This window comes from Taudactylus pleione, unplaced genomic scaffold, assembly GCF_031769625.1.
Source record: "Taudactylus pleione unplaced genomic scaffold, aTauple2 ptg000005l, whole genome shotgun sequence".
NCBI classification, from domain to species: domain Eukaryota; kingdom Metazoa; phylum Chordata; class Amphibia; order Anura; family Myobatrachidae; genus Taudactylus; species Taudactylus pleione.
The window spans coordinates 16,819,109-16,963,287 of record NW_028284408.1 but is presented as its reverse complement, the minus strand read 5'-3'; the positions used below and the strand labels follow the sequence as shown (position 1 = coordinate 16,963,287).

The 144,179-nt window shown below is 43.2% G+C and overlaps 1 protein-coding gene across 2 annotated transcripts; it reads right to left on the bottom strand.

The window, feature by feature from the left end:
• Window positions 1-49,043: 49,043 nt before the first annotated feature.
• On the bottom strand, window positions 49,044-132,952 carry COG3 (component of oligomeric golgi complex 3). 2 transcript variants are annotated; one of them, XM_088442827.1, is made up of 23 exons: window positions 132,765-132,952; window positions 123,685-123,831; window positions 122,183-122,244; window positions 117,152-117,317; window positions 113,631-113,705; window positions 112,963-113,055; window positions 108,855-108,980; window positions 107,357-107,440; window positions 106,111-106,154; window positions 102,224-102,350; window positions 101,311-101,402; window positions 94,547-94,686; window positions 93,432-93,592; window positions 89,859-89,967; window positions 85,189-85,313; window positions 78,545-78,634; window positions 70,186-70,306; window positions 66,923-67,011; window positions 66,686-66,820; window positions 57,751-57,826; window positions 53,736-53,863; window positions 52,093-52,191; window positions 49,044-50,726 (listed from the first exon to the last, which is right to left on the bottom strand). In XM_088442827.1, the coding sequence occupies exons 1-23, from the start codon at window positions 132,930-132,932 to the stop codon at window positions 50,697-50,699; spliced, it is 2,487 nt and encodes an 828-aa protein (XP_088298953.1). In that variant the 5' UTR covers window positions 132,933-132,952; the 3' UTR covers window positions 49,044-50,696. The 2 variants fall into 2 exon arrangements, with proteins under 2 accessions (XP_088298953.1, XP_088298963.1); XM_088442837.1 differs by having other exon boundaries at window positions 107,357-107,437.
• Window positions 132,953-144,179: the final 11,227 nt, after the last annotated feature.

Below are 144,179 nucleotides of genomic sequence, written 5' to 3'. Positions count from 1 at the left end.
ACTGTATTATATGGTGATCAGTACTCTCTGTATTATATGGTGGTCATTAACATGCTCCCTATGGGCCTGATTCAGTGCCAACCACAAGTGCAACAATGTACGCATATCAAGTGATTGTTTTCCATTGCGCATGCGTATTAGCCGCACTGCACGTGTGCTGCGATCGCACTGCGATTACGGACGCGCAGAGGACTCCATCGCAGAGTGAGTGACATGATGTCAGCATTTGGGGTGGTGACGGGGGTGTGGTTGAATGCCGTTTCCTGGGCATGCATAAATTAGCTACTGCGATTGCATATGCAGCATGAGAGCTCTCTGCATGCGAGGAGACTTGCAGTGTCTGCGGCTGGTCAGACCTGTGTAAATGCTGCGTGAGTGGCAGATGTGCTTCAATCGTACCGATGTTTACTCAGGACTGCGACATTGGATGGATGTGAGAAAGCTGAAGTGGGCGTCTTTATGCTGGCTTGGCCGATGTTTTTGCTCTGTGCATGCGTATGCATCGCACTGCATGTGCACGAACTAACCAGTGCAAGTAGATTATGGTACGCAGACTACACGCAGTGTGTACGCAGACCCTTCCAAAATTGAGTGACAGGAAGTGCCATTTGTGGGTGGTGACGGGGGATGGTCAGGCAAGCACAGGTGTTATAACGCTGTTATAGGGGCGTGCATAATTAAGACAGCGCAGCAGCATACGCAGCCATACCGTAAGCTGTACCCAGGAAGCGGACAAATTCCTGCTGCAGGTCAGGTCAACCACTATTATGCTAATGGGTCTGAGGGTTCTCGATGTTGCCGATGTTTACGCTATCTTGCGTGCTGATCAGGCTGTGGGTAAAGGGAGATGGGTGGCATAGTATGGGGCTGGGCATCTGCATCTTGTGCTGCAGTCTCCGTGCGTATGTATTTATTAGCATATTCTCGCAGCGGACGGCTGCGTGTGTATGCTTGTGTGCGTGCCTTGCTGAATCAGGCCCAGAGTCAGACCCTTTATTATATGGCAGTCACAAAAAGGGTCTCTGTAGAGCATGTCAGTCACAAAAATGCGCTCTGTGGTGTATGGCAGTCACAAAAATAATCTCAGTATTGTATGATGGTCTAAGCAGTGGGAAGTGGCAACAGCGCCTCCCGCTCTTACCATAACAAAGTATGTATATGTATGTATATATATATATATATATATATAATCAGGGCCGTAGAGAGCTCTGCCGGGCCCAGGTACAGAGGGGGCATGGCCTAATTGCGGGAGGCGTGGCCATACCCCCTTGAACAAAAATAAGTAAACACTTTTGCAGCGCGGTGAAGCGGCGCTGCGCACCGGGGAGGGGGGCGCTGTGAGCCCGTCAGCCCGATACAAAGTGAGGGGGGGGGAGCGATCAGTGTGATCGCTCCCCCCCCAAAGACATAGGAGACTGCTGTGGCTGCTGCTCAGCAACTGCGAGCACTCTCCCACTGCAACTCAGCACACGCTGTGTGCTGGGCTGCTGTGTGGGAGAGAGAAGGGAGGGGGGTGGTGCCGGGCCCCCCAGGAAGCCCGGGCCCGGGTAAACAGTACCCGCTCCCCCCCCCTCTCGGCACCCCTGTATATAATTATATATATACAGTATCGCTAATAGTCCTGCACTCTCAATCATTCAATGTCAACATTGGGGTGCTTCCAAGGACCCCGAGGTCCCAAATAATAAATGTGGATTTCCTGGAAGGAAGGATGCACTCGCCATTCAATATATTATCTCAAACTTTATTCATCACAATCATGATCAAGCCGTGTGATGAATAAAGTTTGAGATAATCCATTATATATATATATAATACTGTGCATAAGCTTTAGGAAGGTGTGGAAAAAATGCTGCAAAGAGTGCTTTCAAAAATAGAGGTATTAATAGTTTATTTTCAGCAATTAATAAGTTGCAAAGTAAATGAATAGAGGATACATCTAAATCAGATCAATATTTGGTATAACCACCCTTTGCCTTCAAAACAGCATCAATTCTTCTAGGTACACTTGCACACAGTTTTGAAAGAACTCGTCACAGATCTTCTGTGGATGTATCTTGCTCAAATCCTTCTGTCTCTTCCATGTAATCCCAGACAGACTCTGTAATGTTGAGATCAGGGCTCTCTGGGGCCCATATAATCACTTCCAGAACTCCTTATTCTTCTTTAAAGTAATCAAAAGGATACAGGTTATATAACCTATTTTTTGCATGCATGTCTTTTTCCTTTTGTTCTATTCCTGAGAACACTACTCTCCACTAATTGATATCCCCAGAATAACAGGGCATAAACTCTCTTTTTCTGTGATACAGAGTTTTAACAATTATGTACATAAACTAAACACTTGAATCATCAATATCTATATTGGATCAGATGTACTTCCCTTGTATGCAGAGAAATAGAACCATCTTGATAATGAAATAACGAGGGAATAGCCCACACGTGTCCATGAAATAGCTTTTGAGTTGATAGTCCCATTACTTTTGGCCCTTAAAAAGTGGGAGGCACATATAGAAACCGTTGTAAATCCTACACCGTTCACCTGATTTGGATGTAATTACCCTCAAATGAAATCTGAAAGTCTGCAGTTAAAGCACATCTTGTTTGTTTCATTTCAAAGCCATTGTGGTGGTGAATAGAGGCCAAAATATGAAAATTCTGTCAATGTCCCAATATTTATGCACCTGACTGTGTTTTTTATTTTTATATTTAATTTTTAGAGTATTTTTTATTTATATTGTTTCTTTCATATATATTTATTAAATCTTTTTTATACTGACCACTATATATTCTTTGTTTGTATGTTCCTTGATTTATGGGAATCCAGCAATTTTCCCATCTATATAAGGGCTGCTGTCAGCCATTTTGGATATTTAACATTATACACATTTGATGATTTTTTGAGTCTCAATTACCATCTTTATAGGTTAGCGTCCATACATATTAATTTTTTGGTTGTGACACCAAACTGTCTTCCATAACCTCACCTTTGTAGCAGAGTTTGGCTGTTCCTCACCCAGTTTTAAGCCTCCTACACAGCTGTTTCTGTTTCAGTTAATGACTGTGTTCCAACCTGCATATGAAAATGATGATCACCTGTTTGGTATGATCGGTTAATTATACACCTGCCTATAATCCTGCAAAATCCCTGACTTTGTGCAAGTGTACCTAGAAGAAGTGATGCTGTTTTGAAGGCAAAGGGTGCTCACACCAAATATTGATTTGATTTAAGCTGGGTACACACCTAAAGATTTTATGTCCAACCATCCAACTAGTTGATTGGTTGGAATGAAAATCTGGTAAGGTATGGGAGTAAATGATGATCAGCAATTTGCTCCTAAATGCCAGAAAACAGATGAAAATGGTCCTCAGACAAGTTTGTTAAATATTTGATCTAAACAATTTGTTCAAACAACAGTTTTTGTCCATTTTCCGGGGTTTGGGAGCAAATTGCTGATTGTCATTTGCTTTCATGCCTTACCAGATTTTCATTCCAACCAATCAACTAGTTGGCTGGTTGGACAGAAAATCTTTAGGTGTGTACACAGCTTTAGATTTCTGTTCTGTTCATTCACTTTGCATTTTGTTAATTGATCAAAATAAACTATTAACACTTCTATTTTTGAGAGCATTCTTACTGTGCAGCATTATTTCCATATTGTATATATCACCAAGGGGGACAGATGTGAAATAGGGGGGCAAGGTATAATAAGTGAGGATGGAGAGAAATGAGAGAAAGGTTAGTAGGGAAAATCAGATGAACAAAAATTATAGAGATATTGAAGAAAGAGGGGAATCTGGATACAGAGTGTTATATATAGATAATGGTATTAAAGGAGATGCAGGACTGAATGGTATAAAATAAATAATTTCCAAGAAAGATATGTGAAGGGAAAACTAAGATTTAAAGGACACAGACCAGACTTCAGCAATATTTAATTTTTAAATTAAATGCTGGGGTTCAAGTTTAGTTAGAGGGGTCAGTGAGGTAATGTAGGGTTTAGAGAGTTTATTAGTGTAGGGTATAGAGGGATCAGTAATGTAGTGTAGGTTACAGAGGGGTCAGTAAAAATTCTAATCCCAAGTATTTAGTACACTATTATTGAATTAATAATGAAAAGTATGTGATCTGGGTAAAAAAAAAAATGCAAAGCTCAAAGGTCCTATAAAAGTGACCTGTGCCATGCCTTGGTTATATTTTGTATGGGTGGTGTCAAAGGAAATTTTTGCCTTGGGTCCCGCTTGGTCTACAACCGGGCCTGTTAAGAGAGATATGCTTTCGCATTCCTAGGTCATGATAGTGGGCATAAATCAGTTTAAAAGCTATATAATACTACTTAGAAATAAGTACCGTATATACTCGAGTATAAGCCGAGTTTTTCAGCACAAAAAATGTGCTGAAAAAGTACCCCCTCGGCTTATACTCGAGTGAAGTGTAGCGTTGACCGGACGGAGTTCGGTCAGCGCTACACACTGCCAAACACACAGCCGCCGGAGCCGGCAGCTGTGTGTTTGCTGTAATCAGCAGCCGCTGAGAGTCTGTCAGACTCTCAGCGGCTGCTGCTGCTCCCACTGCGGGAGCCATCTTCCGGCTCCCGCAGTGGGTGAGGGGAGACACGTCATCATGACGACGTTTCTCCCATGCAAAGCGGCCGGAGGAGCGGACAGGTAGGGACCAGGAGCGGGAGTTTCAGGTAAGTGTTTATTTTTTTTTTATTCTTACCACATCTCTCTGTACTAGGGGGGCGGGACTACAGGGGGCACTACCAGGGGGCGATTACTACAGGGGGCACTACCAGGAGGCGATTACTACAGGGGGCACTAAAAGGGGGGATTACCACTGGGGGAACTACCAGGGGGGATTACTACAGGGGGCACTACCAGGGGGGGATTACTACAGGGGGCACTAAAAGGGGGGATTACCACTGGGGGAACTACCAAGGGGGATTACTACAGGGGGCACTACCAGGGGGGGGATTACCACTGGGGGAACTACCAGGGGAGGATTACTACAGGGGGCACTACCAGTGGAGGATTACTACAGGGGGCACTAAAAAGGGGGGGATTACCACTGGGGGTACTACCAGGGGGGGATTACTACTGGAGGCACTGAAAGGGGGGATTACCACTGGGGGCACTACCAGGAGGTATTACTACTGGGGGCACAACCAGGGGGAATTACTACTGGGGGCACTACCAGCTGCTGCCATTTCCCACACTAGGCTTATACTCACGTCAATAAGTTTTCCCAGTTTTTGGGGGGTAAAAGTAGGTACCTCGGCTTATATTCGGGTCGGCTTATACTCGAGTATATACGGTATACATTTATTAAATAATCCTAACTACTTTTACCTTTTATACCTAGAGTATAACCGACATCTTCCTTTCAAAAAGTTATTATTGGTTTCCGAATCTTAAGAAATTGTATAATTTATTTAGTTCAGACTGAAGAAGTTATTTATTGAGTAAGAAATTCATTTGGATTCCTCCACAAAGTCTCCTCCACAAAGATTCTTGGATGTAGTATCCTGAAGTGCACCAGGTTTCTAGTGGAATCCCCATATATACTGTATATCCAGTGTTAATTTTTTGGTGCCAATCTTATTTTTTAAAGTTAAGTACAGATATGTCCTTGCTCATCTATCCTCAATACACCATGGAGCACGATATGCCTGGCGTGAGCGAGCTGTCAGGGCCCGTGTAACTCTGCTATTGTTGAGAATCTTTTTTTGCAGACTAGGATGCACAAGAGACTGTGCTGATTAATTTGATATGCAACACTTGTATATCTGTGTGCACCTGAGTCTCAGTGTTGTGTCTGGTTATCCTGGTTCGTGCCACGATGCCTACAGCCTCAGCAATTCATCCCTGTCAGCTAAATTTTAGGCAGCTCAAATTCCATTGGGATGGTTGCTGGGTAAGTCACCTGGATATGTTAACTAATCAGCTAATTGCACTTGTTAATATATGTGTTTTTTTATATTACTTTTTGTTTTTCCACAGGTGATTTAGGCTATGGCTATTGCTACTGGCTTCTGACTCCATTGACACATCCACAGACTCCTGCTGAGCGTAATAGCAACTCGATCTGTGATGCATCGCACCTTTGGGCTATTAAAATCTATGTTCAGGTGTATTAATAAATCGGTTGGCAAATTATTATATAACCCAGCCAAAAGTGTCTGATATTGTGCTCTGCTGCTGTCTATTGCATAATCTGGTATTAAATCAACCGCTACCCCCAGATTATGCAATAGACAGTGAGGAGGCAGAAGAAAGTTTATTTTACCAAAATAGACAAACACTTCCTTATGTACTCCTACTGGCCATAACATACCACATTAACTGTAAGACACATAAACTCATTATAAAAAGGCAGACACACACCAAAGCAAATTGAAAGGGAGTTTTGTGGTGAAAGAGGAGGGAGGAGTGTTTAGTAGGAGAGTGATTTCATATAGTTGCTTAAAAGGTGATTTCTGAGTTATGTCCTGTCATTCTGTATTGTTATTTTGAAGTTTGTCTTATTTGTTTGTCTTGTGTGTTTTTTTAATTTAGTCTTTGTCAGTGTTTCTGTATGTGTGCTGTGTGAGTGTGTGTTTAAGTTTTGTTAGTTTTTATGTGTAGTTTGTGTATTTATTTTTCTATTTGTTATGGAGGTTAACGTGCATGCCACAGCGCTTGTGTCTCCTTTTATAGGTATCAAAATAAGTTCATATCAGTAGAATTGTGTTTAAAAGCTAAAATCACCTGTTTTTTAATATTTATTTGGATTTTTCTGTTGATTTTAAGTCGATTTTCAATCCGACTGTTAGTAAATGGAAGAATCCTGTAGTGCTGTATGTGTAAGTGTCGATGTTTAGTCAGGATTCGGTTTTATAGTCTATTATATAGTCTATTTTGTCTTTAGTAAATCACTGATTTGCAAATCACACAGAAAATTACCTATAAATACACCAAAAGCCAAACTTGACCATTAATATACCCCTTGAAATCGACCCACATTGCGTTCGATTTTAAATTCGATTTCAAATTGGAATATCATTAAATGACAGATTTGGCTTGTGATTTATACAGTCGATTTTGGGATGATTTCAGTCGATTAAAATTAACATAAAATTCAACTCAAATATCGACCTTTAGTAAATATACCCCGAAATGTGGTATAACAACGTAACCTGTTTATTCCAGTATTTCAGGTATTACAAACCCATTTTCAAGGATAACTATACAGTGTGCATGTACATACATGCATTTATACCCCTAGACCCACCCCCAATCACCAGATGTTGGCACTTAACCTGCAATCGCTGCTGTACGTACAGGAGATACGCGCCAAAATCAGTGCGTTGCATACTCACATATTTTGCAGGTGAGCCAATACTGTGCAATGTCTGGCTGCTGCCCGGGCAATCATGTCCATGTGGGATAGGCTGAAAAACTTTAAGGAAAGAAACAAAGCATGCCATCACAAAATGAGGCATTCTCATGGCTCTTCTGTATAGCTACATCAGGTACCACCTTGATGACCCTGCAGGCTATAGTCAATGATGTTTCTTACACATTATATAATAAACTACTTTCACTACATACATTTTCCAATTTGAGTATTTATAATTTGTATAATTTGTATAATTTATAATAGGAGAGGCTGTATGTGATCAAGCCCAGCAGGGGCGAAACGCGCGTCATACCCACGTCACTTCCGGGTACTCGTGGTGCGCACACGAGTCCCGGCAACAGGCACCACCACTGCAGGAATCAGCTGCCGAGATCAACCCATTACAACACATCTATACAGGTACACTCTCTCTTCAACGCTCTCTCATCCGGAAGCGCACCGCCCTGACCGCCCTGCAATGTTTTTCTAACAACAGGGTGGTGGACGATAGCAAATCCCGACAGCAGAAGCGTCTCTGTACTTTACCTCTGTCTGCCCTACCAGCTGCTCTCTCACCTCCCGTTCTCTGGAATTAGTATCCACACGGGATAGAAGCAGAAGCAGTTGGAATTTAGGTGTCAGGCAATCTGTTATCAAGGTATCTAAAAATATATCCAGACATTCACAATCACTGGAGGAGATGTGCCAATTCTGCTATTTCTTTATAAATTATTGAAATGATATGTAATGATATTTTGAAGAATTATTAGAGATGTGTATACTATGTGTTTACTCTAAGTAATCATTATTAGTGTTTAATCAGAAAACCTGGTACTGCTACTCTTTGCAGACCTTTCTATATTATTGTGGCTAAACAGCTGTCTAGAAAACCCACTTTTATTTAAACAAGGTGACCATCTGCAAAAAACAGAAATATTGGAAAACATGGCACTGTCATAGATGCACATGTGATATTACACGATATCTATGTAGCATCTGAGCTTGGATAAAACCTGTCATCATAGATAGATTCTTTTGAAGATCACTTGTGCTTTTTATAACCTGTATAGGATCTGTATTTAAAATACAATATGGAAAACCTGGTACTGTCAAAAATGAGCTATATGTGAGTTCATTATAGGCTCTTGATTTCAGTGCATTTTCTCTTTTGATACCTTTGGAATCACCTGTGATATTACTAAAGGACATATATTATCTGTTCATCAGGAAAATTTATGGTCGAGACCACTGTTTCCTGATATAAATATATGTTGATTTATATGCTACGCATTTAAGGGCATAATAATATCTGATACTATAACACCACCCTATTAAGATCATCTAATTTGCTAACAGGTCCGTCTCTGATTATACATGATCTCACTTTCTCTGATTACCTGTGAAAATTGAAGATATACGTATTATATTTATCTTTATATATGTGCCTTTATTAAAATTGTACTAAGCACCTGCATCTGGAGCAGAGGTGCTATTTACACAAAAAAACTTTCGCCCAACCATTAAGGACTTAATTCTGGGGACATTTCCCCACTGTCAATATGGATAGAGATTTCTTGTTTATTTGTAACTAAGATAATACAGAAAAGTCCTTTATATTTATGCTCTTTCCTTGTATTTTTGTTTTGCATGTTTTTCTATGTGTTTATGTTTGTATCTTTTTAATGCATATCTAATAAAATACCTTCTTTTAATATAACCAACAATTACACAAGAGTGCCCCCAAAAAGAGGTTTTCTCTTTTTTGTTTTGTCTACTTGACAAAACCTTCCCCTTAAAATATATCATATGTATGTAAGATTATTGTCATTAGGTTTTAAGGATAAAAATTCAGTGTAAAGCCACTAATGGTTTCTGGCATGTGTTTCAGGAAGATACACTCCCTGGAATCTCCTTCACACTTTATGAATGCAAGGGTTTAATGAGCTTGTCTGGGCCCATTACTGAACTACTTAATATAAATGTAAATACAGCTCTCAGGCATCTGGACAGCAAAAGCTAAATGCAATTATACTACAGAAATATAGCAAGAACAACAAATGTGGGACCCACATAGCTGCCAATGTAGCAAATAGTGAGGAACTTTGAGGTAAATATCTGAATTATTTATCAAGTTATAAATCTGTTTGATTAAAAACAAAGTGAAAACTGTGCCAAAATGGTTTAATAACTATGCATCTGATTGTAAATATTTTACACAAGACTGTCTGGTAGTATTGGAACAATATGTTTATAAAACACATGATTTTAAGCTCACGGTGGAGCACCTGGGCATTTTATGCAAAAACTGAATCTAATTAAAAATAACTTTTTAGCAGAAATCTTTTGAATCTAATTTGGAGCTTGTTCTTCTGTACTATCAAACAACAGGGGGATGTAAAGGAATTTATGTTTGGCTTCCATGACCAGCAGTAAATATCCATTTAGCTTTATCTTGTTTTGTCTTAAGCCATAAGTATGATCTTTGTATAGGAGCCCTGGTAATACAACTTGATATTGACTCTAATGTGAACTGTCCTTTTATATCTGTGTGTGTATGCCTTAGATAAAGAGATCAATAAGTCCATTTCTATACTCCAAATGACTGGCATTTGCAAAAGGTTTGTATCAACCCAGGTCCCGTTGGCATTAATGGAAAGGGGGAGGGGGCTTGGACTGCACACCCTCATTTTAAACATAATAAAAGGTGCTCCTATGCTGACACTTGTAGTACAATGCAAGGGACATAGAATGCAGGTGCACACTCTAGGTACTAAGAACAATTATAGTTAAAATAATTCTGATAAACTCTACAATTAACATGGAGTATAAGTAAGGTTCTTAGTACATGTTTGGCCAAAAATGTTTGTCCAGCCACGAAGATGGGTCCCTAACATCCTTAATACTAACACATTAAGTCAAATGTATCAAGGACTTACCTGTAATAGTGCCCTATCTAATATGTAGACAGAAATTTAGGAACCTGGGCTGATTAAAAACACATAAGGGCAGATGTGTGGGGTGCAAATACCAAACAGAAGGAGTCTCAGCCTTCAAGTGTACAATATATACACAAATATAGTGGAAAGGGTGAGGGGGCTTGGACTGCACCCCCCTAATTTTAAACATAAGAAGAGGTGCTCCTATGCTGACACTTGTAGTACAATGCAAGGCACATAGAATGCAGGCGCACACTCTAGGTACTAGTCAAAATAATTCTGATAAACTCTACAATTAACATGGAGTGTACTGTAAGTGTATAAGTGAGGTTCTTAGTACATGTTTGCCCATCCATCATGCAAGGTGAACCCCTAGAGTGTGCGCCTGCATTCTATGTCCCATTGGCATTAGTGTTACTAGCTTCCTTTCTGTGGGAACGACCTATAGTATGCTCAGCATCCATGAGTCCAGGTACAACCCAAACTTTAGGCAGCAAATGAACACTCAGTTCTTGAAGTCAATGTGTTGGAAGCAGGAAAAATCTGCAAGCTTAAGGATCTGAGCAACTGTGACTAGAGCCAAATTGTGGATAGGGAGACAACTGGATCAGAGCATCTCCAAAATGGGTTGGATATTCCTGATATGCAGTAGTTAATAATGACCAAAAGTGGTTCAAGGAAGGACAAAACAGTGAACAGGTAACAGGGTCATGGACGCCTAAGGCTCATTGATGTGCTTGAGGAGTGAAGGACAGCCTGTCTGGTACTATCCCTCGGAAAAGCTACTGTAGCAAAAATTGTTGAAAAAGTTAATGCTGGCTATGATGGAAAATTGTCGGAACACACAGTGCATCATAGCTTTTGCGTAGCTGCAGACCGGTCAAGTGCCCATGGTGACCCCCTGTCCACCACCTAAAGCACCTAAAATGGTCATGTGAGAACTGGACCATGAGTAATGAAAGAAGGTGGCCTGGTCTGATGAATCACGTTTTCTTTTACATCATGTGTATGACTGGGTATTTGTGTGTTGTTTACCTGAGGTGGCACAGGCAGTGTGATGCTCTGGGCAATGTTCTGCTGGGAAACCTTGGATCCTGGTATTCATGTGTATGTTGCTTTCACATGTACCACCTACCTAAGTATTGTTGCATACCTTGTACACCCCTTCACAGCAACAGTATTCCCTGATGGCAGTGGCCTCTTTCAGCAGGATAATATGTTGTGCCACAATGCAAAAATTATTCAGGAATGGTTTGAGGAACATGACAAAGAGTTCAAGGTGTTGATTATGCCTCCATATTACCCAGATCTCAATCTGGATGAGCATCTGTTTGATGTGCTGGAAGAACAAGACCGAGCCAAGGAGGTCTCTCCTTGCAACTTACAGGACTTAAAGGATCTGCTGCTAACGTCTTGGTGCCAGATACCAGAGGACACCTTCAGAAGTCTTGTGGAGTCCATGCCTCGATGGGGCAGACCAGTATATCACAGTTGAGTTGCACTACATAAAATCCAGAGGTGGGCAATAAGTGTCCCTCCAGCTTTTGCTGAACTACACATCCAAGCATGCCTTGCAACAGTTTTAGCATGACCAAATAGCAAAACTGTGGCAGGGCATGCTGGGATGTGTAGTTTTACAATAATGAGTTTATGCTTATTGCCCACTCCTAGCATAAACTCATTATACTTGGTATTTCATACTTGCAAGCTCAATGGAGCAATAGACCCAGTAGACAAAAAGACCCAGTGATAAGTTACCAAATAGCAGAGTATGCCAGAACTGGAGCAGACGGAAGTCCTCAGAGTTGTACAAATTGGGCCATCTTGGAAAACCAAGTTACTATTACCCAGATGGTGGTATACTTGTTAGAAAGACCTAGATCGGTTTAGAAAGCCATGGATATGTGGTCTGCATACATAGTGACTGGCAACCATGCTCCTTCGAACATATGCCTCCATTCCTCTAAAGCTAATTTAATTGTGAGTAACTCTTTACCACTAATAGACAGGCTGGAATTTCCGGGAGAAGAACACTCGTGCATGCTCCCACTCAAGTCAAATGAGGCGTCCACCTCTAGGAAGAATCTGGTCAACATCGGGTTGATTTAACCACTTGCCTGGTGTGGTTGCATTGTTTGCGACCACACCAGACTGTGCGTTAACTGATATGGTTGCAAACAATGCGATCAGTCAGAAATGCACAGTGGGCAGCTACCAAAAGATAATCTTCCAGCAGCCTCCAATAGCAGAGGGACCTCCCAGCTCATCTGTATCCCTGCACCCTCCCCCAGTGTCTGCCATGCTGCCAATCACTGCTGATCAGTCTGCACAGCAGGACCCCCACAACCGGCGGCTGCAGAGAGGAAATGTAAAATAACACCACTCAGCCCCCTAGTGTTTACCTGGCAGCTGCTCAGAGTTACAGCTGCTGGGGAAATTAAAGTTTTGATGTTCCAAACATTGATAGTCTGATATATCGATGACCAAAATAGTAAAAATCTATGTTAATGTGTTAAGTGTTTATATATATATATATATATATATTTTTTTTTTTTATGTAATATAATCATGTTGGATAAGTATTAAATAAATGTTCTTCGCCTAACTATCATAAAAAATAATAAGACCATCTTCAGACCACTTGCCTGAATTGGCACCTTTCTTAGTGAGAGCTGTAGTTGGACAGCCCACCCTGGAATATCCCTGTATGAATTTGCGGTAGTACTGGGTGAAACTGCGAGAACTGCTTTACAGCTTTTATAGTCGTGGGCTTTGACCAATTGAGTATTGCCTGAACTTTCTCTGGATCAATTTGCAATCCAGAGCCTGAGGTCATATACCGCAGAAAGGGAAAAAAGTTCATCCCAAAAGCACATTTCTCCAGCTTAACTGAAGAAGAACTTCTTTTACACTCAAAAGAAATGAGGATGTCATCCAGATACATGACCATAGTGACATAATGCAAGTCCCGGAAGATTTTGTTCACATAGTTCTAGAACTGTACAGACCAAATGGCATCACCAGATACTCATAATTCCCATCCGGGTATTAAAGGCTGTTTTCCAGTCATCATCCTGGTGGATTCTGATGCACCTCTGAGGTTTAACTTTGAGAAGATGGTTGCTCCTTTGAATTTGTCAAACAATTATGAGATCAGTGGAAGTGGATACTGAAGTTTGATCGTGATATCATTTAAGCCACAATAATCAATACACAGACGTAGACACTCACCCTTTTTCTTCACAAAGAACCCAGCAGGAGAGGTAGAAGGACAGATGAGACCTCTTTCCAGATTCTACTTTATATATTCAGATATTGCCTGGGTTTCAGTAAGGGTGAGAGAATATACTATTGCTCTGAGGGGAGTCTTCCCTAATATCAGATCTATAGGGCAATCCCATGGGGTAATTCTATGACTTTATTGAAAACATGCTGGAACTCCCTGTAGGGTTGAGGAATGGCAGAATTTTCAGAGACTGATGTGGTGCAGTGAGGAAGAATCAATCTTAGTCAACTCCTCATGCAAGATGGTCAGCAGGCCTGGACTGGAGGAGTCTTCCAACAGTTGAGTGGAGGCCTTCAGTATGACTAGGAAAGAGATGGTCTTAGCGTGGAGTATGTCGACAGTGACAGTTTCTGGGAGACTCTGCTTAGTCTGCTGAGTGATGGTACCACCTGGGATTCGACTACCATCTACCACAGTAAGTAGATTAGAGTGGAAGTGAAGTTTAATGAGATGGCCAACTTCTTAGCTAATGTAGCTGTGATGAAGTTTCCAGCTGCTTCAGAGTGGAGAACAGGTAAATATTCAGACCCCATAGGGTGTTTAAGAATAGCATGAATGACACAGTCTTGTTTGCAAGGAGAGTGAGTAGACACTCCTAAACTGACCTCTCCACCAACAGCTAGGAGCTGGCATTTTCCATCTTTTTGGGACAAGTCCCAAGCATACGGCCGGAACTGACACAATAGAGACATAGGTTTTCTCTGAAGCATCTCTCTCCTTCCTCAGGATTGAGATGAGAAAGACCTATTTGCATGAGTTCCTCAGACTTAGGAGGAAAAGGCTAGAACTGTGGAGTAGGATGAACTTTGGAACTCTCCATCCTACCCCTTTTCTGCATCCTTTCATGGAAGTGTAGATCCACTGTTGCAGAGGGATATCAGGTCGTCTAAGCTAGTGGGTAAGTCTTGAGCAGCCAATTTGACAAGTACCTCATTATTCCACTGAAGTTCTGATAAAAGAGTTTGGAATTTTACAACGTATTGCCAGCAATATGTGAGCCTGACAAAGTCGCACAATGTCAAATGCTGCTAATGATGTTCTTCCAGGTTTGTCAAAGATCCTATGAAATGTAGATATGAGGCTATCATAGTCCGATAGGATTGGGTCAGATCTTTCCCTCAGCAGAGATGCCCATGCCAGAGCTTTCCCAGAGAGTAGAAAATTGATGTAAGCAATCTTAGTTCTTGCTGTAGGGAATTTCCCAGGTTGCAGTTCAAAGTAAATACAGCATTGGTTCAGCATTTTGGGATTACCAAATATTTGTAGTAGGTTAGCAGAGCCTGGATGTTGAATTCAGACAACTGGACGTTACTGGACCAAGCAACTGTGGTGTGGCTTGGTTGCTCAGAGTTATTTGAATCATGTTTATGTGACTAGATATGTCTTGCAGGAAATGTTATCATTGACCTTCATTAGCTTCGTGCTATTCCCGTCTGCTAACCAATATTGGTCTGGGTCCGTCATTGGTTTTGGTTTCCCTGCCGAATACATTGGCCAGAATAAAATGTCATGGCAGCAGGGGTTTGTTAATTTTTGTCGGGAACTCTTTGGCTAGCTGTATGAGCTGGAATGTGGATGAAGCTGGGTAATTTAATAATGCTGTTCTTCATGCAGGTATACTAGTTGCAGTGGACTGATGATGGAAAATGGTATTGAGAACAGCTGCACATTAGCAGGACAGCCCATGGCTGTAGCAGAATGTAGGATAAAAGAGTCAGACTGCGATACACTGGAACTTGGTACCGGAAGCACAACTAAGACAGACTGCAATGAAATATGCTTTGAAGCAATAATGAAGCAGGTTTTCTGGATAGCACTGGGGCAGAATGCTGTGAAGCAATACTGAACCAGGAGCCATGGTACTGATTTTTAGAGAGATGTTATTCTGGCAATGAGTAGTCAGCAGTTCCTGGTTTAAAAAGGGCGCCCTTAGAACTGATAGGCTGGATGAATCATGTGATCGGAGTTGCTGGATATGGATTTGTTAGAGCAAATTATGTTATATTGGGCAAGATGGCAGCAACCATAATGCAGGACAGCAGCAACTGCACTGTCACGACCAGAGTTTCTCGGCATGGTGGTCGACGAGGTCACCATGGTGGGGGGCATCTGGCGGTGGCGCTGGTGTTTGGCGAGGGGCATTGGCTGTGCATGGTTCTGTGTGGGCATGTTGTCACTTTGGGCTGGTGAGGCCTGGTGGTGCTTCCGTTCCGCTCCAGCATGGGTGCCGCCATCTTTCCTCCAGTCACGTGACCTAATCGCCCAATCCTAGTTTGTCACATGCTCTCTCTGGCCAGTCACAGCACAGCACTAGGTATTTAGGGAGGTTCAGAGCATCACTTCATTGCCAGTGCAACGTGTTTCTCAGCTAAGCTGAGAGAGAGTTCCCTGTGCTCACCACCTGTTCCTGTGAAACGCTACTTGCCTGCCTGCTTGTCAGCTCCAACCCAGCTGGACTACCCTGCATCCTCCATTACCTTCCCCTTGCCTGAGTACCTGAGTCTGCTGTTCACCCTGCCCCTTGCCTCCACTGACACTCTGCTGGATGATTCTTCCTCAGCCTGCATTCTTCATTTCAACCACTACACCTGGTTTTCCCTACCTGTCATTACCTGGACATTTTCTCTATTAATCAGTCATTACCTGGACAGTTCCCATTGTCTGCCACTACCTGGACATTTTCTATTAACCAGTCACTAACTGGACTTTCTCCCATTACTTCACCACTGCTCCCAAGTGCACTTAGGGCCTGATTCAGAGCCGCTCGTAAGCGGCCGCTCGTTTGTTCCGAGCGATGTTTGCACAACTGCGCATGCGTACGGATCGTAATACGCATGCGCGAACCAGTCAGTGCGGCCGAAAATCGTTTGTTCGCTAAATAGCGAATGCCTGCTATTTTGAGTGATATGAGGAGGCGTATGTGGGTGGTAACAGGGGAAGGTGCTTGAAAACGGGGAGTGAAGATCAGAACGCAGGCGTGCTTAAAGGTCAAAACGGGCGTTTTAAGGGTGTGCATAATTAATACAGCAGCGTCATTGACCACGTCACTGGGTTATTTTATAGTCAGAACTGCTCGCAAGATTGTGGTAGGAAAAACCAACCACAAGAATAGCGAGCAGTTCATATGCTGGTCGATGTACTGGATTAATCTAATAAATAGTGGACATGACGTAGGATGCGAGCGGCCAGGGGGCGTAGTTTTCCAAAAAACGACCGCAAGTTTTGTTCGCTCGTTCAGACCTAGAGGCGTGAACAGACCGCAAAGAGCGAACGGTTCATTTGAATAGCCACCCCTTTTTTATGAACGAGCGAGCGCAAATAGCGTCCGGCTCTGAATCAGGCCCTTAGTGCTATATTTGGACTTTAGTTTTTTGTTTTTTTTTAAATGTCTACCAAACCACTCATTAAAAGTTTCACATTTTAATTTAAACCTGCTTCAGTGTCTGCTCCTATCACCACCCCGGGCCCACAACAAAACCAGAACCTCACATGCACATTACAGATGAGTGATCACTAGTGTCAGAGATGCAGTAGGAAGCCAACGGGAACACAGATGGCAGTAAGGTGACACCGCTGGATCCAGTAACGTGGACCTGGTGCAACCAAGGTCTTGTTATGGAACACAATTTTCTCCTGAAATTTGGGGGTGTCATCCACTACCTATACACAGATGCTCCCACAATAGCTTATCTGCAGTAAAATCCTTTGGTTTATTCACAAATTCCAGTTACAAACATAGACAATAATAAATACAATATTATTATTATTTACTTATATAGCTCCAGCAATTCCGTTGCGCATTACAATTGGGAATAAAACACTAATAAAACAAGACTGGGTAATAAAAGTCAAAAAGGTAATAGGACAAATTTGTTTTGTCTACACACCTCTCTATATGGTGACCAGCTTGTCTGGCACAGATCATTCAAGGGTCTTCTGTTCACAGCGATCACTCAAGATTGTTCTGTTTAAAAGAACATTCACTTATGGTCTGTATCTCATCATAGCTCCTTCTTGGCTGACACCTCCTGCATCCAAGCCCTGCACACTTCTGCTACTACTTACTGCTGCTTATAATCTGACCCTCTCACTTTATTAGGATTAGCACACACTTGAAAAATTTAAGTCATGATACGACTAATGATGATTTTCTGAGCTAAGAAATCATCCTGAGAACATCCAATTGTAATGTACACACCACTAAGTATTCTTACAGAATGTTCTGTCCCAAAGATCGTCTTTGTCTCTGCATACACACCAGATAAACACTCTTCCACATAGCTAAGTGTCAGAGAGATGATTGGAACTGCATATGTAATAAGTCACTAGTGGTGGGGTGTTGGTAGGTGAGTCGTACCTGTTTCCCTGCAGAAGTCGTCAATCCCGGCCTTTCAAATAGTCTTTGACCTGCTGCTGCTCTTGGATTCTGTAGTGGTTAGGCAGAGAGATGGGAACCCCTCAAAAACCCCTGACAAGTCACTACACGTGTGGACAGTGACAGAATGTTTTATTTTGCCTGAATGGTAGATCACTGTAATGTTAATTCAATATAAATACACAGTTTAGCAATATGACTTTGTTAACAGTAAACTCAGTTTCACATACAGTATAGTTTAACCTTTCATAATAAGTTATAGCAATTTTACAAAGAACAATGCAATGATGATAAACGCTCTAATATCTCACAAATAATCTAACAATCTGGCATTACCATTAGGAAATATCAGGAAGTTCTGCAACAGATTGTTTTCCCTTAATGTAGTCTCCCTCAATGACACATATTGCACCAAAGTCTTAATGGCTACAGGCAGAAAGCAGAAGAGTTCTCTCCACACTTTGGACTGGGAATGTCAACGTAATACTATTATTCACAAGGTGGTGGCACTGAGATGATATCTTAAATGTATCCAGACTAATGGTCACGTTGCTTTCAATGACTTCCGGATGGTAGAATATATATATGTATAACTGTTCTGTCCTTCATAGCTGTATGCAAAGGGAGTAACACCCTGTTCTCTTGATTGTCTGCTAACAGAATATATATATCACAGTTCTGTTCTTGGATTGAGTTAAAAGAGGTAAAGTTAGGTTAACTGTGTACTATGCAGGCTGTTATTTTGACCAGTTCATTAAACAGCATGAATCCCAAGTCACATACAATGCACACCACTGGTTACTATAGACTGGTAGCTGGTTGCTTTGCTTTCTTAAGGTAAATATCCCTTGGTAGCAAAGGGAGGGAAAATAAATCTTGGATAAACTTCAGTTTATAGTGCTGTAAGGGTTGTTACTCACTGTGCCTTACTGAGTCTTTCATAATAGATAATGGGAGCCACAGTACACTTTAGGATATCACTGTGCCTGCAATCACTGCACCTGCTCCATCTCTCTCTGTCTCACTGGGAGTCTCTTACTTCATATTGCCGGCTACTTGCTGCCCACTGTGTCCTCTGACCTGGCAGTACAGCTTCTTCACTCCACGGCTTGGCTTCTGGTCACAGCCCTGCAAACAATCCCAGGTGCTGCACTCCTCATAGTCTACTTCTCAGTCCCCTCACACACCAGACATGTGCTCTCTCAGCCAGTCTCAGTCTCAGTCCCCTCACACACCAGACATGTGCTCTCTCAGCCAGTCTCAGTCTCAGTCCCCTCACACACCAGACATGTGCTCTCTCAGCCAGTCTCAGTCTCAGTCCCCTCACACACCAGACATGTGCTTTCTCAGCCAGTTTCGGGGTCCTTCTCTCTCCTCCCCTTTTTGTTACAGTTTTTAGTCTGAGCTCACTAGTGAAGCACACTCTGCCAGATTTCCTGGGTCCTAGTGCACCTCCTCACTTCAGTTCCAGAACATTCTCCAGCTTAGGGCAACATACAAATGTCCACAAATATGGGGGTCTTTACAGGGTATCACACATACACACTACAAATTCTGCATATTGGTGCAATTTTTATCTCCTCTTTTCAGCAGGCTGGAAGATCCACACTATAAACTTATTGGCTGATTGGCCCCATAATTGTATAGTGTACTCAGCTTTACACATCTCTCTTCCAGGAGAAAACAAGATGGGTAATGTGGGTCCTACAGAGAAAGCACATCATAGAGAGGATCTACTTTGACTATGCATTAATCCATGTCTAGGTGAAATGCTTGCCTCTGAAGTGACACTTCTTTTTGTTAGTGTAGGATTTCCACTATAGTTACAGTACATAAACGGTGCTCAGAATGAGGGTCCCTTACTCACTAAACATGCCACAGAAATCATCGCTGTGTATACCCCTGCCCAAATGAGCCTCCAAAGTATGCACGAGCACATTGTATTCTCCACGGCACTGGCGGGCTGGGCCGGAGGGCAGGGTGCCAACTGCCCCCCCGGGCCGCTACAATTATGTATTTCAGGGCAGGCAGGCAGAGGATGCTCATGCTCCTCGGCCGCTGCCCAGCTTGAGAAAGATCCGATATAAGTAGCAGCAGGGGCTTATAGAAAATGGCTTCCCCCATATCAGGCTACAAAAAGATGGCCACTATCAACCTATGAGTGCAAGGTTTCTCTACCTAGAAACCCAAGAGGCTGGAGAATGGGAAAAGGGGTGTGGCTTATTGGGGGAGTGAGAAGAGTAGCTGAAAAATGATGGCACCGCACCCAAGGAGGAGAGAGTCAGAGAGGGCAGAGATGAGGAGTGCCTTACTTTGAGGGAGATGCTGCTTCCTGTCTTCTCCACCCATACCAGGTAAGTGGAGGGTGGAGTGGGGCATATTTATATGTCACAGTGGCATACATTTTGCAGGGGGTGTTGTTTTGTTATTTCAAATATGTGTGTGCTGTGTCTGTATGTGTGTGTCTATCTGTCTGTGTTGCATGTGTGTGTCTGTATGTGTCCATCTGTCTGTTGTATGTGTGTGTCCATCTGTCTGTGTTGCAAGAATGTGTGTGTATCTGTGTTGCATGTGTGTATCTGTCTGTATGTGTCCATCTGTCTGTGTTGCATGTATGTGTCCATCTGTCTGTGTTGCGTGTGTGTCTGTGTTGCATGTGTGTGTGTCAGTCTGTGTTGCATGTGTGTGTGTGTCTGTGTTGCATGTGTGTGTCTGTCTGTGTTGCATGTGTGTGTCTGTATGTGTCCATCTGACTGTGTTGCATGTATGTGTGTGTCTGTCTGTGTTGCGTGTGTGTGTGTCTGTCTGTTGCATGTGTCTGTATGTGTCCATCTTACTGTGTTGCATGTATGTGTGTGTCTGTCTGTGTTGCATGTGTGTGTGTGTGTCTGTCTGTTGCATGTATGTGTCTGTCTGTGTTGCATGTGTGTGTCTGTCAGTGTTGCATGTGTGCGTGTGTCTGTCTGTTGCATGTATGTGTGTGTCTGTGTTGTATGTGTGCGTCTGTATGTATTTATGCTTGTGTCTCCCGCCCGAAGCAAGGCTGACATTCGGAGCCCTACAGTGCCACCTGAACCAAGCAAAGCAGGTGCTGGAACTTCTTCCTGCTGCCAAGGTCTCTTAGTTGCTGAGCCGCCCCCCCCCCCGTCCCGTCCTCCTCTCTGCTGCCACACTGCTCCCTGTTCATCATGCCTCAAGATCCCACTCCACCCAATCACTATAATCGTCTCAGTCAGATTGATGCAACTTGTGAGTAATACCATCAGTTATTATAACTGTACACCCCACCACCCCTGTGTACCCCACCACCCTTGCCGTTTGGGCACCTAATCCACAGACTTGTGTCTCCCACAGCTTATGGGCGCCTGACGGAGCGGCAATTGAATTGCTCCATCATCCGCCCATTAGCTTTGATGCCACACAGAAGAAATGAATTCCCCCTATGTGTTTTATTTATTTCCTATAGGGGCCTATGTGTTTTTTTTCCTATCGTTGCCAATGTGTATTTTTTTTTCTAAACAAAGCCTATGTGTGTTTCTTTTATTTTCTGTGGGGGCCTATGTGTTTTTATCTTTTATTTTCTGTGGGGGCCAATGCATATATATTTATTTTTATTTTTTTTAAACAAAGCCTATGTTTTTTTTTTTAATTTCCTGTGGGGGCCTATGTTTTTTATTTTTATTTCCTGTGGGGGCCTATGTGGTTTTTTTTTATCGTTGCCAATGTGTATTTTTTTTTTTTGTACAAAGCCTACTGTATGTGTTTTTATTTTATTTCCTGTGGGGGCCTATGTGTATGTCTTTTATTTTTTTATACAAAGACCATGTGTTTTTTATTTCCTGTGGGGACAATGTGTGTGGTTGGAGTGACAGGGCAGGTGGCAGGAAGCTGGAAAGACAAGGGGCAGGAGGCTGGTGGGGATACAGGGTGCAGGAGGTGACACTGGGCACGAGTCTGGTTGAACCTTTGTTGTAGGATTGCTGCTCAATTTATAATTGTTAGTGAGAGGCTTAAGCAGAGGCTAGGGCAGACCGGTGGGTTGACACAGGCAGACGGTAGTGGCCACAGCTGGATAGCACTTTACCATGAAGAGGCCCTTATTTCCACTGTGACCCAAGCCCAGTCTTAAGCTTTTTTTTTTTAAAGAAAAAATCTCGCCACCATAATAAACAGCCTTAAATTGGCCCTGATGTTCATGTCTCAGCTAAAGCTGGGCACACACCTGGCCGACAGGTCGACCTATCTAATGATTGGTAAGTTCATAAAACCTTACCAACTGTTCAGGCCGATGTTTCTGCACTGACATCACAACTGGTTGGGCATTTAAATTTGCCCACCCAGTTGAGATGTCAGACCCCTGCAGCAAGGGTAAGGGCGGTCGGCAGGTCACCCGTACACATGTAAATAACTCTGTAAGATATATCGGCATCAACTGTACTGCAGGGCAGATGCGATATGCCTGTGAATGACATAGTTAATAGACATATAATTTTTACACACTCACCAATCATGCTCTACAAATATATTGCCTGCTCAATAGAAAATGCAATATATCTGTCAGTGTGCACCCAGCATTAGTCATATGGGGGTGGTATATGATATATTTGTTTATACTATAGCTCTTTGTCATAAAAAAAATTCAGATTTAATTTGCTATTTAAACCATACCCACATTACGCAAACCACACCCCCAATATTATTGTCACGCCCATTTTTAAAATTGTTTTCACAGGTAGAAAAACTGGGCCACTTGCTCGTTTGCCCCCTAGGCTGAAAGTTGCCAGCCAGCCCCTGCTCCACGGTATGGCTCCAATATCTTTTGAAGTGGGGCCACTGTGCACAGCACATTATACTCAACTATATATTATCCAATATTCTCTAGCACTTGTCTGTGTGTAGCCCCATTGATGTTTACCCCACTCCAATAAACATTTGCATAGGTGGCGTCACTGTTCTGATTGTGGCCTCGATGCCGCAACAGGTTTGGTTCCCAAATGACAACCAAGTCATCATCTCTTGCCTTACAGATGCCTACAGCAGCTTTTTTAGTATAACCTCCGAGAACTTCACTGTCTGTACAGTATTCACCATCAACACTTACCACAGCAAACGGAATCGGTATGAAATCCTGGCTGCCGCTGGCCAGGAGTTCGAATCCCGGCAGCGGCAGCCCGACAAAACAGCAGAGCCCGGCAGCGGAAGACCGACAGCGCTGGAAATCCCGTTCGTCTAAAATGTAAGTATAAACTAACTTAACCTAACCCCCTTACCCTAACCCTCCTTTAGGGTGCCTAACCCTAACCTCCCCCCCCAAGTGCCTAACCCTAACCCCCCCTCTAGGTGCCGAATACCCCCTTCCCCGCTGCCTAAACCTATTCCGGCAGCCGGCTTCCCGATTGTATACCCAGCAAACAGCTATAATAATCCAGAATATGTGGGAATACAGTCACTAGGTTCTGTATTACACCTACTTCAGTGAAACACAGCTTTACAATTTGGGTTTATGTTTAACTTTTTATTTGTCTATTACAAGTGAAACAATTTTGATGGCTTTTGTTTGACAGTGTTGACTTGATTCAATCCCCAGCTTCTTAATCTAGGTATTTACTTCCATGCATAAAAATGCATTTTCTTCTCTGTGAGCACTTTGGTGATAAAGTCTAAAATAGAAAATCTGTATTTAAGACCTTAAATTGGAAGGGATAAGGTGGAAGGTATGGGGAGGTGACTTCCATATCTAAAGTGCTTACAATTGATATGTGAATAAATAAGGATTATGGACATGTACGCAATGCAGTGCCTTGTGATTTATAATGATTGGATTTTTCATACCGATCTCTGATTGACATTGTGATAACACCCATGTCCACATAACAATCTAAGCTAGTGTACCATTCCCTTCAGGGAGAAAGTAGCAGGTCATCGCCAGTGTGTGGGCAATGCCACCTTTGCAGCATTGTTCATGGGTGCCAGAATTTTCCTTATGTTGAGAACAGAATGCTGGTGACGTTCAGTAACCAAGGCTCCGGGCTACTTGGTACCTCACTCCCCATGAAATCCTCAGCCACCTTTATGGCAGTTTGCCGAAATGTTACAATCATGGGACAGTCTCACCGAATGAGGAATGGAGTACCTGATGCTGAATAACATCTTCAGCAAAAACTCAAGACCCCTGGATATATTTTAAACAATAAGCTCGGACACATATCACCTGGACAAGAGATTCAATTATGTGTTAATAACTGAGACAATAAAATAACTGCTTTGTGTAACATGGAAGATTTTGGCAATTGGCTTTCGCTCAGGCCTTAGTGTAATTAGGTCATTCTGGAAATAGGTTTACAATCTATATCTCATAAATCAGAGATTTGGCATGTTTCTGGGTCATTTATACAGAGAGAATCAGAGACAAGTCGCTGTGCAATAGCAAGGGTGAGCCTCCCCTGCAGAGAAAGTTTTAATTTGAAGGTACTGTAGGTCCAGTAAACAACTCAGATAGCTGTAATTTCCATTTCAAGTCAGAGACCCCTTCTGTAACCAATCAGCTCCTCAATCCCAGAAAACCATCACAACACGCTCAAGGTTTTCATATTTAAACCAGTGATTTGTCTCGATAAATAAAATGTATTGATTTATAGTTAATATTTAATTTCAAATTTCTAAGTGTCTATGCGAAGACCAGAAATTTCTCGCCATATTTAATTAAAGGAACGGATTTTGTTGGGATTGATTTAAGGTATCTTTTACATGTACAGTACAGTATATAGATGACATAAGCACGCTCTAACTCTCTTACAAGTATATTCCCTGGGGATGAGCTAAATGTCTCTTCCTATCATTATTGTGTTTCATCCAGGGTTCCTGCTTAGAACATTTCAACCTATTATAGATTATGGCAGGATTACCCTTTCTCAAAGGAGATTAATAGTGCAATCAATGGAAAGGAGTAATTAGTCTGAATATGTTGTACCTCTGGATTGTATGTTGGAAGGAGCTTTGAGAGATGTTATACCTAAACAGATGTTAAGGCTACAATGTGGAGGCCCCATTAACAATCTCATATACAAATGTAACTCCCAATCTCAACTTCCAAGAGTGTAACTAGGTACAAGATAATCCTGGAGGAAACCCAGAATTATCTATAAAGGAGGCAAGGGGAGGTATATATCCAATTAAATTGTTTAAAATACAAATATTGAAAAAGGCAGAAAAAATTAAATATACAGTTTTCAGAGTCAGCTAAGACCATAGTTGTTTTTACATTTTTGCTCAGCTCAGAGTTAAAGGGGCTAAGCATTAAGCCATAACTGGTTCACATGCACAACATATACAGAATGCTTATATTTTGCTTAAAAGGCAGCAACATTAATTGAGTTTAAACAAATTCAGGAAGTATGGATTTGGAGGAGAATGTTTTTGATATGTAAACCTAGTCTATGCTTTAACAATTACCATATGGTACAGAAACCATTTAAGAAGTTTACTTTGTATAATTAGACAAGAGGCTGTACAATTTACATTAATTATATAAAAATGTTTGCACCAACGTATCACTATATTTCTGTAGGCTTTCCCTCCCTGATAATTAGCAGGTGGTTATCATAGACTTACTTTACAAGCAAGTTGTTTACATTAACAAGATATATCTTTAGTAGTGTTAGTAAACTTAATAAATATAAATAAAATCACTTGTTTTGCAGATCTCCAAATAATAAACATCCCACAGAAAGTAGCTCATTTTAGGGAGTGTGGTATATTGTGTCCTCATTTAGAACTGGATGCAATCGGGAAACCGGCTCACATGATCCCGACAGCCGGCTTCCCGACTGCTTTATCCCGGCGTGGGTTAAATGACCGCCTGTCATTTTCCCGATGCCGGGAGACAGGCGCCCGGCATCCCGATCGAAGGGACAGCTGCGGGGAGGGGGGGGGGGTTAGGTTTAGCGCACCTGGGGGGGACTTAGGGTTAGGCATCCCCCCGGGAGTTTAGGGTTAGGCTAGGGGGAAGGAGGGTTAGGCTTAGGCACCCCCGGGGGAAGGCTAGGGTTAAGCACCCCCCGGGGGACTTAGGTTTAAGCAGCGGGGAAGGGGGGGGATAGGGTTAGGCACTTAGAGGGGGGAGGTTAGGGTTAGGCACCCCTAAGGAGGGTTAGGGTTAGGGGGGTTAGGTTAGTCATTACTTACCTTAGGACGATCAGGATTTCCAGCGCTGTCGGGCTGCCGCTGCCGGGATCTCTTCAGCTGTCGGCCTGCTGCTGTCGGGAATCGGCCAGCGGTATTTCATACCGATTCCTTTAGAACATATCATAATACAGTATAGACAGCCAAACTGTCGACAGGTACAAATATCAACATTGGACTATAGGTCAACAATCATTACGCAGTCAAAATGTTGCAGGGACATAATGTAGATACGGACTAATGTAGACAATTAATATATAGACAGGGTGAAAATGTCAACAGTCAAAATATAGGCAGATTTTGATATGGTCAAAATGTTGCATTCAAAATGTCAACATGCCTATATTTTGACTGCAGGTTAAGCTATGTGCAGTTACCTATATTTTGAATGTCAACATTTTCACTTGGTGAAAATGGTGATCTATAGAATATAGACATCTAGGTACAATGTGTGGACATGGTTCTTACTGGCAACATCTAACTTCAATACTACTTGATATTAAATTAATATATGTCTACTAATGGCATCATTTGTGTTTACACACATTTCTGATAATAATGAAAGTCACTAAATATTTGGGGCTTTTTTAGGTTGCGAAAAAATACATGTTATCATTTCATGACTTAATATGTAATAATTGGTAAATAGTATAGGACTTATGCCATATTTAAAATGCTATTGTCAGTTTGCTTTTTCATCCGTATCAAATAAAAGTACTCCATGTTCCTGCTACCTTCTAACGGGATCAGTATGATTTGGTTCAAATCCCGACCCCGGAAGACCGGCACCAGTGAACATCCCGACTGCACTAAAGGTAAGTATAAACTAACCTAACCCCCACCCCCTAACCTTACCTTAGGGGTGCCTAACCCTAACCCCCCTCTAAGTGCCTAAACCTAACCCCACCTTCCCCGCTGCATAAACCTAACCCTCCTGGGGGGGTGCCTAACCCTAAGTCCCCCCCGGGAGCCCCTAACCTAACCCTCCTACCCCGTGGCTGTCCGCGCCCGGCTTACCTTCGATTGGGATGCCAGGCAACGGGCTCCTGGCATAGGTAAAATGTCAGGCGTTGGGATTTCGACAACTATCATTAGACCCATACCGGCATTTAGACCGTCGGCATCCTGACTGTATACCCTTCTAACATCATGTAAGCAATTCATGAGATACTTATTCTGTTGATATAATAGCATATAGGAATACAGTAGTTTTGAAAGAATATCCATTATTAATAGTAATAAGTATCACTATCAGAGCTTGTCATCAAGATGTCATACTTCCTGTAAAGATGTATATATTACTGGCAGAGATTTAAAAAGTTGTGCAGGTGATTTATTTTTTCATTTGTGATAGAGAGGAGGAAATCTGGAAAAAATGCTTACCCTTATGTTTTTGTGTTTATATACAAGATTATGGGTTTAGTTATATAAGATAACAATAGAATTGAAATATGGTATAAATCCTATAGGTCCTATGCATGGCAAGCTGGCATGTGTAGTTCCACAGCAGCTGGAGTGACACAGGTTGCCTACCCTGTTCTACACATACCTTAATATGACAATTAGGTACCTCAGGCATGTGTCTGTCAGGACAGGATCACTGCTTGAGCATGCACAGTCACTTCCCTCAGAGGGACACTATTTTGTACTGTCGAAGCTGGATTAGTGGCTGAGACGGAATCAGCGTAAAAATTAGCGTGCACGACGCCATCTTGCGAATGGCAGCTAGACTCCATTTTAGAAATCAGAATCTGCAAGACGCCATTTTGGCGACCAGCGCCATTTTAAGTTACAACTCACGAGCTAAGTACAGATGGCAATGTTTTTGATTATCTACCAAAAACAACTAGAAATACAGCCCCTGAGAAAAGTAAATAGAATAGACAATACACCAGAATACTGTGAGTGTTTTACATACAAATTGGGAATCCCTGTATATAGACAAGTATAGTTGTGGCAATTGTAATATAACCCAGACATTGATCTTCACAATTGAATTTGTCTGAATACTAAACAGGTTTTAGTCCCACACCCAGACAGAATGGCCCCGGCTTCACAGCTGGGGTAACACATTTGCATTGCAGTTTGAAACTGTGAATAAGGAATGAGGTGTGTGTGTGTGTGTGTGTGTGTATATGTATATATATATATATATATATATATATATATATATACACATATATATATATATATATATGTGTGTATAGAATCTCATGCATTAACACCGCACATTGCACACAGTTGAGCTGCTAACATGACGCTCAGTAGCGAATGCACAATAACCTGCATGCGAACGCTGTTTATTAGCTGCATGCGTGCATGCGTGCACATCTGCTCCAAATCAGATAAACCTAACTAGTGTCTTTTCCCATATCCCTAATACTTACATAATGCACACTTACACAAAAGGTTCCATAGCTATAAAGTAAAAGATCCACGTTTTATTCATTTATTACAAATGCTGCGAAATAAAGACTATTTTGGTATCTAAGGTTTAATACATGATAAGTAATGTGTTTGATATTATACTGATCCGCACTTTGGGCCTGATTCAGACCCACTCGCGAGCGGCTGTCCGCTCGCAAGTGGGTCGATGTTCTGGACTGAGCATGCGCACGACGGAGGGAGCTCCGTCGTGCGCATGCGCCAGACGCGACGAGCGAAGGAAAGTCCTTCGCTCGTTGTGTCTGATCAAAGGGGGCGTGCTGTCGATGTTGATTGACAGCACGCCCCCTTTGGTAGGCGTGCCTCCCTGACGGGGGCGTTCCCAAGGGAACGCCTCCCGTCAGAAGCCGGCCCACTGACATCACTAGTGATGTCAGTGGGAGTGATTTTGGCTCTGATAGAGCCAAAATCACTCCGGAGCTTGCGGTTGAAAACCTCAACCGCAGGCTCCGGCTCGCAGTTTCGATGGTCGCGATGGTCAAGACCATCGCGGCCATCAAACTGCACGCTCGTATAGCCTGTGGGTGGTGACCCACAGCTATACGAGCGTGCAGGAGGACGCTCCATTTTCATGGAGGGCGGCCCTCATTCAGAGCGTGCGCTCTGCTCAGAGCGTACGGCTCTGAATGAGGGCCTTTATCCACAGCTTTCCGGTATCAACGGTGTGAAGATCGGAACATGCGTTTGCAACTTATGGATCGTAAAGACATAAAGAACCAAAATGTATTTTTGTGCATGCAGGGGAAATAGAGGAGGCAACAAGCTGTTAGAGGCTGTTCTGTGTCCATTTGAACCAACCTGTTAAATGCCCTGTTACAAATGCACCCGCATTGGGAACCAATGGGATCAGCAACAAACTCCTCTATTGTGTTGTCTATTTCTGGGGGGGTATAAATATGTGTGCTCTGACCCTGGGTTTCTAGTCTTCTTGCTGATTGCTGATTGACGGAGGTTATCTTGCTGATGCCGGGATCTGGTCCAGAGCGCTTGCGTATGTATAACTGTACTTGGGTCTGTATAATTTCTTTGCGCTAAATTGTACTTAGGGCCTGATTCAGACCCGCTCACGAGCACTGAGAGCTCGCAAGCGGGTCGATGGTGCCCAAGTGCGCATGCGGACGAGGGAGCTGACTCCGATGTGCGCATGCGCGAGGCCCGAATAATGACGGCCAAGCCGTCGTTATGGGTCTCGCACCAAAGGGGGTGTGCTGTCAATGGTGATTGACAGCACACCCCCTTTGGTGGGCGTGCCAGGGGCGTGGCTGCCCAGACGGAGGCGTTCCCATGGGAACGCCTACTGTCTGGGTCCGGCCCCACTGACATCACTAGTGATGTCAGTGGGAGTGATTTTGGCTCTCATAGAGCCAAAAGCACTCCTGGGCTTGCGGCAGCGAGACCCTACCGCATTGTCTCGTCGCAAGCCTGATGGTCGCGATGGTCATGACCATCGCGACCATCATCATGGCCGCTCGCTATAGCTGTGGGTGGTCACCCACAGCTATGCGAGCGGCCAGGAGGTCGCTCCAAAATGAAGGAGGGATGGCCCTGATTCAGAGCGAGCGCTCTGTCAGAGCGTCCGGCTCTGAATCAGGGCCTTAGATCATGGCGTGTAACTGACTGTACTTTTACTTGAATAATAATTTGTGCTTTGGAACCACAGGTTCAAGGTCTGGAGTCTTTATTTACTGTATGACTGCGTACGCAAAATAGCGTCATCCTAAGAGGTTTATAGGAAGGATATTAGAAGGTATAGGCAGGAGCGTATAGAGGTTAGAATACAGAATCCTTAGTTGGGGGCTCATAGTGAAGTCACTTACCTGTTCACACGATAAAATACGGTTATCGATATCTCACCAAAGGGTGGATAGTGGCCACACGCAGTTTTCCCTGCAACCACACTATGCTGAGAGATCGCTATCCGTTATCGTGTGAGTCAAGGTACGCTGACTTGAATCCAGGGACAAGAAAGAAAAAAGTTTGTTTTCCTTTGTTGATAGTATTTTACGCTAAAAGGGGTGTCGCAGTATTGCGCACGAGGCTAAGTCGCATTTTTGCACGCAATAGGGACACACTTTTGCGTATGCAGCTAAGGGTACGTCATACGGTTGTGTAGTAGTCGCATCATTATGTATGCGACTAGTCGCACAATAGCATATACGCATTTTTCGGTTGTGCTGCCACGTGTTTAAACAAAGCCATTGAGTTTACATTATCAATTGTTGCCAATAACTGGGTTAACTTGTATTTTTCTGCACAGGAAAAAAGTGTGTAACTGTGAGTGTTTGTTTAGGGTGTAACACGGGACCTAAATGTTAAGGGTATCGTAGGACCCTTAAGTGCTAGACGCAGGAGTTGGCCTAGTGACTCGGTAGCAGCATACCGTTTACTTTTACACAAAGCAGGTGTATGGTTTGTTATTTTTGTTAGGGTTCGGCCCCCAGCGTGATTATAGCATTCAGTAATCAATGTGTGTGATCTGTTAAGCTTATTTGAACACTATAATTGAGCCGCATAATCTTGGCTAGATTGTGATTGTGAGCTGGTGGGAGGGTGGACGAAATCAACTGGAACACAAAGGGTACTTTGCTGCCCCCTAGCAGTTGAAAGGTAGTCAAAAAGGGATTGCTGAGCGGAAGCGGCCTTTACTTCCGTAGGTGAGTGGAAGCGTCTACAAGTCCTCCATAGGGTTTGCGGATACACCCTTTTTCCAAGGCGTTCGCAGGTAAGTGAAAGTATCTTAATTGTCTTTCACCAGTTTACATTTTTATTGAAAAACGTAGGAGTTGTCCCAAGATGGGAGCCACGCAAACAATAGAAATGTTAGACAATGATGTGTTGCTAATGGAGGTGCCGCTTGGATTGGCCCGTCGTATTATGCATACTAAGTACGGTACTTATGCAATAAGGTATTGTGACATATGGTTTAAAATAACGATGAAGAGTGTTAGACCGTTTCCCAGAATTGGTAGTTTTGATAAAGATGTATTGGATAATGTCCGGGACCACATCAGTCTGATGCAGTCTCGAGGTAAGAAGGTAAAATATTATGAATGTTTAAAATTGTGGCAGCATGAAGGGGATGCGTGGCTTAAAAATATGCAAGCGACACAAAGTAGCGTTGCGAGCTCATTGCCAGCAAATACACCCGCGGCACTGGATTGCAATACGTGCGAGCCGCAAAATGGTGCGGACGTGCGGCAAGGTAGCATTGCGGAAGGTATTGCCAGCAGTTCACGCGCACCACCACCACCTTATGTGGATGGGGGTGCAAGTACAGTTATCGAAAAAACCCATAAAAATGTAACAAGCAATTTGGACCCTCTCTTAAGCAACCATAAAGAAAATGTTCATGATGTGGATGATGAGCCTATTGTAATGTTTGCCATTTCCCATGCTGTACAAATGATAGATGCTGTACCACGACAATCACGAGTGGTGCCACCATCTCCATCGGTAACAGCAAGGGAAGTGCTAACACCCTCTGCACCCGTAGAGGAAGTTGTTAATACCATTCGTAGCAGCAACAGATTAAACCCCCAGCCAGGTAACAAGGTCAAAGGTAGCAGCGCTGCCGATCTGCATCCCATTCGGACAATAACTGTTCTGAATGGAAATGCAGATGCGAACGGTGTAGTGCCCACAAGGGAAGTGGTAATGCATTGTCCTTGGACAAGGGCAGAACTAAATTCCATCATAAATTATTTCCCCGATCCCAAAAAGGAACTAGCCAAATGTCAAAGATTTTTGAGGAATTTGGGTAGTTCTCATGAGCCAACTAATAAAGATTGGCGAGTGGTGTTAAGAGCCTGTCTACCACGCAATATCGATGTGACAAAATTTATCACAGATTGTGTATTGGATGGTGACATTCCCTTAACAGACCAAGTAAACCAAGGTAACATTTCCCGCATTGTAACTCAATTGGGTATATATTTTCCAGTAGTAGTTAACTGGAACAAAATTTTCACCATAAAGCAAAAGGAGAGTGAATCTGCTGAAGATTATTGCGACCGGGCTCTGCAGGCTATCACCCAGTACACTGGGTTAGAGGATATTAAAGATAGCACTCACCACAGGGGAATGATAGTCACCATACTCATGGATGGTCTTAAAGAGAACCTAAAGACCCGGGTTCAGACCTCACAGCCTGGCTGGAGGGGAGTCACAATAGATACCCTCATAAAATCTGCCTTAGAACATGATAAAAACATCTCAAAGAAGAGAGAGACACAGAGCGAGAAACTAATGGCTGTCAGTATTCAAGCTCTGGAAGGAGTGACGGTAACATCACAGCCAGCAGACACACCTGCACCTGAACAGTTATATGCCCTCACTAATCCTACACCACAGCAAACACAGCCTTATCCCACTTATCCTACACAACCACAAGTCCCATACTACCCACAAGCTCCATACCTCACACAATATCCTTTTCCTCAATATCCTTACCCATACCCACCACCTTTCTCTCCTGCTCAACCCACACAACAATCCTTCCCACGAAAGTGTTTTAATTGCAACCAGCCAGGACACAAAAGTAAGAGCTGCAAGGCAAAGAGGGTAGGATCCCCAAACCAGGGAGTACCTGGATATCCCCATAAGGGATATGCACAGAGGCCAACGCTAGGAGTCGGGTCATACTTGTGGTCTGCAGATAGACAGGTTGATGGGAAGTACTAGGGGATACTGGTAATGGTAATTGATGTAACTGATACCCAATCTCTGTTCTGCTTTCTTCCCTGTGCCCTAACACCCTGACTGTCAGTATTTTTCTTTTCCCACCTAGGGGGAGGTGTACACTACACATGGACATGAGTGTCCCATGGGTTCATAAACAACCCCAGTATCTTCTCCCAGGCCATATATGACTGTTTTAAATCTTTTCAACTTGCCAATGGATCTGTTCTAATGTAAAATGTGGACGATTTATTGTTGTATTTAGGTCATGTTTAAATGATATTAAACTGTTGTGCTTTATCTCTCACACACAGGACACAAGGTCGCTAAGGACAAACAGCAGCCATGCCAGGCTATGGTCAAGTACTCGGAATACTGTCCAACCCAGGGGCCCAGGCAATATTTAGAGCAGTAGATATTGATAACAGAATTTAAATTGCAGGAATTTGTGTACAAATACAGTATCCCTAGAATAATTGAATATAGGAGGGATACTCATTTCACAAGTAATGTCTTCTATAACCTGTGTAAGGTGATGGGTATTAATATCAAGATCATCCCAGACCATCTGTCTACCTCTCCCCCTTTGAGATACTGTTTAACAGGCAGCCTCATGTGAAAATATGATAATGAGGTTACTGTGCAGTGTCTCACGAAGATGAGTAAGAACAACTGAAATTGAAAATGTTATTAACTAACATGACTGAAGCACACTCTCATGATGTTAAACCTGGAGAATTTGTCATGATCCAAATTTTTTTAGCTCAGGTTGTTTGACTGATCGGTGGAAAGGTCCGTATCTGAAATTGTTGACAAAGTACCACATCCTCAAAGGGTGGCCGGGGAAGATACGTGGATCCATTCCACTCACTATATGGAGGTTAACCAACCAGTGGAGATACAAGGCGGAGACGAGGCCAATAACGTGGACCTGTCGATTGCGAGCTTGTGCCGGGAGGATTAAAAAGGTCACAGTGAGAAACCTGAGCTAAAAGAAAACTGTATATCAGTGTCGCAGCAAGGGATTGTTCTGCTGTGTTCATTTTTATTCTTCCAGAGTTTCCGTCATCTTGGTTTGTTTGGGGATACCCAGTTTCTGTGATGGAGGACGGATAGAGGAGATGGGAGCTGATGGCAGTGCTGATGGAGTGGAGCCAGGAGGAGTGCAATGCCAATCAGGGGAGTATCTGACCAATCTTAGTACTGTTATTGTTAAGAGAGCTATAATTCCGGATACTCGGAGATGGTGTGGAGGTTTATCGTCTGAAGATTCCTGTATTTGTGAGCTTTGTGGGTCCCTAGTTGATGTGAACTGTATTCAACGGTGCCAGCCTAAATATAACCCGTACTGAGGTGGGTATCCTTTAGAGGATTATCATAGCATGGTAGGCAAAGTGTTAAATCAAACTGATTGCTGGGTGTGTTCACATGTGCCACAGGGACAGCATAACGTAGGGTTGGTGCCATTTCCACTGAATATCACGGAAATTTTAGAATTACAAAAAGGGAAAACATTGGATGGAAAATTCGTCTCATCCAAACCAGCTCATTTCAAACTCTATCAATTCCAAGTAGATAGATCACTTTTGTGTTTAAACATAACCAACCCCAATAAACCCGGGAGTTGTGAAGTGACGGGGAATAATCAGACGATGACCTTCTCATAGAGAGCTGATAATGAGTCCATAAACCATGATCTGTTACACTCAATTAAATCTACTGGGAAACATTTTAGGTACCGGTACACATTTTGTTCCACCAAAGAAATTTTTGGTAAGGTACCAGATGGTTATTGTGCTAAAATAATACAACCAGAGACTTGCATGTACCAGATTGAAGACACTGAGATAGGATTGTTTGCAAGGGAAATATGTTTAAAGATAATGATGCATACTATTCCTTATGTTCTCCCCGATAATGTGTATTTTATATGTGGAAGAAAGGCGTATAAGTGGCTCTCCCTGAGTTCCGAAGGTTTGTGTTACCTGGGAAGAGTAGTCCCAGAAGTTATGACCCTTACACATGGTGAAATGCTTGGTATTCATAAAAACACACCATCACCATATCTTCACACGCAGTATGAACACAGAGGCAAATGAAATATGATACCTGGTGACGTGCATAAAGCCACTCAGTTAATTAGTGAGACAACTGGCTTCCAAGTTTTAGTCGCACTGGATCCCACCAGAATCACTCGGGGTACATTCAATTTTAGATATATTCAGGAACTTGCTAAATTAATAGATAGTATCACCGAGATGTATGATGACACATTCAGGTATACAGGGAGAGAATTGCAAGCATACAAGAAAGAACTGGTGCAACACAGACTAGTGTTAAATTATTTAACTGCTGTTATTGGAGGGTATTGCATAACTTTGGCCACCCAATTTGGAGTGAAGTGTTGCACCTATGTCACCAATGATACCAGCGACCCCAAAGAGGTGATAGACCAGAAGATGGATTAAATTCTGCAGCTAAAATGGGAGCTTCATAAGAACCATGATGCTTCAGTGGCTGAAGTAGGGGAGAAAATAGAAGGATGGGCCTCATGGTTGAACCCAGTGAAATGGTTCTCAGGCCTAGGGTAATGGGTCCAGGAAGTGATCACCAGCATAGGCAAATTCTTGATCCTTATACTGATTGTCATCATAGTGATTGGCATATGTGTCCAGTATGATCCTATTGTGTTGAAGTGTGGAAAATGTAAAAATAGAGTAAGACGAAAGAACGAAATAATGATGGTGGTCAGTAATGGCAATATGAATACTGAGGTAAATATAGAACTGCATTACAACCCTGAACTAGGAAATACCATCATCTAATGTATTATATTTAGACGTGCATAGAATGTATTATTGAAATGTTACTTTTGAAACACCTCAGATAATGTAAAGTCTCCATTTCCCTTCAAGACTGCCTTTATAGGACTGGTGCATCCCCACATCTTTCACATGATCTCCCAAGGTCCGTGTTGTGCGTATAATGGTAGTTTTATGTCCCCTCCTAGAGACACATTATTGATGGATTAAGAACCACCTTGTGCCATCCCCTAATAACGTTAAGTAATATACGAATGTATGCCTAAAATTAATTTTAACATCAGGATGTGATAGTATGTTGTTCGCTATCAAAAGGTGGACTGTCGAAGCTGGATTAGTGGCTGAGACGGAATCAGCGTAAAAATTAGTGTGCGCGACACCATCTTGCGATGGCAGCTAGACTCCATTTTAGAAACAAGAATCTGCAAGACGCCATTTTGGCGACCAGCGCCATTTTAAGTTACAACTCACGTGCTAAGTACAGATGGCAATGTTTTTGATAATCTACCAAAAACATCTAGAAATACAGCCCCTGAGAAAAGTAAATAGAATAGACAATACACCAGAATACTTTGAGTGTTTTACATACAAATTGGGAATCCCTGTATATAGACAAGTATAGTTGTGGCAATTGTAATATAACCCAGACATTGCTCTTCACAATTGAATTTGTCTGAATCCTAAACAGGTTTGTTTTAGTCCCACACCCAGACAGAATGGCCCCAGCTTCACAGCTGGGGGTAACACATTTGCATTGCAGTTTGAAACTGAATAAGGAATGAGGTGTGTGTGTGTATATATGTATACATTATATATATATATATATATATACATATATGTGTATAGAATCTCATGCATAAACACAGCACATTACTCACAGTTGAGCTGCTAACATGACGCTCAGTAGCGAATGCACAATATCCTGCATGCGAATGCTGTTTATTAGCTACTTGCGTGCACATCTGCCCCAAATCAGATAAACCTAACTAGTGTCTTTTCCCATATCCCTAATACTTACATAATGCACACTTACACAAAAGGTTCCATAGCTATAAAGTAAAAGATCCAAGTTTTATTAATTTATTACAAATGCTGTGAAATAAAGACTATTTTGGTATCTAAGGTTTAATACATGATAAGTAAGTCGTGTTTGATATTATACTGATCCGCACTTTATCCACAGCTTTCCGGTATCAACGGTGTGAAGATCGGAACAAGCGTTCGCAACTTATGGACCGTAAAGACATAAAGAACCAAAATGTATTTTTGTGCATGCAGGGGAAATAGAGGAGGCAACAAGCTGTTAGAGGCTGTTCTGTGTCCATTTGAACCAACCTGTTAAATGTCCTGTAACAAATGCACCCGCACTGGGAACCAATGGGATCAGTAACAAACTCCTCTATTTGGTTGTCTATTTCTGGGGGGGTATAAATATGTGCTCTGACCCTGGGTTTCTAGTCTTCTTGCTGATTGCTGATTGATGGAGGTTATCTTGCTGATGCCGGGATCTGGTCCAGAGCGCTTGCGTATGTATAACTGTACTTGGGTCTGTATAATTTCTTTGTGCCAAATTGTACTTAGATCATAGCGTGTAACTGACTGTACTTTTACTTGAATAATACTTTGTGCTTTGGAACCACAGGTTCAAGGTCTAGAGTCTTTATTTACTGTATGACTGCGTACGCAAAATAGCGTCATCCTTACAGGTTTATAGGAAGGATATTAGAAGGTATAGGCAGGAGCATATAGAGGTTAGAATACAGAATCCTTAGTACATTTGTCCATTATGACTGGTCACCATTATTTATGGGTGTGTATTGACAGATAGACAATAAAAAAGGTCAACAGTCTCTAGATAGACACCAGAATTTAGACAGTAAACAGGTCGACTTGGACAAAAGGTCGACAGGGAAAAGGTTGACACACTAAAGGTCAACATGTAAGAAGGTCGACAGTGTCAAATGTCGTCACAAGAATAGTCAATGTATTATTTTTTTTTTTTTTTTCAAGCCCTAATCTTCACCCTAACCCTCCATCCTGGTGCCTAACCCTAATCATCAGGATAAGTGCCTAACCCTAACAAAAAAACAAACATGTGTCGACCATTTTTGTGTAAACCGTTTGACCCTGCCGACCATTTGCACCTGTCGACATTCTTACAGGTCAACCTTTAGTGTGTCGACCTTTTGTCCCTGTCTACCTTTTGTCCCAGTTCGACCTATTGACTGTCTAACGTCTATCTAGATATTGTTGAACTTTTTATTGTCTATCTATAGTCCGAAACCCATTATTTATTATTATATCACTGTTGACAATTTGACTTTCAACCTCATGTCCATGTCCCCATTTTGGTTTCGCCCATATGATTGTATTTGCAGACATTATGATTGCATCCCCATTTTAGGGAAAAGAAGAAAGATTGAAATTTTATTTGGAGTCCCAAAAGTGAAATGTCAAATATGGTAATAACAAAGTAATGGTAAATCTGGTCAAGACAAAAAGATTAAGCTAATGTCAAAATATGAACATGCAACTCCCTATTAAAGACATGAGGATGCCCCGAAAATATCCCAAGATATTAAGAAGATTTTGATCAAGGAAATAAGACAAACTTCTATAATAATATTAGTTTGCTGCAAATCACAGAAATAATGTTGGAGAAGCAAAAGAGAAGAAAAATAACTAGAAGCAGTAGATCTAGCAACAGCACATAGGTAAAGTTTGCATGAGACTATTTTTAAAATCCCTAATAAAATATTCCAATAAGTGACGGATTTGTAGAATGCCGGGATGCAGGTAGGGTGACCACTGGCAGAATTCAATGCTTCTTTTCTCAACATACTACCGCAACAAGGGAGAGATCTCACAGACCTGAATCAAGGAGAACTTTTCATTACCTAATGCTGAATATGAAAACATTTTAACAAAAATACTGGCTGACCTTAGGAACAGTCTCTCCGATATAATTAGTAACACCAAATAGGATTCATAAGACAAAGGAATCTTGCATCTAATCTCTGCAAGATATAAATAGCATTTTAATATTTTGAGTAAATACAGTTACAGGAGCCTTATCATATATTAAGTTCAGATGTGCTCAAATGATCTCAGAAATTGTGGTTATTAATTATCTATCAAAACATCTCTACAGCTGAAACAAGTGGTGATGAATAACTGTGTAAGTATAGTTTGTTGAAAGGGGCACAAGACAGGTGTCCAGCTTCTTCTTCTCTATGTAATAGCGCTGAAACTGCTGCTGGCTATCGCTCAGCATCAAAATTGCTTTCTCAGGAACAACATATCTATCTGTGAATGATACGCTGTTATTTGTGTTGAGGTCTGGGTAAGGAACACCAATCATTCAGCAGACATTGTAATTTCTGACTCATTTTCAGAATAGAACATTCGTTTTGCCTGGTCTGAAATACAAAAATTGCAGACACTGCCTAATTTCATGCATCTCTAGCTGACCTGCATCCATTTAGCAACCTCACTAATAAAGCTACTGTACTAGTAATTGACGCTCTCACAATTATATTCAGCACTCCAGTAATCTATAAAAGCAGCGAGAAAGCATGTCTGTCTGTCCTTTATGCACAACCAGAGTGGACCTAGCACATACAATCCCTAAAAATGGGGAAGCTCTTAAATTACACAGGTTGCGGGGCTGGCTCCAGTTGAAATTGGCAGGCTGCCAAAAACCTAATGAGAAAGCTACAAATGTATCCTTTTAACCTCAGTGTAAGCAAACGTGATGACTCATGCAAGTTGATATTAAATCCAGAGCCTGTGTTTGCATGCAAGGGCGTAACTACAACTTTGTGTGCCACATAGTAAGATCTTAAAAGGGACCCTCCAGGTAAAAAAATAAATAAAAAACACATACATTTGCCCTCACACAGAGCCCATTCCTGTTATACCACACAGTAGTACCCCTTATAAACATTATGCCATGCAGTACTAGTGCCCCTTGTACATTATACCACAGTAATGTCCCTTACATATTATACCACACAGTAGTGCCCTTTACAGATTATTATTATTATCCTTTATTTATATGGCGCCACAAGGGTCCCGCAGCGCCTCACAAAGTACATTAACAAATGAGAAAACACGTAAAACAGCGACTTACAGTACAAGACAATACAGAATAAGAACATAGTTTATAAACATTGCTGCAGCGATCATAACACTCAAAAAAGCAGCAGGGCGTCAGCTACCAAGTGTAAAGTGCCCTTGTGGAGAGTTTTGAGTAGATGATTGTATGAGTGAGGGAAGGAAAAGCACATAAGGGAAGAGGGCCCTGCTCGTGAGAGCTTACATTCTATAGGGGGGGAGACAGACAGGGGTGACACAGATAGGGTAGACAGTGAGGAAGAAGCATGTAAGCAGCAGGTTAGCATGAGAGCTGGAAGGCTTTGAAGTAGTGAGTCTTGAGACCCCGTTTGAACATTTGTAGAGAGGTGGAGAGTCTGATAGGGAGAGGGAGAGAGTTCCAGAGGAAGGGAGCAGCACGGGCGAGATCTTGGAGGTAGATTATGCCACATAGTAGTAGTGCCCCATATAACACATTCAACACAATAGTAGTGCACCTTACACATTATGCCCCACCAGCAACTCCCCTCCCCGTGTGACATCAGCAGCCAGCATATGTGGATTTGGGGCCGTGCCACCAGATAATTACAACTGGTGCTCCACCAGACAGCGACAGACATGGACAGACAGCGCCGGTGCAATTTGAATTGCCAAGCGACTGGTGACTGTTTCTCCATGACTGCCTGCCAAGGTGCCACCCAGGCCCCCCTTGATGGCCCTAACTGGACTAGTCCACCTTGTGTGTGTGACTGGGTGCAGATGGAGCAGCGCGCCAGAGGCAGCTCAGGCACCATAGCAGCTGCACCTTTTGCACCGACGGTAGTAACGCCATTGTTTGCATGCATGTTAGCAAACAGTAGGGTCCTTTTCAGGATCAATGGAATGGGATTATAGGTGAAGACAATGTAAACAAATGAACAAATGAACTGTTTTGGAAATTGATACCTTTTACCGGGCATATTTCAAGCTTCACTCATATGATCAGATGGCTAGTCAGAGTGAGGAAACTCTGGTGAAACAACCTTTTGCCGCTTAAAAAGTGTGTATTTTTTCTTAGGAGCTGGTTCATCCTCTATTTGTAGAATAGTTTTAACAGCTCTCACCAGAGCAGGTATATTTAGTTTAGAGGGTGGCTCCTCTTCTCCTGAAACGGAGTCAAAGTGAGAGAGAGCTGCGTCTTCTACCTCCCCAGATGATATATCAGAATCAGATAACTGTGTGGATTGGAAAGATATCATAGTACGTTTAGTAGGCTTAGTAAGTAAAGGCTTTTCTTTTTGCAGCATTTGCTGAAAACTATAGAGGTATCAGCCAAACTCTGTATTGAGGTAGAAAGTATGTCTACCCAGAGCCAGATTTAGATCAAATAGGGCCCTAGGCAAGATACCGTTTTGGGCCCCCCCTCCCTCAAACAATCCATAGCACTATATTTTCATTCCTGATTCATGTTCATATACAGAACCCTACAGAAAAGGTCCACCACAGCCTTGAAATGTCGGCTACGTATGTATAATACACTTGATGTTTGCTAGCTTTCGCTGTGTTCCATCTGCTTTCTTTTATGTTTCCTTTGTCTATCACTCTCCTCATGTGTCCATATATTCATCCTAGGTAACCCCCTTATGGTTATTGCAAGATCCAAATTGGAGAAAGGACCTCTGACATCACAACCACGTGACCGCTGCAGCAGGGCCGGTCCACGACCAGTGTTACTATCCACATGGGTATAGAGGGAGAATATAAACTTGAGCCCGAATCGTGGCGGGCGGACACTTTTGGCTCCCTCGTCTGTACCTTGTCCCTCCATTTTGTCACGGGTCATCTGGTTGTGGCATCAGAGGTCCAGTACACCACCTCGTTCTAAAACTAACCACCCTTTTATTCCTATATACTCTGCTTTGTGTGTGATCACCTGCATCTCTCTCTTCTGTACTTATCCCCGGCACCTCTAACTCCCTGCTACCCTTTCAGCCCCTACTTCCATCTCACCACCTGCACCTCTGACTTCTCTCACACCCCACACTTCTCACTGCCCGCTTCCCTCTTTCACCCCCTGCCCCTCTTTCTACTGATTCCATCTCACTCTCACCCCCTGCGCCACTGCCTGATATTGTAATGTAAGCTATTTTTTCTAGATCTCCTCATTATTTATGTATTTAAGGAGACATGTATCTTGCATGTGCATTTTGGGAACTTTTTATAATAGTATAAAATCCAATAATATGTATATTGGAAAAATTGCACCCTGCTCAGCACATGGACTGGCACCAGTGATCAGACATGTATGAAAGTGCCATGTTGACATTACATGGTACATATGCCCCAGCCTAGATACCCCCAGCTACCACAGCCCATTCATCCTGACAGTGATATGCTGCTTGGCCCCAGGCAGGATGGGACCAGCCTGCACATGAGTCCTAGCATACAAAAGGGATGTCTTAGACTCTACTTCTCAGCCGGGTCCCAGGGGGAAAGTTTTCATGCAGGGGCTGCAGGATCTGGCCAGGTGGGCTGTTGATGGCCCCACAGCTGGCAGGGGAAGCCTGCGAGCTGTGATTGGCTCGCAGCTGCCGTCAGATACAAAAAGCCAACCCCTCTTTTAATTGACAGCCAGTCCCAGAGCTAGCATTGGGTGGCAGCCAGTGCTCTGCTAACTGCAGTATACTGTAGCTCCCCTCTCCATGCTAGCCTATTGCCGCTGCAGTGCCGATTGCCAAATAAGATGTATCCCCAGCGTGAAACATCTCCTTGCAATGCTGCTGCTGTTCCAGCGCTGGGGTCCATTATGCGATCTCAGCGCTGGTACTTTCTTTAATATGAGGCAAAGATGAAGTGGCGGCTGAGATGTTGGCGGAACTCCCCCCGCCCTCATTTTTAATCCGGCGCTGGCAGCATGGCTTGGCTCCTCGATTGGCTCTTCCTTCCTCTGCCTCCCTCCCAGTCATGGCAGTCAGTATTATTGCGGCTGCTTCTATTATATTGCCTGCTTGCATGCAAAACACAGCACAGCAGGGCCAGGTTCTCTTCATGGACGGACTTCAGGGGGGCCCGGCCGGGCCCTAGGTGGCCGCTTTGGTTGCCTAGCGGTAAATCTGCCCCTGTCTCTACCCATGGGGAAGGCTAAGGATTTGCAGGGAGTACCTGCAGTGGCAATCCCATAGGGGGAGCTAACACGGGGACTGGTACTTGGTCCGCAAGTTTTGCTAGCATTTGTGAAAAGGCAGCGACACCGGAGCTGATGGGCCTGGTGCCGTGTAACAATTAATACAAGACCATCCTAATTGGAGGTCCTCTGGGGCTAAGCCCACAGAGCAGGACTTACAAGACACCAGAGTAGGAGGAGCAGCATCAGGCTGCTTGTTATACTTTCATTTGCCAGCCATAGCCACAAGAATAACAAAATACCCAGTAAGCTATAGTACAGTGAACACCCTGAATAATATGGCACAGTGTAGTATGCAACCGCGTTATAAAGGTATGTGATAGCACTCACAAGCAAATGGGAAATGTTAGGTACAATGAACCCCCTATACCTTAGTATGTCAGGGTATAATTGAATAAATGGAAAAGTATAAGTTGACAGATAAGAAAGTAGAGATTATCGCTAGCACAAGTCACATACAAACTCAGAAAAAAACATTACATGTTTACAAAGGGCACTAAAATTGACTACACAGACCCCAATTCGGGTCCCCGCAAATGGGGTTCTGCCTTACCTGTCCCCTGAATTCCGGGCTGCAGTCTGGGGTCCGAGGAGCTTGCTCGCTAGTCCCCCTCAGAGCCCCGCCGGGAGTACCTAGCACAGGCTTGTAGTCACGGCACCGCGGATTGGTGATGGGGAGGCAGCACAGACGTCCGGAGAACAGTTTGGTGCTTCTCGCTCGTTATAGTGGAAAAAAAAAAATGAAATCATAAAATGAAAGCTTAATGCAGCTCCTGCCGGAAACCAATGAAACTGAAGTGCCCTCAGGCTGTGGGCGGGGTATAGGGAGAAAGACCGAAGCATCCTGAGATTGAAAAAGCTTTGCTGTTGGCATCCGGTCCTCCAAGTCCCACTTACACCCCATTGTCTCCCTGTGGAGCCCTATGGACCCTGAAGAAGAAATGTGTAATTTACTGTTGTAATTAAAGGAAGAACTCTACATATGTACAGGAAGAGTGTGAATACATATTTTGTTTCATAAAATGTTTTGATGTTAGAACAGTTTCTTGAATAAAAAGAATATGGGCCTGATCCAGAGGCAGACACAGCGCTGATGCCGCACAGTCGGCCGATGTATCTGCGCATGCGTCCCAATGGTTACCACAGGGACATACAGAGCGATTTTGGATGCAAGATTCATGGATGCCAGTGGGAGTTCCTGGGCGGTAGCAGTGGGGTGATTAGGCAGACACGGGCATTTTACTGACGGGGACTGCGTCTAAAACTGGGTACACACTAGACGATAAAGTGGACGATTTTAGATAAACTGGAATAACAAATTGCTAACATCGTCTAGTGTATACGCACTATTGCACACTCCAGCGTGTCATTAGCGACACTGCTTGATTCGCCGTACTGCACGGCCAACCACACGATACCGCATGCAGAGCAGAGCATATTAATGACGGACAGAATGAGTGTTACAGCTCCGGTCTTTGTTTTAATATTCCAAAAAGTTCTGCAGCTTTTGTGTGTGAAAACATACAGAACAGATGGGGCTGATTCAGTTGCTGCATACAAAGACACAGCGACTGTGTTAATAGCGTCCAACACGGACTAAAATCATGGACCTCAATCATATGGAAATATGACTCCATAGGATCTAACATGTAAAGGACAACGTTACACATGACAAATAAGACACAGTGGATTGTTTTCTCTTTGATCAATATAATTATTCATTAATAATTTTCTCCTATATAGGTTGACTTTTTGGATTAAATGTGGCACTACCTGTGGGTGTCTCATTGTCACCGTAACATTACCTTCAGCACCACCTGTGTGTACATTACATCATCACTAGTATTTAAGTCACGTAATCAGCAATCCAGACAAATATGTGCCCCTGACATAGCTACCTAATGCTGGGTACACACCAATGGATATATTGTCCGTTCCAGTAAATGGCTGATATATCTATAGTACATTGGCGGGAGTGATCACCTGATACGTCTGTGAACTACATTGTTGGCTGACATATTGGATCGGCCCTGTGGCACGGCAGATATATCTGAAAGATATATTGTCATCTGCTGGAGTGTACGGGTGACCCGCCAATAACCCGTACACATGCATGCAGGGACCACTGGTGATTGGCATCTCAGCTGCCAAATGCCCGCCCAGTTGTGATATTAAATCCGACACATCAGGCAGACGATTTGTAAGGGTCTTCCTGAAGTTAAGCCTGCAATCCTGACTTACAACCATCCCTGTGGAGACCTATTTGGAGTGTGCGGAGTTCCGCGCTTGACCAAAGATCCTGCACTTTTACAACCTCAGGTGGAGCTCTGTCCATGATCACTGGAGCTCCGGAGTGGAATTGCTCATTCTGAGCACCTCCGTGGAGGTCCATCCAGCATCCAGTACCCGATCCAGCGCGTGCAGACATCCGCTCTGACGGGCCAGTTGATATACAGCTTGCAGCTCCGGAGTTGAATTGCTCATTCTGAGAGCCTCCGTGGAGGTCCGTCCAGCATCAAGTACCCGATCCGGCACATGCAGATAGCCGCTCTGACTGGCCAGATGATATACAGCTCGTGGCTTTGACGAAGCAACAGCTACATATATTTCCACAGCAATCCCGGCTCACACACTAACGGAGAAGTGGAACCCGGCCATCAGGTAAGCAGTTTATTTGTTCATACTCCTCCAAATTAGAGTTTATAAGGAGGCTATAAAAGGACACGTTCACTTGTCCTTACTACCTACAAGTATATAGCCTACATGGGGAGACGCCATACTGATTGACCCGGCCAGATCTCCATTAAACACTGGGACTATATGTGGATCTATAGCTGCATTGACATCTAAATACACAGGTCTCTGGACTGTCAATAAAGATTGGTTACAAGTTGGCTATTTGCACATTCACAGAAAGGATACAATTTTTTCATATTCATATGCAACCTTTTTATTCAATTTGTAAACAAATGGATACATAAACATACTACAATTGTTTGAGGAAAAAAAAAAGCACACAGCTGGTGCCTTTTAATGACATCTCTCCGATTCCTGTGAGTATGTTTAGATAACTGTTATGTGTGCAGATCTACCGCTATTAAGCAGTTTCTGTATTATTTGTTTAAATTTAATAAGTTAACTATCATCTTGTGATATATATTTGTACATTTAGTATAATACATTTTCTTTGTATTTATCCAGATTGTGTGTCTTTTGGGTCCGGGTTAGACATTGTGGCGCTATCCTTTATCTATATACTAATTTCTATTCGAAATAAGGGTGTTGGGAGACCCCTTGGAGAGCGGCTGTCATGATTTGACTGCCAAGAGGTGGGCGCCCATACATATATCCTCAATGCACTTACCAATCATCAGATAGGTCGAGAGGTTGGCCAAACAGCCGACCCGTTGACCTAGTGTATATGGTTGTATCACTCTTGTACCACATGTCAGAGCCTGATCATTTTATCAGCATATTTCAGATGTTAATAGATTGATTAATACGCTACATAGATGTGGTTATCATCCGTTTGACTGTACCAGATGTGCCCACAAGTTCTAGCCTTTCAGTGCTGAATATACAGATATTTCCAACTTGGCTAAACAAGTAAGTAGCATAATTGTAGATAGGTCTGGCTGCTATGGTCAATATATACCTGTGTATAAGTAACTTTACATGCAGGCCCTAATTCGGATTCAGTATGATTTACCACCGGCTGCGGCATGCCGGCAGCACTGAAAATCCAGATTGTCCTATAGGTAAGTTTTTTCTAACCTATTCTACCCTCTAACTCTAATTTAGGGGTGCCTAAAGCTGACCTCCCACCCTAAGTGCCTAACCCTAATCCTCCCTCTAAGTGCCTAAACCTAAACCCCCCTTCCCCGCCGCCTAAACCTAACCTCCCGAGGGGGTGCCTAAGCCTAAGTCCCTCCCGGGAACCCTAAACCTAACCCTCCCCCCCCTGCGGCTGTCCGCGCCCGACTTACCTTCGATCGGTAAGCCGGGTGTCGGGCTCCCGGCGTAGGGATAATGACAGTCGTCGGGATCTCGACGCCTGTCATTTAACCCTTGCAGGGATTATAGTCGGGAAGCCGGCGGTCGGGATCCCGTCCATCGGCTTTCCGACTGTTTCCCCCTAATTCAATTAGCCAAAGGCTCCGTTAATGTGGCAGCAACTTTTTCTCATTCAATTAAGAATCTCCCTTAATGCAGGTGCAATGAGTAGTTGCAATGAGTAGGGGGGAAAAAATCCTTATTTTAAGATAAAATGTCAAGAGATGGTTCAGAATCTCTGGCAAACCTCCCACCCCCTTCCTTAATGATTAAAAAGGCACTTACAAGTTTTGAAATAGTCAAATCTGCCCAATAAAGACTTGGCATTTTTGTCGTGATTTTTATCAAAAAGCTGAGTAACGGGTAAATGATGTGGGGGAGTTGTATAGATTCGACATTTTGAACTGTCCAAAATACTTATGGCCACCAACAGCCTTCTATACTACCCTGTCATTTTGTTGGCCACTTTTTTGGGGTTCAGGGTGATTCCCACACACTTATCACAGGTAAAACCATGCAGACTTACAGCGCGACCTCTGCGATTAGCATAAGTGAATAGTGAGGATTGAGAATAGACCTCGTACTGTGTGAAGTAATGTAACCCGCGATAACCTCTCCGATTGACCCAGCTAATTGAATGTCAAACATATGAGCAGCAATAATGGTGTAACATGGTCACTATATCCAAACACTGGATACTGTATGTGTATTTTTTGCTTAACGCCTCTCCTTAGCCAGAACTAAAACAACTCTTATAAAAGGCAGAATGAACAAAATCCATTTTAATTTTGGATAGAAGGCAAAACCTTTATTTAAAAAAAGTTATTAAAAGTTTATCAGCCAATTTAAATATATGGCTTTTATGTACATTATTTATGATTTATTTATTCTTATTAAACTGTACATAGAGAAACAAGCGGATACATTTCAAATCATATTGTTTATTTTTTTGTCATTGTTTTTCAATGTTCTTTATAAATGAAAAAATGAAATATTGTTCCCCAATTTTAAATATACCCCATTATAACTACAATCTTTCTGTACATGGCATTAAAACATTTTATATATACAGTCATTAAATTATGAAAAAGAAAATAACACGTTATAAAAAGGAGGTAAATATACATATATTACAAGGCACTGGGTACATTTTTGCTATTGATAGTCCAGACAAGGACTGGTTTATGTTACACAATCTCAATGATTAGATTCCCAAAACCCATGACCTCAGAAAGCTATACAGAAATTGAGTTCTAGATTACAGTTCCCTAGGTGATTTCCTTATTACTGTATAAAGAATCTACAACTGAAGTTTATTTTGCATGAATAATTTTGCATGAATAATATTAAGCACTGTAATATTCATAAGTACATATGTGGAATTTTACATTGAGGAAGCAAATGTACTCATAAGTTCTCTACTGGGTTTCAGGAAGGGAGAAGTGCAATGGTAAATATCTCCTACAGGAAACAAAACATGACATTTCAGATATTGTTCCGATCTATAAAACATATCAATATTTAAGCATAACATTATATGTGCTAAAAATTATTTTTTGTAAAATAGTCATCAAATCTGTGCCCACAGCATCCAGTCTCTTCCTAGAGATCTGCAGGATTCAGATGATGATTTAAAAAAAAAAAAAAAAAAAACACGACGATAGTGCTGCTGATAAAATGGCGTCACTGTGCTGCGGACCCAAGCAGGCCACAGACCTTGGGCTCCTAGTCCTGATACGGAGCATGCCCCAGTTCCGGCAATGAGATCATTGCCCATGTAGTGCAGGACACCGGTGAGGAAAGACCGTTATCCACAATATTTCCACCAAAGTGCCCAATCTTTTACCAAATACCGGGATGTACCCAATATAAGTCATTTGTGTTTCACTTAGAGGTTGATATGTAATAGAAGTGTTTAGGAAGAAAAGAAAAACGCATAATATGTAAATTTCCAATTACAATCTTCCTACATCAATCTTACAGTGTCTTACAGTAAGTGATAGCATTTAAGTCAAATGGAATTTAATGAGATATAATAGTTTCATCTGCCAAGATATTTCCCATTAAAGGTCATGTGCCATATTGTAATTTGTATGGTAATGTTTATGCCATTTTGCTCATGACATTATTTGTTCTCTTGCTAAAAGGAATTATAAAGAAGAACAATATACTAATTCTATCGAGACCTAATTAGGAGGTACTTCAATAATCTGAGGAGATCCCTGAGGATTCCAGGGTTATACATTAGTATTCTACATTCAGTATAAATGTGTTCTGTCAGCTCCCAAATCTCCAGACTGATCTATTCTATAATATATTTGAGCCTCAACAGAACTGGAGGACATTCCGAACCTGGCAGCTCTAGAAAGCCACAAGTTGTTCAAATGCTTCCTTTTGATATAAACCTGCACACAGCAGTATCAGCCATTTATACACATTCACTGTATTTCTCAGCATTACAGTACAAGTTCCTGGGGAGAATGTTCTTGTAAGCATTGTACAGTAATCTACTTGTAAGTACTCAAATGAGACATGGGTGCCCTGCAAAATCTATAATTGGCAAGTCCAAGCTCTGAGACATCCCATGGAGACAGGATAGACCACTGCACATATCTGCAATAAAACATTGTTTAAATCTAGGCTGCAGCAACTTCTGATTAAAACAAAACCTAATTTAAAAGGAGATGTCTACACAGAATCATGTTGTATGTGAAAGTACACCACCCATCACTGAGTATGGGAAATGCAAGGACCCCCCGAGGTCTCAGACCCCGATGTGTTTACTATCCAGGGGAAGAAAAGGATTTTCATTTTGAAACAAAACCTTCAGCAATCTCCTTTAATACATGCATCAATATGGGGTTATTAGTTTTATTTCTTGTTACATTTTAAAAGGTTTGGGAGGCTATCAATTGTTATTGTGTCTTAAAAACTTAGCAAATCAGTAGATAGGGTTACTTGAGCCGGTATTAATGTACGTTGTGATGTAAGAGTGGCTTCCTGTAGGGGATAATACACTTGTACACTTGAGATTCTTCCACTGTGGTGCCGACTATACCGTCACATCAGATTGACTTTCAGGAGCACGATTTCAATGTCACCATCTAAAAGGTTTCCAGAGAGCGTAAAATTGCTTTGGTATAACGTGGGATCATTCCTCTATTTACACATGCATGTGTTCCTGCAATGGCCTGCGGCGTGCTGCAGATCATCAGTTCTGGATTTTTGCTTCAATCCTCCCAGTAACACTCAGACAAAAAGGAAAAGTTTAGCAATCTTCAGCTATTTAGACATTGACAGCAACAGATTTACCTAAAAGGAAGGAGGGGGAACAAACTTGTCAACACGTGACAGATTAAAGGAAGCACTTATTCTGTAAATGAATGTGTAGTCCCTTGGCTCCTGCTATACGATGAGAAGGCTTTATTTTTAGTAAGCTAAAATGTATCCATACCTAGAAAACGTGTGTGTAGATTAGATATGTATGCTTTCCTAGCATAATGCACATTTTATATGGGCTAATGCATCGCATGCATGAGTACACACATCTCCTCTCTAAAACCCAGTCAACACTGATTACGAATATGCTGTTGTAGTGGTTTCTTCCGTATGGCTAGAAAGCGGCTACGTTACCACGGTAACATAGGAGATATGCAGAGTGGTCAGAATGCAGAAAGAAAATGATAAATACAGTTAAATGCTAGAAAACACTATTTACATAATCACTAATACTGCTGGTCAGCGAGTCTACAGGGGCAAATACTTCTAAATACCATGCACAAAGTTATTGAGGAGTCTGCACATATTAGACAGAGACTCTCATGCAGAGTTAAATACAAGTCACTTTGTACAGGGATCATGCATGTTTTTGCACTGTACAATCTCCGGAGAGGAGTGCACGCATTGCAGCTGACGGTGTATAACTGAGTGGTAATGGGGCGGTCACACATAGGAAATGCTGTGACAATGGAACTGCGGCTGGTGATAGCGATCTGCACTATGAAACCAAGCATATGGATAGGTGAGGTGTAGTTGCATAGATGTGTACAACACTGTATATTGTTTTCAGTGGTCGCAAAGCAGGTGTAAATACATTCAACTAGTGTTCAACTCTGCATCACCCCCATAGACCGACAGACACACACCATTTGGTTACCAATTTGATCACCAAGCTAGCAGCGCAGGCAGAGATTCTAAGTGCACATGCAGTGAGCTGTGTGGTCTGGATGAAATCATACAAATACATCTTTGCTGGCTGTATACTTGGTATAGAGAACAAAGTGTTCGCCCTGTCACTGACTGAGGACCTGATTCAGATTCGGGAATAGAGTAAGATGAAGCAAGTAACGGTGAACCTGGACAAACCTGTTGCAATGCAAGGGGTATAAATGCAAAAGGTGTAAATGCAAGGGGTGTAAATACATAAAAATGTTTTGCATGTGGGGTAAATACTGGCTGATCTTGTATGTAGCCCACAAATGCTGCACAGCTTTATTTTTACACTGCAAATTAGATGTCAGTTTGGACACGGCCCTCCCAAATCTATATCTCTCTGCACATTTCACATGTGCCCCCACCTGCAGTGCAGCATGGTGTTACCAAGATGAGTAATTACTTGCTATATCTTACTCTATTCCCAAGGCTGAAACAGGCCCTGAGAGCACTCAATGCCTTGTACCTGCTCCATTGAAGGACAAGCAATAATCTGCAAATCCTCACTGCTAAATTCTTCTTTCAGCAGCATGTGGATCTTTTGGAAGACTTGCTGGATATTATTCTATAATAATGTGACAATGAAGAGGAAAAAATAAAAAAGGACATCCAATTAAAATACATTTCAATTTTGCACAATTATTTATATTTTATTACTACTATTCCTGAGATGTTGAAATATCTTTATGGAAGTGTACATGTTGACAAATGCAATGCCAGGATAATTACCTATTCATGTAATGGTGTGCCAATTTCAAATGGTGGGTTGTGCTTTGCTACTTTTATACTGTATATATTTTTATCCATGCCATACAAATGGCAAACTAAACATACTGTTGCTGTGCCAGCCTGATGCCTTGCTCAGAGCCTTCATGTTTCCATCTAAACAGCAACATATATATCAGCAGTATATGACCTGTGCCAGCTGTTTAGCCCAAATGCAGCACAAAATAATATCATGTTCCATAACAAAACCAAATGAAAAGGTAAAATGTCACAGTAGCCGGCAGGGGGCGCTGCGGGCAGAGGAACCCCCCTCCCCGACCAGCTGCAGTTGCGGCAATAGCGCAAAGGGGAGGCAACACCACCGCGTGCTCCCCCCTAGCCGCACGCGGGCCTTCCCCGACCCACACTGCGCGTGCGCGGGGTGCGTCACCAGGGCCTGGCCGCCCCTATATGAAGCAAGTGAGGCGCTGACTCGTTCTTTTTACTCCCCACCCTCCGCCGGCACTGAGCCTCCCGCAGTCTTCTCCGGGGACGTCAGCCACCAGCCCGCCGCCACCATGATCATCTACATTATTTCACACATACACACTATATGGACAAATGTATTCGGACGCTTGACCATTAAACCAACAGGGACATTGTATTCAAATACATATACTTTAATATGGAGTTGGTCGCATTTTGCAGCTATAACAGCTTCCATGATAGACAGACAAGAAAGGAATTTTTTTGAAACCACTCAGACATGCGTTACTAGGGAAGTAAGAGGCAAACTACAATCCAGAGTTGGTGAAAGATACAGGGCTTAGGAAATAAGCCACTAAAGGCGCATATCCACTACATGATATAAACGAACGATTGAATGACATAGTTAGCGTTCAATTGTTCATTAATCGTGCAGTGAACATGCCGACAACGACCAGCGATGTGCGCTCCCGATGGTCGTTGTCAGCATCTGTCATCGCATGAACATACTGCCCAACCTAACGATATCAGGCGGGTGCCTGCACTGAACAACATATCGTTAAGTGTAGGTACAATATCCACTGCACAATATAATGGACGATTGAACGATAGCAATGTGTAGTGAATATGCACCTTAAGTCTACAACTAGGGGTACAGTATATTTAATAAAGTGAGAGTTTTTAGAAATTGAGATGTTGCCCATAGCAACCAATCAAATTCTACTTAACATTTAACTAGTACCTTCTAGAAGAGAATAGCTAGAATCTGATTGGTTGCTATGGGCAATATGTCCACTTGTAAAAACTCACTTTAATAAATATACCCCCTAATCTTAAAGTAAAAAAAGACTTAAGTCAACAGAAAGAGGAAAAAATAGCTACAAGAGGTGATACATTGCTCGTTCTACATGTACTCACCCGGACTGGCTTGAAGAGAATAAATTCTGTGTCTTTGTTAGCTAGGTAGAGTGACATGCTCCTAAGTGTCACTGGCAGTTTGTTTTTTATGGTCTTGTAGGTGGAAGACACCAGGTCATTAATCTTTGCTAAGGAACAAAGACAGATTCAACAATGAGCGATAAAGGAAAATGTAAGAATTATATATGAGAAATAAATTTTGCCTGTAAAAGACAAGTTCCTCACAAAAGAGGGTTCAGGAAACTAATTCATAGGCATAAAAGATGAATAATCTTTCGTGGGCAAGCATACGGATCATAAAGTCTCATACAGCTGTAAGAAGACCTTAATCTGGGTGAAGGCTTAGAAAAGAATCTGAAACAGCATGAAAAAGACTGTAGGGTAGATGCAAATACTGGAAGCATGGCAGTCTGTATGTTGGCGAATAAGGCACCACTGTCAAGGAATCAGAGAACTCATTTGCGGAAAATGTTCCTGGTAACTACTTTGTTAGTTAAGCCAACTAAGGAAAAGTTCCTAAGATTCTCTACTACAGTGTTCCTCGCATCCAGTGATCAGAGACCTCCTAAAGTGCATGTTTTCCTGTTCTCCTGGCTAGTGCACGGGTGTATTCATTACAGACATGCATATAAAAAAATTTAAAAAAAAGCAGGTGGAAAAAATAATTTCACTTCACTCTATGGGGAGACCTGGAAAATGACATTATCGACTAACCCTTGTCAGTACTCCTATTACACCCCCCCCCCCAAACCCATTCAGATCCTGTTCCAAAAGTAAAGTGTTCAGTTGTACAAGATAATTTATTCATTTATTTAAAAAAGGCACAATCACCAAAATAAACATAAAACATTTAGAGGGATGTAGTTACCAGTCTGGCGGTCAGGATGCTGGTGCTCAGAATACCAGTGCCGAAATCCAGACAAGTGTCGAAATCCTGGCGCCAGAATCCCAACGGTAAGTATTAGTGGTTAGGCTGCGGTGGTGGGGGGTTAGGGCTAGGCAGCGGGGAAGGGGGAAGTGTTAGGCTGCAGGAGGGTGTGTTAGACTACGGAAAAGGTGGGTTAGGACACTTGAGAATTCTGCCTGTCGGCATGCCGCTGTCGGTATTCTGACCACTGGCATCCCGACCACAGGGATCCCGTAGCAAACCCCATTTAGATGCTGACGCAGAATTGTGCCTCAAAATGCATGTGCAATATATGTTCATTAGCAAAGCCAAAATTGTGGCCATATGCAAAGCACCAAGTATCTAAGGATGTGTTCTAGTTGGCATCAGTAGCATATGCATCTGGCTTAAGTCAGGCAATATTCATATACACTTATGTCCATTGTGCTCAGGTATTCAAGCAAATAGTGTTTGCAACTGCGATACTCTTAAGGTGGGTTACACACTACAAAGATATATCTGCAGATCCAGTGATCTGAAGATATATCTGTAGATGATGGTCGTTCATATACACTGAAAGACCATCATCTTCCAGGCAGCCGCGGGTCCAGATAGCCGGGGGTTGCGCCACAACCTCCTCCCTGCGGCTGCATGTATACGGGCGGTCAGCTGATCACCCGTACACACTTGCCGATGGACAGATATATCTGCAGCTATATCTGTCCATCAACACGATATGTCTGATCGACGTCGTACACAGACATATCGCTGGTACAGACTGGCCGACGGGCATCAGATATACTGGCCGATCAATTGATCGGCCAGTATATCTGTCAGTGTGTACCCAGCATTAGTCTATTTTTTGCACTTATTTTTGACACCCCATACATAACACAGCTCTCTCGTGAATAGTTTTGTCTATAGCCATAATCTGCATGTTTCGCAACGCCTGTTTTCAATTTGGAGCGAAAAGCTGTTTTCGCGCGTTTTTGGCGAAAACTTTTCGCCGATGACGTCATTTTCGCCTGTTTTGATTTTACTCCGTATTCAATTTGAAAGACTTTCCGCCTAGGCGGAAAGTCAATGCAATGTAATAGGCAAAAAAGATTCGCCTAGGAATAGCAGGCGGAAAAAAGTGCAGAGTTGGGGTTTTGGGGTGCAACGTTGCGGCCCCCGTGCAGCCTTCAGACAGTCCCCCAAAGCTAAACTGTGTTAAAAGAATTTTATAAAACTCTTAAGGACACCCCAAAAATCACTTTGAATTTGAGGGTGAAAAAAAAAAATGTTGGGGGACAAAGTTAAAAACTAGCGAACTTGACTCTGGGGGGGGTCCCCAAGTATGCCCCAAGTGTTTTTTTCATTGCAGGTACTTGCGGCAGGTGGATTTTTCACAATTTTTTCAACTTACGTTTAAAATACACTGGCTCCCATTTTCAAGTACCCCAAATTTGCAGAAAAACCTCCAAAATACTATTCTGCACCACTTGTACAAAAACGCTATTTACCAGCTATTGAGCCCATTTAAAAACAGCAAATACCTTCAGCAAGCCAAATCGGGGGTTACCATAGCTAACCCCCATGTCAGAGCATCTGCTTTCTGCTTGTTTCAGTTTCGCCGGGTCCCGTTTTCGCCTAGTTTCTAATTGAATACGGCGATATGCGGGCACACGCGATACTTTTCTACCTGCAAAACACGCGATGTAGGCGAAAAGTCCGGGAGGCGAAAAAGTATCGCGTCTCGGCTCAAATTGAACACGGGCCTAAATCTGTGCTGGAGCAGTGGGATGTGAAAACATGCAGGAACACAGGACACTGTAAGAGCACAATGCATAAATTGATTAATCGGCCAGTATAACTGACCTATATTACACTATTTCCAATGGTCTCAAGTTCTGTGACAGCACAGGTTATACTTTGTGGAGTATATATTCAACTACCAAGTGATAAGTAAGGACAATAATATGTATTATGTGGAATAGTGTGTAGTAAACGATACAGACTGTAACCTAATTAATAGGTTCAATTGCTATTAGATAATTCCAATAACTTAATTTTAATATATTATTTCTCGCTTGTGTTTGCACTATAAACTTTAATTTGCTTCTAAAAAAAAAAAAAAAAAAAATTAATGTAACAAAAAAAATAATTTAAAATGGATAACTGGGAGTTCTGCCAGAGCAATATATTTTAATAAAGTTAGACTTTACATTTTACAATTAACAGGGCATCATTAATAATTTTTAGGAACAACTTTTAACTTATTTCCCTTTGTTCTGTAATGTTAAGAGATTGACAATAGAACAGTGAATCCTTTTGTTAAAAAAAAAAAAAAAAAAAACCTGACATAAGCTACAGAAGCCATTTGTAATCATTGTGTAGGAAGATGACTACTCCCAATCACAGTTGGGGGTCACTATAATTATCACACACACCCCCCACGAGTAAGTGTGGCTCTATAGCTGCATACAGACACAACGATTTTGTTACCAACGATTTTCTGTCAGATTTTTTTAAAGTGTAAAGAACACATTTTTTGAACTAAACACGATTTTTGCATATTCCCTTAATGAAAATCGTTCAGTTGGTCAGTCTGACTGAACTACAAACGTGAACGCACATGAACGATAATCGTTCATCGTTTTAACTCAAGTGAACGATTTTTACAACAATTGAACGATAAACGATATCGTTAACGATAATCGTTCAAAAAATCATTGCGTGTGTATGCAGCTTATGCCGTACATAGGGTAGCTTCTCAACGAGTCCAGGGCGACATCAGGCCACGAGGTGGGCGAGATGAAGTGTCATTGCAAAGGCAACTCGCAGCGAACTGAATGGAGACCCTTGGTATTAAACTCCTTGAATGAGAATCAGGCAAATAAACTCACTGATGGATTCTATTGTTATAAGGAATATATATAATGTGGATAGGTTACAGGATTCTGAAATAAATACGAGGTGGTTACTGTTAGCTCTAGGCTAGTGATCTCCGTGAGGTTCAATGCAATCTTATGCACTTCTAATCAATTATTTTACAGATTTAATTGCAGCATCTAAAAGCCATGTGTAGCACTACCATCAGCACACTTCTACATAGATACTGTATAGAAGGAATGATATGTCACAAACCTGGTTGTGCCCATGGCTGTTGTGATAAGCTGTACTTTGGGCCACCTTGGTTAGCCATCGTTTTCAGTGCGGTCACCTAAGCAAGAGACTAAATATTAGAAATCAATACTGGGCATGCAACGCTATGTCAGACTTGTAAATATGGCCAGTTAACCACTTGGAAAATGACCAGCTTTTAGAACTTAAGAAAACTAAACAGATTAAAGGACTGTAAAAGTAACAGCACTTAGTGTTTTGTGAGATATTCCATGTAACATGATTACGTCTGAATTTCTGTAAGTTTACATACATAATGGACATCTGATGCACAAAGCTGTATGGTGTTGGCAAAAGGGTTCTGAACATTTTAAGGCAGCACACTGCCCCCTGGTGCACACAGGATATGATTGCAACTATAAAATATGTAAATGTGATTTACTCAAATGTCAACGTTACTCTGATAATGCATTCAGCAGTATATTCACAGTTCTAGGATAATAAACTATACAGGAACACTGCATTCAGTAGTATATACACACACAGCAATATAATCTACTGCCCTGACAATTTCAATTTTATTTTAATCTGATAAAAAACAAACACCATGGATCTATAAATACATACTCCCTTATTTAAGGAAATCTTCAAAAATGTACACAATAAAAGGAACAACACGGCTGTAGTAGACAGATCTGTGCAATCTGTAATGTGCCCTAATTATGTAGAACAGAATAGGCTTGTGAGAATAATTCTGGCAAAATTCTAGATGCAGAAAATGAGGAGATCGTGGTCTCTGGCTGCAGCAGGGTAACGTTAGAGAAACTGGTCACACCTGATGGAGATCAAGTAATTCTATATATAGCCGCGCGGTGACGTTTTAACCGCAAAAGTTAGTGAATCATTTCACAAGAGATATTAAGGGTATTTGTAGCCTGGAAGACAGTCCATTAAACTCTGCAGGAGTTGTTCCTGCTGTCTAATGGAAGTGGCGAGGCGAGAACAGATGTTCTGTTTACAGAAGAAAAGCACTGATCAAATGCAGAACGCTCAGTACATCTACTATTTGTTCCTTAGTATTGCAAAACACCTTTCAATATGTCCAAACTAAAAATACTTGATTTACAACATGAGGTTGAAATATTTCAGCTCAATGTAATCCAAGTTTATGGAGATTCAAAGCACCAGATTTTGGTAAAAGCCGAGCATGACCTGATTAACAATTGGACGGATGGGGTACTTCCGGTGGGCGGACATCGTGATGGCCGCATTTTAACGATCTCTCCGTCTCAGCTCGAAAAAATCTGTCTTCATCGGTGACCAGATATACTTTTTTCACCTGCCACCCATCACAAATGCTGATTGAGGGTGAGAGCATTTAGATGACCCTAATATCGAGCTGATTGGACAACCGTATCCACCGGAGTCTGGTCGCAACTGCTTGGGCCGCATGGCGTGAGCCCTGTGAGGAGAGGTAACGCCCGAGTAGCCATACTTCTGCACTGTGCGGAGCCCTACCCTCTGGCTCACCATCATTCCTGTGCCTATTTACTCCCCTCCCTCCTGCGGACACATACACCGGCATCTGAGACCTCCTGGAGATCCCCCCCCTTCTTAATGGGTGTGTAGGGCCAGAGCGTGCCGTGATCCGGATAAGCGGTGATCTGTGAGGTGCGGGCGTCTTCTTACCAGCATACCGCTGAGGCTCTTATCCATGTCCTTCACAGTGAAGCCCTTTTCGGGGAGCCAAGACTGCTCAGCAACACAACCCGGGCGCGCCGCTGAGAGGGCGGGACGTGACCACGGGGGTGATCCATTCCTGTCTGCCTGTCGCCCTCCGTCTCCTCCTTACCTACCGCCTGGACTTCTCAGTGGATCACGGCTGCGAGGGATGACTGCATCCCCCTGCTGTCCCTTGAAGAGTGGGCTGTGCCGGGTGTAACGCTGCGGCGGTGGCTGCTGAGAGTTCAGAGTTTTGCTAAGCTTGTCCGGTCCCCCCTCCTTCTCCTACCCTCCTTCCCTGCCTGCCGCTTAGAGTGCTGGGGTGATACACGGCTGTGTCTGCCATCTATCAGTGAGGATACACAGCTGGGCTGTAGAGCACCTGATATCCCTATCCCTGCGCAGCCTATCTGACTGCCTGTGCCGCCGCCGCGGCTCCCAGTGACCGTGCCACTTGTCATCTCCAACCTGGTGATAACCAATTACTGACCAGCGTGCACTGGCAGAAGTGGTCCCTGTTGCCCCCATCCAGCTTATTCAAGGTCCACCAGCTGAACTCTCATTGCTGTGGTGGTGGTTCACGCGGTACAGATGTTTTATTTCTCTCTGCGTAATCCACATCACCTACCATCTCTCATCAGTTACATGGGTCTGTAGTTAATGGTTGTACATATTTCACAGTGTATCATTTCGTGTTTAACAGCACCACCTTGTGGTGTTTAGAGGGTAATGATTGCACACTCTCTTACTTTAGGTTATAATTGGATTGATGTCCCTCTCCTCATGGTATTCTAGACCTTACAATTTGTAGAACCAGATATTCCCACATATCTATCTAAATATTAGGTATTGTGCATTCATAAAAACCTAAAGTCGACTGATATTTTTATCAACCCAGCCCCTATCTTAGCCTCTTTCCAAAGAAAGCTTATTACTGCTCAGTTTGTGTTGATTACAGGATAATTATGTAGTCGCTTATCTCCCGTTGTCTTGATGTAACTAATTTGCATAGGAGTTCATTATTGTATTCATCTATAGTGTTACTTAAAAGCTGTATTTCTACTGGTCTGGAGCTACATGGTATGGACAGATTTCTATACACGCACACACAGCTACCCCAGAGAATGGGAAAACCTAACAAGGGAGGTAACAAATCCCAACAAAACAAAAACACCCTAACACATAACGTAACCTCAATGGAGGATTCTCAGCCTTCCCCTTCACAGGCTGATCCACTATCCCCTGTATCTGAAATGTCACAGGATGATCCTACAATCTTCCAACAAATGGATAAAAAATTGGATAACCTCCAAATATCTATAGATAAACAGATGGATACTATCCAGCTGTCCATAAATACAATCTTAACCAAACTAGAATCCAACACTAAAAGAATAATAGACCTGGAGCAACGCACTAGTGACAACAAAGATGCTCTACTGGTATTGCAGAATACCGTTGATCATAAAATCCAAGGTTATAGAGGACTTAAGTGACAAACTAGATGACCTGGAAAATCGCAATAGACGCAATAATCTGCGATTTCTGGGAATCCCTGAGTCGATAACAGGCCCAGACCTCAACGACTTACTTAGTGTAGATCTGGTGAGTGTAATACAGGTCCCCACTACTAATGGCATGATTGCTATTGAACGTTGTCACCGTATTGGCCCTGAACGTCAGTCTAAAAATAATCCCAGACAGCTGATAGCCAGATTTTTAGATTTTCATGATCAAGAAAAAAGATTATACGTGTTTACCGTAAGGTCTCCCCCCTGAAAATCCGTGATTTCACATTACTTAATTTCCAGGACTTCTCAGCCGCTGTTTCTCTTAAAAGAAGAGAATTTAGTCCGATCTGCAAATTCCTCTTTGAGAAGTCAAATTTGTTCTGCAATACCCAGCAAAATTGAGAGTTACGTTGGATGGCAAACCATTCACCTTTGACACTCCTCAGGCGGCAAGATCTCACTTCAATTTGCCAACTGATGGGCAAAACCGTTCTCCTAACGGCTGAACTAAGATATCCATCCTAGAGGTGGTATTTCATATTTTTTATATGTTGCATTGGGTCTAATACTCACAGGTTTACGAATTGATACACACTGAATAATCTGAGCGAAATGTTTGTTCCGTACCGCACAGTTTGCTGTACACTTTGTGCATATGTTTATACTTTATGTGTCCCCTTCCCTCCATCCTTTCCTCTCTTTCCATCTTTCTTTCCTGAACAGTGGAGCCGGGGGCGGCCCATACCTCCAGATGCAACCGGTTACTTTTCAATATGACCCAAACATTTGGAAGCCAATTCGTCCAGCATACTGGGACAGGACGATGGCTTTAATATTTAACCCATTACATATTGCAGGTCACACAAGGAGAGGGATTGGTTGATAACCAATTCTCCATCATTATTTGTTTACATCATAACTAATACGGTTTCGAAATTAAGATTTCTATCCTGGAACGTTGCAGGTGTAAACTCAGCCATAAAACGGAAAAAAGTGGTGACTCATATCAAATCCTTTAATCCAGATGTTGTATTGCTGCAGGAGACACATTGGGTTGATGGACCCTACGCCATAGGGATTGGTGAGTGTATAGCAGCTCCTTACACTCGAAAACAGAGGGGTGTGGCAATCTTGCTTAATAGACGATTGGAGTACAATGTTGTTAAATTATTGACCCTGAAGGGCGCTTTATCATACTTAATATAAATATTTTTGGCAAAATGTTCACCATACTCATCTATTATGCCCCTAATACGCCTAATTTCGATTTCTTTTTCAAAATTTCCATTCTATTAATGAAAATGGACACTCCCAACTTAATAGTTGGTGGCGACTTTAAATCTCATAATTGACCCATCCATAGACAGATCACCGGCTCTCTTGACACGACCTACTGGGCGGAGGGATGGAATACAACTACTCACCTCACATCACAACTTGGTGGATCCATGGAGAGTACTAAATTACAATAGTAGAGAATTAACATTCTTTTCACATGTACATAATGTCTTCACTAGGATAGATCATATTCTTGCTGCAGACACACTTCTTCCGAGACTACAAAACGCATATATTGGTAATATCCTTGTATCTGACCACGCACCCATATATTAAGACATTTCTCTGAGACTCCCACACAACAGTAATAAAAACTGGCGCTTCCCATCTTACTTCTACACAAAAGAAAATTTAAAAAAATATCTAAAAAATAAATGGGACTGCTATAACACCACTAACGACATACACCAAAATGATCCAGTTTTGTTTTGGTCTGCGGCTAAAGCCGTTATGCGAGGCCACATAATCACCTATATGTCACATAGAAATAAAGAACGAATAGAGAACATTCAAAAACTTAATCATAATCTCAGCGAAGCATATCAAATACTTGAATGATCCGTCAGACACACATAAGGACTCTTGCACACAACACAAAACGCTCATGGATACGTTCCTCTCCAACGAAGCTCAGCTGAAAGTATCTTACACTAAAAATAAATACTTTAGATGGGGTGAGAAGGCGGGTAAACTATTATGGTATATGGTTTGCCAACAATCTAAAAGGAAATTTATCTCCAAATTGAAAACCACTAGTGGTGTTATCACATCGCAATCAGACATGGCAAATAGCTTCCATTCCTTCTTTTCAGAATTATATCTAGCCAATCTTGACTCTCCCCAATTAGCTTCATCGTTGTTAGCGGAAGCACAATTACCTAAACTGACAGGATTACCATGGGAGCTTTTGGAATCGGATGTGACGGCTGAAGGGGTCCGGAGCACCATCCACTCACTCAAACTCAATAAAGCTCCAAGGCCAGATGGCTTTAGTGGCGAATACTATAAGCTCTTATGCAAAGAATTGACGCCTACTCTTACTTCTCTATTCCAGTACATCATTAAAGAAAGGGCAAATTACCCAGACTTTCTGAAGCCCATACTATATTGCTTCCAAAACCTAATTAAGAAGAAGAGGAACTGATGGGCTCCTACCATCCCATCACACTATTAAATCAGGACTTTAAATTGTTGCCAAAAATAACTGCCACTCGTCTACAAACATTGATGCCCTCTCTTTTAACCCATCACCAATTAGGCTTTACGAACTCGAGACACTCGGTCCTGGGTATTAGATCTGCCATCTCTGCCATTACTGCATCTAAGAACAGTAAAAACTCTAAAAATGTCTTGCTAAGCCATGACGCTGAAAAGGCCTTCGGCAAGATAGCCTGGCCACACCTCTACAGGGTGTTAGAAGAGAGAGCTTTTGGCCCTAAATTTGCCGGTTTGATCGGCTCCTTCTACTCCAATCCCACAACCAAACTAATCGTTAATAATCTAATAGGTGTTCCCAGTCCATCTTGCTAGGGGAACAAGACAGGGGTGTCCTTTATCCCCCCTCCTTCTTTTCAATTTAGCCCTGGACCCCTTGCTCCGTATTCTGCAAAACCTAGAAAATTTTAAAGGCATTCCCATGGGTACTAAATCTCTGAAGATTTTGGCATTTGCAGACGATTTATTCCTTTTTTTCTCTAACCCTGAAGATAGTATGAGGGAAGTCGTATCTAATTTCAGGTTTCTCTATTAACATCCAAAAGTCGATAGCCATGGCTCTATCCCCAGTCCATTGTCCCCGGTGGGCGGCTAGTCAATCTCCAATGGGCATATTCTTCCATCCCTTACTTAGGTATCCATTTGCCAAAAAACATTTCATTATTATACCCACTTAACATTACCAAAGTAATCTCAAAGATCACTGAGGAATTGAATAAATGGTAAAATCTACAGTTATCTTTTTTAGGTCGTGCACAACTTATTAAAATGATATCCTTTCCGAAGTTATTATACTTTATACAAGTTCTACCTATAGTCATAACCAATAAAGATGAAACAAATTTGAATGCCATTTTCCGCCGCTTTATATGGAACAACAATAAACCCAGAATCAGCCTAAAAATTCTTCAAAAAAACAAAAAAGAAGGAGGTATAAACTTCCCCCACATAGGTTTCTACAACCAGGCGGCCATTTGCCGATACATTAGAGATTTGATACATTCCAAAAATCATTACGCCAATTCTGAATTGGAACAACAGTTCATACCTGACATCAACCTGGTAGCCTTCCTCCATATGGCGAAAAAAAGACATCCCACTTATAGTGACAGAAAAGCCACTGCTAATGTCTACTAGAATAGTGTGGTTTAAATTGAGGAAATCTTGGAATTTAAATCCATCCCACTCCCTGTTTTTGCCGCTGTGTGGGAACCCAGCTTTTCAAATGGCAGTTCTAATTATCCCTTCTGCTCCTGGTCTAGATCAGGGCTTTCTTCTCTTAGATGCATTATGGATATCTCATGTCGAAAACCATTACCTTTCCAAAATACGATAGAAAAATTTGGTTTCCTCAACAATTACACTTTTGCCTATTTTCAATTACAGCACTATTATGCAATTACGACTTTACACAATCTATCGAGTGATGACTGGACTAACAATTTGGACCCATCATTTCTTAAACCAGACCAAGCAGACAAAATAATATCCCATTTCTACTCATTGGAAAGGTCGCCTTGCTTCTCTAAACCACATCGCACGGGCATATCGACATGGCAGGAAACGTTTCCACACCTTCAAGTAAAGTGCATTATAGCCACTCTCTCCTATTCTTTTAATATTTTACCGGCAACCAAATATAGGGAAATGATATACAAAATATTTTATAGGGGCTACCTCTCCTCATCTCGAGCGAATGTGGTTGGTTTGTTGGATTCAGCCTCCTGCCCCAAATGTGGCCAATCCCCCGCTACACTTCTTCACGGTCTCTGGAATTGTTCCCCAATCCAGTTATTTTGGTCTCAAATTACCAACTATATAAATCACCATTTTACCCAATTGTTTAGATTAACTCCTGAATGGGCAGTTCTGGGCTTTTTAACTTCAGATCACCACCCACCTCTAGATAACAGGAAAATCCTCACCATAATTTCCAATGTGGCCCGTAAGGGTATTCTGCAGCAATGGATATCCACATAACCCCCTTCCTTTAAATTATTTGAGGAAAAGCTGTTCTTTATTTTTAAAATGGACTGGACAGAGGCTTCTCTTCGGAAGGAAATTCGAGTTAAACATTTTTTAACTCTGGAGACATTAGAGACATGGTATCTAGATGCTTTGATACAACACAATGGATGCAGTCACATGCAGGCCTTCACCGACGCCCTGCACTAGTCCAGATACATACTTTTCCTTTATTTATTTTTTTTGTGTTGTGTGATTGGTTGTTGGGGGTTGGGTGCCCCCCGTGCTCTGGTTCTGCTGCTTCCCCTTTCGCTCCCCCCCCCATCCTTCTCCTTATTTCTCTGTTTCAATTCTTTTTCCTCTTTACACTCGTCCCTCATACTTTAAAGATTGATTTACTTTAATCTCTTCAATTTTTGTTTTCAATAAAAATAAAATACGAGACTTGTCTATTTTTGTAGGGCATATCTCCGGGAACACTATGGCATTCATATCTGTTATATTATACTACCTTATGCTATTTGGCAATTCTGATTCAAAATTGATCGTTTCTTTTGTACATTCTATTATACTATGATTCAACTACTAAATGATTGCTCGCTTATAATTCACAAACTGTGATATGTGTAGTTGTTTGATGTTATACCAACATTGTTATTAACTTCAATTCTATGCTCAGTGTGTTTCTGTATGCACTTTGATTGTATGTTTATATCAGAATCTTTGTCTCAATAAAAATATTATAAATTGTGTTATTGTATGATTGAAATATATTATATGTAATATCAGTTTAAATTGTGATGTTTTTCTATGCTCTGAAAGTTTGAAAAAAAAAAAAAAAAAACCATTGAATATAAAGAGAAAAAAAAAAACAATTGGACGGATGGGACCACAGCTCCAGGCCTCCACATAAAATTAGGCCTATCATTAAGATAGCACGAGGATGACCAGCCGCCCCGGTAGCCACATGGTCAGCCGTAAATCATAAGTATTAAAACTGTATTTCTACTTTCATCCCAAAATGATGCAAATTTTTTTACTTTTACACACTTAGGGAGACATTGGGGCTGTAGTGAGTTTTCACATTCATTAGGCACTAGCCACACCCACACAACACTAGCCCCGCTGCTCACAATAGGCCCTTGATCATTTTCAGCTGCAGACCCATGTGGTCCTTAATCCTGACCTGGAGCCAAGCGTAAATTTACCTTTGTCATGAAATCCTCTAACGGGTCAACAAAAATCTTGCTTTGCTGCTGAATGAACTGCTCACAAGAGGTCTTGAGGTGACGATCAACATCTTTTTTAGAGTCAAGGTAATGTTCTTTTATTTCAGGTGTTCCCTGAAGAGAAAAATCACAAACGCTCTACAGTTCTAGCCACATGCCCAGGAAAGAACAGTGATATATTGCACTGTACAATTGAAGTGAGTTGCTACAAGTTACCTGGAGAAGGAACTCGAGAATTGCATTGTTGCTGTTTAGTCTGAAAAATCGCGGCACGGTCTTTGGGTGGAGAATTTTAAATGCAGCATCTAGAAATCACAGAATGAGTACAGTGCCATGACCAACATGCTTTCCACAATAATATGTAAAGGACAGTGGTTCCCAAACTTTTTTGTATCACGGCGCCCTAGAGTATCAGCAGTGTTTTTACGGCACCCCCTAAGCCAAAAGTTTGTTATTGAGAAATTCAGAAAAAAAAATAGTGAAGTAGATTGTGCTCCTGTCATCCTTAGGGTCAATTATGTGGTGGTGGACAGGTTTGCACTTCTGTTTGTCCACCTTACATTGACCATAAAGAATTTGATTTTGTGCTGGACCACCAACCTGAGGCACCTCCTGCAAGTGTCCCGAGGCATCCCAGGGTGCCGCGGCGAACAGTTTGGGAACCACTGGTATAGGACAATGGAGAGCACCATTATTTGAGCTGAGACAATAGCCATGAGCATGCAGCCAATTAATTCACTAGGAAATGGGCACATCACTGAAGTACAAACCTTGTCAGCATGGCTATATTTTAATATTGGCTCAGCCCACAAATGGCATGCTCCGCTGTGTGTACACTAAATGTCTCATCTACTTTACACTTTTACACTTTCAAATGCCATTCAAACAACACTTTAAAAAGCAATAGCCTAAATCACAGGTTCTCAAACTCGGTCCTCAGGACCTCACAGAGGTCACTTTATCCAGGTCACCCAGCAGGTGCACCGGTGTACTCATTACTCACTGACACATTTTAAAAGATCCACAGGTGGAGCTAATTATTTCACTTGTGATTCTGTGAGGAGACCTGGAAAACATGCACTGTTTGGGGTCCTGAGGACAGAGTTTGAGAACCTGTGGCCTAAATTACAAAACAGTCTTACTATGCAAAAATCCTCATAGCTCTGTAGCCAAGCCCAAGCTTCTGGGAAAAGAATTTAAAAACAAAATTCTTGTTTATTGTCTCCTCCCCTTCCCAGTATATTGGTAAAGCTAAAAATGGTCAATGTGATCTTGTGACTTTTTGTTCAATCTTCTTGATGGGTCCTTCTACATGTGGCTGCATTAGACAGGAGAAATATCACCTACATCGCCTTTCCAATAGATTCCCAATTCACATCTGACCCAGCCCATGCAACAATTTACCCAGCAGCCCATGCACAATTTACCCAGCCCATGCATTTCATAGCCCAGATCTTAAGATCAGTGGAAGCTACAAGTCTTATATTGTGCTACTAACAATAGTTCCTTCATGTCCTGCTATGCTGGTGTACTGAACTGCATAAGTAAGAACCCCTAGAACATATGATCTCCTGCATATAAAATAAAGAACAAATATCAGAGTTTTCATTTTTGTCTTGCGAAGAGTTATTGAACTCCAAAAGCCACAGTGTTACTCACCCTTTTATATCCGCTTTTCAATTACATATTGGTTGACACAGAAATGTGCCCATTTGGGAAAGATTTGAGCCACTTCTTCTGTCAACCAAGTAAAAACACCAAAAAGGACATATTTACCTCATGACCCCAGCAAAAGAACTATAGTAAGGGTTTCAGTGATGTTCAAGTGCAATAAAAGGTATAGTTCTGGTTAATTGAGTGATATGAGAGGATTAATATACTGTCAGCTGTAAAGGAGGGAAGCTCAACAGGAACATGCAGCAAGCGGTTAATCCTCTGTATAAAAAGAACTCCCAACCCTGTAACTAATTATAGTAGTGGTCTGTACACAGTCCTCTAAACAAAGGTGTACACTAGATAAAAGTCTATATGCACAGGAAGCAGAAATGTATTTTGAACAAACCATAACCTACAATTGTGTTTTGATTCTTAAAAAAAAAAAAAAAAATGATTTAAAAACTCAGTGTACTTCCGTTAGTCCCTAAGCATATTATATTGTTTAAAAAAGAAAAAATAAATAATTAAGAATATATACCTTTCAATTCTGACAAGCAGCTTTACAAAGATGTGACTACTAATGTATTAAAATGATTACATATTGCTGGATATGCAATGAAGTATCCCAGATCAGCCACTATATCTTAGGTGTCCAACATTTTGCTATGGTTAATGGCATGCATGAGAACTCTCATGTAAGTACAGCAAACATGAAACTGAATGTATATCACAACATAATAGTGCATTTTTAGGATACAATACGGAACATGCTGTTACTGACATTGATTTCTCACTTTAGATTATTTACAAAAAGTAGCCATTTATATTTGAATGTAAGCAAACTCTCTCCCTTTCCAAAACAGCATTTTGGTGGTGGTCCCAAAACTCAGGTCTTCGAAGAGGCCCCATTGGCGGTAAGGACCATCGACCACCTTCCTTTCTAAGTAAAACTAATAGTTGAGGTTCCAATTCAAAGATTAAAAGTGGGAGACACCATTAATCCTGGTTACACATGTTATTTTAGTAGCATGATGCCTAAACGTTATCATGCACATTGTTGTAATTAAAGCTCTCTTCTTCTTATCTTGATTTTTACTACAGTGTTCGCCTAGCGGTAGCTGGGCAATATGGACTTAATTTACAATCCGCAAATCATTTTACAGTTTGTGTTGGATTTCTACCACAGGTACTGTATAGGGAAGAGTGGTGCCTCAGATGCTGATAAATGACAATTGTGCTGGCATTGTAATGTTGGCAGTTGCACGTCAACAAAAGCTGTAGAACTGACAACAATGTTTAAACTTTTCTAAGCCATGTGGCTTTACAAACCTGATGTAACATGCAAAAATGTAATGGTGCATACACACGGTCAGATTTGTCAGATGAACGATTTTTACAATAATTTGAAGGATTTCATCAACAATTGAACGATTTCTGACAGTATTAAAATGAATGAAATAGTTAATCTGACTGCAAACACAGATGTCAGATCGTTATGCGACATGCGGGAACGTGCATCGTTCGTCGATGCATACCCTACAAGTCAAAGATATGAACGATTTTTACAATCGTTATCGTCAATATCTGAAACAAAATCTGACCGTGTGTATGCAGCATTAGAAAGATGAGGTTCTTCCTTGGTTAAGCAGAAGCATATTAGAACAATTCCCTAGTAAACAAACAACAACAAGTATGCAATCACTCAAGCTTCATGCAAAATATTGCAGGTGAACATAAATAAACCGATCTGAACATGTAGTAGGTGATCAGAGCAGAACAGGTCCACATCCTGTCCGGCTTTGGCCAAACCACAGTAAAAATACCTCTCGTTTTCTTGAGGTCCAGGGAAATTTCCTTTATGGTGAATTCAGTATGAAAAGGAGCAATCTGCTCGCGCAGGATTAGAAGATGTTTGATCAGGAAGAGCTGTCCATCCACTGGCGTCTAAATCACAAATGTACATACGTAAGCAATTATAAAACATATACTATACATAATAGCTTCAAATATTTAGTTAAACAAGTATATTAATCCAGGTAATGGAATAGCAAACAATGTTAATAAAGGTGGGTAGGGTACAATATAAATGATTTGCTTAGATAGCCTCATAGTCATTACCAAGCAGTGTCTAAACACTGCCCCTAATGTGCATAAGTATGAACTTCATCCTAACTGGAAAAGTCTATCCTTGGGTATACAACAAGTAGGGGTCATGTAGGGAGTCCCAGAGACTCTTCTTACTGCAAGCCAATCACATCAGCTCAACCATGTAATAACCCAGCCAGCCAGAGATGCTCCGCTAATCAGATGACTGTCATTGTGCAGCAGGGCTGCAAGGGAAGTAGTTCAAGCCATCCGACATTTCCGGTGGATTAAAAGAAGATTTCCTTTCTAATGCAGGAAGATACTACTAGGTTAATTTCAATGGGGTATCTACATATAGTGCAATCCCTGGAACCCCAGTTAAATGAATAACAGAAGCCCCAGGCAACCTGACTTGTGGTTTGGACGCATTTGTAGCAACAGTGCATGTCAAACACAGAGCATTTCCAGGTTTGTGTTCACATGCACCAGTGGACAATGGCCCTTATGCGGACCATAACAAACAAAGTAATTTGCTCAAAAGAGTTATTTTTGGGGAATTGGCAATCGGTCTAATTAAGCATCCAAGTAAATCTTACAGATGTGTCCTCATACATCTAACCTCAGTACACCATGCAGCACGACTTGCCTGTCGTGAGGGAGCCATCAGGTCCCAGGCTACTTTGCTAGCTTCGGGGGGTCGTTTTTGGCAGAAAATGTGTCTGTCACAATACAATGTGCCTAGGATGCACTAACAGACTGTGCAGATTCTTTTGATTTGTGACACCTGTATATCTGTGTGCACCTGAGTCTTGTATATGAACCACAACGGAACTTATGGAGCATACACACGGTCAGATTTGTCAGATGAATGATTGAACGATTTTACCAAAGTTTTGAACGATTTGACCAAAGTTTTGAACGATTTGAACGATTTTTGACTGCATTAAAATGAATGGAATCGTCCAAGTCTGACTGCAAACACATCAGATATCAGATATCGTTATCTGACAAACGGGAACGCGCATCGTTCATCGTCCAGGTATGTCAGATATGTCAGATTTTCCTTCAGATATGAACGACTGAAGGATTTTTAAATCGTTATCGTTCAGATCTGAAGGAAAAATCTGACCGTGTGTATGCACCATTAGAGTATGAAGAGCTGCGGTCACTACATTGTAGCACTTTGTATACAGATACTGGGACTCAGTCACGTACAGATATACAAGTGTTGCATATCAAATTAATCAGCACTATCTGCTAGTGCGTCTTAGCCGCATCGCGACTTAGACATATTTGGTAAATAAAAAGACGCCCAGTGCTAGCAGTCTGACAGGACATGACACAACGAGAGGGGCTTTTTAACACGACTGCAGCAAACATGTGCAAGGACACATCTGTACATTGGTCTTTCAATTCCCTTATCTCTTAATTGAATAAATATATTTTATAATAATTGGAATAAAATAAAAATGAATTAATTCCATCATAGTTCCATTTAAACACTTAGGACAACCTAAATAATCTTTTTGTTCTCTAGAGAATAGGAGAGCAGAGTGCATTTTACTGAAGATCTAATAAAATGATATGACCAGAAGGGAAGGAACAGATAAAGAAGAAAAAACCTGGGGAGACCTTTAGAGATAACCAAAAGACGACAATAATTCTCTGCCTCAGCATTGATAGATACAATGTAAACGAGATCTAAAGATAGTAAAAGCAACTAATGTAGCAGCTAAGAGTAGATCCATTTTAGCATTGATCATTTAGTACTGCCTTAAATATTTAGTCTAGTAATGCAGATACTCCCCCAGGTGTTCCCTTTGGGATTTGAAAACATAGGAATGTTACATTATCAACGAATGGAACTGTTTAACCACTTAACTGACAATTTTTTCCCCCAAAATACATTGATTTTCTTTAATTTAATAAAGTTTCAAATGTATTTTTAAAATTATATTTAAAAATTGTATTTAAAAAATATATACATAGGGGGTGTTTTGCAACCCCCCTCCATGTCCATAGGTCTCCATTGTACAAATAGCCCAACTCCCCCAGAGGCAAAATCAAAAGATCCACAGCATTATCACCCCCCTACTGGTAATAGATCCCAGTGGCAGATCCCACGCCCTGACCACCATGAGCCTCCACTGTATTAATGACCCCTTCTTCATGAGACACTCTATATGCAACTGTATATTTTTTAATATCCCCCCCCCCCCCCCCCCAAGGCAATAAAAAAACCTTTTTGTGGGGGCATAACCCACCACTACCCATCCCCCAGGGCCAAAAGATGACATCCCCCCTTCCCCCAACTACCCCACTGTGGCATGACCCTACGTTATTGCAGAGCGTGGAGCAGGGAGGACTGATCACCAGTCCATCCTGCTGCAGCTGATCTCTGCACACACGGAGATCAGCATATTTATGCTCCTTGCACTATTGGTTTAGGAGCATCTGCCCCAGAGTCCTATTTGCACAGCATTCTGGGGAGTGATTTTTGGAGTGATATCTGTGGTCACACACCGTGACATCACTGTCAGGGATCCAGAGCATGAGTTCCCTTCTACACACTCATAACAGAGGGACACAGCGGGACCGGATGATTCCAAGCCAGCTGAAGCCCCGCTGGCTGCGGTCGCATCCCATGGGGTATATGTAATAGGCTGTTCACTGCAGGCTTCGGTGAGTCTCATGCGAGACTACGCGATGTGTAGCAGTCATTTAACAGACAAAATCAACCTGGTTTTGCCTTTAAAATGACTGCTACTTTAAAACATTGGACAGGACTCGCCGATGCCTGCAGTCGGCAGCCTATTACATATACCCCCACGCATTTGTATCAGGTAAGTGGTTATAGGTGTATGCTCCCAACAGACTTTAGCTAAACTGGAGCAATCTTTTTTTTTTTTTTTTTTTCCTTAAATGGACAGTTTTTAGCAATACCTAAAAGATCAACATAAAACTTAACTATACTGTTTAAATCAATTTAAAACCTAAATTATACACCATGTTTATGGCACATCTGAAGGGTTGTTTTGACCATGTACTTTGACCCACTGATCTGTCAGAGAATGATATGGATATTGTGTGACATTCGGGACGGAAAAGGAGAAGGTGAAATCGTATAATGGCCCAGTCATATATAATATGACTCGACTGGCTGGAACACTAAGGACGCTGAAACGTCCCTAGGGCAGCAATGCACACAATGTTACAGTGTCTAAACTGACAGTATTCCATGGGGAAATTTACTAGATTTATGCAGTGTGAAAATAAAGATGTATTAATTTAGAAAATGCTAAACCGTTTTGCTCCTGCCATTCATCTGTTAAAATGAGACATTACAAGACTCGCGTTACATGCAAGATTTAAATGAAATTTTAATAAATAAAAATAAATTGAACAACACATTGTTCAACACAGTGTAAAAAATATGACAACAAAAACATACACACCACATTGTAATTTAGAACGTGGTAATCCTCCAAGCACTAATTGTGAATGATGTGCCACATATAACATTAGCTTTTACAAGAACAAAACATATGCTACCATGGTAAAGGAAGATATAGTGATAATACAAGTCAACTGATGAGAATATTTTGTGGCTTAAAGTCTCCTTGAAAAACTTCTTTTGCATGATCTAATAAGTAATGATCAATCTAATAATTAATGGTCACAGGCAACAGGACTAAAGGCGCATTACACATGGCGTTATACTCGGTTTCCTAGCATTTGAAAAAAAAAAAAAAACATTTTTTTTTGTTTATAGTGTAACCATAGGCAACCGCTACTACTCTAACTACAGATGTGTCCTCATACATCATTGCTGCAGTCGTGCAAAACCGCCCCTCTCGGCGTGCCAGGTTCCATGCTACTCTGCTAGCGCCAGGCATCCTTTTTGCAAATAATGTGATGCGACTAGAACGCACCAGGAGACAGTGCTGATTAATTTGATATGAGACACTTGTATATGTGTGTGTGTGAGTGAGTCTCTGAATCTATATACGAAGTGCTGCGATGCAGTGGCCGAGCCTTTTTACCACGCTGAATTCCGTTGTGCTTCATATACAGACTCAGCCGCACACAGATATACACGTGTTGCATACTCAATAAACTAGTTAGAAACTCAATAAACTGTCGCTTAGAGTCGCATGGGACCTTACAGCTCACTCGCACCAGACATCTTGCTCCGCATGGCGTATCAAGGCTAAATGTATGAGGACACATCTGTTGTATTGTGGTAGAATAGTGTTCTATTTTTTTGTATTTATTGTGATTAGACATACAGGTTAAGTCTCCCATATCCAAATATTCCGAAATACGGAATATTTTTAGCATGACTGAGATAATGAAACCTTTGCTTTCTGATGGTTCAATGCACACAAACTTTGTTTAAAGCACAAATTATTAAAAATATAGTATAAAATAACCTTCAGGCTGTGTGTATAAGGTGTATATGAAACAAATGAATTTCATGTATGTACACAAACTTTGTTTGATGCACAAAATTATTAAAAATATAGTATAATATTACCTTCAGGCTATGTGTATAAGGTGTATATAAAACATAAATGCATCCTGTGTTTAGATTTGGGTCCCATTCCAAAAATATTTCATTATTTTATGCAAATATTCCAACATACGGAATATTCCGATATCCAAAATACCCCTGGTCCCAAGCATTTTGTATATGGGAGACTCAACCTGTATTAGAGAAGCCTAACTGTGAGATCATCATAGCTAGTAACAAATGCATTCAAGTTTGTCATGTGGTTTTACTAGCTCTAAAAACACTAAAGCTACAGTGGATATGTGGGCTACACAGATAAATTCAATAAATTCAGTTAATCTAGTTAGGTTATTCACTAGAAGAATGCAATAGATAAAAAAATAATAATATATATATATATATATATATATATATATATATATATATACACACAAAAAGGGTGATACGCACTTAAAAATAATAGAAGAGTATGACCTTAGTGAAGTAATAAGAGTTACAATAACAGGCGTAAATAGTATGTAAATATTTTAAGACTATATTTGAACATTACACGGGCACACAAATTCTTCAAAATACATATCTAAAAGAAGCCAAAATAAACTAAACTCACTGCTTAAGACAAATAACTATGCCACGTTTATAGTAATTTTGGCTCTAAAAGATCACTAATGTATTGAAGACTATGGGCTGAGGTGGAGTTGAACACAAGCCTATTTGCAGAGCGCATCTTGCACGCTTCTGCACTGCGCATGCTCTGGAACCATGCTTACGCAGCTACGTGCAATGCTGAACTCTACGCGTTTCAATAAAACCTCCACTTGCTGCTGAAGGGGCGGTCTCCTGTAAGCAGAGTTTCACAGGCATTGCAGGTTGAGAGTTGTGCAGTAGTGTAAATACTTAATTTCAGACGTATATTTTGCACCAGGGATAGGGCTGATGTAATTGACCTCATTTAATGATAACGGCTGTGAAACTAAGCACATGGATAGGAGCGGTTGGTCACAGAAGTGTTTGGCTGAGCATACAGGCTTTTAGTTCTGTGCATGCAATGTGGGAACAGTCACAGCCGTCTTGTGTTCATCTCTGCATCAGGATGGTATTAAATACTATTTGAAAAGCTGTTGGCAGCTCCACTCATTATTAAACTCCCAAAGTTGGCAGCAGTGATTTTTGTACAGTTTCATAAATATTGAAAATCAAACTGAATTTTATAAAGTAAGATCTCTGAATGTACGTGCGCAGAAAAGCTGAAAATGAAAAGTAATTGTTTATGAAATATAAGAAAATTTGTAGCCGCTGCTTGAAAGACAGGTAAGCGAGCGTAGGATGATGAATGGCCGAGCAGTAATTGCATTTGATGAGTGCGAGGGAGCATGGCTTCAAATTGATGCACTTAGCTTGGTCTCACAGCTCAGAGACCTCACAGTCAGAAGAAATCCCTTGTATCTGACAATCTGCAGCTAACAGATTCAGACGTCTTCCTCAGGCAGAACAAATTCTGAGATCATGTTTATTCATCTAGCACAAGCCGTGAGAGGGCAGCAGGTATTTCATTCTACTATTTCACCCTCCAAGTGCTTGAGACAACCAGATTGTATGCCAGAAACAATACATTGACACTTTATAGTCATAATGCTTTAAAAGTTTAAACAGTCACATGGGAACACCTACACATAATTTCCTAAACATATTAGAAATTGAAAGGTTATTTTTGGATCCGAAGGAAAAAGTGGCATACACGTAGAAGTGGATGTGAGAAGGAAATGTGGCAGACAAGGGAGAGGTACCACGCTAAGAAAAGTGGCAGCAGACAGATGGTGAAACAAAACACTATAGACACAAAAGGTGTTGTGGGATGAAAAAGTGGCAAAAATAGGAGCAGAAAGAGGAGCATGGGGAGCACAGACAAAGAAATGTGGCAGAATAGGGTGGGTAGTGGGTGGGTTTCATCACAGGATGGGTAACGGTCATGAGGGGGAAGTTACAGACACAAGTTGAAAGGTCACAAAAGGAAAAAGTGACAGACAAGGAGAGGGTTCACAGGGAAAAAGTGACAGACACAAGTAAAAAGGTCAGAGGGGGGAAAAGTGACAGACACAAGGCAAGAGGTCACGGGGGGAAAAGTGACAGACACAAGGCAAGAGGTCACGGGGGGAAAAGTGACAGACACAAGGCAAGAGGTCACGGGGGGAAAAGTGACAGACACAAGGCAAGAGGTCACGGGGGGAAAAGTGACAGACACAAGGCAAGAGGTCACGGGGGGAAAAGTGACAGACACAAGGCAAGAGGTTACGGGGGGAAAAGTGACAGACACAAGGCAAGAGGTTACGGGGGGAAAAGTGACAGACACAAGGCAAGAGGTTACGGGGGAAAAGTGACAGACACAAGGCAAGAGGTTACGGGGGAAAAGTGACAGACACAAGGCAAGAGGTTACGGGGGGAAAAGTGACAGACACAAGGCAAGAGGTCACGGGGGAAAAGTGACAGACACAAGGCAAGAGGTCACGGGGGAAAAGTGACAGACACAAGGCAAGAGGTTACGGGGGGAAAAGTGACAGACACAAGGCAAGAGGTTACGGGGGGAAAAGTAACTGACACAAGGCAAGAGGTTACGTGGGAAAAGTGGATGAGATGACAGTAAAACAATTGCAGACATGGGATGAGGGATGTAGGGCAAAGTAATGAACACATGAAGACGTTGGAGGAATGTAGCGCATACTGGGGCAGATATAAGAGAAAGTGACAGACACAGAAAAAAGGCACTGAAGAGTAAAAGAAGGTGTGACCAGGGAAGAGTATTTCCCCATGCTCTTTACCATTCCTCATCGGATTCATTACTCTGTGACACTACATTCATAACTTCACCAATGTTATACAGAATGCCTTTTGTATGAAAATATACATAAGATATATTATAGTGCCTCACCAAACGCCATCATTTTCCATGTGTATAAATCATATTGGCCTATAAACACTTACCAATCGGCCGCTGGATACGTCTGGCCAGACATCACAACTAGGCGAGCATTTAAATTTTCACAGCTAGTTGTGATGTGAGTAATGACACACAGGCAGATTTACCAATAAATCGGCAAGCTATATCAGCATCGGCTGTGCTGCAAGGCCGACCTGATAGGTCTGTGAATGACGCTGTTCACAGACCTAACGTCTGTACACACGGGCAGATGCACTTAGCAATATGTGGTTCATCAGCTGTACGGATATATCGTATGTGTATCCAGCTTTATAAACTTTTTTTTTATTGCCGATCAAAAGAAAAAAAAGGTCTGCAAAGCCACTGACCTACATCTGTACAACAGAAATGGCAATGTTTAGCATAGGGAATTTGTAATCTAAGTCTGGCTTTCAGCAAACTGCAGTTCTAATCTTTCAAGTGACATGTAACAGTTTGGTCAATGCAAACACACAGCTATTACACTACAAGACCAAAGGACATTAAGGGCACCCAAAAGTATGTCTCATTTGTTGTAAGTGCTTTCATATCGGTGTACTGAAAATAAAGTTCTGGCTGCTATATGTTAAGCAAAACAAAATAATGGAAACCGTATAGCAATTTATCTGACCTTGTTTTTTGAAATGGCATCTGAAGCATTTAACAAGGATTGAATGCATGCTGACAGTGCTTCTTGAGATAGACCTTGGAACACTGCCCTCTAGAGGAAAAAGAATATGGAGATTATGCAGTCACTCAGAACCCTGGATCTGGACCAAAAGGTACAAAACACATTGTTAGACAGGACATGGAAAGTAGTCTCCATGAATAGTCGTTAACATAAACGCTTCCTCACCATGTGCCAAAAAATATTCGTTTTTTTAATGGTTCCACAACTAATCTGGTATGAATAAATTCACTTGGCAAAACTATTTTTTGTTTTGACCAAATGGCATATATAATCTTATACCCATTAATGAAATATACAGCATTTTTTTTTCCTACATGAGTTTGGGAACACAAATTTTTTTATTCCAGGTGATTCATCACATTAAGAAAATGAGAGTTATGGTAAAACTTACCTTTGTTAACTCTCTTTCTTCGAAAAATATAGGGTCCACAGCGAAACCTTGGGGTGTAGGTGGTGGTTGAGGACCGGGCACCATGCAGTTAAAGCTTTCAGCTCCCAGGATGCATCAGTCCATTCCCCTATACCCTGCCACCGAGTCAGAGGCACCTCAGTTTGTGACAAGCCAAAGATCAGAGGAGGAGAAGAGAAAAGGAAGACTGGTACACACAAGAATCACACTCTCCTGTAGAAGGAGACGGGAAACCGGTGACCAGAAACATAGCCCATGTGAAGCCAGGTGCCCCGTGGACCCTATGGACTTCGAAGAAAGAGTTAACAAAGGTAAGTTTTATCATAGCTCTTATTTTCTTCTTCAGGGTCAATAGGGCTCCACAGTGAGACCTTGGGGTTGTCTCAAAGCTGTTATTCAAGAGTGGGGATGCTCCTGCGCTGAGAGGCAAATCTGGCGTCCAAATGAAGCATCCTGAGAGGCAAATGTAACGAAGGCATAGAACCTCAGAAAGGTATGAACAGAGGACCACGTGCCCCCCTTACAGGAAGCTCTGCCTGCGTGTAAGCCTGTGAGATAGTCATGCAAAGCCATCTAGCAATGTCTGTTTGTTAGCTGGCCATCCCTGTTTGTGAAATCCATAGAGCACAATATATGGAGTCCGATTTTCGAAGAGAACTGGTACGGTCCACGTAGATCCTGAGGGCACCGACCACATCCAAGGAGGCCTCACGTACTGATAGGTCTGGTGATTGAAAGGCCAGAACTACAATTTCCTCATTAATGTGGAAACGAGGAACAACTTTTGGAAGGAAAACCAGTGCGAGTCCGAAGCACACCCTTGTCCTGATGGAATATCAGAAATGGGGAGCGACAGGAGAGCGCCCGAAAATCTGACACCCTTCTGGCGGAAGCCAATGCCAGAAGAAAGTCTTCCCTGTGAGCAACTTGAGTTCCACAGATTCCAGGGGTTAAAACGGAGGACTACTGACAAATCCCATGGAGCCACTGGAGGGACAAAGGGAGGTTGTATATGCAGGACACCCTAGACGAAGGTGTGGACATCCGGTAGTGGAGCAAGTCTTACCTTTTGGTCCAGAACCAAATGGATAGAGCAGAGACATGGACTTTCAGCGAGGCAAGGCGGAGTCCAAGGTCCAATCCAGCTTGAAGGAAGGCCAGGACTGTGGAAATCCTAAACAATTGAGGGTCGTAGCTTCTGGTACAACACCATTGGAAATATGTATGCCACACTCTGTGGTAGATCAGAGCAGAGGCTTTCTTACGCGCTCTGAGCATAGTCTGGACCACATAACTAGAGAATCCTTTGGACCTCAGGAGGGATGTCTCAAGAGCCACGCCGTCAAAGACACACGACCCAGGTCCGGGTAAGGGCAATGACCCTGAGACAACAGGTGCGGACAATGAGGCAGCAGGAATGGAGTGTCGATGGAGAGACTCAGAAGATCTGCATACCAATGACTTCTGGGCCAAGCTGGAGCCACCAGCAGGACAGTGCCTCTGTCTTGTTTCAACTTCCAAAGAACTCAAGGAAGAAGGGAGACTGGAGGGAATAGGTTTGCAAACTGGAAGGTCTACTTCACTGACAATGCGTCTATGAAGTTCTGGACCCGTAAACCGGCAGTTGGTTATTGTGTCGGAAGGCCATGAGGTCCACCTTTGGTAGGCCCATCTGTTCACTAGGAGTTGACAAACCTCTGGGTGAAGAAACCATTCCCTGGTATGCACGTCGTGACGGCTGAGGAAGTCTGCTTCCCAATTGAGAACTCCCGGAATGAACACCGCAGAGATGGCCGGGAGGTGACCCTCGGCCCATGTCAGAATGTTTGACAATTCGGTCATTGCTGCCCGACTTCGAGTGCCTCCTTGATGGTTGATGTAAGCCACTGTTGTAGCATTGTCGGACTGTACAGGTTTTCCTTGAAGTATGTCATGGGCCAGTATGAGGGCCCTGTAGTCAGCTGGAAGTTCCAATATGTTGATTGGCAGGGTTGATTTGACTGATGCCCAATGGCCCTGAAAGTAGCGTTGACCGGTCACACTGCGCCCCAGCCCCGATAACTGGCGTCCGTTGTTAGGAGTACCCAGTCCGGGATCCAAAAGGGGCGACCCTTGGTTAGATGAGATGTCTGTAGCCACCAAGATAGGGACAGACGAACCTCTGGAGAAAGCACCATTGTCTGAGCTCTGATGGGGCAACCCATTCCGCCTGGAGAGGATTAGCCTTTGCAAATGCGTGGAGTGGAACTGAGCATACTGCACCATATCGAAGGTAGATACCATGGATCCCAGAACCTGCATTGCTGAGTGGACTGGCACTCGGCGACTGTTGAGGAATCTTCGCACTCGTAGTTGAAGTGTGGAGATCTTGTCTGATGTCAGAAAGATTCTCTGATCCTGAGAACCTAACACGGCTCCTGGACGAATCATTCTTTGTGAAGGATTCAGGGAGGACTTTTTCCAGTTGATTAACCATCCGTGCTTATGAAGAAAAGTGATGGTAAGCTGCAGATGGTGTTGAAGCACCTCTGGGGTTCCTGCTAAGAGCAGGAGGTCATCCAGATATGGTAGCAGTTGGACACCCTGACCACGTAGGTGGGCCGCCATGATAGCCATAATTTTGGAAAATATCCGTGGAGCTGTGGATAGTCCAAAGGGCAGAGCCTGAAATTGGAAGTGTTGCTGTAGTATAGAAAACTGAAGATATCGCTGATGAGAGGGCGCTATAGGTACATGTAGGTAAGCGTCCTGAATATCCAGAGATACCTTAAAGTCCCTAGGCTCCATACCTAGGATGAAGGAGCGTAGGGCTTCCATCCTGAACCTGGGTACCCTGAGGAATTTGTTCAGGGATTTGAGGTTGAGGATAGGCCGCTGAGACCCATTCGGCTTCTGAACCAGAATAAGCAGAATAATAACCGGCCCCTCGCTGAGATAGTGGGACTGGCACAATTACCCCTGCCTGCAGCAAGGATTGTATGGCTTTCTGGATTTGTAGGGCCTTGTTTGGGTCCGAAGGAGGGCTTGTGTAGAAAAATTGGCGGAGTGGCAGTCTTACAAATGAGAGGTTGTACCTGTGAGAGACCACTTCTCTTATGCAAGTGTCCATGGTGGTTTGACATCAGCACTGGGCAAACTGAAGAAGTCGGCCTCCTACTCTGGGGCCGCCACTGTCAAGGTCTGGGCCAAACAAGATCTCCCCGTTGTAGGGTAATACTTCTAAGCCCTTCTTAGGATCCGCATCAGCCTTACGTGAGCGTAGCCACAGGGTATGGCGGGCAGACACCGCCGTGGCTGAGACTCTAGAGGTTGTTGCTTCTCCAATATTATAAGCTGCATCTCATATGTGAGCTATGAAAGACATCTGATCCCTACAAGCATCTGAGGGAAAAGAGTCTTCAAGTGCGCCAGCCCAGCTCGCTATAGCTTTAGCCACCCATGCAATAGCCATGGTCGGACAAGCAACAGCTCCTGCAAGAGAGTACATTGATTTAAGGCAAGTTTCAAGCTTTCTATCCGTAGGGTCCTTCAGAGAGGATACTGTAGGGATAGGTAATGTAGCGATCTTAATTAATCACGTAACATGGGAATCCACCGCAGGGCTAGTCTCCCATTTTGAACAATGAGCCACAGAAAATGGTCAGACTTTTTGAGGCTGAAACCTCTTACCAGGCATCTGCCAGGCTGCTGCCATGTGTTCAGCTAGTTGATCCGATAAGAGGGAATTCTGCTGAAGCCACTTTCTGTCCTTTAAACAGTGGGTGCTTTGATTTAGGGGCTGGTTCGTCATTTTCTATTAGAAAGATGGATCTAACAGCTCGCACCAAGGCAAGAATATTAATTTTTGACTGACTCAGAGATTATAGTCTTCTGCCTCCTCAGATGAAACCTCAGGATCTGAGAGCTGTGTAGACTGTGAGGATAACACAGGACGCTTAGAAGTTTTACTGGGTAGGGGCTTCTCACCTTGCAACATAGTTTGAAAGGCTGTAGAGGTAGCCACCAGACTCTGTACTGAGCTAGAGAGAGTACATCTACCCATGGAGGGGGCACAGGAGGTACCTGTATAGCCTGAACCAGTTGTGGCAACCCCAGAGGAGAAATTACAGCTGGGACCGCTAGGCGGTCCACAACAGTAGCCAGCACCTGAGAAAGGGAAGCCCAGGGTGGCTCTTGTGCAGGAGCACATAACCCATCTTGTATCAAATCCTCCTCACTTAAACCTGCAGCACATAATTTGCAAGATAGCAGTATAGGTGCAGATGTTTGCTTGCTACTCTTGCCCTTGCTAGACATAGCCGCAGAGTAGTATAACACACAATATGGCACTGTGTATTATGCGACCACTAGACAAGTAGAGTACAAGTAGGAATGCAATATACTGATCCTGTCTTATGCTTGGGCAGGCTGCAGGAGCGCACAGCACAAATATGGCACAGTGCCGTTACCAACTGTATGTGACAACCCTCACAAATACAAGAGATGAGAGGTACAGGAAAACCCTGAATACACCTGTATGTTAGGGCAAAGTAAGGAAAAAAAAGGGAAAGATATACGTTGACAGTATAGAGAAATATACAGACAGGCAGCGCTAGCATAAGTCACATAAAATCCAGAAATACAATATAACTGCAGAATGGCACTACAATCAACTACACAGATTCTGTGGTCAGAGACATCATCTGGTAGGCTATAGCGCTACATAACCTGACTCCAGGGTGAGGTATGTAGACGGACCGGAGCCTGCGTTTCCCAGAGAGAGCTGTGGCTGAACCTGGAGAAAATGGCCACCGTAGACCTATGAGGGGGCGTGGATTCCCGCTCCATATGTACCCTGGGGGTCTAGTGGATCACTGTGGACAAAGCCTGTGTTCACTCTCAGCACCTCCGGTCTGTCCCGAGACCGGAGGTAAGACTGCCAATCTGCGGGTCACCGCGAGCGGTGTCCAGTCTAACCTGTCCCCTTGTGTCCGGGATGCAGTCTGTGCCCGTCCGCGGGGCCGGCCAGCAAGGTCCCCAGGATGTCCGCCGAAATCCCCAGCCGCAGTTGGCGTTGCGGTTCCCGGAGGGGTGATGGAGCGGCAGCACAGACGTTCTGTGGACAGTCTGCTGCTGCCCGCTCAGCAGATAAAGTACTAAAAATATATAAAATCATAAAAATAAAGCTATTTGGACTCCGGCCGGGCACCGACGAAATGGAGGTGCCTCTGGCTCGGGGGCAGAGTATAAAGGGATGGACCAATGCATCCTGGGAGCAGAAAACTTTCCTCAAACACCCCCCAAGGACTCCCTGCGGAGCCCTATGGTCCCTGAAGAAGAAATCTTGTTATTTGTAAATATTAACTATATGAGAGACAAATAAATACATCTTTAAATTCAGTTTACAGAGAAGGGTCATGTTAGTATCTGCTACCATGTTTCTAAAACTGAAAAGATTTAATAAAACTTTAGGTTTTGGATTAAACAAAAAAAATTCATTCATAACTTACAACTAATTTAAACTGGAATTAAACAACCATGTATAACCTCTGATAGGAACTTCTCCACTTCCCAAAACTTGCACCTTTCAGAGAATGCAGCCACTGACAGCAGTAAGTGGACTGGAAAGAGCGGTCGGCACTGTTAGATCCGCCTGAACTAGATGTACAAGCTGGCTGTGTGCGAGTGCTTACTGCCTGGTAACTTTGGGGTTAATAAGCACCATTCCCGAATAAAAAAAATCATGTAGAAAACTGTGCACCCTTCCCATCTGTCTCCCCCTGTCTCCTAAATGCCTTAGCCATTATTTATACTAGTTGTTGAAGAGTTCAGAAGTTCCTTTGAGACTGTTCTCATGTGATCATTGAGAGCCAATGTATGCAAAGCAGTAATTTAATGGCGTCACTGCTAGTATATGGCATCATACTGGCCCAGAAGATATCTAATCTCACATGCAGGAATGTCTGGTTACGCCTACACTTGTAATGAGTTCCGTATCTTAACCTGCTTTTATTTTCTTAGGGTATCTGTTCAGATCTTTGTAGAAGAATAAAATAAAAACTTCAACCTCAACTTTCAGTTCAGTGCTAAAATTATACTTTGAAACACTAACAAGCAAATTTCAGGACATATGCCTGCTGTAATGGGGTTACAAGTCTACCACATTGTTCTCAAGATCAGTGATAGTCCAACTTACATCAATACATCTGTACAGCTTGGAGAGACACACCAGGGTCCTCCTAACAGTAGGGTACCACATGCCGTGCAGATCTGCAGGAGAAACCGTACTCTGTGGCCTTAAGGATAACGATTCCGATGACCCTATAATGAAAAGCAGAAAACAATTCTATTGGTTATTGAAAAAAATAACTTTTTAGTCTGTAATATGCATACGGCTTTACAATTTTACCCTCAACACCAAAATGCAATGCGATTTAAGCTTCAATGAAGTACACTGAAAATGGATATAAAAAACATAGGGCTCAGGGGCGGATTGGCCATTTCCTTTAGCGGGGCAAATCACAGTGGGCCAATTGGTCTGTGGAGCAGTTTCTCAATTGTGGCCCCGCCCCAGAATCGCGTCACCCGGCTGTCATTTTTTTTTTTTTTTTTAAGCATGACAGGCAGCCCGGTTGCCTCACAGCTAGAGCGGTCAGTTGCCCGCTGCCCACCTCTATCACGAGAAGAAGCTTTGTCACTTTACAGAAGGAAGCTATGTCCGATTCTGCGTGCCAGCACCTTGGAAGAAGAGTGCTCACTGAGGCGCAGGTTTGTGGGCGGCGGGAGGGGAAGTTATCGGGTCGTCCTAAACAACCAGCCCGATTGTATCCTCTCCACTCTGTCCCCTCCCGAGGCTGTGAAGTGTGAAGTTAAGGTTTAACTTCACAGTCTGGGGAGGGGGCAGAGTGGAGAGGAGACAATCGGGACTGGCTGCCTGGGAAACTCAGGCAGACTTGGTTTCAGTTAAAAATCATAAGAATCCCCAGGGAAGCCGCAGTGCAGTGGAGACAAACGGGGCTGGGCTGACTGTCTGCCTGGGAGACTTCCATCAGCACCTGTAGGAGTCAGGTCCTTTTTTTTTTTTTTTTTGAGTGATAGGGATATGGAATCATGAAGAAATCTGTCTCAGGGGGGAATGCCTGGGGTGGGGGTGGAAAATTAATGATGATCTGAGGGGGGCTATTCTGTAATAAGGGGAGATGATCTGTCTGTGGGGAGGGAGTTATTTTTTTGCTGAGGGGAGATGATTATCTGTCTGAGGGGGAAGGGGGATCTGTTGTACTAGGGGTCACGGTCTTTCTGTGGGGAGGGGTAATTCTGTGCTGAGGGGAGGAGATGATCTGTCTGTGCTAATGGGAGATGATGATCTGTCTGGGGGGTATACTGTGCTAAGGGGAGATGATCTGTCTGAGGGGAGATGATGATCTGTCTGTGGGGAGGGGAGCTATTCTGTGCTAAGGGCAGGAAAATGGTGCTGGGGAGACCCAGGATAATGGCACTGGGAACATGCAGGATGATGGCATTGGGGACACCCAAGGCGATGGTGCTGGAGTCACCCACAGAGGAAGGTAGGAACGCTGGTACTATTCGAAGAAAAGATTGGGGGACAGTAGTCTTCAGTAAGGAACAATTCTAACAAAACCATATTACTGATGCAAATGGTACAAATGAGCTCAAATGATACAATTTTAACATAAAATTGTTTGATATGGGAAACTCACATTCTGTCCTGCCCCAACACTTCTCTTACTATCTGGTTGAACCTATGTTGCATGATGAATGACATTGGCTTTATTACTTTTAAAAAAAGACGGCTTCCAGATCATGAGAATTTTGAGAACAATAAATATCTGCACACAAATTAATAGTAGATAGGTTATTGATTAACCAGACCATGTGATCTCCTGCATGAGTAGTAAATACCGACTGAAGATACTGCCTCTCCAGGGAGGGTCGATTTCTTCAGAGGTTCCCTTGTTGCAGAGAAATCATATAGGTAAGAAAATACCCATGCTCGCTGTGCTTATTAGGGACTGTGGGTATTGCTGTCAACTCCCGGAGCGATGGACATGCTCCCAGCATGACTAAAATGGGTGGGGGGGGGGTGGGATTGGCTTGCGGACATGGCATTTCACATTAAGCCACACCCCATTTGTCGGACACGCGTCTTAGGCGTGCACACATAGGGCTCTGAGGTTTTTTTTCCAGGGTCACTTTAAATTCCTAACCTCCCCTGATTGGGCTTGTCTTACAATGCAAATTCATTTGTTTTTTAGCAAATTAGGTTGCAAAGATGACCTATTTGCACAATGACATTTTCAATATAATACCCAAATTCTGTATTAGAAATGTTAAGATCCAATGTAGAAAGGGGGGGTTGGGGAAGAGAGGGGGGCTGAGGTACTCTTTCAGAATAGAAATGGGTAACATGCTGTAACTCAAGGAGGAATAGATTATGTGTCCAAAATCTCCCAAGGTAGCTAGAAAACATTTGTGGTAAAGATTGGTGCCGCAGACCTTTGGAATAAATGGTTTACATTTTTTTTTTATCAATGAAATAGCATACAGCAGGGTTCTCAAACTCGGCCCTCAAGACACCACACAGGTCACGTTTTCCAGGACACCCAGCATTCATTACTCACTGACACATTTTAAAAGATCCACAGGTGGAGCTAATTATTTCACTTGTGATTCTGTGAGGAGACCTGGAAAACATGCACTGTTTGGGGTCCTGAGGTCCGAGTTTGAGAACCTGTGGCATACAGAAATAGTTTACTGACTAAACCATACGAAATAACAGAGGCATCCATGTCTGTGCTTGAACCTTCATAAAAAGCTATTGTGTAATCTATTCTAGATGAACTGTATACTACTATTTAGCGATACGATTAGTGTCCACTTTGGCCAAGAACCATCCTGCATGCGGGACAAGCAACTGGATTACTTCTGGCACCACTTTGACCCGTCAGTATGATTAAAAGTTCCTCTTATGTTCCTTATTATTCATATATCTAAGTGTGTATTCTGTTACACGGAAAACCCTACCTAGAAGTTTTTCCTTTGTATATTATGCTCTCTATACCATTTTAAAATTGTTTTTAACCCATTTGGATATTATTTAGGTCTCTCTTTTTTTTTTTCCCCCCCAACAAAAGTCATTCTCATGTGACTTCATATCCTTGATCATGAGACCTCCTCGAACAAAACTAATTACATGTTTATTTTAATGACACTTTAGATAATGATTATGTAGTCATTGTTTATTAGTTCTCAATATTTAAACAATTATTCTAGTAACATGCATGCGTCTTCAAAACGCCTTACGTGATCACTACATGAAGGTGTAATTTTTCATTGCCTTTTAAATATATGATCTTACAAAGCTGCTCCAGATAAACAAAATGTTCAGCTATATCAGTGTTTTCTATTATTTTTATGGAATTGGATTCAAATACCGGCGGCTGTTTAGCAAATCCTGACCGCGGAAGCCCGACAGGAGGAGATCCCGACGAAAGACGGTAAGTACCTTAACCCTCCCCTCTCCCCCTCCTAACCCTCCATTGGTAGTGCCAAACAGTAAAACTCCCGGGGCGGTGCCTAACCCTAAGAAATTAGTAAAATTGTCATGTTTCTGATTTAAAGTTGGCTGCACACTTGGCTGAAAGCAGTCACCTTCCAACTAAATTTACCAGCATGTTCATTTCCATCAGGCTCACTTTAAGGCCCCACATGGTTTGAGAACTAGGCCAATTGCAGATCATCTCTGCCAAAATTGCAGCGTGCGTTTTCAGTCTTGTAAGGCTTATGGTGCATACACACGGTCAGACTTGCTAGATCAACGATGAACGATTTGACCAACGATACGATGTACGATTTCTGACAGTATTAAAATGAATGAAATCGTCCAAATCTGACTGCAAACACAGTCGATGTCAGAGATCGTTATCTGACATGCATCATTCATCGATGCATGCCCTACATGTCAAAGATATGAATGATATTTACAATCGTTATTGTTCAAATCTGAAACTAAATCTGACCGTGTGTGTGCAGCATTACACACGTGTATATATATTTTCTTTGTATTCCATAAAAGTTGCACACAATCCTTGTGTAGCATGGTGCGCTTTAGATGTTTTTTGAAGCTTAATTTCTTCATAACCACAAACAGCAATTTACACTTGAGCTATTCTGAGGGAACAATCCAAATGCCGTTACCATGGAAATATCACATCAAAACAGGACTCCACTACAGTTATGTTCCGTAGATAATGTTAAATGCCCTTTGTGAAGCATTTTCCATCCTCTTCAGGAGGAGACGGAGACTACTCAGAAATATCCCCCCATCTACGCCTTTTCATTAGTGGTATTGATGGCTTCATACTGGCAAAGAAAATATTCTTAACAACATAACAAATGAAAATAATGCAATGCTCCCAGCATGTGTCTGTAAAACTAAATGCAATCATGTATTGAAAGACTATACCTTCTAAACAGGGATGGGAATTAACCCTTTGGATACAGTATCTTTACAGTGGCCTTATTCTAAAGAAAATATACTTTGTAAACCATATAAACTGAAGGGCTCTTATACAGAGAAAAATGAACTTTGCTGTGAAGTCAGCACTGAATAAAGTGAAGCAAAGCATGATGTCATAGCTAACAACATGCCACCAGAGGCCGGGTTTGGTTGCAGTGGAATATACGTTACTTCATGTCATAAGCAATGACTATTGCACTACTATTACTTATATACTTTCTTAAAATCAATTAAAAGTCCTGGAGCTTCGTGCGGAGCTACTGATTTCTGTAAGATTTCCTGAAATCAAAGAAAATCGTTAAATTGAGCCAAATTAAACAACTTACCACTTTTAATAAGATTATTGGAGTCTGGATCCTCTAGGTGGACGTCAGAAAAAGAAGCTTCTGAAGATTGCAACCTCTTCTGCTCCTCCTTCAGGCTCTGTGCAATTTCCTGTGCACACAAGGCACATTTTACAACTTCAAACAGTGCTGTCCTTATAAAAGCATACCAAGCACATTATAATGACTGCATAGACATTAGATTTACTACTGGATATTTTGGAGGATAATATGCAGTGCCACTTATATTACCTAAATAGATTTACATGTGTAATGTTAGTAAATGGCAACCCAATATATAGTGCTACTTCAATGAAAAGGAAAACAACTGTCTATCCTCTAGGTGTGCCCCCATTATATATATATATATATATAAAAAAAAAGTACCAGCTATGCATCATAGTCTACAGCAATGTCTCTAGGACTTTTTCAAGCCTGACAATTATTAATGTGCTCATTACCACTAAGTATTCACAGAAGACATGAATGAATATTAATCATCTAAAAGCAGGTGGTCTGTTAACAGTGAAATTAACGTCTTATCATCCAACCCAAAAACCTAGGTCCACAGTCACAAAACTAATGTTGATTAATTGATTTCTGACTATACTGGCCAGTTGTGTGTTCCAATTCCCTGAAAGTGAAATTATATTGTAATATATATTGGGGGGCAGGAAACAGAAGGAGGGAGTTTTAAGATATATTGAGGGGCAGGAGAGGGAGGGAGGGAGGGAGGGAGGGAGGGAGGGAGAGACTAACGACACAGGTGAGCCAAAACATTGTGACCACATGCCAAATATGCTGCAAATTCATGTGGCCCTGAGGCATGGACTCTACAAGACTTCTGAAGTTGTCCTGTGGTATTTGGTACCAGGATATGACCTTTAACTCCTGTAATATCTGACTTGCCACATACCAAAGGCTTGATTGGACTGAGATCTGTTGAATTTAGAAGCCAGGGCAACACCTTGAACTCTTCATGTTCCCCAAACCATGCTTAAACAATCCATGCAGTGTGGAAAGGCACATTATCCTGCTGAAAGTGGCCACTTCCATCGGAGAATATCGTTGCCAAGATAGGATTTAACTGAATGAGCATCCCAAGGCCGGGTTTCCCAGCAGAACATTGCTAGGTTCAGTTTTGACGCTCACGTGCCCATTTCGACGCTAGACAGGGATCACTCTACTGGCCTATAACTACAAAGCAGGATTTAATGCACTGTGTGTCATGACGCATTACTCCAGTCACCATCATTAAAACCAGCCCTTCTGTTTAATTGTACCAGACGGGATAGCCTTAGTTTATCTTTCACTTTGATGAGTCTTTGCCACTAAACATCTTGTCGGCAGTTCTTGATTTTACCCTCCTCGGACCACTGTCAGTAGATACTCACCACGACTGACCTTGAGCACAAGCTTTACATTTCAAAGAGAAACATTCATGTGACATTTCTCATTTATCTGCTTTCTGTGGAATACAGGTTATACATCCTAATTGGCGTGTGGATAATAGGAATGTGAGACTGGCGAAAGCAGAAATGAAGAACATCTATAAATTAAAAACATTGTCCCCTAGGGCTTTGAATGCAGACTTAGAAGTGAAGTGGTTCTTGATGGAGTAGAAATTATGAGTATTTAAGAAAATGTAGCATATTTGGGAAGAATGTAGTAAGCTCTGTATTCTACTCCCAAAAAAATAAGTTTAAAAAGGATGTTAATATGTTTTTTTCTCTTTTTATGTTGTATACCTATGAGTATGAAGCTAAACCCCTTATGGTTTCCCGATGTTGTCTATATAAGATGATAATCATTTCCAGAGCTTGCATTCCACTCTCCCACTTCTCCGTCCAGTGCGTTCCACTTACCCGCGACTTCCGGTTTCGATGAGCGGAAGCCGGAAATAGGATGTAGTCACTCTAGCTCCTGCATGGACGGATCATTTATGCACGGGACTGTCCGAACATTGAATAGAGACAGCATCTATCAATATCATTACCGGACTTTGTGGACATTTGTTATTTTTTTTTTTTAAAACAGGGGATCACTTAGAGGGTCATGTGTTTTATTGGAGTGAATGACTTCCGGAGGAGGTATTCTTTGCTCCAGGATATTACAGGGAACGTGATACGGTGTTGGGATAATTAAGTGTTTTATATATTTTTTTATGTTGTTTAAAATGTCATGAATATAGGATGAATATTGATATATTCAACTAAGGGGGTATGGACATAATGGGACTGTTTTTGAAGGGGTTAAAATAAGATTTTAGAATGATTATTTGAATAGAGGTTATGGAATAAATAGCATTTCCTGTTGAGTCCTAACCACATCCTGAGGAAGGACCGTGTGGTCTGAAACGCATAGATGGTGGTGGACTTTTATGCCTAAACAAAGGAGTGTGGATTTCATCTGGCTATTTTTCCCATCTAGCTTAGATCACCTTACCTCCCAGGTTCACGTAAGGAGATCGCTATGCCCTAAATAGCCTTACTGATCTGTTTAGTATTTGCTTTTTTAAAAATATTTTCTCAATTTTTATGCATTAAATAAATTTTTTTATTGGAGAAGCCCTTCTCTTCTTTTAAACGGAGGGGAAATATATTGAATACCTGCCTGTCATAAAGATACCTTTATGTGCATGTGACAAGGGGCTTAGAGGTGAGTCTCAGTCCATATGTTTCACGTTTATGAGGAAAGTCTATATAAGAAATTAAGACGAGAGAATAAAACAAACCTTTCAAGGACTGGTATGGTTTTATTTGGTGAGTTCTACCCAGATTTGTGTCCTCAAGCTTTGATCCTGGTAGAGAATTGGAAGCCCTTGGAGAACACCATCTGGAGATTGGTTCATTATATGAATAGTGGCCTAAAGTACCACTGTTCTCCCTAAGTTTTTGTGTAGACAGCGCTTGTGTATTGCTTCCTTTTTTCTGTAGATACTCACCACGACTGACCTTGAGCACAAGCTTTTCTTTTTCAGAAATCCTCTGACCCAGTTGTCTGGCCATAACGATTTGGCTTTATCAAATTCACTCAGGTTTCTACACCTTCCCATATCTTTAATTTAACATATTGACTACAAAGTACCGAATATCAACTTATCTCATATATATACACGACCTTGACGTGTGCTGCTTTTATGAAGTAGTTAACTTAATTCACTTTATACAGAAGTGGTCATAACATTTTGGCTCATAGGTGTATGTATATTGTATATATGTATATCTAAATTGTAATTGTAGAATGTCTGTCCAGTCTCCTTAATGCACGCGCAGAGGAAGCCTGAGAACCCAATGACCCTCACTGTGAGTAAAAAAGGGACAGACTTAGGAGAGAAAGTTCGGCTTTTGGGGTCAGCATGGGAGCTTGGGAGGATAGACGGGAAGAAGCGACAGGGTACAGCAAAGAGGGGGCCGGCAAGTAAATTAAACATATATTTCTTTGTGATTTCTTCAGCTTCTTTAGGATGTATGTACCTGTGGCAAAATGTCCTCACTCAAAATGAAGTGAACCCTGTCTGATCTGTAGTGTACTATGCAACATGTCACACAGGCTACAGATAAAGGTGGATCATACCTCCATCATCTCCAGCTTGTCAGGATAAGCCAGATCTCCTGGGGCAGGTTTATATCCCAGTATATCCGTCTGGATATATATGTGCGTTCGGTAGACAAGCCTCTCTTGTACATCTTCCAGCATCTGTTGCACCACAGCAGCAAAGGCACCAAGATGATCAACTAATTGCATATTACATAAAGAGAAAGCATTAACATGCAGCTTTGGAGATTTACATTCATCTAATTTTTTTGAATGGGATACAATTGCAAATCATTTTAAATCTATGTGATGCAGTCTAGATTGCAGGGGTTTTTATCATCTGTTCTCTCAGAAAATCCAACAGGTATCATTCACATCGGAAATAAAGATATTTATCATTATCCTTTATTTATATGGCACTACAAGGGGTCCACAGCGACTTACAAAGTACAGAAACAGTATGAACCAAACAAGAAAAGAGTGGCTTACAGTGAAGAACATGGACAAGGTATATAAACATTGCTGCAGCATAAGTCATAGTACCCAATTAAGCAGCGGGGTGGCTGAACCCAAAGGTTTGGTGGTGTTGTTGGCAGTGGGGAGGAGATGATGGTATAAGTAATTGCTATAAGAAAGACCTGCCAACATCAAAATGTCAGGCGACCCACAGTACCATATTTCCTTTTTGTTTATGACCCAGCAGCCTCACATGTGGAGCACAGATCTCTATTGTGAGCATTGCTCCCATCCCTCGCTCTCTTCAGGTTCCAGTGTAAGAGTGCCCACACATCCACATAGATCTTTACATAACAAGCAACACAAATAGGCAGCAAAGAGGCACCAAAGGATAGAATGATTTATAAAACATCTGTATGTTACATTCTAACATTACTTTACAATGTCAATGTGAACTCATAAGTAACAAAATCTAATGTACATCCCACAGTTCTCAATTCTAACTATAAAAAGCCGTTCTATAAGGATAGAAAGTACTGCATTAGAGTCTGTTACTAGTAGTGTTTTATAAAAAGGTATTATATTAGCATTACTTTTAGCTAATAAACAGCACTATTTAATGTGTGTAAATAACTCTTTCAGTGAAACCATTAAGTTAGTGACAACACATAAATCTAGCAATACACAGAGGAAATTACCATTATTTTGCACATGATCGTCAAGCATCTCAATTTTCAGTATGCCGCAAAGTTCGGACAATGTTTCTAAATGAATAACGTGAATGATTAACGGCCGCAAGACATCATATAGTGACAGACACAGTTTCTCCAGAAGTTCGCTGTAATCAAGGCAAAAGTAGGAATACTTAAATTATTTCAGTTACATATATAAAGTTTTCAAACACTAGCTAAACAATGCTCACTAAAGGATAAAAAGCTGAAATAGCAAAGCATAGAATGGCAGTTATACTTGCTGACAGTCTCTGGCCACATCCTTGAGAACATACTCACCAAGAGGCAAACACAAGAACAAACAACTATGCTGCTGTTATTCATTCTTCATTTCTATATTAAAATGTATTAATCTCTCCTAAAACTTTTTTGTTTTATTTGGTTGAACAGTTTAGTTGATGGAAGCGGATGAGTACCAAATACTAGAACTCCTTGGATCAATAAAAACCATAACAAATGCTTATTATTAATGTATAGCTACCATATTATCAGGCAAAAGAATATCAATTCCTTTGCCGATTAATAACTGAAGTATTCAACATTGTGTATGGGTTGTTTTAGCCAGCATGGAAGAATATGAAGGCCAAACATCATCTCCTGTATAAATTTCCAATAAATATATATAAAGAATAGGAAAAAAGGACATAACAAAAATAAGCCCATACGTATAAGTATCATGGTAAAACTATTTTAATCCCTTTTTGCTATTTCTTCATAAGGTTTTACATCTGTTCTTGATTATTACACAATATTTCTCCGGTGTTTTAGTTCACAAATAAAAGGATATAAACTAAAACATTGCCAGGAGACAGTAATAAAGTGGATTATGGAAATACTTTTTACTTTTGGTGCCTGCTTTGAAGTATGGTAAAATAATATGGGATGTACCACCTCCTATGATAACAACTAATGAAGACATATCTCCAGATGTAAAAAAAAATATTTTTACTTTTTTAATATGGCAACTTATTGGACAGACTGCACATTAAATGTTTCAATCAATTTCATTATTTTTTTAAATGCATATTTACTTTAGATACAAAACTTTCCAAAGAGGGCAACGTGACAATGTGCAAACAGAACAAAGGTAGATAAAAACAGAGATTCGTCTCTAGGTCTCACTGACGCACACAACTCATGCCCAGACACCTGGTGTCACATGCTAAACGTTTTATAGCTATAGAGCAATGAAAGCTACAGCTGAAATTTCTGATTTGGGTGGAATATCAGAAGTCATACATCATCCCAAAACTTTACTTACCTGGGGAGCGGTGTTCATGAGTTCAGCGGGTCCCACCTTGCCTGGCACTGCCCTGCTGTAATGTGCTTGCTGTCGCTGGCATGTTGTCAGCAATGTGCTACCTGTATGAAAAAGAGTGGTAGGAGCATGGAGTGTTGCAGACAATAGGGGGCTCTTCTCACTCCTGCTGACCTGACACAGTCTTTATTCAGACAAGCAGCTTATTGTTTATATAGAACACAGTGCCGGCTGGAGCGAGCGGCAGTGAAGAGTCGGCAACAGTGTGTTGCCAAGATGTCAGTCTACCACTTAAATATTATGACAGCTAAACCACAGAAAATAGATTATTGGGAAGGGATTCTTGTATTTCACCCAAAACAGAAACCTACATTTTAAGTTATTTAGATAGATCAATTATTGTAAAAATACACTGACTTTCATTTGCGTTTATCTCCAAAAGCGGCTTCCTTTCCTCATTATACTATAGCTTATAGTTAACCTACTTAGAATTAGAAAAAGGCTGTGGTAAATGTGCCACTTAATGAGCTAAGATGAGGTATTGTCGCATTCTGTATTTTCCGTTAAAATAGTTATAAAATATCTTTATCTTATACTCTTTAATTTAGTAAATCGACAGCCAAAACCAGCAGGAAACAGGATTTTGGTACTTACCGTTAAATCCCTTTCTCCGATTCCACAGGGGACACTGGAGCTTCATGACAGTGGGTTGAGTAGAGACTGGCACTTTAAGAATCTAAAAGTGTGATTGGCTTCTCCCCCTCTATGCCCCATCAGCCCCAGTTTTAAGAACTGAGCCCGAGAGGAGACTGAGAACAGACAGAATGACAGATAAGGAGAACAGGAACTCAGTCAGTCCAAACAGACCAACTCACTGCAGGAACACAACAGGCTCCAGGAATATAACAGTCACACAACTAGAACAGACCAAACTGCAACCGAACTGAAGCAGAATAAGAGACTGGTAAGCAGGTAATAATCACTGGGCGGGCGTCCAGTGTCCCCTGTGGAAACGAGGAAGGGATTTATTGGTAAGTGCCAAAATCCTGTTTTCTCATTCCTCCACTAGGGGACACTGGAGCTTCATGACAGTGGGGACATCCCACAGCTTCCTTCCTGAGGGGAAGGGGGGGGGGGGTTAAGTGTGCTGAACAACCTGCAACACTCTGCAACCAAAACTCGAAGCAGACGCCACAAAAGTGTCAAATCTGTAGAAACGTACAAAAGTATGTACCGAAGACCAAGTAGCTGCCCTACAAAGCTGAGGCACCTCTACGTGCCGCCCAAGAAGTACCCACGGAGCGCATAGAATGCACGGAGATGGATACAGGCGGAGGCTGTGCAGAAGCCACATATGCCTGATGAATGATCAGACGAATCCACCTGGCCAAAGTCTGTTTAGACGCAGACCAGCCACGCCATTTGGCGTCATAAAGGACAAACAGAGCCTCCGATTTAGTATACATAGCCCTTCAGTACGGGCCACATAAATACGAAGCGCCTGTACAATATCCAGGGAGTGAGAACATCCGGAAGAATCCAATAAGGCCGGCACCACAATCGGCTGATTCAGTTGAAAGGCCGAGACCACCTTAGGCAAAAAAAAAAAAAAAGGTTGTGTACACAGTTCTGCCCGATCATCGTGGAAAGTTAAGTAAGGGGAACGGTAGGACAAAGCTCCAAGTCCGGACACTCGCCTAGCCGAAGCCAGGGCCAATAAAAAGACCATCTTGCAGGTTAAAAATTTCAAATCCACTTCCTTCAAAAGGCTCAAATGTGGACGACTGAAGGAAGGATAAGACGAGGTTCAGGTCCCAAGGAGCCGTGGGTGGCACAAAGGAGGGCTAAACTCTAAGCATCTCTTGAAAAAAGATCAGTACCACCGGAATGAGAGTTAGGCGATGCTGGAAAAAAATAGAAAGAGCAGAAACCTGCACTTTAAGCGATCCTAGCAGACCAGCGTCAAGCCCCTTTTGAAGAAAAAAACGACAACGCGGCAAATGAAAGGAGGAAGTGGAAGATCCACGGGCCTTCACACCAGGAGATATAAGCCTTCCAAATGCGATGATAATGTGCCAATGTCACTGGCTTCCTAGCTTGAAGCATGGTAGGAATGACCGCCCATGGAACACCATGGGTTCTCATGATGGCCGTCAAACGAAGCCGATGTAAATCCGGGTACACGAACGGACCCTGCTGCAGAAGATCCGAGCGCAGCGTAAGAGGCCAAGGTTCGTCTGCTAGAAGGAGTAAGAGATCAGAACACCAAACCCGATGAGGCCAATCTGGAGACACTAGGACGACTGTGGACGACTTGCGTTTGTTCCGGTTGAGAACCCGAGGAAGAAGCGGAAAAGGTGGGAACAGATATACCAGGCTGTATGGCCGAGGAATCAGTAAACCATCTGCTCCCACCTCTGCCAGATTCCTAGTCCTGGAGCAGTAAAGGGGTAGTTGACGATTTGTCCAGGACGCCATGAGATCTATCTGTGACCTCCCCCACATCGGTGAACTAGTTGAAGGAAGACCTCGGGATGAAGGGATCACTCCCTGGGATGAAGGGACCACTCCCTGTGATGAAGGGACCACTCCCTGTGATGAAGGGACCACTCCCTGTGATGAAGGGACCACTCCCTGGGATGAAGGGACCACTCCCTGGGATGAAGATCCTGACGACTGAGGTAATCCACTTGCCAGTTATCGACTCCCGGAATGAAGACCGAGGAGATGGCCTCAACGTGTCTTTCTGCCCACTGAACAATGCGGCTGGCCTCTCTCATTGCGACTGCGGGATCCCCCTTGCAGATTTATGTACGCCACGGCTGTGGCGTTGTTGGATTATATCCAAACCAGAAGGCCTTTTAGCAGAGGAGCAGCCTGTATCAATGGCCCTGTAGACTGCCCGCAGTTCAAGAACGTTATAAGGTAAGAGGGATTCCTGCCACGACCAACACCCCTGGAAGTGATTGTCCAAGACCACAGCTCCGCATTCGCCGAGGCTGCCATTTGTAGTGAACAGGGTCCAATTACAAAGCGTCAACCCACTAACAGATGGTCCGTCTGAAGCCACCAGAGCAAGGATATGCGGGTCAGAGGAGACAGACAAACCAGCCGATGCATCTGTAGGTGGGACCCCGACCATTGAGACAGAAGATCCAATTGAAATGTTCTGGAGTGAAATCTGCCAAATTGGGTGGCCTTGAAGGAGGCCACCATCTTCCCTAGGAGACGAATGCAAAGATGCACAGACACTTTTCTGAGCACCAAGCGAACCAGCTCCTGGATGACTATGGCCTTGTCCATTGGCCAGAAGATCCGAAGCAGGATTGTGTCCAGAATCATACCCAGGAACTGAAGTCTCTGCGACGGCTTCAAGTGAGATTTCTGGAAGTTGACAATCCAGCCGTGTTGTATGAGAATCTGATGTGTAAGGGACACTTCGTGTAGAAGAACTTCTGCTGACGGAACTTTGATGAGCAAGTCGTCCAGGTACGGGATAAACGTCACCACTCGAGATCGCAGAGGAGCCGCCATTACGGCCATCACCTTGGTGAATACTTTAGGAGCTGACGAGAGACCGAACGGCATTGCCTGAAATTGGTATTGAGGCTCCCTGATGGCAAATCTGAGGAAAGTCTGGTGAGGCTCCCAAATCAGAACATGCAGATAGGCATACACCAAAAAATTTCCTGCTTCTAGTCCCGCAATCACAGAATGAAGGGACTCCATCTTGAACCTCTGAAAGGAGAGGAACTGGCTCAAGGATTTCAGATTTAGAATGGGTCTGACCGACCCATCCGCCTTTGGAACCACAAAAAGGTTGAGTAAAACCCCTGGTTTCTTTGTACAGTTAGAACCAGAACTTCGGCCAGCAGAAGTTTGGGAATCGGTATGACAGCGGCTGCCCGACATGGGTGAATATCCAGATCGTCCCCAGGTAAGTATTTACTAACCTAACCTCCCCCCCTAACCCTCCTTAGGGGTGCCTAACCCTAACCTTCCCCCCAGTGCCTAATCCTAATCCCCCCTTCCCCCGCCGCCTAAAACTAAGTCCCCCGGGGGGGCGCGGGGGGGGGGGGGGGTGCCTAACCCTAAGCCCCCCCGGGGGTGCCTAACCCTCCCTCTCCCTAGCCAAACCCTAAGTCCCCCCGCGGGAGCCCTCAACCTAACACCCACTGACCCCCAAACCGCGGCTGTCCGCGCTCGGGATCACTTCGATCGGGATGCTGGGCGCCGGTCTCCCAACATCGGTAAAATGACAGGCGTCTAGATTTAGACACCATTCTAGGCACCCTGCTAGCCAGATGAGGCTAGTAGAAAAAAGCTCTGAGGGCCACACCAAATGATTCTGGGGGCCTTATATGGCCCTCGGGCCTGAGGTTCCCCATCCCTGCCATATAGCATAAATGGCGCCGCTCCTTGTGAGCAGAGCGTGCCAAACCCGCTAAGGTAGTGAAGGAGGAGGAGGAGGCGGCGCATAGCTCTCTGAAATATGGCATCCAGCAGGAAGCTCCGCCCCTTCCACGAAGATGCCGGAGTCTCCCCCAGCGTTAAACAGCTCTCATTAGGAGAGCGTACATGTCTTCTTCTATAGAAGCCGGCGCCTCTAATCAGGCACCGGTGCACTTAAATAGGTGCCCCCGAGGAAGCCTCTCTCATGTAAGCACCGGCGCGCCAGTGAGACAGCCGCGCTTCGGCTGTAACAGAGGACATGAGCCCACAAGAAAGTCGGCGCTTCTCTCATGTAACCACCGGTGCGGCAGTCTAACAGCCCCGCTGATGAGCGCTGCAGCTGAGACATGTGCCCCCGAAGAAGCCGGCACCGGCGCTTCTCTCATGCAAGCACCGGCAGGGCAAATTGACAGCAGCGCTGATACTCAAGGACCCTATGAGTGACAGTGCAGAAACCTGCCTGTCACTAGTCCAGCTATAACAATACACCTCTCCTGCTAATCGTGAGAGGTGTGCATATTCACTGTTGCTCCTGCGGCTAGAGTTCTGGGTAGGGAGGGGGAAATGGGGGACCAGACACGAGCCGGTTTCAACTGTGGCGGGCCCCGTTGAGTCTGTGGATTCTTCTGTAGGGACCCCTCCATAGAGTGACCGGACACGGGCTGCAGTAGCCGTGGTGGTAACCTCCCTGGGGGCTCCCACGATGCAGGCAGACTGTCATAGCCAACAGTCTGACTGTCCTCAATTCTTGATAGATTCGAATACACTAAATAATAAATTAAATAAAAGAATAGGGCTGGAGACAGCCCCACGTGCACCGGCTCTCTCGGGGACATTCTAGAAAATGGAGCTGATGGGGCAAAGAGGGGGAGGAATCAGTCACACTTTTAGATTCTTTAAGAACCAGGCTCTACTCAACCCACTGTCTATACCTCACCGTCATGAAGCTCCAGTGTCCCCTAGTGGATGAAGGAGAAAGTCTGTCCAATGGGGAGTGACACCAGACAGAGCCCACACTTACCTTAATTTAACAGTTGGTTTGGAAAAAAATTCATTATATAGCTGGTGTTCATCTTGACATACATGTACCATAAATGCACAGCCACTCCGCACCTAGAACAAAATAAATGCACATTTTAACCCAGTAAATTTTTGAAACATGGGGCCAAATGCAATAGAGTGAGAGTTTAGAAAAAATTCGTTTAGCAGTAAACTCTCACATTTTCGAGTTTTATCTTCAAAATGGCAAAATATCTGGATGAGAGTTTAAATCATGACAGTTTTTTTGAGTCTGAAAAACATGAAAGTTTGCTCTGTTGCTTTGTTCTCGGACTCTATTACATTGGCCGAATTTAAAAAGTGTGAGAAAACTCACATTTTCTAAACTCTCACCCTATTACATTTGGCCCATGGTGTTTACAGAATGCAGTAACTTCTTTGAGATGTAACAGCAGCTGCCCAATAAGTTCTAACCATAGAGCTGGTGTACGGAACTAAAAGCGGCTATTTGACCGTATGTATAGTTGCACGCATCTATCGGGACTGTACCACTTAAATCCAAGCACTTGGTTAAATACCATTACCAGTGGGCATTTGCACCAGCCTCTCCCTGTTGCAAAAGTTGCATCTGCAAAACTGGTGTAGTTACAAGACTGCAAAGCCCTGCATAACCCACAATTCTGTCTACATGCCCTCACTAAACTTATCCTGCTTGCAAATGCACCATTACCACCCAGTTATGGCCATTCGGGCAAAAGTGGAATTGTGACAGAGATGTTTATGGCTCTAAATTGCCCATAGATGCAATCACTTGGCATTAGAGAATGCAGAATTTGAAACACTGCAAGAGCCATCCGCAAAATAGACCTGTGTTGAACTGTGAAGCAGTCCCTTTATTTGAAGTGTGTGTTTGGTTAGTCACATTATACACTTACCAAGGCACAATGATCCCGGTTGTTCTGGTTGGTTAGATCAGTTATTGTGCTGGTGATACTGGGGCTGAGCAAGTTCTCCCGCTGCTCTAGGTAGCAGTGATGTATCTCACCAAGTAGCAGCTGATATCTAATAAATAATAAAAAGACAGGTCACTGGTGGTGCATCTTGCAATATGTGGATTAGTCATTTAGTCCAATAATGACAAAAGAAAAAAGGAAATATATATATTTTTTTTAACAACATTAAACTGAATACTTCACATAGAACAAAGAGAGACTGCTGCCCCTTAAATTCAAACAAACAGATCTGACCATAATAAAGCATGTCCGGTATCCCCTAAAGACAGTCATTCACAGCCCGCATAAGAGGATTTTTGGTACTTACCGTTGAATACTTTTCTCTGAGTCAGGCTGGGGGACACAGGACCATGGGGTTGTAGGTGGGAAAGTGTGGATTTGGCACTAAATACTGAAATCTATAACTCCTCCCCTCTGCAACCCCTGACTTCAGTACAACTTAAAAAGTGCCTGGTAAGGAGAAGCAATACTTAATGACACGGTCACACCGAAAAATAATGAAACTGACGGTCAATTAGGACCCAAATCATAACTCATACTCAATACGACTGAGCGTGAGGGAGATATTGTAGTGTCCCCCAGCCTGACTCAGAGAAAAGGATTCAATGGTAAGTATCAAAAATCCTCTTTTCACCGGAGGCAAAAACATGAAACCTGTAGAACCGCGCAAACGTGTGGACAGAGGACCAGGCAGCTGCGCGACAAACTTGTTCAGCTGAGGCCCCGTGACGTGCCGCCCAGGAGGCCGCCACGGCCAGAGTGGAATGAGCCGATACCTTGGCTGGTGCCGGGCGCCCCGCATCAGAATAAGCCTTTGAGTTCACTGAGCGGAGCATGGTCTGGTTCGTGGCTCGCCAGCTACGTTTGTGGGCGTCGTAGAGGACTAATAGAGAGTCCGAAGTTCTGTCTAAGTAAATTCGCAGGGCCCAGACGACATCATACAATGACAGATCACCCTGGTCCCCTGAAGACTGTGAATGTGAGAAAACAGGAAAAACTATTTCCTGGTTCAAGTGGAAAGATGAAACCACTTTCGGGTGAAAAGAAGACACCATTCTGAGAACAGCCTGTCATCATGGAAAACAAGAAAAGGTGGTTTGCAAGACAAGGCCCCCAACTCAGAGACCCGCCGAGCCGAGGCAATGGCCATAAGAAAAAACAATTTCCATGCGAGGAACCGAAGGTCCACGGATTCCAAAGCCTCAAATGGAGCCTGCTTAAGAGCAGACAGAACCAGGGGCAAATACCATGACGCTACTGGCGGCTGAACTCGCAAGACCCCCTGTAAAAAAGTCTGCACCTCTAAGAAATGGACAGAGCCGAAATCTGTACCTTCAAAGATTGAAGCCATAAGCCGGCTTCCAAACCACCCTGCAGAAACACTAAAAGCCTTGCAAGGCCGAACTGGGCAGTATGCACTCCGCGCCGCTCACACCACATAATATACGTTTTCCAAACCCTGTGGTAGTTCTGCGCAGAAACCTGCTTCCGCGCCCGAAGCATGGTCCTGATGACTGAAGGGGAAAAACCCTTAGCATTTAAAAGCTCGGTCTCAACAACCAGGCCGTTAAAGCCAACTGAGGTAGGTCCTCGTGACAGAATGGCCCCTGCAGAAGAAGATCTGGTCGCAGCAGAAAGCGCCAACCTGGACCTGCGGCTAGCTTGAGGACCGTGGCAAACCACGACCGGCGCGGCCAGTTTGGAGCCACTAGGATGAATGAAACCTGCTGCTCCCTGACTCGACAGAGTATTCTTGGTAACATGGGAATTGTATGAAAGATGTAGGCCAGTCAAAAGTTCCAGGGAACTGTCATGGCATCCACTGCGAATGCCAAAGGATCTCTGGACCTCGCACAAAATTGAGGGACCTCGCAATTGTGGCGAGACCCCATCAGGTCCACCTCCGGCAGCCCCCACCTCTGGACCAACTGCTGGAAAACCTCCGGGTGGAGAGACCACTCCCCTGGTAGGAAAGTGGTCCTGCTGAGGTAGTCTGCCTCCCAATTCTCTACCCCCGGTATGAAGACCGCTGAAATTGCCGGGACAAACATCTCCGCCCAAGTGAGAATGAGATTTTCCTCTGCCATGGCAAGCGCGCTTTTGGTTCCTCTGGTGGTTACATACGCCACCGCCGTTGCGTTGTCTGATTGGATCTTCACTGGCCGGCCGGCCAGGAGGGCCTGTGACCCGCACAGGGGCAGATAAATGGCCCGGAGCTCCAGCACATTTATCGAAAAACCTATCTCCGATGACGACCAGGTCCCCTGGAGATTCTCCAACACCGCTCCCCAACTGCTGAGACTTGCGTCTGTGGTGACAATGACCCAGTTAGGAGTAACCAGAGACCAACCCTGGAGAAGGTGATCGGTAATCAGCCACCAGCGAAGTGACTGACGAGTGCTGTCTGACAGAACCAGCAACTAAGAGGAGAAGTCGTCCGAGCAGCCTGTCCAATTCCAGAGAATCTCCTACTGGAGAATCAGTCGATGGAAGCGGCCGTACTGGATGGTGTCAAAGGTAGAGACCATCGTACCCAGTAACTTCATGCCCAGCCAGACGGATGGGCGAGGGGCAGACAGCACTTTCCCTGCAAAAACTCCCAAACTGGCACAGAAAAGATTTTACAATGACTGTAAAATACTTAGCTGCACCCCGCAGAGGGAAAGGAGCTTGAGATTTCTCTGTACTCCCTCCATGATGGCCAGGCTTGTCCCACTATAAAGACAGGAACAGCCCACGCAGCTTCCTGGAGTCTCCATTCTGCTGCTGGAGAGTGGGGGGAACCAGCAGCCCTGGCTCCTCCCCCCGCTATACTGAGCAAGCCCCAAGGCTTCTCCCAAGTGCTACTCCCCTCTGTGGTGAAAGCACTTGGACTAACCAGCGCACACCACGGGTGGACTGTAGTCGGCGCTATCCCCACAGGAGCCGCCGACAAGAAACCCGGCAAGATGGCGCCCGCCATCCAGGACCACACTGACTGCCTGCACCTCTACCAGGTACAGCAGCGCTCTATCCCCGGGCCCAGACGGTCTCTCAGAGACCGGAGTGTGTGGAGCAGGTGAAGCTCTCAGCGCCATCCCCCTTTGATACGGCTCTCCTTACCGCTTACACTCTGGCTGTGCGCTGCTATAAGCAGCGCACAGCACCTAACATACAAACAAAAAATTTAATTTACAAATAAAGTAAAAAACCTATACTAAACAGGGTTGCAGCGCAGCCTTGAAAAAGAACATGCCTCTCTCCACAGGCACTAAACTTACACTGAAGTCAGGGGTTGCAGAGGGGAGGTGTTATAGATTTCAGGGTTTAGTGCCAAATCCACACCTCCCCACCTACAACCCCATGGTCCAGTGTCCCCCAGCCTTGAGGAAAGAGAAAATATGTTATCACACTGTAAGGAATAGCATGAATCTTGGTTCCCTGTGCGATACAGTAGTCACCTGCCCAATGCACGTTGTAGAGTATGCAGTTCTTCGGACTATGTACAGATTTCCAGGCAGTGATGCTGAAGTTTATACGGGGTGCAGCTATGTGATATTAAAGCAAGGTCTGCATTACTCTGGATGAAGTAGAGACGGAAGTCTGTAAAGAAGTAGGCTTGTGATTTCTAGTGTAGAAGGATAAGTGTCTATAGTCCAGTAGGTAGAAAACCTTGGCATACATCTCTGTACAGCTTGAAACATACATTTTAGTGCATTTTTTGCTAATCGAGGTCACAGGAGGATAGTATGTAATACTGGGGGCACAAAGTGCTGCAAAAAAGGTCTTTAGGTTGAGAAATAAAGTTCTGTATTAATCACAAAACTCACTCAGGTATCTTCTCAGATCGCTGCTCCATTTGTTCAATTAGTGTCTATAGAAACCAAGAATTATCTTAATTAGTGGAATATAAAATCAGTACTACGTTGTTATAATATATTAGAACAGACACATGTCTCCATTGCAGTCAGAAGTTTGCCATACTACAACATATAAAGGGCCTAAAACAGAGCTGTACACTATGACGACTTTCACGCAGTTGAGCAATTGTTTGCTACTGCGCATGCGCGAAACGCAGAGGAAAGACTCACTGTGCACAGGTGAGCTGTAGCTCTACACGGCATTCTCAGTGTCTCCGTCATCGCAAGGCCCTGAGAAGACCACTGTGATCCATGGGTGGAGTCGGGGAGGTGACCAAAAGTGTTCGCAAAAGGCCGGTCCGTGGGCGTGTTATGGGAGTTCTAAGTGTGTGCCTGCGATCGTGATAAAACCACAGTCTCAGAGGCCATTTTTAGAAAGAAAGTTGACCGGGAATCTGCACAGCCCACGACTTACTCGAGGAGTCGTTATGCATCTGATGTTGATACTGGTGTGTTTTCAACCCCTGGAGGATCTGCACAGAACACAGATAGGGGAAGTGGGTGTAGCAACATTTGCTCAGTCCGTCACACACTATTTCAGGCTGGGAGTCTGTTAGCAGTCATTAGCATATTTTCGCACATAGGGGGTGATTCAGCTGAAGTTGCAAGTGTTATTGTAGCTGCTAACATGTTAGCAGCTGCAATAGCTGTAATATGATAATGCAGCAGGCAGAGTCAGGCCTCCTCCATGCATTACTTATCCAAGGACGCAGCATTGGCTAATCTGCGATACCATCGGCTGTCGCAGATACAACAAAGAGGCTAGGAAATCTCCATCAGCCAACGGAGATCCTGGCCTCTTCCCTCCACCCCCAATGGCAGCTACACGCCTCAGTTTTGGGAAGTGAAAGCCTTCGCGGCCCCCTCTCCGACCACAAACGGTTGCCGACTATCAATCACTGACAGTCTGCTGCCGCTGTGCGTGCGACCACGCAGGACCCGTACTGCACATACGCATGATGGGTCTGGCATCTGCGGAGATTCCCAACCATCGGAAATCTGCGTTCAGCAGTGCACTGCAGAATAAGGCCCATAATTGCAGCACAATTGTAGCAAATTCTGAATCAGGCGCAAAGAGTATAGAGATAAGCCTTCTTTATATATCCCAACTAGGACACTGAATAAGTACGATATGGAAAAGCTACATAATACTTACCCTGACCTTCGGAGCTGCCGCTCTAAATTTGACATAAAATAGTGTGAAAGCATTGTCAGAATATTGCGTGCTCGATGAATCCTGCTGATAAAGGAAACATGGAGTATATTATTATATAAACTACATGCGACAAAATAAAAATCAAGCTTTGAAATAAGAAAGCTAAACATTATCTAGTTTAAGGATAGTTTCTTACTTTTTGCCTTAAAACATTTTTACAATATATAATTTGGCACAATATACTAAACTAGCGATGTGCAGGCTCGGATAGGTTCGAGTTTGCACGCTGAGTTCGGATTTTTCCCTCCAAAAAAACGGAACTCAGAACGAGGCAAAACGTCATCTTGCATGGACAAACATCATCATTCCTGGACAAAAGTCCAGGAATGATGATGTTTGTCCATGCAAGATGACGTTTTGCCTCTTTCTGAGTTCCGTTTTTTTGGAGGGAAAAATCCGAACTCAGCGTGCAAACTCGAACCTATCCGAGCCTGCACATCCCTATACTAAACCCTTCTGCACCAATTGTACATCACAAATAGAACAAAGCTGCCAATGGCTTTGATTCAAGTGATTGGGTGAACAATCTGTTACCAAGGTGATACCTAGTGACATCTCGATTCCTGAAAAGGAGACAGCTACAATAACTCTAGAAAAAGAACATCTGGGCATTCCGAAGTGGATGAGCCAATAAAAACTACAACCCCGAAGCCACAAATTTTCTTTAGAATGGGAACTTTTATGGTTAATGTATAAATACTATGCTCCCATGACCCTCTTATTTCTTCTTAGCTTACTCCATTAATTAAACTTTTCCTAGCAACTTGTGTGTGCTTGGGTTCCCCCATCAAGCCCACTGTTGTGTCCCCCCACCAATCACCCTTCTTTTGGGTGGGATGAATAATGGAAATTATTGAAGGGTAAAGATGTCACGATACACAATTTACTGCGTATAATGATTGGAGATCTCATTTCTAATAGAGATGTGCGCATACCTCTGTGTTTTGGTATTAAGTCAACGTCGTGTTTGGCAAAACCACCCTCAAGTGTTTTGGTTCGGTTTTGGCTTTCTTTCAAAAATTTATAAAAAATCTGTTAAAATCATATGACTTGGACCTATTTTTGCTCCTATAGCATTATTAACATCAATAACATTAATTTCCTGTCATTTCCAGTGAATTTTGATCACCTTACAGCACCTGAAATCACGAGGGAGGGATTTAATTGCAATCTAAAATGCGCAAGATCTGGTTTTTAGATCAGAGTTCCGAACTTGTGAGCAGACCAGAGCCGGGACCCTGGAGATTCAGAGTAGAACAAAGTGATCTGAGCAGTGACACGGAACCCCAACATTAAGTTTAGGTGTGTTCAGTTTCCAGCAAAACTGAACCGGTCATCTCTAATTTCTAGTATCTTAACCATCTCTGCCATTAAGTTACTTTTGTTTCCTGGAATAAGGAGTAGACCGCTCCACGCAGGTTGTCCTTCTGTAACCTACCCGTTTCATGAGTTGGTTGGTGAGGTTCTGTAGTATGTTCACAGTGTAAGTCTTCATAAGGTGCATAGCTTTAGAAAGACATTGCTTAAATTTTGCCAGGTAAATGGGATAATCTTTATAATTTGGCTGGAGGGAAGAAAAAAACATACATGAATTAAATAATATTTTACAACAAACTATCAAGACAAATGTCTATTCATCCTTACAGGGTAGAATAAATGGCAGTGCAAGGAATAAGATAGCTTTGCTTTAACTGCAGCTGTTTGTTCATCAGTTGTTGGAATATATACTGTTTTAACTGTAGTTTACTTTCAATGTATTGATGTATAATAGTCCACTGAAATATAGAGGCATGTGCCATTCTGTAAAAAAAACTAATTTCTATGCATATGTACATTTATGTTGCACGGTATTTTTGTTTTAAACAATGTTTCTAATGACATCTGGTGGTCACTAATGGTATTGCCCTTCTCACTTATGGCGGTTATTGCTACGCATGGTTATCCGTGATGTGTATTCATTTATACATGTGGTTTTGGACTTTTTTTTTTTTATAAAGGACCTTGGTGGGGATGTATTTAACAGCATGTTCAGTTTTACAGGCTAATGTAGGATTGAACGTATGCCAGTTTGTGTAGCGACCCTTGTGTGACTTTACAATGCCTAGGCTCAGAAAGCGATTGCACATATATGTGGCCATGCAGACTTGCACACATTGTGCACATACCAAACCTTTGGATTGAAGTAGTGGAATGGGGATGTGTAGGGACAATGTCAAATAGGCAAAGTTTGGTAAGGGCACGTTCACACATATGTGGCTAATGCAGAGCAGTATGTAAGTGTATATAGGCCTGTTATGAGGCGTATCTTTTGCATCTACTATAGAGCAACAGGTGCACATACACACTGATTATGAGGACTAGTAGCAAACCAGGCACATATGCTGACAATGCTGATGTATATGCATACCACAATGTGCATGCATACCACAATGCGTACAGCTGTAAGGAAATACCCTGCCAGGTACTATTTCTAAGGCTGCCCATAATCATCTGTACTCCATGCACTGGATGTGGTTTATTGTGTTTCCTGATACATACTTTGCAGTCTTTTTTTACTTGTCAACCCACGTCTATCCTCTTCCAATGTCTGGTCCTCAAACATCATTATAGGGACCTGTACCTTACCCTATTTTTCTCCATGAACGCTTGCCGGCTGGATCTGGTAAACCCCTGGTGTAGGAGAGCTTCACTCTTGCAAGACCCCTGCTCCATACCAGGCTAAACACTACCCTGAACACCTAAGTGTCTGCTCTATACCAGCCCAAACACTACCCTGGCCACCTAAGTGTCTGCTCCATACCAGCCCAAACACTACCCAGAACACCTAAGTGTCTGCTCCATACCAACCCAAACACTACCCTGGCCACCTAAGTGTCTGCTCCATACCAGCCTGAACACTACCCTGAACACCTAAGTGTCTGCTCTATACCAGCCCAAACACTACCCTGGCCACCTAAGTGTCTGCTCCATACCAGCCCAAACACTACCCAGAACACCTAAGTGTCTGCTCCATACCAACCCAAACACTACCCTGGTCACCTAAGTGTCTGCTCCATACCAGCCTGAACACTACCCTGAACACCTAAGTGTCTGCTCTATACCAGCCCAAACACTACCCTGGCCACCTAAGTGTCTGCTCCATACCAGCCTGAACACTACCTGTCTGCTCCATACCAGCCTAAACACTACCCTGGCCACCTGTCTGCTCCCTATCAGCCTAAACACTACCCTGGCCATCTAAGTTTCTCCTCCATATCAGCCTAAACACCACCCTGGCCACCTAAGTTTCTCCTCCATACCAGCCTAAACACTACCCTGGCCACCTAACTTTCTGCTCCATACCAGCCTAAACACTACCCTGGCCACCTAACTTTCTGCTCCATACCAGCCTAAACACTACCCTGGCCACCTGTCTGCTCTCTATCAGCCTAAACACTACCCTGGCCACCTGTCTGCTCCCTATCAGCCTAAACACTACCCTGGCCACCTGTCTGCTCCCTATCAGCCTAAACACCACCCTGGCCACCTGTCTGCTCCCTATCAGCCTAAACACCACCCTGGCCACCTAACTACTTGCTCCATACCAGCATAAACACTACCCTGGACACCTAACTTTCTGCTCCATACCAGCCTAAACCCTACCCTGCCACCTGTCTGCTCCATACCAGCCTAAACACTACCCTGGTCACCTGTCTGCTCCATATCAGCCTAAACACCACCCTGGCTTCCTAAGTTTCTCCTCCATACCAGCCTAAACACTACCCTGGCCACCTAAGTTTCTCCTCCATACCAGCCTAAACACTACCGTGGCCACCTAAGTTTCTCCTCCATACCAGCCTAAACACTACCCTGTCCACCTATTTGCTCCATACCAGCATAAACACTACCCTGGCCACCTAAGTGTCTGCTCCATACCAGCCTAAACACCACCCTGGCCACCTGTCTGCTCCCTATCAGCCTAAACACCACCCTGGCCACCTGTCTGCTCCCTATCAGCCTAAACACCACCCTGGCCACCTAACTACTTGCTCCATACCAGCATAAACACTACCCTGGACACCTAAGTGTCTGCTCCATACCAGCCTAAACACCACCCTGGCTTCCTAAGTTTCTCCTCCATACCAGCCTAAACACTACCCTGGCCACCTGTCTGCTCCATACCAGCCCAAACACTTCCCTGGAAACCTGTCTGCTCCATACCAGCCTAAACAATACCCTGGCCACCTGTCTGCTCCATACCAGCCTAAACAATACCCTGGCCACCTGTCTGCTCCATACCAGCCTAAACAATACCCTGGCCACCTGTCTGCTCCATACCAGCCTAAACAATACCCTGGCCACCTGTCTGCTCCATACCAGCCTAAACACTACCCTGGCCACCTGTCTGCTCCATACCAGCCTAAACACTACCCTGGCCACCTGTCTGCTCCATACCAGCCTAAACACTACCCTGGCTTCATAAGTTTCTCCTCCATACCAGCAAGGCCCTTACTCCTTAAAACACCCTGGCCAGCAAGGCCCATGCCCGATATAGGCCTCTACAACACCCTGGCCCACACACCTTTGCAAACCATCTGTTTTGTTGTTCTGTTAGAAACTCTGTTACACCCCACTGCACATCACACTTCTAGAAATTGCTCATACGTGTACCGTATTACTGCAACCAAGATGGCCGCCCCATCTCCCCTCTCTTTCTATACCCTCCCTTTAGAATGTAAGCTTTGACAAGTAGGGTCCTCTAACTTATGTCTCAGGTCTGTCACTCTTCATCTTCCTCACATACACCTGTCTTGTTCTATGCCAAATTAGTTCTGTATGCATTGCGCTCCTATTCCACATAACGGTAATGTTTATTTCTGTCATCCGCGTCTTAGGCCACATTCCTCAGTCTGCCATACAGTTTGGGTAAAATTGCATCTCTCACTTGTATTCTGCCTATCTGGAATTGTCATTTAGGTTATTTTGTAGTCTCTCGCCTTCTGTGTGGTGTGTGTGTGTGTATATATATATATATATATATATATATATATATATATAAGTTTGGACATGCGCTAATTTTCAGTGCACTTTTCTTTTGAGAACACCTATTTTACTTCCAACTCTGCATCGGCCCCTTCAAGCCTATTTATTTTTAGGTTGACATGAGGACCTAAACATTGGATTTGTCATAGAATAAAACACATTTGCATCTTTAATGCTTGTGCTATTTCCTGAGGGTATCTATGACCTGCACTCCATCTTCATGCAGTGTTCTGACGATGGGGAAATATATGAGAAGTGGTGCACCATAACAGCTGAAGTCAGCACAGAAAATAAAAGTCTCTACAGACCATATTCTGTTGCACATTTTTATGACACCATATGGGAAGAATTAAATAAATACTCATTTATTTTTTAATATATAAATATTTATTTTCATACTACAGGAATTTTTGTTGCTGTCAATTTAATCCTGAAATACTGGTATTACAGTCTTATAAATTTGCAAAGGTTGGGAGTGATATACGAGAAGAAATATATTCACAATGAGAGGATAGACAACTCACGTGTGACGAAATGTAGGATATACAGTCATCTAGTTTTGCAAGCATGGGTATAAATCCTTCACTGTTCACAGATAATGTGGGAGAATTCAACTTCTAAGTAAAGAAGACAAAGAAGAAAAAAACCTGTTACACTGGCATTCTGCAAACGTTTATCAGATTAGACTATGTATAGTCTCCAGCTAAATAAAAGGTATGTGATATCTTATCCAGCGACTCACTTGACCAGATAGTTCTTAAAAAAAGCGAAAAAATAAAAGCTAATAACTATTTGGTGACATTACAATGTAGATGGAGACGCCAAGGGCAGAAGTTGGGTGCTAATGTGCGTCTCTGTATCTAAAGGGCGCTATACAGCTACCGACCGCTTCACCGATTGGAAATGCCGATCAGTAGCCATCGATCGCCAATCTGTTGGGAATCTGTGAAATTCTTCAGGTTAAAAATCCCAAATTTGCTGATCACGTTCATATTTTAAATCGAGATCAGCAAATCGGTGAAATTCGACATGTTGGATTTCACCGATGCCCTGGGGATCAGGGAACTGGCCCAATACAAACTGGATTACTGTTAATAAAAATGCCCTAACCATGCGCAGGTGTTACATGTTCTTTTAACTATGGAAGAGGTAAATGCACCAGTAGGCTAACCTCATCATAAGCGATACTCACCGAATTTATGGTTTCAAGCTCATTAAAGTATGACAGTTTCTGTTGAATGCTCTCAGCAAAGTTGACCAGTTCTGACTGATGTGAACACACAAAGAGAAAAACACTGTCACTCAGATATTCATAACAGGCTGCATTTCTCACTGTATATAATTATCAGTGGTGAGGATCATCACATTACAGTGCATGTTATTTCTAGTGCAGGGTGTAGTAAGACCTAGCTGCCTAGATCGCATTAGTGTACAGCACCACACAGCTTTAAGTTTCACACTCACATCTGGAAGAACACCCTTTAAACTACTTTTAAAATATGCACATTTGAACCATGGTGCCAACTAAACCACTTTCCTATATGCATTCATGTTAGAGGGAGTGTATTATACAGACACTTACTAACCACTTTATTAGGTGCACCTTTCTAGTAATGGGTAGGACCTCCCTTTGCCCCTAGAACAGCCTGAATTCATCTTGGTATTGATTCGATTTATACACTATTGAAGGGTTTTTTTGTTTGTTTTTTTTTCCTTTCTTGCATGAGTTCTTCCTGCAGCATCTCCGAGGTCATGGGGAACCTCGGATGGCTTAGCCAGAAGAAAGACTTGCTATCACTTTGTGCTCTCTCTCTCGATTTTTCTCAGTATGTGAGAAATGAGAGGAAATAAGGAAATGAATAGGAAAAACAAATACCTTCAGGATTGACAATGCCATATTATTAGCTGGAAGACTACATTATTCCATCCCCGTTCTCAAAGAATTACATGCCACCAGCTCATGTAGTCCTCTAATATATTCTTATTGCCTGCTACACTGAATGTAGATACCCAAAAATAACCATTTTGCCACTTTTTCATTCACTGCTTTGCTTCTGCTGCCCCCTTATGGTTTATGAAGGCAACCACTGTTTTATGAGAATATTCTGACATGCTTTCCATGCTGCTCTCATTTCCAGGATATTTATGTGGCGTTTCCTCGCTGCCTTGACCATGTCCCATCCTGGGGAATAGGTGTGCTCCCCGTCCCGCAGCACATGAGCCTGTTGCTATGAGTTCTACCATTCTAGCACAGAGGTTCCCAAACTGTCCTCAGGACCCCACACAGGTCACGTTTTGCAGGTTACCCAGAAGGTGCATAGGTGTAGTCATTACTCACCGACACATTTTAAAACATCCACAGGTGGAGCTAATTATTTCACTTGTGATTCTGTGAGGAGACCTGCAAAACATGCACTGTTTGGGGTCCTGAGGACCGGGTTTGAGAACCTGTGTTCTAGCAGATACATACCTGGTGATTCAAGAGTTGATTGTTGTCACCAGATCAGAGAGCTCTTAGGGCCATATCCAATTAGCCGCGAAAAGCCGCGTTTTGGCAATAAGTGTTCGCAGGTGTGAACTTTTTGCACAAAAACGCGTATCATGCAATCCTATTGCCTAAGTTTTCGCACGTGCGAAAACTCCATAGACAAAAACCAGCGAACAGTTTTCACCATCTCAGAGCAGGTGAAAAAAATTTCAAAATCCATATTTTTGATTAAAAATGTGGGGATTTGTTTCAGAACTCCCCCTATGACAAATTAGGCAAAAAAAAATTTAATTAGCTTAATTTGGCCAATAATTACATGTCATTTTTGGGTTGAAAAAATGAAGTGTTGGAAAATGATTTAAAGTAGTGGGTCTGGTATTTTGGGGGCTCTATGGATGGGGCATGTGTTTGAAACATTGCAAGTAGCTGTACCAGGTGTATTTTAAAAAATTAAATTAAATTTAAAAGTGCACTTTTAGGACACAAAAATATACTTGTGCCCATTTTCATGTACCCCCAATTTAACTGCAGTATTTATTTTGGCCCAAACTTGCTTTTTCTAATTTTTCCAATGTTATACAAATATGCATATAACAGCCATTTAACACAATTTAAGAACCCCAAATACTTTTATTAGGGACACATACACTTCTATATTGATTTCCTATGTCAGTTAGCCTTTTAAAGGGATACAGACAGATTTCTCCAAAATGTGCTGTACTTTTTGCTGGTTTCACCATGCGCAGTTTTTACACTAATGTGTTTTTGCATCTTTTGTTGTAATAGGTAAGTGCGAAAAACGGGAGCGCGCATAGACGAGATGCAAAAACATTGCGCCAAAATATGTTGTGCAAAACCTTCAACGTTTAGTTTTTGCTTTTTCGCAGCTAATTGGATACGGCTCTTAGTGTTTAAGGACAGCTTTACTTTGTGATCTAGGAAAGTCTGCTTTAGTTCCAATATGTATTGGGAGTTCTATCTGAAGATGTGCTATCTTGCACAACGGTCTAGCACTTGGGTGGCACATTCCCAGTGGCATGAGATGTCTCCTTACTGTTATATGTTAATGAGTCTGTAATTGGGAACCAGTATGATTTACAAATCCCGACAGCGGAAGCCCGGCAAGGGCAAAGATCCCGAACGTCCAAAGGTAAGTATAAACTAACCTAATTCTACCCCCTAGCACCAAGCCTCCTTTAGGGGTGCCTAATCCTAACCTCCCCCCCCCCCTCGCCCCAAGTGCCTAAACCTAACCCCCCTCTAAGTGCCTAAATCTTCCCCGCAGCCTAACCCCAAGTCTCCCAGGGGAGGGGGTGCGTAACCCTAACCTCCCGCCAGGGGTACCTAACCCTATCCGACCCTTCCCCTAACCTAACCTAACCCTAAATCCCCCCCCCGCGCCGGGAGCCCCTAAGTCCCCCCCCCCCCCTGCCGGGAGCCCCTAACCCCCCACCCCCCCGCGCAGCTGTCCGCACCCGGCTTACTTTCTATCGGCAAGCCAGGTGTCGGGCTCCCGTCGTAGGTCTAATGACAGGCATTGGGATTTTGGAATTTTGGATTTCACCGCCTGTCGTTAAACACTTGCTGGGATTAGACAGTCGGGAAGCCGGCGGTCGGGATTAAGTCCATCGGCTTCCCGACTGCTTCCTTGTAATTGATGAGTCCAGGGCTATATCAAGCACTGTAAGATTTCTTCTTATTGATTCACAATCCAGCCTTGTCCCTGCAGAAAAGTTATGACCTTTGAAATCCTGGATTTTACGGTAATTCCTGACACCAGGATGTCATCCAGATATGGCCACAAGTTGACAGTTTTCTTAATTTTGCTATTAATGTCAATAGTATTAACAGTTTGGATATGATAGCATGTACTAATTTATATAGAAATGTAGCTGTGTACCGAGCATCCTGTAGAGGATTACATGTGCCAATTTATCTGATGGACATGAATGCTAGGTAGATAATTTCCAACATATACAAGTTAAAAAAAATACACAGAAAAATAAAAAAATACAGAGAAGTCAGTCTAGATTAAAAAAAATAAAGATATAAAAATAAAAATAACATGTGGTAGACATGCACACAACATGCTAAAAGGTTGATTTTACAGCAACTTACATTAATTACAGGAAATTGTTAAATTTGTACATATAGACAGTTGAATAAATAGACAAGTGTGATTCTTACAGAAAAAACTTATTACAGTTGCAGCACGTTAAACATACCTGTTCTTTAAGAAGTTGTTCGCAGGCTTCATGTAACGTTCCCGTTTTTGTAGACACAAATAAGTACTGTTTCTGTAATGACTCCAAGTGCTGCAGTGCGACATTGACGTCATTCAGTATGGCATCACACTGGTCCTGGAACCCAGACAAGTAATCTCTCATCTCTCTGCAGAGGTCACCAGGAAAAGAGACAGCAATAGAAGATTACATGAAAACTAGGGGTGTAGTTAGATACAGAATTAGGAATTAAAGCTCACAATATTGGCCCTTTATAGTATGTTCACCTAAAAGAGATCACATAGTTCTAAAGTTTGCTATGTATTCATGTCATAATAATGTAACCAGATGTTACTATATAACATTATAAGTGGTTTTGTTTTTTGGAAAAAGATAACCATATAGATTTCTTAAGTTGTTGTATGAATGAACACAACAAACCAGTAATTATAAAAATATCTTCACTGCTTAATACGAATTGCTGCCTTAATAGTACATGCCATATGAGTTCATATATTGCCACTTAGGTAACATGGCAGAGCCCAGATATGTGAGACTTGGAGGCGGATGCGTTTAACTAAACACTGCTCCTCATAAGGGGAAAAAAAAACTCATTCAAAATATTATCATAGCTCATGTATGCAAAATTAAAGAAGCAAAACGAAATTAGAAATGAACCATAACCAAAAAGTATATAGTTATAATTTTACACTGTAAACAGAGGCATATTGCCTGCACTATGCTGCATGGGGTACTTTGCGCCAACTTTATGGTACATACGTATAGACAGAAAACTGTACACACTCTGCACATGTGTTATTTATAAATGATCTACTTTCAGGACAACCCTACTTAAACCCCAACAATAATACAGGGTCTTAAAAAATGTAAATCTATAGATTGAAAACAAGAAACATAATGACATTGATATAGTACTTTTCTAAACTTCTATATACTTTCAGCAAAGTTACTGAATACTGTACATAGTTGGTAGGGCTTACTTTGTGAAAAATATGCCTATTTGAAAGTGTAAGGATTATAATAAGGTCAGGAGGAATGGTATGATTGTTATCCCACCTCTTATTTATTTACAGTTGCCTATATAGTACCAGCAGGGCTCGACAAATCCCAGAGGATAGGTCGTTATGGCGACCAGATTTTGCTGCCTGCCCAACAGATTTTACAGGGAGGGAGGAAGCAGATCTTTGTCAGCCCCAGTGGAGATTCATGAGCGTGCCTGTAGTATTGCGGTGGGCATTTCATGCACAGGACTGCATGTGTTGAGTGTCACCTGCGGTGACTGTTGTGCCTGTATGTCCCGGCCTGCGCGTACTTCTGCCATCCATCCCAGCTCTCTGCTGTCACCTAACTCCGGTTGCATAGAGCTCGCCGGCAGGAGGGTCTATACGTGGCCGGGATTTGCGGCTTCGGAGGGGTATTGGTGTGGCCCAAGGGGAGATGGTGCGGAGGGGTATTTTGCATGAGTGTACCCCCTTAGTTTTTTGGCCGTGGGGGTTGGCTTCCCGGTGGGGGGCTTAGCTGCTCAGTAATGTGGCCTTGGGTGGGTGGGGGGAGGGGTTGTTTGCCTGGGGGGCAGCTGCACAGCAATGTTGCTGAAGAAGAGTGGTTTACTACATCCATGCAACTGTGGACATTTTGTGGACTAGTATAGAGTAACACACAGAGCTGTGCTCCTTAATCCTGTAAATTTTTTTTATTTTATTTTTTTGGGGGGGGGGGGGGGGTTAGTGGTTTGGCTCCTACACGTTCACCCTGGCTCCTAGATTTTAGAAAGTTTGTCAAGCTATGAGAACCAGCATATTCGGTTTGGCTTTACAATTGGGAACAAAACCGTAATAAAACAAGAATGGAAAATAACAGACACACACACACACATATATAGAGGTAAGAGGGCCCTGCTAGCAAGCTTGTAATATTTTACTATTAGAGACCTTGAAAATAAATCCAGTGCTCCACTTTTTTTGCCCAAACAGATCCAGTTGTGCAGCAATTACGATTAGATTTTGCATGGATTTCATTGGATTCCTTTGAATGGGAAGCCTGAATCATGCATGTAACATCCTGTGCGACAACATGACAGCATAAGCATGTAGTAGTTATGCAGCCACTCTATATGGTTCCTGTTCCCACCACTCCAACCCCTTTGATAAAAGGCAATATTTTGGAAGTTGCGGTTTATAAAATGCATTTGAAGTCCCTGGTCTGTCCGTTGTGTACATATAGAAGGCAGGAACTTCGTAGGTACCAATGTTGACAGAAAAATACTCTTTACTGCTCTGTCAACAGAATGAGAGAATGCAAAAATCTCAGTACAAATCTCCAGGGTTTTATTTTTATGAAGAGTGTGTAAGGAAGTTTTTGGTTTCAATTAAAATTAGTTTAAGGGAAACCCCATTATATAATATAGAACGGAAAAATGACTTGCAAATAATATTTCTTCTTTTTGTAATGAAGTCTGTAGGAATGTACTTGTAGTTGAAAAAGTACTACATCCAAAAAAGTGTTTAACCACTCGCCTGGCATGGTCTCATGAGATGTGACCATGCCAGGCTGGGCTTTCCCAGCAGCTGCAGAGGAGAGCAGCCTTCCCCAGCCTTGCCAGGTAAATATCGATCATATAAATAGCGATGCATCAGGATATCAATTTTGCTCAATACTCATTTTTTGAGTTGTTTCACCCCCCTGCCCAATATAAATATTAATATTGTGACTAATTTTGTGAATCCTTTTGATTATTGTGATCCATATCAATCAAGAATATCGATACAGGACCACCGATAAGTTTGCGTTATTGCACAGTATAATGTACCATAAAAATTGCTATTTTTATGAAATACTGCATCTCAAAATCGTGTTGGATAAATTTTAATTAGATGTTCTTGACCTAGTTCAATCATTAAAAAATTAATTTCTGAGTGCTTTTTGGAAAAAAATATTAGCTAGTTAAGTGGTTAAATAGGATATTTTTGTACTTGCTGTTAAATCCTTGTCTGCTGGGCTATGGATTCAAATTTCACTCCGATGAAAAAGGAAATAGAAAAAGAAATTCCTCCATTTAACCCATCTATACGTTTGGTATGTACTACATGGCAAAAAAGTATGCGGACATCCCATCTAATTGTGTTTGGCCAACTTAGCCACAGCCATACAATCTCTATAGTCAAACATTAGCAGTAGAATGGGTTGTACTGTATGATAAGTTGGCAGTGTCACAGGATGCTACCTTTGCCACCGGGACGTCAAACTTCTGCACTGCTAGAGCTTCTCTGGTCAACTTTAAGGGCTGTTATTGTGAAGTGATAACATCTAGGAGCAACAACAGCTTAGGCCACATAAGCTCACATAATAGGGAGGCCAAGTACAGAAGGGCACAGTGCGTAAGAGACATCTGGTTTTGGCTGCAGCACTCACTACAGAGTTCCTAAACTGCCTCCGGAAGCAAAGTCAGAACTTTGTTGGGACTTTCATGGTTTGGGCTTCCATAGCCAAGCAGCTGCATGCCATCCTCGGATCACCAAAAAAGCCCAACTTCAGCTGGAGTGATGTAAACAGGACCCCATTGACTCCTGGGCAGTGAAAACTCATAACTTTGGTATAATCAATCACAATTCACCACCTGGCAGCATGGAGGATAAATAGGAGTTTGATGGATGCATGGAGGATGTCCTCTGACTGAATACTGCCAACTGTAAAGCTTGGTAGAGGAGCAATATTGTTCTGGACTGTTTTTTCACATTTTGGTCTGGGGCCCTTAAGCCGGGAACACACTAGACGATATATCGTCCAAACATGCGGATCGGGCAGACATATAAGACACACTATGCGTGCCCCCGTGGGTCGTACAATCAGCCTGCATGCAGAGCCCTTGGAGCGATCCAGCTGCCGATGCCGGCAAGGTCAATGATTCCGGTGAACAAAATATTGGGCGGTTTTTCAACAGGTCATGCAGTTTTTTAAAGAATTGTGCGCTTGTAACTTTGTGGCAGCATATTTGGGAAAGCCCTTTCTTCTTTCAGCATGACACTCAACCCCACTGACATGCACAGAGTCCTGAACTCAACCCCACTGAACACCTTTGGAATTAATTGGAACGCTGTCTGTGAGCTGCATAAGGTGTTCAATAAGCACATAGTAGTGTGATATTCTGGTGTCCACATACTTTGACCATGTAGTACACACACACACACATATACATATACATATACATATTTACCTTTCAAGGACATGGTTTCACTCTGTCTATATGCCCTAAATTTATGTAACTAAGGGAGAGATGCACCAAACCTTACAGAGATAAAATGGAGAAGTTGCCCATGGTGTGGAAGGAAAAGGGGGTTCTATAAAGGGATATATAGATAAAATTAAATGTACAATTTGAATAGTTTTGTCAAAAGCATTTGACCAGAAATTGCACTGAGAAGGAATATTGCTTCACAATGTACAATGTAGCAATAATTTCCCAGAAGCTGATATATAGATGGTAATATTGGTAATCAAAATAGGATTTGGATCTAATTACATGAGTTGCTCATTGTTTCTTATTAATCAATAGTTTCATTCTGCACACAACCCAGATAAGCCTGTAAACTGTAGCCTGTATACAAAGATAGAATGTTTGCCATTTTCCCTTCATTTATTTAATTTGCTAAAAATATTACCATGACTCCCATAGCAACCAATCAGCTTATAGCTATCATTTATCTAGCACAGTCTGTAACATAATAATTAAAGGGGTATGATAGATTTTCTTCCTAAGAAGTTAAGTGTTGTATATTTTTACAAAATGACTCACGACTAAACTAATATTTTAAAAGAAATGTATGTTCAGTCCAAAATTACACCCAATTAGAAAATTATATATATATATATATATATCAAACATCTTTTATAATCAGCAGCTGTCCATATACAGTTAAGGCTTTAAGTTATTAATCTTACTTCCAGTGGCAATGCTATAGGATTTTATTGCTTTCAAGAATTTCATCCCTTTCTAGAAAAGGTCAGTAAACGTACCTGCACTTCGCACCTTCATCCTGGTCCATGTGCGTCTGTAACTGTGCAAACCATGAGAAGAACTGAAAAAGAACGTAAATATTACAGACGCACAGATACAGATATATTTATAGAAGTAGATGGAAAATGTCCACAGTACAACCATCATATCACTGGAATACTCTGCAATTTTAGATCTGGACCATAGACACCTATGCAAATGCATGTTCAAGTTGTGAAAACTGATCTCACAAGATATTTATTAGCAGATAAAGCTATTCACTACCCCAGACTGAATCTGGAAACCACAATCCACCACAGCCCTGGAACCAGTCCCTTGAAACTCCGGAATGGCCCTAGTATACATAGAACAGGAGAAACCAGTCACGGGTAATAGCCTACGGAGACTAGCCAAAGGACTGAATAAAAGTTCAGAGAAGCACTAGATCCCGGAAAGACACTCTTGGAGATAACCGCCTTGGATAGTAGCCAGCAGGTGCAAAGAGGAATGGAGAAGACTGCTGAGGCCTGCATGGAACACAGGGCTGGTAACAGGTATGCAGAAGCCCGCCGAGTAGAGTACTGGTGTGGCTGGCAGATGAACAGATGCTTGTAGAGACTGCGCACAGGTGAGGCTGGCAGATGTTCAAGTCCAACACCTGAGTGCAGCAAAAGGTAACAGAAACAACACACAGGAATGACTGAAGCCTGGGGACCAGGCACTATCCCGGAAGGATAACGTTACTCTGGCAATGTGCTGTACTCAGGAGCAAGTTTAAATAGCCCGCTGTGAAAGCCCATAGGCTGCAAGAGTCATGTGAGCTTGAGTGCAGCGCAGGGATATGCGGGCCATACACAGTGTGATAAAGCAGGCGATCCTACGGATTGGTGCAATTTGGCTGTTATATCGCACAGTGAATGGGTCTAATGTTGGACCGAGCGCAAAACCGTGGGGTCGTACATCGCACCCCGATCTTTCTGCAGGATCAGTAGATCAGGGGAAGTGATGTGCGATCCCATGCAGCGCTATGCGGGTAGGGGAGGGGGGAGCTGGCATATCGGGTGGTCGACCAACTGATTGCACAGTGTGTGGGGAACGCCCGATATATCGGACGTCGGATCCCCCGTCGTGTCGCAAGGTGCCATCGCACAGTGTATCCCCTGCTATAGAATTAGAAAGTCAGATGGGGAAAACCAAAATGGCCACGCCCATGCAGCCTACTCTCCTCACTGTGGAGAGTAGGGATGTTGCTGAGGTATAGAGGAAGTGCGGAATACAGCAATGTGGAAGCGCCAAGTGCGATAAGACTTCAAGAATAATTATTTGTTTTTCATTTTACTTAAAACAATGTGAAATATACAGCACAAAAAAAAAAAATTATATATATATATATATATATATATTTTTTTTTTTTTTTTTCAAGATTAAAATAATAAAGTTACAAATTTCTTTAGGAAAAAAGAGCATTACATGTTATTTTGAAGTTTATATAGATAAGCGACAATTAGTGGCGTGCAACTACCTGTTGTGCAGTTTCTATGCGATCATCCTCCATTCCCAGAGCAGAGAAGCCTTGCTGCAGGATGCCCTCTGTAGACTCCGGGACCGCTGCGGACAAACCCACAGTCAATGACGTGGATGTCAGACTGCATAAATCTTCAATTGGAAGCTGGACGAAAATGACAGAATTACACATTTGCATTTTTTCTCGCTTATCCTATACAATAACAGACAGTCAGATGAGCAAGATGGCCCATAAAGTTTTCTTTGTTATGCAAAATGATTAAGCACTTTTCTTAAGACATACTGGAGACATATTATATATTAAAAAGAGAAGACATACGGCTTTAGTAAGGCATGAAGGAGAGAAGAAATACATTTATATAATAAAATGTAGTTCATTAGCTCTATGGAGGACCTAGGAGAGTTAAGGCCCCCATACATGGTGCGATTCAAAGTTGGTAAGATGTGTTGTACGATTGCCCTTGAAATTCTTCCCTTGAAATCTTTCATAAGATGTGGTCATATGGTGTACGATTGATTGTTCCGATCATAGGATAAGATGCATAGAAGTGTATCACATTGTACTCAAAAGATCGTACATCTCTCTGCAAACCCATCTGATCTGTGATCCAACTAGACGACGGCGGGGACGCGCATCGGGGTCGCAGGAAACACAAACAATTGAAACTGCATACAGTTGGAGTGTGTACAAGTGCCTATTTGGTGTTTGCAGCAGAATTTAAAGCATATGGGTGGGGGGAAAAATGCACTTTTGCAAACTCAGAACCTTTTACATTCCCCTATGTTTTCCTTTGCTGCATCTTGTAATTGATTAGAGTTTCACGGACATCTTTATCTAAACCATCCATGTGGATGTGCACGTTCCTTAAATCCTTTCCTCTCAGCCCGCACTGCATTTATTTTTCTCTCCCTTAATGAATAAACACTTTTTTCCCCATAGTTTATTAGCTTGACAAGATGTAAAAGATCCTAAAATGTTATTTATTCTTGATGTGCAGACTTTTGCTATTTTTTCACATCTAAAGAGATGGGTCAGTAATAGCAGACCTTTGTACCTTTTCCTGGTTTAGGAATAATTAGGTACTAAGGGCCTGATATAAAGCTGTACACTAAGCCGATGTTTTCGCAGTAGAGGGATTAGCGTTCGTCTGCACGTGCGTCAAAGTACATTACCACTCTGACAAAAAAGTATGTATTCGCTGTGTGATTGACAGTCAGGGAACATTTGGGGGAGTTAACGTGGGGGAAGCAGCAGCGAGGAAAACCGGCGTGACCGTTTCAGGGGCGTCTCACCCGGACTCTGCGTTCCCGTACGCACAGAACTTGGCTCTGGCATCTCAATTCCCACGCCCGTTCTGCGGGACCATAGACTCACTCTGGACTGCAACAATTGAATGTTCTGTGACTGAAGCTGCGTTTTTGTAAGCAGATGCTGCAACATTTTATGCAGATGCTTGGGTTTACATAGCAACTTCTCCCAGCGGCTGCGACATTGGTATATTTTCCCATAGCATCTGCGTACACATTCGCAGTAGAAGCATTCGTGTACAATTCTGTATCAGGCCATAAGCTGGTTAGAAAATAAAAAAAACACAAGTTAAGGGAGATGTGTTGGGACTAAACTTGACGGAAAGACACTGACTCTGCCCCAGTTGAGCCTTAAAGTACTTTAAAAAGTAACGAAAGTTATACTCAATATCACTGTAAAACACCTGTTTGTAAGAACATCTGGAAACAATAATAAAAAAAAAAATTTATGAGAAATTACCCTCTTTGTCCTTATTAGTGTAATCTAATTGAAATTAAATAAGAACGCCTCTAATGTTATTAGGGAAGGGCTATGGGCCTGATTCAGAGCCGCTCGTAAGCGGCAGTACGCTCGTTCCGAGCGATGTTCGCACTTCTGCGCATGCGTACAGTTTATAATACGCATGCGCAAACCAGTCAGTGCGGCCGAAAAATGTTTGTTCGCTATATAGCGAATGCCTGCTACTTTGAGTGACAGGAGGAGGCGTATGTGGGTGGTAACAGGGGAAGGTGCTTGAAAACGGGGAGTGGAGATCCGAACGCAAGCGTGCTTAAAGGTCAAAACGGGCGTTTTATGGGTGTGCATAATTAATACAGCAGCGCCATTGACCACGTCACTGGGTTATTTTATAGTCAGAACTGCTCGCAAGATTGCAGTAGAAAAAACCAACCACAAGAATAGCGAGCAGTTCATACGCTGGTCGATGTACTCGGTTAATCTAATAAATAGCGGACATGACGTAGGATGCGAGCGGCCAGGGGGTGTAGTTTTCCAAAAAACGACTGCATGTTTTGTACGCTCGTTCAGACCTAGAGGCGTGAACAGACCGCAAAGAGCGAACGGTTCATTTGAATAGCCACCCCTTTCTTCTGAACAAGCGAGCGCAAATAGCGTCCGGCTCTGAATCAGGCCCTATGTGAGAAGCCACTGATAGACATTACCAACAGTGTCCAGGTGGGAGACACCAGGAAAGCCTAATAATTAGTTAAGGTCCCCATACATCAGCAATCGGAATACCACAATTGAACAATTTGAAATTCATTGCCTGATTTTAGGATTTTCCAATCTAGATATCTGCGCCCATACATTCCAGATCTGTTTCAGTGATTTGCAGATCGATTGCAGCAAACACAGATCTGACAATCTTGAAAGGCCCATCCTTTTGCTAGTAACTGTCTGCAAATCTGCTGATCATCTCCATACACTAGCAATATACAGCCCCAATCCATCTGTGAAATTCAACTTATTGGGTAATCTGATTTAACAATTCCAATCACTTTTTGGTTGCAATCTGCGATCTGTGAAGCCCATACATTGCAGATTTTTATACACAATCGATTGCAAATTGCAGAATTGCCTGTATGGGGGGGGGGCCTTAAGTAGTAAAGTGTGAGAAGGTGTGGCCAAATTAGGGTTCAAAAATCAAAATATCAGATTACAGAGGCTGAAATGTGTGTCTGAGAATTCCTGTGGCTTAAGCAGTAATTCGGTACCAAATTGGTTAGAAAGAAAAACAAGTTAAGTGGAGGGTGTTCAGACTAAACTTGATAGACAGACGGTGACACTGCAGCTTTGAAGTACATTAAAAAGTAAAAAGAGAGGTGAAAGTTACTCATTATCACTGTAAAACATGGCACGCCCGGTAGTAAAAATTGGTAATAGGAACATCTGTGAGCAATAATAATATGCCAATAATTGGATGATCGGCCTAATTTCTTTTATAGTGTATAGACATGAGCATTTTAATGTTTCGCCAATAAAACGGTCAAAAACTTCCACAAACCGGATTACATTGAATATATCCGAACGGATACATCAGGTAAATGTTATTGAAGTATATAAGGATGTTCGAAGTGACATTATCAAAGACAATGTGTAATTTATATAACTGCACAAAACACAGACTGTATTTTAAATATTTGGCATGTAGGACCACCAAGAGTTTTAAAGCTAGGACACCTAGGGTTCAATTCAATTAGCCGCAAATTGGCTTGAAGTGCGAGTAAGTGCTGCCATATTCTGCACTTACGTTAGCTCCAAAAGCGCAGATTTTTGTTTGCGGACCCAAAAAGTCCATAAGTCCAGGACGAGCAAATGTGCCGTTGCAAGAGCGCCTCGCCACACTCACTCCTGACTGAATCGACCCCATAAAGTGCAGAAATTAAACACTTCTAATAGGTAGCGGAGACCAGTAAAGCCTTCTGCAATACTTTTTCATCTGATATTATTTCTCCCAGTTCTTTTTTCAGCATCTATCTTATCTCCTTGTAGCTGTAATATTCAAGTCAGCAACTCCATCAATGAAACTTGAAGGTGGCTCAGCAGATTAAATATTTCCTTAAGGCGGGTGGGTATCCACTATGCGACAGTGAAAAGACTGAACGATAATGATATCGTTCATTACACTGCACAGTGCCCACACTGAACGATATATCGTTCAGTGTAGGCATCTTCCCTCATCCCCGAACATGGTCAACCTGACGATATCGTCAGGTTGACCAGTATGTTCGGGCGATGAACGATGCTTACAACGACCAGCGTGAACGTTAATCGCTGGTCGTTGCTGTCATTTTGCTGCCCGATTAACGAGCGACTGAACGATAACTATGTCGTTATCGTTCAATCGCTCTCGGATAGTGGATACGAACCTTTAAGCAAAGACTTTACTAGTATGTGTGTGTATATACAGTACCAGTCAAAATTTTGGACACACCTTCTCATTCAATGGTTTTTGTTTATTTAAATTATTTTGAACAAAGTAGATTAATACTGAAGACATCAAAACTATGAAAGAACACATATGGAATTATGCTGTAGACAAAAAGTATTAAACAAATCAAAATATGTTTTATATTTTAGGTTCTTCAAAGTAGCCCCATTTTGCTTTGACAGCTTTGCACACTCCTGGCATTCTCTCAATCAGCTTCATGAGGTAGTCTCCTGTAATGGTTTTCCAACAGTCTTGAAGGAGTTCCCAGAGGTGCTGAGCACTTGTTGGCCGCTTTTCCTTTACTCTGCGGTCCAACTCATCCCAAACCAGCTCAATTGGGTTTAGGTTGGGTGATTGTGAAGGCCAGGTCATCTGACGCAGCACTCCATCACTTTTCTTCTTGGTCAAGTAGCCCTGGGGTCATTGTCTTGTTGAAAAAGAAATGATGGTTCCCAGTAAGCGCAAACCAGATGGGATGGCATGGTGCTGCAGAATGCTGTGGTAGCCATGCTGGTTAAGTGTGCCTTGAATTTTGAATAAATCACCAACAGTGTCACCAGCAAAGCACCCCCACACCATCACACTTCCTCCTCCATGCTTCACATTGGGAACCACACATGCAGAAACCGTCCGTTCACCACCTCTGCGTCTCACAAAGACAAGGCAGTTGGAACCAAAAATCTCAAATTTGGACTCATCAGACCAAAGTACAGATTTCCACTGGTCTAATGTCCATTCCTTGTGTTTCTTGGCCCAAACAATTCTCCTCTTCTTGTTGTTCATCCTCAGTAGTGGCTTCTTCGCAGCAAAACGACAATGAAGGCCTGATTCACGCAGTCTCCTCTGAACAGTTGATGTTGAGATTTGTCTGCTACTTGAACTCTGTGAAGACTTTATGTGGTCTCTAATCTGAGGTGCTGTTAAGTAGCAGTTTCTGAGGCTGGTAACTCTAGTGAACTTCTCCTCTGCAGCAGAGGTAATTCTTGTTCTTCCTTTCCTGGGGCAGTCCTCATGAGAGCTAGTTTCATCATAGCGTTTGATGGTTTTTGCAACCGCACTTAAGGATACATTCAAAGTTCTTGAAATTTTCCGTATCGACTGACCTGTCATTTCTCTTTACTGAGTTGAGTGGTTCGTGCCATAATATGGATTACAACAGTAGTCAAATAGTGGTGTCCACTGTGTACTAACCCTACCTCTGCACAACACAACTGACGGTCTCAAACACATTAAGAAGGCAAGTAATTCCAGATTGACTCTTGACAAGGCACACCTGTTAATTCAAAACCATTCTAGGAGACTACCTCATGTAGCTGATTGAGAGAATGCCAAGAGTTTGCAAAGCTGTCATCAAAGCAAAAGGGGGCTACTTTGAGGAATCTAAAGTATAAAACATATTTTGATTTGTTTAACACTTTTTTGTTTACAACATAATTCCATATATGTTCTTTCATAGTTTTGATGTCTTCAGTATTAATCTACTATGTTGAAAATAATTTAAATAAACAAAAACCATTGAATGAGAAGGGGTGTCCAAACTTTTGACTGGTACTGTATGAATGACACACTTCACGAGAGGGACAGTAAGTTGGATTCCAGCAATTGTGATCTCAACCTACATGATACTTTTAACTAAGTTAATTTGGAATTTGCCATATTTTTTATTTTATATCTAGGATTTTAAAAAATCCATTTTCGTATAATAAAGTTACACATCTGATTTATCATTTATGAGGAGCAGTTACGAATGACAAGTCTCTACTCAATTCTTGATTTTCCTTATAAAAGACTAAATAGCTCAGTTGAAGTTTAAAGCCAATTCCTCTGCAGCCTTGAACAAGGATCAAATAGTTTAATTATATTCTCATCATTGAGTATTGTATAACAACAATGGTGTAAGCGACAAAATAACTGGAGAGGAAACTAAAATCCGCCATAAATATTCAAGTTTCATTTTATTTCTAGCATTGATGTGCGGATCCTCTGGTTGTATTATATATTATAATTCTGTGTGAATCAACTGCCAAATAACCAGGAGTATATACTCACAGGTCTTTTTATATCCATCTGTGGTGTACTGCCCGGCATATACAGAATAAAAAGCCCTTTTTTGCTAGTGATGTCGGAGATTAACAATACAGGTGTAGAACTTCCCAAGAACACACAAGAATGGAATGCATGCAGTAAGGCATGTACTGTCTGGCTACTCATCATAGAGATCAATGATCCCGAGAGAAATAGGCACGTATGCAGAAAAATCAGAGCACCAAGGGGGTATTATACAATGCTACCAATGTACAAACCCTTAAACTCGGTACACACTTTTGTGATCACTCTTTCATTCGGAAGTACTGGCCAAAGTGACGATACATGCATACACACCTATACAATCACAGGGCACGATTCAATTAAACGCGAAGTGAATAGCGCCAGGAATGAGCTCCGGGACCTATCCAATTCTGCGCGAAGTTAAGTTGGGGAAGGCTCGTTCTCCTGCCTTAAACAGGGTTTTTAGGTGCGAGAACGGGCATTCTCCGACTAAACTTCCCAGCGCAATACTGTTTTCCTGGCGCTAAGGGCAGAAAACAGCATCGCGCCTGGACTTTTGCTGGATTTCTGCTCGCATCCCCGGATGTATGCGAGAAGAAATCCTAGTCGGGCTTAGCAGCGCATATGAATTGAATAGCTGCGGGAGCCGATTCCCGGCGCTATTCACTTCGCGTTGAATAGAATCGCGCCTATAGTTGTGACCTTCGATCCCCGGCTGCCAAAAATATTGAAAGAAAAGAGATTGTACCACCGTGCACACTCCAGATTTCAGGCTAAATTCACGGCAGATCTAAACAGTTACAATAATGGGCTGGTAAAGGACACAATTACAAAACAAACAAATCTACAGGAAGAGAACAGGTCAACTGGAAAATTAGTGTCGCCATTTTCTAAAGTAGTGCTGAGTGTAGAATACGTTCGTTTCATGCCCACATCAGGAGTTTAAACAGAAAAAAGACTTGGGGGGATTGTAGTTATGGTGACAGCACTGCAAACAATTAAAACATAAAAAAAAAAAAAACGAGAAGCTATAATCGTATTTGCTGGACCAAAGACTGGCTGCAGAGGCGAGACACATTCCCATATGCTACTGATACAGGAGATTTGCAAGAACAACCCAGGGGACCTCCAGCATATGGATAACCCTACCTTCCAGGATCTACAACTGGTCACACCACTCATAGAAAAAGAGGACACATACTGTAGAAGACCCATTTCTGCAGAGCAGAGAGTGGTGGCTACACTACGCTTTTTAACATGCTTGATAGAGAACATTTTATTGAGTGAAAAAAATAGTGAAACTGCAATACATGATATCTCTAGACCAAATGCACTCATAACAAAATGATGATTCTTTAAAACAACATGGCTGTAATCCATTTACTGAGATTGGAAAGTTTACACGAGAGCACGTAGTAAGCCACCCGACAGGTTTAATTATGCACGCCCAAAGAGATCGCTGCAGCCGGAGTATTACAAGAACCTTTGGTCTAATAAAGCACCGTCGAATTGGCTGAATATTAAGATGCGATTTTTTAACGTGTCCTGTTTTCACCTGACAAAACTCGATGACTCATAGACTTTCAATATCCCATGAAGGGGTCAAAATCGAAACAACGTCCTGACGACTGTATAGATGTGTACCTAGCTTTACACTTTATATACAGTGCATCAGTGCCATAGCACATTTCCATCACATAGGTGGGAATGTTATCAAAGCCTAATAACAGAAAAATGGGGACAAATAAGTATAGTCAACTCAATCCTTTACACAACATTTCTGGAAAACAACAAACCAAATCCCTAGATTTTAAGTTTGGTGTATGGTAGTATAGAATAATTTAAAACTACTTCGGTATGGTTGATTGCAGTGGCGTAACTAGGGGAGGGGGGTCAAGTGGGGCACGTGCCCTGGGCACTGTCGGATCCAGCAGGGGGCACAGTCGAGGTCAGTGCGGTCTGCGGCACTACACAGTAAAACAAATACTGCACCACCGGGTAGTACATTCACTGACAGTTAGTGTACTACCCGGTGGTGGTGTGTTTTAGCAGACAATAAGAATCAGATTCTTATTGGCTGCTGCACCCAGGGCCAGTGCCGGGCTGGAGCTCACTCATAAGCTCCACCTTCTACCTCCAGCAGTGGGGGAATGGAGAGACGTTTCCCATAGTGCCGAGCAGGAGTGGACTGCGCGGTCGCAGGTTCAGGTAAGAATAGTTTTCTGTTGTGTGTATTTTATGTGCAAGAGGCACTGCTACTGGGGGCATTGTATAAGGGGCACTGCATAAGGGGCACTGCTACTGGGGGCAATGTATATGGCATTGTATAATGGGCACTGCTACTGGGGGCATAAAGGTGCATATGGAATGGAATGTTCCTAGAGTGAAGAGAAACGGTGGCGTGTCATGTTGACATACCCCCATTTTTCAGTGGCTATGTCCCTTGTGGCATTGCCCACTTTTTCAGCACACACCGCGCAATTTTTCATCTTGCCCTGGGTACCAAAGACCCTAGTTACACCACTGGTTCATTGATGCTTTTGATGCCACCCACCATGAGACCTGTCTCCTAAATCCGACTTTCTTAGTATACAACAGACAGCAAACATTCCTGATTACCATGCAGGAGAAGCCAGGCTGATCCTTTATCACCCATAGGTGCAGCTACTGCAATATGGGCCACTGACTACTGATACTCCCCTTGTCTCACAGGTTGGGCTGCACTGAGCTGCGCAGTACAGGCTGAGAGGATCTGTCACACAGCAGACACTACACACCCCCTGTCATTCACCTCTGCGGGAATAGGCAGCTCCTCGGCGGCTGCTTTCAACTCCAGTATCGAGTCTGTCTGCCTATCCGTCAGCGGGGCAAGCGGGTCGCTCCTCCTATCCCACAGGACAAGCTTCTCCCGGGCCTCCTGCTCCTCTGCCCCGGCCGCCATCATCATCATTGTCACCATGTACAGGAGCAGCCGCAGCAGCAACTCTACTGCTAAGATCCGCTTCCGGGATCCCGAAACCTGGCAACGCAGCCTGGGGGAGGAGTCACCTGACCCGGAACTGCCTGGCCTGCTGACGTCACATTCTCCACGCAGTCACTTCTAGTGCTATGTACTAATACAGTTACAGTATAATTAGGCAGAGCTGGAGGAGACATGTGCTCTGCAGCAGCACTGTATACCATAGAGAGAGCGGAGTACACAGCTGTGTGTCAGTCCTGTAATGCTGCCTGGGAAGGTTCGGATGGTGGATGACAGGATACTTGTCACGTAATACAACACACAATACTACAACACAGAATAATACAACACACAATACTACAACACAGAATAATACAACACACAATATTAGACGTAGAGGAGATTAATCGAGTCTTTTCGAGAAGCTACAAATCAGCTTCTAGGTATTTTATTTTGAAAAATGCTAGCTAAAAGCTGATTGGTTGTTATTGGCTTTATAATACATTCTGTCTGCAATCACCTACAATACTTGCCTAGTTTTGAAAAAGCATTTTCAGGGAGATTGTGAAAGCAGCACCTATGAGCGCAGCGGTAAAGTGGACATGTACTGCTACATCTGAGAGGTGTGCCATAAACCTGACTTCCAAATGTAAACGAGTCCAAAAGCAGTTAGTATGATCTATTTGTTGATGAAAACAAACTAATACTTCTCAGAAAATGCATGTAGCCATAGGGATCACAGGGGAAGATGTATGAAGCCAAGAAGCGTTTGCGCTGATATCGCTGCTCCCCGATGTATGATCGGGGTCTGGGACGTAAATGACAGGGGCGCTATGCGCCTCTCTCACTATCGGCGCTGCTATCTACAAGATAGCAGAGCTGATAGCCTGGGCCATGTACGAACGGTCATATCGCCTGACCGTTCGGCCCGCTGTAGCTGTCGGTATTGACAGCTACAGGCTGGCGCTAGCCTATCCCCACAGCAGGGACAGCGCTGTCCTTGCTACGGCGGCTGTCGGCTCTAGGCTGCACGCGGGGATCTCACGATACTTGTGAGACCCCACGCATGCTCAGTGGAGCCGCCAAGGACAGAGACACATCGCATCAGCACTAGGCTGATGCACTGTGGTCTCTAGCGGGTAGTGCCGGAGGGGGGAGTTAACACTCCCCCTCTCCGGCTGATGAGATGTTCTTACATCTCATTGGTAGTACTTCCTGCTTCGCCTCGGTACAGAGGCAAAGCGGGAAGCGTTATAGCGTCACGTTACGTGCCACTATCATACATCTACCCCATTGTGCCTTATAACCAATGCAGGGAAACAGATGGCTACTGAGTGTCTCAACTCAATGACTCGAATCATTCAAATGCTTCGAGTCACTCAACGTTTGGTGTGTTAAGACACCCACCTCTAGCCTCAGTGAGTGGGAGCCGTTACCGCCAGGGCCGGAGTGTGTGTGCTCTCGAGTCAGTGGAGAAGTATGATCAGGTCGAATCAGCAGTGCAGGGGGCGGAGTGTCAAACTCACTCGGAGTCGCGCTGCTACTGCCGAGGATCGAGGTGTGTGCACTGACTCAGGAGAGTCAGGGCCTGATTCAGACCTGCTCACGAGCGCTATGCGCTCACAAGCGGGTCGATGGTGGCCCAGTGCGCATGCGCGAGACCCGGATAGCGATGGGCAATCCGTCACTCCGGGTCTCGTACCAAAGGGGACGTGCTGTCGATGTTGAGTGACAGCACGCCCCCTTTGGTGGGCGTGGCTGCCCAGACGGAGGCGTTCCCATGGGAACGCCTACCGTATGGGGCCAGCCCCACTGACATCACGAGGGAGCTGAAAGCACTCTGGGGCTTGCGGCAACGAGACCCTACCACAAGGGTCTCGTCGCAAGCCCGATCGTAGCGATGGTCTTGACCATCGCGACCATCTTCCTGGCCGCTTGCTATAGCTGTGGGTGGTATGCCAAGAGGCCGCTCTGATAAACAAGAAGGACGGCCCTAATTCAGAGCGAGCGCTCTGTCAGAGCGTCCGGCTCTGAATCAGGCCCTCAGTGCAGAAGCATGATCTGCAGTGATGGGCTGCAGGGAACGGAGCTGTCAGAGACTCACTCAGAGTCGCCGGGCCCCCTGCTTGCGACAGCTCTGCTGTACCTGATGAGCCATGTCCCGAGACACTGTCTCGAAACACTCCCACTGAGTTCAGCCATGTTGCTCAACTCAGTAGTTATTCGCACTTCCCATCCCTACAGGGAAATAATACTAATAATCCCATTTGAATGTATATATCTTTGTTTTTTTTATATATAACAGCTTCATAATGGGGGAAAGGTGCAAGCAGGGAGATTGCTAGGGGTAAATTTACTAAGATTCGAGATGGTCCCAATTTTCAATGAGATTAATCTCGCTGGAACTAGCCAAAACTCGGGTGATTAAATCACTTTTTATCTCTCAAATGTACCAATAGGCAATTTGAGGCAAATCGAGTTGGCCGATGGTGAAGGAGAACGAGATATTTCTCCCGAGTATCTCGTTTTGCAGGAGATTACTCACCCGAGATTGCAGTGTTTTCTCTCTGCAAATCTCTCCTGAGCTAGCAGCCTGCACGTATCAGTGAGATATATGCAGGCTGCTTGTGTGTTAGTCCTGTAAAAAAAAAAAAAAAGACCCCCCTGGATTCTACGGAGGCCAGCGCAAGGATGGAGGTGAGTATAGGATATTTTTTGTAGGTCATTCCACACGGATTTCTACTTGGAGAAGTGGACCGACTGGCTGGTACAGGTAAGTATGTGTGATTGATGTATGTGTGTAATAAACTTGTACTATATAAAGTGTGTGTGTTGTCTTTAACTATTTATTTTACAGTGGAGGTACGGGTGCCGGCCGTCTGCTGGCACTTGTAGTTCCACAAGTGCCAAAGGGCAGGCATGCTGGTATCTGTAGTTCCACTGTAAAATACAATAGTTTACTTTAACAATATTACCCCTGTACCCACAGCCCAGGGGTACGGGGAAGAGCCCCAGCCTTCAGACCCGGCCTAGGGTTTCTGGAGAGGGGAGTCCCCACCTCCCCTGAGCTCACCGGCTTGACCTGAGCAACTTGGGGTGAGAATGCATTGGCCCTGGAGACCAGTTAATAGGGTTTCCAGGCTGTGGCATTACACCCTGGTCATTTTGGGTCCAGTGCTGGTTTTAATTATAGTGGGGCCACTACGCATTTTTCCCCCCTATAATTAAAACCAGGACTGGCCCTGCAGCCTGGTACTGGTTCTTAAATTACGGTGGAACCCTACTCATTTTGTTCCCCGTACTTTTAGGTACCAGGACAGGCTAACAAGTCCTCAATTATTAGAATTTTATAGTTAAATTTTTGTTACACAGCACCATCACGGTCACTATAGATAGAAGTATTGCACATATACTAACAAAATCAGTGAAGCTGTGTACACACTATACGGTGTGTACCCAGCGATGGAATGATGCAATGTAACGATACATCGCGGTCGCCGTAAATACTACACAGCGCGATGTAGAGTTATACAATGTAACAATATTTTGCGCCCGCTGAATACGCTAAACAACGGATTTCTAGAGGGAAGTTTCCAAATATGTGGATCAAAAATTTATAACCATTAGAGGCTGATTCAGTTACACAGAAGGTGCCGCCAGAGTTCCATGACGTGCAATACACACGTACAGGTAATTAGTTTAAGGAAACATACATTCATTTCTATTTCCACTTTCATTGGCTGTAAACAGAAATGAGCGAGAGACACAAAACAAAGATCTAGGGATGGTCATCAGAATGGGAGGCATTTCTGCCTTTGAATAACACCTTTCAATAAAATGTGACCATTGTTTCTGAACCATTCAGTTGTGCAGATGGCAGAGCTGGTTTGCGCATGTGCAAACGATAACTGCCCCCAGGGCAGTGTTTCTCCCTGCAGTGTATTACATCACCACTCATTGGGGCTAATTCTCAGTTGCACGCAAAAGCATACATAGCGCCTATTGGAGGTAGAGTTTATGCAAATGCTGCTACGTGCTCCTTCCCTTGTGTACATCCGTGCATTTCTAGCCACCTCCCAATCACCGCCCAGAAACGTCCATCACTTTCTCTTTCATCCACTAGGGGACACTGGAGGTGCTTACGCTGGGGTATAGAGGCGTGGATAGCTGGAGCCGGCACTTTAAATAATTTAGAAGTGAGAAGCTCCTCCCCCTCTATGCCCCACCAGCCCTTAGTTTAGAAAATGTGCCTACGGAGCTGGTCACAACCTGCTGTGCTCCAGGAGGACACTTATTTTATTTATTTTCTTTAATATTCTTTTATTTTCTTTATTTTAAAAACATCTTTTACATCACTAAGGTACCCTTCGCCACCTCTCTGAAGGTGGGGTCCGGGCACCTAGCGCCCTGTTACACCTCCAGGGGTTAACAGGAAGGAGTGTGCAGTGCTTACAAAAAAGCAACTGACAGCTCATTAACGCCACACACACAGCACTTCTACAAGCAGCTGCCGGCCGGGTGACTCCCTCTCAAGAAGGAAGTGCTGTTCGGAGGGAAGCCGTCCAGGGAGCGCAGTGAGTACATCACCTGCGCATCCCCCGTCTCCTCCCCAGCGGCCAGCGCGGGAAGCAGAGGACGCTATGGCGCTGTTAATACAGCTTCTCCCCTCTTCCCACTGCTGAGCGGCTAGAGGCTCCTATTCAGCGTGGCTTGAGCAGTCGCTACAGCACTGCTCGTTAAATTGCATCTCCCCTCAGCGGGGCTTGCGGGGGGAGGTGATTACTAAGTGTAGCAGCCATATTAGAGCCCTGTGGGCTTCAGGAAGGGGGGTGGAGCTTAGCAGCGCAGGCTCCCTGTCTCATTTACGCGGCAGCGGCTGTGAGAACAGTATGGCTGCTGTTTGTTTAACCCACTGTTGCCTGCATCTCTCCATTATAGGTAGTGTGCAGCACATGCAGAAGGCTGATCGCCAGACTACTTCCCTGGCAAGAGGCTGTGAGCAATCACTGGGGTGTAAGTGCAGGGAATCTAATCTGTGGGAGGGGGTACCTTTTCCACTGTGTCACAACCAGTCTTCTGTTTTTTATTTCTAATTCACTTCTGTTTCCACCGTGTCCCTCTGGGAGACTGGTGTATCTATGTCAAACAGAACAAAAGCGGTCCAAAAGATGTTTGTCTGTTCTAAGTGTAACAACAAACTATCCAAGCCGCATGCCACTGGATCCACGTTATGTGATGCTTGTATAGCAATAGATCCACCGATGGCTATTACGGCCACACCTGCTCCTCCATGGGCCGCTGACATGGTAGGAGTAATGACTGATTTAACGTCAGAGTTAGCTGAGGCACGTAAGTCGCAGCCTCCCTGGGTGGCTGATTTAACCAAGTCTTTAGACACCCTGGTACAGGTTATGGGTACAGCAGCGTCTGCACCATCCACTTCCTACCAGAGACCGACACCAAACGCGTACTCTGGCGACTGTTCTCCAGTCAGGGGAGTCGGATGAAGAATTTCTCACTACGGAGGATACCAAAGGAGAATTGGAGGAAGCGTTACGGGACGGTACCCCTCAGGAGTTGGAGTTCACCTCTCCCGGGGTGGAATCTCTAATTTTGGTGGTTAGAAAAACCCTGAAGTTACCCAAGGATGTAATTCCTGCATCCAAGGAGTGTGAATTATTTCATGAACAACCAAAGAGCTTGGTGGTTTTTCCGTTCTCACTGCAACTTCAACAGCAGCTCTCAGTGGACTGTAAAACAACCGGATAAACGGTTCCAAAGTCCGCACCGGTTTCCATCTAGCTACCCTTTTCCATCATCCATGATGGAGAAGTGGGAAACACCTCCTCCAGTAGATGCATTCGTCTCCCGTCTCTCTAAAAAAACAGCACTCCCAGTTCCGGGTGCTACAGTACTAAAAGATCCTTCGGATCGTAAGTTGGAGACAACGCGAAGATCTATTTATACTGCAGCGGGTGCTCAACTTAGACCCACCCTTGTTACCGCTTTGGTAAATAAGGCGGTGGTTTGCTGGGCTGACCAGTTGATTACCGGTTTGGACTCTGGTACATCCAGAGCAGAGTTACATCTACTTGCAGAACACATCCGTGAGTCTGCAGTTTTCTTGGGCGAAGCTTCAAAAGATGTCAGTCAGATTAGTGCTCGCATATCTGCTTCTGCTATTTCGGGCCGCAGAGCCCTCTGGTAGCGCGCTTGGCATGTGGACGCAGAATCCAAGCGTGCAGTGGAGGGTTTACCATTCACTGGCGATATGCTCTTTGGCCCGGAATTAGACAAATGGATATCACAGGCCACGGGGGGGGGGGGGGGTAAGTCTTCCTTTCTCCCGTCAACTGCTCCGGCCCCCAGAAGATCTTACAATGGACCTTCGTTTCATTCCTTTCGTGCGCCACATTACTTTCGTGGTAGAGCCAGAGGTGCTCCTACGCAACCTAGAGGCAGCAGAGGTAGAGGTCGTCCACACACAGTTGCACTTAGACCAGAGCCTAAACCAGCACAAAAACAGGTGGCATGACGGTCTTCCGTCCCACCTGGGACCTCGTGCAGTGGGAGCCCGTCTGCAAAACTTTCAACAAGTTTGGACCCAGACCTCTACAGACCCGTGGATCCGCAGACTAATTTCCCTGGAGTACAGAATAGACTTCGAAGTCCCCCCTCCACCTCGGTTCTTCACTACAAGTCTGCCAACACCTGCAGACAAGGCCAGGGTTCTACAGGAGGCTATCCAGTCTCTAGTGGTATCGTCTGTGCTAGTTCCGGTTCCAGAACATCAAAGAGGTATGGGGCTTTACTCAAGCCTGTTTGTAGTACCCAAGCCGGATGGCTTGGTCAGGCCCATCTTAAACCTCAAGACCTTGAACCTCTATCTGAAGATGTATCGTTTCAAAATGGAGTCTCTGAAGTCAGTCATAGCAAGCTTGGAACCAGGGGAGTTCCTATTATCCCTGGATATCAAGAATGCCTATCTCCATGTTCCCATTTGGGAACCACACCACACCTTTCTGCGTTTCGCCATATTGAAAGATCATTATAAGTTTCGGGCATTGCCGTTCGGGTTATCCTCGGCTCCCCGCATATTCACCAAACTAATGTCAGTCACGATCGCTCTCCTTCGGTCATCAGGAGTGAACATAATCCCTTATTTGGACGACCTGTTACTCAAGGCTCCATCGGTGTCTCTTCTATCAGATCATGCCTTACTGACAAATCAAACTCTAATCCAGCACGGTTGGATAATCAACTTCAAAGAAGTCGAATCTCAATCCATCCCAGAAACTTCTGTTTCTGGGCATGATATTGGATACAAAATCAGAGGATTTTTCTATCAACAGACAAGGCCAGGGATATCCGGTTATAGGTTCAACTGGTCCTCAGACCAAAGAAGGTGTCAATGCTTCTATGTCTGCGTCTCTTGAGGAAGATGGTAGCTGCTTTCGAGGCGCTACAGTTCTACCGGTTCCATTCCAGGGTGTTTCAGCTGGACCTGCTAACACAGGGGTCAGGGTCTCATCTGCTTCTACATCGACAAATCTGTCTGAGCCCGGTTACCAAAGTAGCCCTTCTTTGGTGGACACAATCCAACAATCTGTTAGCGGGCAGAAGATTCAGAGTGTGGGACTGGATCATCGTAACAACGGATGCCAGCCTTCGAGAATGGGGAGCAGTAGTCCTCGATAATCACTTTCAGGGTCGATGGTCCCCTCTAGAACAAAAGTGGCCCATAAATGTATTGGAACTCAGAGCGATTTACAATGCTCTGATAGAGGCAACAGAGTTTCTAAAGGCTCGTCCGGTAAGGGTTCAGTCCGACAACGCGACGGCTGTCGCTTACATCAACCGCCAAGGAGGGACTCGGAATAGCATGGCTATGCGAGAAGTAACTCAGATCCTCCAGTGGGCCGAGAACAAGTCAGTAATCCTGTCGGTGTTATTCATCCCGGGTGTGGACAACTGGGAAGCAGATTACCTAAGTCGACAGGATATCCATCCCGGGGAATGGCAGCTTCATCCAGACGTGTTCAACGCGCTGATACGGCGATGGGGATGTCCTCAGGTGGACCTCATGGCGTCACGATTGAATCGTCAGCTCCCAGTATGTGTCAAGAACTCGAGATCCGCAGGCGGAAGCAGTAGACGCTCTGACAAGTACATGGATCTACGACTTAGTTTACCTTTTTTCCTCCGATTCCGCTTCTTCGTCTTTTAAAAAGGATAAAACAAGAGACAGCCTCTGTAATTCTCGTGGCTCTGAACTGGCCTCGGAGAAGTTGGTTCTCAGACCTTCGGTCCCTATTGTCGGACGATCCATGGCCCCTTCCTCTGCGCCCGGATCTTCTACAGCAGGGCCCTTTCATACACCCCAACTTAGCACAGCTGCGTTTAACGGGGTGGCTATTGAAACCGATATCCTAAGACGCAAAGGCATCCCAGACGCGGTTATTCCCACCATGCTACGCGCCAGGAAGCCAGTTTCGGCTGCGCATTATCATCGCATCTGGCATGCTTATATCGCATGGTGTTCCAGTCGGGGTCTTCCATCTCGGACTTTTCATTTGTCCCGGTTTTTGCTTTTCCTTCAGAGGGGTCTGGATTCTGGCCTTCGTCTGGGAACCTTAAAAGGTGCAGGTGTCTGTCCTTTCCATTTTCTTTCAAAGGAAATTGGCCCTCATTGCTGAGGTGCAGACGTTTCTTCATGGGGTCTTGCGTGTGCAGCCGCCTTTTGTACCTCCAATAGCTCCCTGGGACCTAAACTTGGTGCTTCTGTTTCTTCAGTCACCCATGTTTGAACCTTTGGAGGATGTTGATCTTAAGTACCTGTCTTGGAAGAAGGCCCTCCTCCTGGCTCTCGCTTCGGCTCCTAGGGTCTCAGAATTGGGTGCTCTGTCCTATAAGCCACCTTAACTTATGTTTCATGCTGAAAGGGGGGAACTCCGGACGGTAGCCAACTTCCTTCCCAAGGTAGTGTTGGCTTTTCATATTAATCATCCTATAGTGGTACAGTCGTTGGTAGAGGACTCTTGTGGTCCTTCTACCTTGGATGTGGTTAGGGCTCTCCGTATCTATGTTGCCAGGACAGCATCCCTCTGTAAGTCTGAGTCGCTTTTTGTACTCTATGATGCTATTTGCAGGGGTTGGCCAGCGTCTAAGCAGACTTTGGCACGTTGGATCCGGCTGAGTATTCATCAGGCTTATGTTAGTGCCGACCGTTGACCTCCTTAGTCTATTTCGGCTCATTCCACACGCTCTGTGGGTGCGTCATGGGCGGCCGGCAGAGGAGCCTCCATGTCACAATTGTGCCGTGCGGCCACTTGGTCTTCAGTTCACACGTTTGTCAGGTTTTACAAATTTGATACGTTTGCTACTTCGGCATCCCGTTTTGGCCGCCTTGTTCTGCAGGCACCGCAGAGCGCTCCCACCCGTGGGGAAAACTTTGGGACGTCCCAAGCGTAAGCACCTCCAGTGTCCCCTAGTGGATGAAAGAGAAAATGGGATTTTGGTACCTACCAGTAAATCCTTTTCTCTGATTCCACAGGACGCCCACCTCTGCGCTTTTAGCCTGCTTGTTCAGCTTGTTCCGTATGTTGTATGATTCAGTTATTGTGTTCTTCTCTCCTTTTTTTACTCCACTTGTTCTCCATCTCCTCTCGATCTACATTTTCTAAACTGAGGGCTGGTGGGGCATAGAGGGGGAGGAGCTTCACACTTCTAAATTATTTAAAGTGCCGGCTCCAGCTATCCACGCCTCTATACCCAAGCGTAAGCACCTCCAGTGTCCCCTGTGGAATCAGAGAAAAGGATTTACCGGTAGGTACCAAAATCCCATTTTTCCACAACATTGGTGATATCAGGCGTCTCAATCGCAACAGCACCTTTGTGCGTGTACTTTGTGTAACACATGCGCCATAGGAATTTTGAATGCTTTTCGGCATTCCCGTTATAGGGTGCAAAACAGTATGACTGTTACATAAATCCTTTGTGTGGTAACAGAAAAGGCAATGGCTCTTAATAAAATGCATCAGACAAGCTTAAGAGCAGGTACAGGGAGCAGTTAAGTTATCCAAAAGACAAACTGCAATTCCATTGCTGGCCACTGGGTAGCATCAGGGCTCAGAGAGAGGTAGGCTTAAGTTGACATCAAGGGGCCCATTTATCATTGTATATTTGCGGCTTAAATACCGAAAACACCCGTTTTCAGGAGTTGACCGCAAATGTTAAGTTTCACCCAGATATATGACGGAGAGACTGCAACAGATATCTCTGATACCTGCTGCGATCCCTCCATTCCCACAGCCCCCATAGGTTTCTACGGGGGATGCGATGCTGCCAAATTGACCATCTTCCGGAATACAATGCATTCCATAGATTGGCCTCCGCAGCTACCGCCATTTGAAGATGGCATTAGCCACTGTAGCCTATGGGCTACATTTTGCATAACTAGCCGTGAGAGGGTTCCCACGGAGCGCTCTCTGGCAAAGGCCAGGCATTGGTAGAGTACATCCATAGGAGCCTGTGTTGGAATATTGTGCTGGACCAGGTAGGAAAGGTTGCCACAAAGTATTTAACGTCCTGACGTACAGACGACCACCAAAAACTTTGAAGAATTAAATCCAGAGTCTTTTTTACCACCCTAATAATCAGTGAAGCAGGACGCCTGTGCACATTGTGGTAATTTTGGACATAGTTCTGGTGACACAAATGTTTTCCCTGGAGAAATCTTTACCTTGCTGGCTACTGAGATAGAGAAAGTTGGATTTAAAATGGGTTTGTTTTCACACATAACCACTTCCTCAGTGGTACAGAACAATGCATTGGCTTTATTAAATAGGTTAAAAAACAAAGACCACCTGGCCTGGTAATAATTAAAATAGTGAGCTGTTTGAAGATATAGCAGATTCTTATAGTCCGTGAAGACCATCACAGGGAATTTTGCTCCCTTCAGGTGCTGCCACTCCTGCAGGGCAAGTTAACTGGCAGCAACTCCTTCTCCCCCACAACATAATTATTCTCGGGCTAAAAACTTGCGGGAAAAGAATAAAGAGGAGAACCACTTCTCAGCATTGTCATTTTGCGAGAGAACAATTCCAACTTCAACTGAAGAGGTGACTACTTCCAGGAAGAAAGACCGGTTGGGATCTAGTTGCCTCAGAATTGTTGCTGTAGTAAAGAACTGTTTCAAGTGAAAGAACACTTTCATCTTTAGGGGGCCAAACCAAAGTATTTTGTGAT

What these genes read in the sequence shown, in the direction of transcription:
- COG3 (XM_088442827.1), bottom strand. Translation starts at nt 132,932, where the DNA reads ATGGTGACAATGATGATGATGGCGGCCGGGGCAGAGGAGCAGGAGGCC. An exon ending in GATGAAGGTGCGAAGTGCAG is followed by an intron (nt 117,318 to 122,182) that starts GTACGTTTACTG and finishes TGACCTCTGCAG; the next exon opens with AGAGATGAGAGATTACTTGT. An exon ending in GGACCTCAAGAAAACGAGAG is followed by an intron (nt 67,012 to 70,185) that starts GTATTTTTACTG and finishes TGTGATTTCTAG; the next exon opens with ATGCTGCATTTAAAATTCTC.